Here is a 144,179-nt window from a genome sequence, read left to right as displayed (position 1 = left end):
GGCAAAATGACGATGCCTGATGGCTGGGAGCAAAGGGTCACCAGTCACATTTCAGAACAAGGGTTCTAGCTGTGATTGTTAGCTCTGACTGCACATAAGACTCAGACAAATTGAATCAGAATCCCTATGAGTGGGACTCGGTATTAGCAATTTTTAGAACTCCTTGGGTGCTTTCAATGTGCAACCAAATTTAAAAACCACTAAGTAAAGTGATAGGAGGTGGTCCAGGGCTTTTGACAGCTTAATTACCCAGCAAGAGCTTCAAAACTCCTTGTGATGATTAATTTTGTGTATCATCTTGACTGGACTAAGAGATGACCAGATATTTGGTCAAACATTATTCTGGGTGGGTCTGTGAGGGTGTTTCTAAATGAGATGAACATGTGAACCAGTAGACTGGGTAAAGCAGATTGTCCTCTCCAGTATGGGTGGCCACACCCAATCCCTTGAAGGCATGAATAGAACAAAAAGGCTGACAGCCCACTCCACAATGAGAGTAAGAAGGAACTCCTCCTGTCTGACCTTCTTCAGCTGGGACATTTTCTGCCTTTGGACTTGAACTGAAATAACTTATTGATTCTTATTGGATCTCAAGCCTGCTGGCCTTCAGACTGGAACCACTGGCCGTACTAGGTCTCCAGCTTGACAACGAAAAACCTCAGGACTTTTTATTCTCCATAATCACATTAGCCAATTTCTTATAATAAATATACTCCCAACCCCCAAAACTCCTGGAAAACCCTAACTAATATACTGCAGGTGCTTTAATCACATCTCTAAGATTCAGTTTCAACTGCGAAGGTATGGTCCCAGACTTTTTAATATTTTCTCAGGCAGTTCTAATAAGGCCAGGCTTTAGAGTTTTGATACAGCTAACTGATCTCAGACAAGTTACATAACTTTTTCTAAGGTAGTTATCACCTTGGTATTTAAGATGAGAATAACTATACTCCCTTATGAAGTTATTTCTGAAATTTGAATCATACATGGTACAGTACCTGGCACATAGATAATATGAGATAATACTCATTTTCACACATTTGTGTGCCACCAGTTTGTATGCAAAACACTTTTTCCACAGTAAATCCTCAATATTTATGTTGCTTTTTTTGTTTGTTTTTAAAAAGGGTCTTGCTCTGTTGCCCATACAGAGTCTTTCTCTGTATGATCATGACTCACTGCAGCCTGGACTTCCCAGGCTCAAGTGATCCTCCCACCTTAGCCCCGCAAGTATCTGGGACTGCAGGCATGTACCACTATGCCTGACTTTTTTTTCCTTTTTTTTTGTACAGGTAGGATCTCACTATGGTTGCCCAGGCTGTTCAGTATTTATTTTGAAAGAAACTAGAAAATATTTCCAGATCATCAGTCATTTCATCCCATCAGAATATAGTTTGAAAGCTATATATGTCTCTGATACATCATTCTTTTAATCTGCCCCATAACAATAAATATGTACTTTCTGTCTTTGTATTAATGATGGAAGAGCTGACCCAGTACCAATGACCCATATGCATTGGCGCAGCTAATAGGACTTGCTGAATGTTTTTGCCTGCTCCAAATTTCTTGGAGTTTATTACCTGACGTCTGGAACTGAGTGCGTAAGTAACTTACAGTCTCAGCTTGGCTCTTTTTAGAGAAATAGGTGGTGATAGCAAACAGATATCAACTGACACTTGAGACAGGATTTAATGAAACACTACTTGAATATGATTGGTCTGAATATTAAGCTTGTATTTCTTATCCATGCTGCTATACCATCATCTGAAATTCCTTAAACAATGCATTTAACCTTAAAACACTGCAGTGCCCATTGGCCATAGGGTCTGATTTGTATTCATCCTGTCTTTGTTTCACTGAAAACACTTAAAAATGAGCTTCTGTTGTAGGAAAGTGCTAGCATGTTCAGCTAGCCATAAATCAATGGGTATTTAAGATAGATTATCTGTAACAATTATTTTAGATTATTTAAGTATCATTTTTATTTTAAAAGGTTACTTTCCATGAATTTGAAACCTCAGTAATGGCAAATAACTCAGTCTAAACAGAAATATGTTGCAGTTATAATTATCTGAATATGTTAACATTTAGGAAACAGTCAGGTGCATTACTGGCCTTTAGAAAAATAGTATACTTCATGTAGACATTAATTAATCAATAAAATCCTAATTGGATTCTATTAAGTATTGGAAACGACATTTCAACTTAAATATTCCATGTAAAACCCTGACCCATTCCCAAGCAGCAATAAAAGCCAATTAGCATGGTATTCAAATTATGATTACAAATGCGATCACCGCCCTCATTGGCATTAATATTATAACAATTTAAAAAAGCACAGTAAGGAATGAATCAGGCAATTCCTCCTGCATAGTTGCCTTATTTCCTTGCTGTTGTTGAGAAATTTAATATTCCACAAAAGTGGCTTTTAAAGAACGTGAGCTTTGAAATTTGAAAGCCTGAGATGATTGATTCTCATTTGTTACTAATCGTGTCTGTATCTGAGACTAATGTCTCCATCTGCAAAATGGGAATAACAGCAGCCATTTGCAGGACTTTGTTAAGATTAGAATTGCTATACGTGAAGGATCCAGCAGAGGGCTAGACACACTGGAGTCGTGCAGAAAGTGGCAGCTTTAGTCCAGAATACAGAGGTCTGTATTCATGGGATATTAGAAGTAAACCCTGGGCTCATCAATTCCCTCCTGCCATTTTCAGTGTGGAAATCTATTTTACTGTGTACACGTAGCATCTTCCAATCACTGCTTGAACACATTTATTGCTACAGAATGCATTTCCTCGTGGGGTACCACAGTTTCATTGCCAGAACAGGCAGAAATGCCCTCCTTATTGACTCCCATTGAACCAATTTTTACCATTGCCAGAACAGGCAGAAATGCCCTCCTTATTGACTCCCATTGAACCAATTTTTACCATCAGCAATAATATACCTTATTGAAATGCTTTTATAGATAATTTTTTCAGGAAATATAGCCAACTGTTTGATAGCACAGGCTTTGGAGCTAAGCTGTCTGGGTTCACATCCTAGCCCTGTTGTTGACTAGCTGTGTGACCTTGGACCCATTAACCTCTCGGTGGTTTAGTGTTCTCATCATTAAATGTGGATAACTCATATCTCTTATGTTGCTGTGAATGGTAGCTATTATGGAATTCTATTCATTTCATTTTCATTTTTATATGAAATATTTCAAGCCCTCTCTTAGCAGGCTATAATGCACAAAGCCCTTTCCCAGCCTAGTGAAGCATGCCTGGATGTCTGTTTAAACACCAAAACCCTTGTTAAATCGATCATTTGATCCACAACTTTGTGCAGTGCATTACATCTTTCCATATTCACATGACAGCAAAATTCCCTTTCTTTCCAGCATGCCAATGAGGAAACGGAGGCTTAGAAGGGTGAGGTAAGGGAACTTCTTTCTCCACAGTCACCCAGCTTGTACTAGATTGGTGCAAAAGTAATTGCACCAACCTAATATGTAGAGAGCCAGAAATTACAAAAAGGCTGCAGATGCCAGAGCTTAGGCACTTAAAAGGGCTCTGTTTTTGTTTCTGCAGCATGAGCCACTGGTAGGCAGGGAAAGAAAGCCAGAAGGCTTGAGAGCAGAGCTGTGAGATGCTGGGACCTTGGATTTAGGAGGGGTTATTGCAAGAAGTAACAGTGCTAACCAGGTTTCATGGGCATGGCAAAATTGTTTCATCAGGTGACACCCAGAAGATTCAGACTTTGATGCTCAGCAGTCAGAGGAGAATTATGCTGATTTCTACTGGTAATGGCAGAATCTTCATGTGGACCTGGTGCTGTGATACAAGCTCTCAGCTGAAAACATCAGTCTTTACTGCACAGCACACAGAAGTGTAAGACCATATTAGACACTAAGAAAGATGAACGTAGTTCAGCAGTGATATTCTGGAAGCAATGTCTTTATGCAAAGGATAAGTTTAATAGTGAAATTTTTAGATGCAGGTGACAGCAGAATAAATTTCAGTTGGCACTGGGTCTTATGATGACCTTCAAATCATATTATGTAAGTAGTTATCTCCTTTTATTATCATTATTGTTATTACTACTATTATTATTACTTATAAAACCATTCCTGGCTCTTAGGACTGCATGGATGGAACTGCCCAGCTGAGGCTCCCTGAGTTAAGACTTGTTCCTGAACCATGACCTACCAGATAGGAACATTCTAAGACTGGACCTCAAGGTGGTGTAAAGTGATCCTTCTGTGGACCCCGAGCATTATCTCGAATTTTTTCCTTAGCATTACAAAGCCAACACACTGAGCTGAGGTAAATCCTAAACCCAAACCTCTTATCTCCAAATCCCACTCCCTTTTGGCAGCCATTTGTGTGATGTGAATTTAAGTCCAAACACTGAAACTATTTTATTAAGATACCTGAAAATTTTCCCGTATTAAGTTAAAGTTTCCATCAATTTGTCTCACAGACTTCCTACGTTCCAGAAGAATCCTAATTAAAAAGGCCATCATGTGAGTGTCTGATTCCATTTCTATGAAATATGCAGAAATGTCTGAAATAAGCAAATTCATAAAAACAGGAAGAAAATTAGAGGTTGCCAGGGGCTGGGAGGAGGAACAGCGAGTGACAATTTAATGGGTACAGAGTCTCCTTTTGGGGTTATGAAAACATTCTGGAACTAGACAGAGGTGATAGTTACACAACATCATGAATATACTAAATGTCGCTAATGGTAAGTTTTACGTTTTGCACACTTAATCTCAATTAAAAATTTTTCAGAAACATTATTTTAGGAATATTGCATCCCATGGAAGTGAGCAGGATTTTGTGGAGGGCAAAAAGGTTGGAGATAAAAAACAGACCCTTGTTCTAATCCTGGCTCTCCCATTTCCTAACTATGACCTTGAATAACTAGCCTGATCCCCTGAACCTAAGGGGAACATAAGCTTCTTGTAGGACTGGATAACGCAGGTCAAACATGTTGCATAGTATTTGATGTATAGTAGGTTCTTAATAACAGTAGTGGCCACACAGTCATGGTGATACAATAGGTAAGATGGTGTAGAGGGTGGTTTTATTGCAAAGAAGCTTGCTGAAAATGTGCAGCAGTGATTCCCAGAGGCCTGGTTCTAGTGTGGGCACACTAGTTCATCAAGTCTTTAATCTTTTATTTCTCCCTGAGCTGGAGTTCAGTGCAAAGAATATTTTGGCATTTCAATAAAATAAAACCAATAAGGAACAATATTATCTACCCAAATTATTCCACTACTTCTAAGTCAGATATCAATACTCCTGCTTAAACAAAATAAGATGTGGGATAAAAAAATAAAGTTATCATGAACAAAATATAAGGGGTTAAGCTAAGAAAACTATACATTCTAGAATATATGTATTCTACCAATACTTTTTGCAGTATCTTATTTTGGCTTGATGAGTGGGGCAAACACAGGTAAAATACAGCAGGTGAAAATATAGGTGATATAATTACATCCCCTAAAACATTCAGCATTTGCTATGCTTCATGCATTGTCTGTCCTAAGGCAGATTATATATATTGCCACAACTCTGTGATGGGTACTAATGTCATCACCTCATTTAAAGATGAGAAAACTGAGACAATTAGAGTTAAGTGACTTCTTCATGACTATGTGAGTAGTAAGATGTACAGCCAGTACTATAAATTGTTTTTAGTCACCACTTTACAGCTACCTCTCTAATCCATGAATGTGTATAAGTTTAATATTGGATCAAGGGGTTTTTAACTTGGATGTTTATAGGCAGCAAATGTATTTACAGATGCTTTTTAAAACATAAAATGTAAAAAGAATTTTATATAGTATGATGCAGTTAACTCATCCATATTCATCTGCCAAAAAAAAAAAACCATAGATGTTTTCCTTTACATTCTGTATAAATTTCTAATTCTTTTTAATGTAGGAACTGATGAGAATTCTCTGTATGGACAATGGAATATTGTGTTAGGCATTTAGGGTCCCTTCCACAGCTTTTCTCTTCTAGAGTTCTGGAGTTTTGTATCACATGAAAAACACATACAAAGATCAGAAGCCAATGGAGGAATGAAGTACCACTTTAATGATCTTGAGGAGGACCTTAAAACCTTCACAAGAGCAGATTGCACCAGTTAGGATGTCACTCATTTCAAGTTGCAGAATGTGTAACTCGAACTGCCCTAAATGGTGAGAGGTTAACTGTGTTATGTAACGAGTCATCCAGAGGTAGCTAGGCTATACTTGGTTTGGTGCAAAGAGGCAAAGTCTCAAAACTGTCCTTAGGGACTCTTATACCTTCCTCCCTGCCTCTGCCATGCTCCTCAATATACTGTCTTTTATTGAGATGTGTCCCTTTATGGTTACAAGATGACAGCCTTACCTCCAAGCACATATCCCAACACAATTGTGTTAAAAAAAAAAAAAAGCCTAAAAAGAACATATAAAAGGGGCTTTCTTCAAACACCTGTTTATTTTTATTTAGGAAGAATATAGTTTCCAGAAGCTTTGTAATATGACTCATTGACAAGAACTGAATCCCATGGCAACCCCTAAGTGCAAAGAAGCTGAGAGAATAAATGGCATTATCAGTTTCTACAATAGGAAAAAGATTCAGTCAGTAAGAAGTAGGAGGAAAATGGCTTTTAGGAGTGTAATCATCTGCATTAAATGTTATAGGTCTTAGGTGTAAGTGGGGTTTTTTACTTCCTCCCCACATCTAAATCCAGAGGCCAGAATGCCTGTGAGCACCAGAAGCAGACTGGAACAATATCAAATGAACAAGTTGCTGCTCACAGGGGACCTGGCAGACCAGTTTACTACCAATTCTAGGCACAGCAGAGATATAGTAGGAGACAGCGCCGTTTTGTGAGACCCTTCCCGGATCTGCTTTTCAAGAAATGACAGAAAGCACAAAAGCTCCCTTTATACCTGAGTACTAGATGTGAAAGAGGAAGTACAGAGCCTAATTTCTGACATGAGGCACGGGAAACAGATGTGCCCCTCAATGGGATAGATCCAGAGAATGGCCTGGGTTCCAATCAATCAGAATAATTGTGCCTTTCTTTAGGGGAGATGGCCAAGGGATGACAAGAGAGTCTGGGAGGTTGGCAGAATAAAAGAGCAGCTTTCTCCCTCAGAAGAGTGCTTTTGGCTGGAATCCAATCAATCTTCTGGATTGATTGGTGAGGAGTGTTGGTGAGTTCTGCTGACCCTCCTCTGTACAACTTCCTGCTTTGCCCACCTCATTTACACTGGGAAAAGGACATCCATGGAAACCTCCACTGATCTTTGAAGAAAGTACCTGGTATCTGCAGATGCAAATGCTCAAAGCTCATTTTCAACTCCAGTCTCTATCCATCCATTCCTATGGAGGCTTGCATCCCTCATCATACTCTAAATACTGTTGGCTGCTTGCATTTTGTAGGACACTGGGGCTGTCTTCTGATTGCCTGCTTGGCTCTTTCATTCTCTCTAGTCTAAGACTGTGATCTCTGTGTTGAGTCTCTGCAGCAATGCAGGACATGTGAGGTAGGGATGAGAATGATAAGGAACTCCTCTATTTTGGAAAGAAGACTTCCAGTTGACGTCTGAGCAGGAAGTTAATTAATCTGTTCCCTACTTGAGTAGTCATAACACCTCCTCTGTGACACCGTTAAACACCACTCCTCATGACCCCCAAATCAATAAGGGCATTATTAATTAATCACAATTCTGTGCCTAAGAACCGAAGACACAAAGCTGGCAATGAATGGTAATTGTTTTTCCAAGATCATAGTCTAAAGGAGAGTCACACACAGTTAAATAAGTGTGATACAGTATGAATTCAAGATTTGAACAAAGTGGAGCAGAGGCTAATGAATAATAGATCCTGTCTGAGAATTCAGAGTAGCCATCAGGTTTCCATACCCCAGGTTGATGGTGGTGACTGGGCATCCACCCAGACTTTGCTATGTAGTATGAAAAACAGAAGACTGAGTAAAGCCAAGCTATAAGTTCCCAGTCTAAATTATTCCAAAGCAACACTATGTTCCAGGAAGACACAGATGTGGGTTCTGGTAAGGGAGGCTTATCTAAGATCCAAGTCCTGGAAGTCAGTCCCTGACACTTTTCAAGGTCTGTCTGTCTGTTGATGTTAACTCTGTGAGTCGGGGGGAAGGTGAGGGGATGGGGTGTGTGTGTGGTGGAAGGTGAGGGCATGAGGGATGTAAGGGAGCACCCTCCAAGCTGACAGGCCACTGAACACCTCTGTGAGACTCACTCCATCTCAATCTCTAAGAAATAAAACTAGTTTTAAAAGATTTCGTCTCAAAAAGGCACAAACCTTTTTCCCCCAAGTTGACTGACCATTTTGTCCTGGTTCCTCTGTATTTTGTCTTTGATACACAAACATGAAGCATTTTAACAAAACCTTACTGTTGAGCATGAAGCATATTGGTGCCCTAGGAGATCCTGGGACAGCTGCCACAAGCCCCCTCTATTGGAGTGAAAACTTAACATTTTACCCACATTTGGTGAAAAGGCTAGTAAAAAGGGCAACATTATCTGGAGGAACACGTGGAAAGTTCATGAAGAAAAAAAAAGAAATAAGAGCGTAACCGCACCTGGCGGCATATATTGGGGTGGGATTAATTTTAGGCAATACTAAAAATGTCTGGATTTTCCCTCTTTCTCTGTTCTCAAATGAGTCTAAACAGAATCAGGCTGTTTAAAACACTGAATATTGTTATATTATGTTTATGGGGGAATTATTTTCCATGTGAAATCTGTAAATGAATTCCCTAATTGTGAATTCCCTAATTGCCTTTTGTGGAGGGAGACATAAAATATCACCTTATCATAGGTGTCATGTTAATGTTACAAATGAAAAATAATGCCTGAATTCTCTAAGCTCATCATAAAAATATCTGACATTTGTATAGAACTTTGAAGTATTTCTTAAGTGTATTTTATGGACCAGCTGCATCACAATCATCAAAGTGCTTATTGAAAACTCAGATTCCTGAGCAACTCATTCAGATCTCTGGAAGTGCGGTTTTGGAGTTTATATTTTACCAAGCTCTGGGTGCGTATTAGCTTCCTATCGCTGCTGCCATAAGTTACTGTGAGTTTGGTGGCTAAACAATCAAATTTATTCTCTTATTCTTCTAGACATCATTTTCACTGGGCTAAACTCAAGGTATCAGAGCTTTCTGGAAGCTGCAGGGAGAGCCTGTTTCTGTACCTTATTTTTTTAGCTCTGGGAGGCTGCCTGCAGGCCTTGGCTCATAACCCCTTCCTTGCATCACACCAGCCTCCTGCTTCTGTTGTAATACTCCTACTTCTGCTCTGGTCTCTTGCCTCCCTCTTAGAAGGACACCTGTGATTCACAGAACCCACCTGGATAATTCAGAAAAATGTCTCCATCTGAAGATTCTTATTTAATTACATCTGCAAAGTTCCTTTTACCATATAAAGTAACATTTCCAAGTTCCAGGGATCAGGACAGGGACATCTTTGGGGCATGGATCAGCCTGCCAAGGAATGACTCCTATGCAAGCAAACATTTGAGAAGCATGGTCACGGAGAATAGGAGGCATGCTTGAGTAACAGTGTTTCAATACGTAAAACTTCAATAGTGGCTAAGTGACCTAGATGATAGGCCACACATACAAGACAGTCTAAGGAATTATATAATCAAATAGACTATCATTAGCCCATTTCCCCACTCAAGTATATAAGATAGCTCAGTTGAAAAGTTGAGAATGAGATGTGTTTTTAGAAATAGTTTGGCTAACCTTTTGGGAGGAAGCTGAAAGGGAGAAGGGCTGTTTCTGCCCCCACCTTAGCCTAAGTGAGATGGATTTGCAAGGGCTACTCAGCTTAAAATGTATTTGAGAACATAAAGCCTAATGTCTTACTCACAAATAACAAATACAAAGGTGAGTTTCAAGACAAACCAGTCTAAGAAAAAATTTTACAGACTCTGCTCCTCTCTTTTCTAAAGTCAACTTTTATTTTTTTTTTTCAGTTGATCTCATCCCTCTGCCGCCAAACCTTTGGTTCTGTGAATTTACCTTACAGATTTGGTGATATTTGTTACTTTTCCTAACATTAAAAATGCTGATCTTACCTAAATACTCAGGAAAAAAAAAAATGACTTTTTTGGCCTTGTTGTCTTCTATTCTCCTGGCCTAGGTAGTTTCCGATGAGAAGATGTCTGTAATTGTTTTTCTGTATGCAATGAATCTCCTATTTCCACTGCCTTAACATTTTTCTCATCATTTTTAAACAGTTTAAACATGATGTATCTAGGAAACCTTCCAAACTTCTTTGTCTTTCTTTTAGATATGCATTCTACTTGGATTTCTACGAGTTTTATGATTTGTGGGTGGTTTCATGTATGCATTTATTATTTTTGGAAAATTCCCTGCTACTATCTCTTCAAATATTTCTTCTTCTCTGTTCTTTCCTCTTTTCCTTTGGGATTTTAATGATATATATGCTAGACTATTTGATATTGTCCCATGGCTTTTGGATTCAGTTTTTTCTTTTGTGGTCTGGGCTTCAGCAGTTTTTAATTCTTCCAGCTGATTCTTACGTGCAGCTAAAGAAGAGAGTCACTGTAAGATGTTCTAAGTCACTCTCACCTGAGTCTTCACAATGGTCCTCCTCTCGTGCCCCACCCCAGGGGGTTAATGCACAGGCAGAGCAGGGTGGACCCAGAGTGAGGAATCCTGGGAGCTCCACCCACGAGCATCCTCAGATACCCAAAATACCCCTACTGGTAAATTGTGTTTGTAAGGCATTGAAAGATCCTGTTAGGGTGTGTGTTGGCTTTGTTGTGTTATGTTGGGGTGGACTACCCACATCACATCCAGGGCACGTTCCATACATACTCATGATAAACAGTTTGCCAAGTAAAGGGGAGATCCGGAAAGCAGGGACTAGGCTAATAGAACCAGTATGGGTTGCAGGGGACTTACTGGCAGAAATTTGGGGTCAAAGAGTAAATGTAGTGTTGAGTGTGCCTTTGTGAAAGCTGGTGTAACTAGGAGCTGTCCTGGGGACACCAACCTTGAAGAGAAGGGAGCAAGGACAAGAAAGGAAGCATGTGAAAGAGGAAGTTGAGAAAAAGGAAGGTCCACATGGAAGGGGTACAGGATCCAAAGGCAAAACAGCAGCATCCCAGTGTGTTATGTAAGCAATGCCTGTGTACTGCATGCAGGCAAATCCTGCTCCTCTAGTGACTGTGGGTGATTGGCACCCACCCGGTCAGGACGAGGCTGGGTCAGCATTAACAGTCTTTAGCTTTCGTTTGCTACTTTGCCTTTGATGTACCTGCCTCTTACGGGAGCTATATTTGTTTTTACCTTCCAGAGTCCAGAGGCCAGCATCCTTCCTATTATTAGGAGATATAAAAGTTCTAGGTGGTGGGGGGCAGAATTTCAATAACACCAACACAATTAATTATGTTACCTAATCACTTAAGAGTATTTAATTCAGTGGTTTAGTGACTCAGTCAATCTGCAGGCAGTTTTTGAGCATTTATTAAATGTAAGGCACCCTCTGAGGCTCTGAGGCATCTGAATACATCTAGGCTTCAGGATCTGTAGCTGAAGGAAGCAGCTGCTGCTCCTACTTCCTCCTAGTGACTTCAATAAAACTCATTGGAGGTGGTGGAGAAACATCCAGGGCATCAGGAAGCCTGCCCTAGTCCTGGCTCAGGCATGCCCAGGTCATGTGACTGAGAGGAAGCTGCCTTCTCTCTCTGATTCCCAGTCTTGTGGTATAGGCAACGTGTAGCTGTAACCAAACCCAGGTTCGGGTGCTCTCAGCTCAAAAGTCAAACATGAGAGAAGAGTTGGTGAGAGGAAAAGCAGGTTTATTTAGAGAGCCAGCAAACTGAGAAGATGGCAGACTAGTGGCCTAAAGTATCATCTTAAGTTAGTACAAATTTAGGGCCCTTTTATATTAAGGGCATGGGGAAGAGGAGGCGGTTGGGATCAAGAGGTGACTGACAACTGCAGATATCTGGACCCTGTGAGGGTCTGAGAAGGTTGGGACTTTTTTTGTCCTTGGTCAGGTCGCAATGCTCCCATAAATCTACAAAACATAATTAATTGTTTATACACTTCTCCTTTAATCCCAGAGTTAGTTTTAAAAACTACATGACTGCTTTTTTTGTACGTTGTCTCAGGGCTCTAAAATTAGCCTACATGCAGGAATGCATAAAGGCCTCTTAAACAAAACTGGAGTTACTTATGTTCATTGTATTGCTATTTCACTGCCATATACGTAAAACTAGTTATTCCCTCCTGGCACTGACATTTCTAGTTTCTATGACACTGTGTTCAGACACTTAGAAAGTTTACAATATGAAAAAGTAACATTGGCATTGTTTAGATGATTCTCAGGGAAAACTAGCAAAAAACTTTCCTGATAACCCTAACAGTCCTGCTATATTCCCCACCTCTCACCCCTGGAGATCAGGCTGGAATTCCAGATATAAACCGTTTCTGGGCTGGAAGTTACTCAACAAAAAACACTCATCTTCTTCCCATAACAAAGACATATAGCGAGCACATATGGCAAATGAAAGTCCATTACAAGCTCCCTTTTGTTTATGATTTCTCCTTTTTTGGGATAGGATTCCAGATCTAGGCAGGGTTTCTAGCTACATTTCACCTGAACATCTTGCCCTGAGGGAAATGATACAAAGGATCCCTTCACCCTTGGCTTCCTGGAGATGTTTTCTCACGGCTTGGTTGTGAGATGCAGGCTGGTTTTTGTCTCTGCCCTTCTTAGCAGGCAAATCCTACCATTCTAGTGACTGTGGGTGATTGGCACCCACCTGGTCAGGATGAGGCTGGGTCAGCATTAACAATCTTTAGTTTTCGTTTGCTACTTTGCCTTTGATGTACCTGCCTCTGTCTTGTTATGATGTACAATACACAAATCAGCACATGTGTTGTCACAGAAAAAATAGGTCTCCCCACTGTTGGGTAGAACCAGGGCCAGTAACAAAAGGCCTCATTCATTTGATGGCAACAGAGCCAAAGAATGGCTTTCACTGGTCAAGCCCAGCTTTTTATCACATGCCTCTGTAGTTTGATCACTCTCCTCTAGTGACCTTGTCTATTTCTCCCATCTGGATCTTTATTCCCAGGGCTTAGAATAGCAGCATTCATGAAACTGACTAGGAATGTTTCCTCCAAGTTTATCCCCAAAGACAAGATTACTCACATCCCTTCTTTAAGAAGTGAAAATATTTTCACTTAGTGCAAACCTACAGTAATGAAAACAGTGTGGTACTGGCATAAAGACAGACATATAGACTGGTAGAATAAGAATGGAGAGCTCAGAAATAAACCTTCACATACATGGCAAAATGATTTTCATCAGTGTTGCCAAGACCATTCAATGGGGAAGAGACAGTCTTCAATAAATAGTGCTGGGAAAACTAGATATTCACATGAAAAAGAATGAAGCTGAACTCTTACTTCATACCACATACAAAAATTAACTAAAAATGGATCAAAGAGCTAACTACAAGAGCTAAAACTATAAAACTCTTAGAAGGAAACAAGAGAGAGCTTTATGGCATTGGATTTAACTGTTGTTTCTTGGATATCCCACCAAAAGCACAGGCAAGAAAGGAAAGATAAGTTGGAAATCATGAAAATTAAAAACTTTGTGTATCCAAGACACCATCAACAGAGTGAAATGACAACCCATCGAATGAGAGAAAATATTTGCGAATCACGTATCTTATAAGAAATCGATAGCCAGATTATATTGCCAATCCAAAATAATTGGAAAGATAAAAACCTAATTTTTTTTCTTTTAACTTTTATTTTAGGTTCAGGGGTACATGGGCAGATTTGTTATATAGGTAAACTCATGTCACCATGGTTTGGTGTACAGATTATTTCATGACCCAGATGTCACGTTCACCACTACACCAATTGTTATGCTCGGGGTTAGTTTCCACCCCATGCTGAGGTCCGGAGGGAGTGGGTGGATGAGCAGCAAGAACGCTCGGGGGGCCATAGGCAGCTGAAAGATGATTTCATTCAGCAGTGGCTCTCATCAACAGCTTTCCCACACTGTTTGCCCTGTCTCAGCTGCTTAGTCCAGCGGCCCCCCCACACAGCTGTGCAGCCAGCTCTCCCTTGCCTTCAAGGTCAGCAGTTTACCTCTTTCTCTCTCTGGGCATGAGGAAGCCGAGCTTTGTCCTGGCCCCCATCTGTCCATCTGTAAATATGGACAGCTTTGGCTCTCTCTCTTTTTCTGGGCACCAGCATGCCTATACCATGTTGGCAGGGCAATTATACCTTTTATAAACAATAGTGGCGTAGAGCCAAGCGATGGCCTTCTCACGTTATGGCTACACGGCTGTGATAACAAGTGAAGTTATAGGCCTGTGCTCTGAACTCGCTGAGTCACACAGGATGTAAACATCCTACCTCAGCCTGTCCTTGAACAAAGCACAGCCATGTTCCTTACACTCCACCCCCTAGGCCGAGGGAGGCATAGGCCTTGGATACACAGGTTATACACATACGCTTTGGGTACATGGGCTCAATATACACACACAAGCTTTATACCTAAGTTTTGGGCACATCAGTTTGATGTACAGGCTTAGCACACAGGCCTTACATTCCACCCCCTAGGCTGAGGGAGTTTTCTTAGTGGGGCTCCATGCCCATAGGGCACTGCTCTGAATTCATAGGTTACAGCAGCAATACAGAAGGCAACAACCTACCATTAATATTCCTGTTATGCTACCTATGATGATTAGAGCCCAACATTGGGTAGAGCCCAGAGATGCCCACTATCTCTGCAGGGAGCCATCAGTAAGGCATACAATCGCCTTAATCTCCCGTGACACTTCTTGTAAAGGTGTTCTGGTGGTTGTCAGGAATAAATGTACAACATTGTGTCTCCACAAGGGCACAGGTGCCACCCTGGGCAGCTGTGACTATGTCTAAGACTATTGGGTTTTGCAGCACCACCTTCCTGATCTGATTAGCCTCATCAGTTAACAAACAGAGAGTCACTTGGGTATAATTTAGGTTCCGAACTATCTGCTCTGCAAGGGCTGTAACTTGCTTCTACAGAAATGACACCTGCTCCAGGCATAGTTATTGCTAAGGGGTAGAGCCACCAGGGAGCCCACCGCATTCGCAAAAAGCAGGAACACAGAGCCTCCCAGTTACGTGGGCGACTGGGTAATGTGGGAACCACAGTGGCAGGCTCATAAGGCCACCCCCAGGTACAATGTCCAGTCCAATTGGCTGGCAGATAGGGCCATCCTGTGTCCTCAAAAACCCATAAACTCCCAGGAGGTACAAAGTCCATGGGGGCCTGGCCTTGGTAAAGCCACTTGTTCCACCACACCATTGGTGTGGTGACATGTGTTATGTTTGCACAAACCTCAGCAGGCAACCATCCCACAGTGACTTGTGCTGCTCTGTGCATCATGGTACCTGCAATGTTGGCACCACGTGTTCTCCCATTAGCCAGCCCCATCCATCATGGACACTATGAGTCAGCCAGGGGTCAGGCTTGCCATGGGTTTTGTGACACTCCGACTCCAAAACCTGCCCTGTTGCATCCCACCTGTTGTCCCTGAGACTCCAAGTGTCTAGCCATATCCAGTTCTGCACTGAAGCTGGATGTATGTGCCAGGGCAAGCCGTCCACTACCGCTGCTGGAAGGGCGGTGCAGATCTAACAGTTGGAGACATTGGTCACCTGAGCGTAGGTGTGGGCCAGCTGACGATGCTGTTGGAGCATGCCAACCTGCAGAGGGGGTATCTTCCCCTTGTTTATGGCATGGGTTCCCCAGTCCCACCAATGGCCTTCTGCCTCCCCAAGGGCTGCCATAGCAGTAGTCACTTCATGTATGTGGTGCTCCACATATAGGGTGAGAACAGCAGCTAGAGAGCCAAAAGCATCTGGGGACGCTGAGCCAAGCACAAGATCCCTCATGTGGGAGGTAAAACATTCATCATCTGGCCCCTGGGTATTCAGATCAAACATAGCCTGCCACATACCCATCTCCCAGAGTACCTTCACCAAATTGGTATATGATTGCCATTTACTTACAGTTTCTGCTGTCTCTCTGGCATCATTCTGGCTCATTCTGGCATCATTCCAAACAGTCCGTATGGCTGCTGCCATTAGCCACTCCATTAATGTGTGGTCACCGTGCCCTTGTGGGGACATAATGTTGTACATTTAGCCCTGATAACCACCAGAACATAATGACAGCTTTACAAGGGGTGTCATGGGAAATCAAGGCGATTGAGTGCCTTACTGATGAATCCCCACAGAGATAGTGGGGCGTCTCTCTGCTCTACCCTAAATTGGGGTCTAATGATCATAGGTAGCATAACAGGAATATTAATGGTAGGTTGTTGCTCTCTGTATTGCTGCTGTAACCTAGGAGTTCAGTGTGCTTCCTTATGTGCACTGATCCCCACTTAGAAAACTCCCTCGGCCTAGGGGGTGGAATGTAAGGCCTGTGTGCCAAGCCTGTATATCAAACTGATGTGCCCAAAACTTATGTAGAAAGCCTGTGTGTGTATATCGAGCCTATGTACCCAAAGCTTATATGTATAACCTGTGTATCCAAGGCCTATTCCTCCCTCGGCCTAGGGGGTGGAGTGTAAGGAACATGGCTGTGCTTTGGTCAGGGACAGGCCAAGGTAAGATGTCTATATCCTGCGTGACTCAGCGAGTTCAGAGAGTAGGCATATAACGCCACTCGTTATCATAGCCACGTAGCCATAACAAGGGAAGGCCATCACTTCGCTCTATACCACTATTGTCTGTAAAAGATATAATTGCCCTCTTGACATTGGGCAGGTACTGGCACCCAGAGAAAGAGAGAGAAAGCCAGAGCTGTCCATCTTTGCAGATGGACAGTGGGGAGCCGGGACACAGGCTGGGCTCTCTCATGCTCAGAGAGAGAAAGTTAAGCTGCTGACCCTGAAGCCAAGGGAGAGCCGGCCATGCAGCTGCAGGCCTGGGGGTGGCAGGAGACACAGATCCAGAGCAGACAGCCCAAATAAGGGTGAACAGTGGAGAGAGCTAGTGTACCAAAGCTATTAATGAAAGCAGCTGCTAAATAAAATCATCTTTCACCTGCCTACGGCCCCCCCGAGTGTTCTTTCTATTCATCCACCCACTCCCTTCGGACCTCAACATGACATTTGGCATAGGTGCAACCCTGACACCAGGTAATAAGTACAGTACACAACAGATATTTTTTTCTGATCCCCCCTTTCTGATCCTCAGGTAGGCCCCAGTGTCTGTTGTTTCCCTCTTTGGGTCCATGTGTTCTCATAATTTAGCTCCCACTTGTAAGGGAAAAGATGTGGTATTTGGTTTTCTATTCCTGCATTAGTTTGCTAAGAATAATGGTCTCCAGCTTCATCTCTGTTGTTGCAAGGGACATGACCATTCTTTTATGGCTGCATAGTATTCCATGGTATATGTACCCATCTCCTTTTTTTTTTTTTTTTTTTTTTGAGACACAGCCTTGCTCTGTCGCCAGGCTAGAGTGCAGTGGTGCTATCTTGACTCACTGTAACTTCTGCCTCCCGGGTTCAAGCAATGCTCCTGCCTCAGCCTCCCAAGTAGCTGGGACTACAAGCATGCGCCACCACACCCAGCTAGTTTTTGTGTTTTTAGTAGAAATGGGGTTTCACCATGTTGGCCAGGATGATCTTGATCTCTTGACATCGTGATCATCCTGCCTCGGCCTCCCAAAGTGCTGGGATTACAGACATGAGCCACCTTGCCCAGCCCCATTTTCTTTATTCAGTCTACCATTGATGGACATTTAGGTTGATTCCATGTCTTTGCTATTGTGAACAGTACTGCAATGAACATACATGTACGTGTGTCTTTCTGGTAAAACGATTTGTATTCCTGTGGGTATATAGCCAATAATAGGATTGCTGGGTCAAATGGTAATTCTGTTTTTAATTCTTTGAGGAATCACCACACTGTTTTTCACAATGGTTGAGCTAATTTACACTCCCACCAGTAGTGTATAAGCATTACCCCTTCTCCACAACTTTGACAGCATTTTTTTTTTTCATTTTTTACCTAATAGCGATTGTTACTGGTGTGAGATGGTATCTCCTTGTGGTTTTGGTTTGCATTTTCTTAGTGGTTAGGGAAGCTGAGCATCTTTTCATACACTTGTTGGCCATGTGTATGTCTTTTTCTGAAAAGTATCTGTTCATGTTCTTTGCCCACTTTTTAATAGGATTTTTTTTGCTGGTAAATGTATTTACATTTCTTATAGTTTTTGGGTATTAGACCTTTTTCAGGATCATAATTTGGAAATATTTTCTTCCATTCTGTAGGTTGTCTGTTTACTCTGTTGATAGTTTCTTTTCCTGTGCAGAAGCTCTTTAGTCTAATTAGGTCCCATTTGTCAGTCTTTGCTTTTGTTGCGATTGCTTTCAGCATGTCGTGAAATCTTTGCCAGTATCTATGTTCAGAATGGTATTTCCCAGGTTATCTTCCAGAGTTTTTACAGTTTTAGGTTTTGCATTTAAGTCGTTAATCCATCTTGAGTTGATTTTTGTATGTGGTGTAAGGAAAGGGTCCAGCTTCAGTCTTCTTCATGTGGCTAGCTAGTTATCCCAGAACTATTTATTGACTAGGAAGTCCCTTCCAAATGCTTGTTTTTTTCAGGTTTGTCAAAGATAAAATGATTTCAAGTGTGCATTGTTATTTCTGGGCTCTTGATTCTGTTCTACTGGTCTCTTGATTCTGTGTCTGTTCTTGTACCAGTACCATGCTTGTTTGGTTACTGTAGCCCTGTAGTATAGTTTGAAGTCAGGTAGCGTGATCCCTCCAGCTTTGTTCTTTTTGCTTAGGATTGCCTTGGCTATTCAGGCTCTTTTTTAGTTCCATATAAATTTTAAAATATTGTTTTCTAGTTCTGTTAAAAATGTTACTGGTAGTTTGATAAGAATAGCATTGAATCTGTAAATTACTGTGGGCAATACGGCCATTTTAATGATATTGATTCTTCCTATCCATGAGCGTGGAATATTTTTTCCATTTGCTTCTGTTATCTCTGATTTATTTGAGCAGTGTTTTGTAATTCTCATTGTAGAGATCTTTCACCTCCCTGGTTAGCTGTATTCCTTGGGGTTTTATTCTTTTTGTTGCAATTGTGAATGGGATTGCATTCGTGATTTAGCTCTTGGCTTGGCTGTTGGTGGTGTATAGGAATGTTACTTCTGTGTGTTGATTTTGTATCCTTGAAACTTCACCAAACTATCAGCTCAAGGAGCTTTTGGGCTGAGACTGTGGGGTTTTCTAGACATAGAATCATGTCATTTGCAAAAAGGGATTGGTTGACTTCTCTTTTTTAAATTGAATGTGTTTTATTTTTTTCTGTTGCCTGATGGCTCTGGCCAGGACTTCCAATACTATGTTGAGTAGAAGTGATGAGAGAAGCCATATTTGTCTTATGCCAGTTTTCAAGGGGAATGCTTCCAGCTTTTGCCCTTTCAGTATGATATTGGCTGTGGGTTTGCCATAGATGGCTCTTACTATTTTGAAGTGTGTGCCTTCAATGCCTAGTTTATTGAGAGTTTTTAACATGAAGGGATGTTGAATTTTACGGAAAGGCTTTTCTGCGTCTCTTGAGATAACCATGTGGTTTTTGTATTAGGTTCTGTTTATGTGAAGGATTGCATTTATTGATTTATGTATGTTAAATCAACCTTGCACCCCAAGGATAATGCCTACTTGATCCTCGTAGATTAGCTTTTTGATGTGCTGCTGGATTCAATTTGCCAGTATTTTGTTGAGGATTTTTGCATCTATGTTCATCAAGGATATTGGCCTGAAGTTTTCTTTTATTTTTATTGTGTCTTTGCCAGGTTTTGATGTCAGAATTATCCTGGCCTAATAGAATGAGTTGGAGAGAAGTCCCTCTTCCTCGATTTTGTGGAATACTTGTAGTATGAATGGTACCGGCTCTTCTGTGTATATCTAGTAGAATTTGGCTCTGGATTTTTCTGGTCCTGGAGTTTTTTTGGTTGATAGGCTATTTATTACTGATTTAATTTCAGAGCTCATTATTGCTCTTTTTGGGGATCCCATTTCTTCCTGGTTCAGCCTTGACAGAATGTTTGTGTCCAGGAATTTATCCATTTCATCTAGATTTTCTAGTTTGTTGCACAGAAGTGTTTGTAGTAATCTCTGATTATCTGTATTTCTGTGGGGTCAGTGGTAACATCTCTTTTGTCATTTCTAATTGTGTTTATTTGGATCTTCTCTCTTTTTTTTTTAATTAATCTGGCTAGCAGTCTATCTTACTATTTTTTCCAAACAACCAACTCTGGGATTCATTTATTTTATTTCTATGGTTTTTTATGTTTCTATCTCCTTCAGTTCAGCTCTGATTTTGGTTATTTCTTGTCTTCTGCTAGCTTTGGGGTTAGTTTGGTCTTTTTTCTCTAATTCTTCTAGTGGTGATGTTAGGTGGTTAAATTGAGATCTTTATGACTTTTTGATGTGAGAATTTAGTACTATAAATTTCCCTCTTAACATGGCTTAGCTGTGTCTCAGAGATTCTGGTACGCTGTATCGTTGTTCTCATTAGCTTCAAAGAACTTCTTGATTTCTGCCTTAGTTTCATTATTTACCCAAAAATCATTCAGAAGCAGGTTGTTTAATTCCCATGTAATCGTATGGTTTGAGCTATTTTCTTCATATTGAATTATATTTTTAGTTCACTGTGTTTCAAGAGTGTGAAGAACCCAAGTTTTAAAGAATTTATTCAAGTGCAGAGTTTAAGGGGAGCCACTCAGAAAAAAGACTACAAATGGAAGGGGTCGTGCTCTGAAATGAAGAAGCTGAGGCTTCACTTATGGACAGAAGCAGGAAAGCTTTGTGAGATTGCAACATTTTCCATACCGCGCTGGTTTATAAGTTAAAACAATTTGATTGATTACAGTTTGTCCTTTTTCAGGAAAGGTAGATTTAACATTTCATCTTGAGCAATTTGATTATCAAAAGGTCTTCTGCCACCTGGTCTGGGTAGTGTACAAGAAAAAGGAAGGAAGTTAATCTATAATAAAGGGTCAATAATTAAGAGGGATGGGGTCTTATCTCTGGAACCAGTTAGTCTTTTACAGCATTTTACAGGGCAAATAAATAAATAAATAAAATAAACAAGAAATGAGTTAATCTATAATCAGATAAGCAAAGGTTGTAGCAGCGTGCTGTGTGACTTGGGTCTCACAATCACATTTTCTTTAAGTCTCAAAGTAATTTAAAGTCCACCAGCTTTAATCTAAATTATTTTCACAATATAAAGAACTCCTATCATTCAACAACAACAAAATAACCAGTTTTAAAAATTAAATTTTACTGTTTGAAATTTTTAAAAATAATAAGATTTAAAAAGTATACTCCACTATTCAAGCATCTTTTTAAATTCCTCATTTTATATTGAGTAGAATTTAAACTTCAAGGCAACCTTCCTTCATCCTCCTCCACTGACCCCTTCCCTTTGTAGTCTGTTTTCTGAGTGTCTCCCCTTAAACTCTGCACTTGAATAAATTCTTTAAAGCTTGGGTTCTTCACACTCTTGAAACACAGCGAAATAACCATCAACAGGCAGTTAATAAATATTTGTGTAATTTTTACCTTCAATTTTACATTTATATTTTAAAATGAACAAACCTGTTTATTATTCCCTCCTTAAGAAACTGGCCTTTTTTTTTTTTTCTTAACACTTTTTCTTCTAATTTCCCCCTAGGGAAGCATTATCTGGAAATATTTTTCCAGAGTAGGATTCATGAGTATTGAAGCAACTCCCCGCCTTTTATTTTTAAGAAAGGAGGTGAGGTCTGTAGTAAAAATAGCTGCCTACATTAGGTGGGATGGAGTGGTGAAAGGCTGTTGGTGTTGATTTCTAAAGACCAAAAATCTAATACAAGATGAGAGACAAAATCAAAGGAAGAACAATCCAAGCAAGGGAACAGTTTACGAAAAAGTGCAGAAATTTGCAAACAGTTCAGTACTTTTGAAATGCAAACAAGTGTGAGATCAGGGTGGAAAGAAGAAAATAGGAGAGGGGCTGAAACGCAGGATGTGTCTTGGCAGAAACCAGATAACAAAAAGCCTCATGAACTGTACTAAGGAATTTAAGTTTATATGTACTTGAAGATGACAAGCAAGAGACTGAATGTTCACAAGATCACTCTGGCAACCCTGGGGAGACTGGATTCGAAGCAGCATCATTGTCTAGGGTAAATACCCAAGACTTGTTGTCTCATGGCCATGGAAAACTAGGATGCGGACACACAAACACTGAGGTTCAGAGTGGAAGTTTAATAGGTGAAAGAAAGAGAAAAGCTCCCTCTGCTGCAGAGGGAGGGGTCCCAACTGGGTTTTCTGCTTCCATGATGAAATGCAGGAGGTTTTACAAACGAACTTTGGGAGGCAGTGTCTGATTCACATAGGGCATGAAAGATTGGTCAGAACAGGTGTGCCATTTGCATAAGGCATGAAAAACTGGTTCGGACTAGGTGTGACATTTGCCTAGGGCATGAAAGGCTGGCCACCACCACCCTAATATTTTATTACATAGATGGGTTCTCTACCTCTCAGTGCCATGTTGCCTGTTTCTTTACTGTACATGGTAACAAAGGAAAGGGAAGATGGAACCTCCATGTTGAACATGCCTGGCCCCAGGTAGCCCTTTTCCATTGGCACAGCCGCCAGCATTCCCCCATGCAAGCTTCCAGCTTGCTTATCTATGTTTGCAGCCTGATTTTTCAGGGTGCTCTTTGTTAAAAAAGAAAATTTCTTTGGCTGCTTTTGTGTTAGAAGGGAAGCCTTGCCAAGGACTCTTTTACCCTCACTGTCTGCCTAAGTAATTTCTTTCTATCTCCTGTATCAGGATGAAGAAGAGGTGCAACTTGGAAAAGAGATCAGCGGCAATCTAGCAGGAAAATAGTGATCATCTGAGAGGAGAGTGGCCATCTGGTTGAATGAAGGGCAACAGGTGTGAATAGAATGAAAGAAGAGGCTTGATGGGTAACTAACCACCTGTGGGGAATTAAGGATGTTTGTCAGAGAGGATGGAATGTTGGAATGGTTTTGTGGAGGGAGGGCAGCAGAGGGGTTCAAGCCAGGACATTTGGGCAGAGATGCCCTACCTCTTGGCTTATACTAGTGAGTTCACCTGGATAAAACTTTTACTGTGAAGCAGTGACACTCTGCCCATCCACCTTATAAGTTCTTCTATTATAAGGCTGTAGAAAAGGACTCAAGTGTCTATTTAATTTGATTCCTTGTGCAGGTTAGATTTTTTTTCTAGAATAACTTCAGTCTCCTAATTTCACATTAGTATTACTTAAGGTCCTCAACAATTGAAGAAAAGCTGCTTTCAGACTTCAAGTACCCACAAGGCACTCCTTGGGAACATGTACTACTAATGCTGTGTGTTCCTTCTAAGCCGAACACTGACCTATGAAGTCCCTCAATCAAGTATCTCTGCTCTTTTCCATAGTGTCACTATTACTGTCTTCACTTTTTTCTTTCATGCCACACTTTCTCTCTCAGTTTACCTCTTTTCCCTGGGCAAAGATGCTGCTAAAACTATACAGCCAAACTGCCTCCCTAATCAAGACTGGAAATAATAATAGACCACTGCTCCAATGGAGCATCTCTTTCTTTTCAGGGCTGCATGACACTTTGCACGGAGCTTCCTACCTCCAAGTGACATTCTTACCTGCAGCTGAGTAAAGGAGTCCGCCTCCCATACAGTTGTTTTATAGGATTTGCTAGGGATTAATTCTTTCTTTTCAGCTGCACCTTGTCAGAGACCACGAATGAACAAAGAGGAACATCAAGAAATAGGAGATAGGCTGCGTTTGGCTTTGTCTGGCATTCACTCCTATTCACTGGGCCAAGTTTCTTGATGCTGTTGTGACAAGGCATTGTTGTGGGTGGAAAGCTTGGAGCTATAATGCATGTGGCTGCCACACAGCTGGCACTGTCGGCTTGAAGCTGGAATGGAGTGAACCCGCCTGTTAATTTGTACATGAACACACAGTAATCTCTCATTCACACCCTGGGTGGCTGGTTTGTTCTGCACACAGATGAATCTAAAAAGCTTTGGCCCTCTGGCATTCCACAGATGAGATTCTCATTAGGAACGGCAGTTCCCTCTCTGACCCAATGGAAAAAGTATCATGGGCTCCAATCCCAGCTTCTCATTCTCTCCCTACTTAATACTACTAATAATATTTAGCACATTTGAGCCTTCCCTACTACTACCAGATCCATGTAAAGAGCTTTACAGACAATCTCCCACTCAGTCCCTGCAAACATCTGCTGGGGAGTCATTGCCTAACAGTGGATGTGTTCCCCATTTCTAAAATTTCCCCAGACCAGTTGCCATCTTCCTTCCTGGACACAATAATTGCCGCTCTAATTTCCCTGCTCTCTAACCCTATCTTTAGATCCATACATCAGTTCCCGCATCCTCAGGGACCACTGTCCTAATGCTTTCTTCTTTAGCTCCGTCCCAGCACACTCTACCTAATATCATTCCATGGTCTGTAGTTCCATGGTCCATGACCATTGACATAATGGTGGCAAGAATTTATCCACCAACCAGGTCACCTCTAGCTTACAATAATAATAAAATTTAAATGTAATTTTATACTTACCTCCAAACTCATCCTTACATACATTAAATATATAAAGCCTACTGTATGCCAACCGTACCTTAATAAAGTAGTTTTAAAATATAAATTTAATTCAACTTATATTATTTGGATTGTGAACAAATTAAATTGAATTAAGTTTAATTATAATTAATGTAGTATAAAATAGAAATATGATTTTTAATATCTTAAATGTAATTATAATTTTCACTCACGTCCATGTGAAGAGACCACCAAACAGGCTTTGTGTGAGCAACAAGGCTGTTTATTTCACCTGGATGCAGGTGGGCTGAGCCTGAAAAGAGAGTCAGTGAAGGGGGATAGGGGTGGGGCTGTTTTATAAGATTTGAGTAGGTAAAGGACAAAGGGAGGTTGTTCTCTGGTGGGCAGGGGTGGGGGTCACAAGGTGCTCAGCGGGGGAGCTTTTGAGACCAGAATGAGCCAGGAGAAGGAATTTCACAAGGTAATGTCATCAGTTAAGGCAGGAACAGGCCATTTTCACTTCTTTTGTGGTGGAGTGTCATCAGTTAAGGCAGGAACCAGCCATCTGGATGTGTACGTGCAGGTCACCAGGGATATGACGGCTTAGCTTGGGCTCAGAGGCCTGACAATAATTATTTAATGTTTTAAACAAAGGTAACAAATATTCAAAATGTATTCCTTCCTAATGATCTGACCATTTTCTATGCTCTTCAGATTATTTCCATGTATTGTAAGTCTGTGGTAGAAATATCTATCCTTGTGTTCTACTATTCCTCCCTTCCCACTTCTGTGTTCAGTGACATCACATTAATAGCTGCTTAAAATCAGCCATGGGAATAGTTATACCAGAGAAGAAGGGAAGTCCTACAAATCAAGGCTTAGTGTATCATTTTGCTAGTTGTATAGACCAGGAATCACCAAACTAAGGCAAGTGGGTCAAATCTGGCCTAAAGCTAAGAATGAGTTTCACATCTTCAAAGGGTTATAGACAAAAAACAAAGAATATGCTACACAGAACTGATGTAGCTGCAAAGCTTAAAACGTTTACTATCTGTCACTTTACAGAAAAATTTTCTCACTCCTGGTCTAGCAAAAGGCTTGACACACTATGGCCCGTTGGCCAAATAATCCAACTTGTCACTTGTTTTGTAAATGAAGTTTAACTGGAACACAGTCAGGCTCGTTCATTTACTTACTGTCCATGGCTGTTTCCATGTCACAGTGGCAGACCTGGGCAGTTACCGCAGAGAAGGTCTGGCCTGCAAAGCCTGAAATATTTACCATGTGACACTTCACAAAGTTTACTGAGCCCTGTCTAGACTAAACGATGTAATGAAGAAAACTTAATAATGCAGATTAAACTTCAAAATATGTTATATCTGTAGCTGTCACATGGCAAATAGCACACAAATTTAGAAAACATTCCAATATTTAACAACCATTATTTGAATGCACAAAGAACATACTCAGGTCATTGGTGAATGAGTGAAGTTCTGATATATCTTTTTTTTCCACTGTTTTCTTACTTGTTAATGTAAACAAAAATGTCAGCCAACACCATTTGGGAACTACAGTTGTCTGTCCATTGTAACCATAGGTTAGCCATGGATGTGAGTTCCATAAAAATCAGCAAAGCACTCTGCAAGAATTGATTTCCTATATGGAATTTACAATACAGCATATTGTATATTTTGTTATTTGTAAATTATGTGCCATATACATTCTTTATATCAGTAAATGAATGTACCTAAATGTACATATGGGTATACATGAGTATATATATGTTATTTTTGGCTCAGAGAACCAGTGTTTAAACATTTACCAACAGGCCATCCAGCTACTTAATGGAGCCTGGTAAAGCTACTATACAAAGAAACTGTAGTACCATTTGGGTTGTTAATGGAGGATGAAAGTCCTACACAAAAGCAGGAAGGAGGTAATAATAACTAGCAATTTTAAAATCAGAATTGCTAGAGGAGAAAAGGGTTAAATTTTATAAAAAGTTCTCACATGTTAGAAAAAGTACTGATCTCAGTATGAGAGTCGTCGGGTTCTAATTTTGATACTTGCAGTGTCTGAGATACCCTCTACTCTGTAAAATGAAATCACTAAAGGATCTGGCCTTGCAGGCACTCTCTCAATTATGATTTATTGCTGAGAGTAAAATTATCTGGAGATTCATCAAGGTTGTTGCATGTATCAATAGTTTGTTCTTTGCATTGCTGTATATCATCCCATGGTTTTTTTTTTTTTTTTTTTTTTTTTTTTTTAACTATCTACTCATTAAAGGACATCTGATTCGTGTTTTGTTTTGTTTTAGCTAATAAGAATGAAATAGCTATGAACAATCATGTATATGTTTTTATGTGAGTATAAATTTTCTTTCTCTAGGTTGGACAAACAAAAATGCAATTGCTGGGTCATTTCATAAGAAACCTCCAAACTGTTTTCCAAAGGGGTGGGTTGTACCATTTTACATTCTACTAGGAATGTATGAGTGCTCTCAGGATCCTTGCCAGCATTTGGTGTGGTCATTACTATTTTTAAAATTTTAGCCATTCTGATAAGTGTATAATGATATCACATTATGGCTCTAATATGCATTTTTTTATTGACTTATGACATTTAACATCTCATGCTTATTCAACATCTATTTTTCTTCTTTAGTAAAATCTTTCTTCATTTCATTTGTCCTTATTCTAAATGAAATGGTTTATTTTTGTTGCTTGTTTTGTTTTTCTTTTACTGATGAGATTTGAGAGTTTTTATATATTCAAGATATCAGTCTTTTGTCAAATATATGGTTGCAAATATTTTCTGACAGTCTGTAACCTATCTTTTCAGTCTCTTCACAGAGTTTTTCTCAGGATGAAAGTTTTTCATTCTGATAAGATTAATTTATCAGATTGTATTTGTTTTTCTTAATTTTGGTGTATCCTAAAAACTTTGTCTAACTATGGATCCTGAAAATGTCCTCCTATTTTTCTCCTGAAGGAGGCTTAGAGTTTTACGTTTTACATTTGTTTGTGATCCAATTTGAGTTAATTTTAATAGAAAGCGATATTTGTTAACTATTTGTGGATAAATTTTATATCGAACTTCACGAAAGATATTGGTTTATAGTTTTCATTTTTGTGCTATCTATGGCTGGTCAAGTTATCAAGTTAATCCCAGCTTCATAAAATAAACTAAGATGTTTTCCCTTCTCTTTTGTTTTCAGGAAGAGATAGTATAAAATTGGCATTAATTCTTTAAATCTTTGGGAAAATTGTGTAATTCTGCAATGAAACCACCTGGACTTGGAAATTTTTTTGAGAGTCTTTAAATTAAAAATGTAATTTCCCTAATGATAAAAATACTATCCAGGTTTTCAATTTCTTCTCATTTGATTTTTTGGTAGTTTGGTAGTTTCTCCTAAGTTGTCAGATTTATGAGTGTAACATTCACAGTATTCTGATTATCTCCTTCCTGGCTGCAGGGTTTATAGTAATAGCTTCTATATTTTCTATTTCATTCCTGATATTGGTGAATTGTATCTTTTCTTTTGTCAGTCTTGTTAGAGTTTTATCAATTTTATTGGTTTTTTAAAGAAGTAACTTGATTTATTTATGGTGTTTTTAATATATCACTTTGTATCATTTTCTTAGTGGTTGCTCGAGGTATTACAATATACTCACATAACATCACTGTCTACTGGCATTGATGTTTTACTACTTCTTGCAAAGTACAGAAGACTTCCTTTTAAATTTTTTTCCTCTTCATTTCAAAAATATATTTGTCTTAAGTATTTCCTTTTTAAATATTGAGCACCTCATATGATGGTTTCATAATTTTTGCTTCAACCATCAAATATGATTTAATAAACATAATAGGGATGGGTCTACTAAATTTACCCCTATTTTCATCCAATTCAAAGTTCTTCTTTCCTTTCTGAAGTGATGAGTCTTCTTATGTTAGTGTCTTCTCTTTGTTTAGAGAACTTCCTTTAGGAATTCTTTACAGGTAGATTTGCTAGCAGAGTATTATCTTTGTTTTTCTTTGTCTGAGAATAAATGTATTTCCCCTTCATTTCTGCATGTTGTTTTTGCTGGATAGATAATTCTTGGGTGAGAGTTCTTTACTTCAGTGCTGAAAAAAATCTTCCATTTCCTACTGGCTTCCATTGTTTCAGATGTGAAATCCACTGCTATTCAAATTGGCATTTGTCTATAAATAATGCATCTTTTTTCTCTTGGTGTTTTGAAGATTTTTTTCTTTGACTTTAGAATGCAGAAGTTAATTATGATGTGTCTTGGCCTAGATTTCTTGGGTTTATTCTATTTGCAGTTATTTCAATTTCTTGCATTTTTAGGTTTTTTCATTTTCCAAATTTGAAGTTTTCTGCCATGATTCCTCTGAATACTTGTTCAGCCTCAGTGTCTTTCTTCTCTCTCCTTCTTTAAATTCAGTGTTAGAGGTCTTGGATTTTTTTGTTATTTTCCCGCAGAACCGTGAGGCTTTGCTTATTGTTTTGTTTTGTTTTTTATCAATCTATCTTCTCCATGTTGTTCAGATTGGGAAAGGCCTATTGCAGGAGTTTCTGATGTTTGGGCTTCCCTGGGCCATACTGGAAAAAGAATTGTCTTGGGCCAGAAATGAAATGCACTAACACTAACAATAGCTGATGAGCTTCTTAAAAATTACAAAACAAAGAATATCTCATAATGTTTTAAGAAAGTTTACAAATTTGTGTTGGGACACATTCAAAGCCATCCTGGGCCACATGTAGCCTGCAGGCCACGGGTTAAACAAGATTGGTCGATTGATCTGCCCTCAAGTTCAGTGATCTTATCCTCTGTCAGCTCCACTCTACTATTGAGCCCAATCCACAAAGTTTTGCTTTTCGCTGTTGGGTCTTTTTTTCTTTCTTTCTCTCTCCCTCTTTTTTAGAATGGAGAGTTATTATGTTTTGGATTGATAATTTCTGAAGATATTGTGAAGATATTTATATGGTTTGGCTCTGTGTCCCCACCCAAATCTCATCTCAAATTGTAATCCTCATATGTTAGGAGAGAGACCTCATGGGAAATGATTGGATCATGGGGATGGATTTTCCCCTTGCTGTTCTCATGACTGTGAGTGATTTCTCATGAGATCTGGTAGTTTGGTAAGTGTCTGGCACTTTCCCTTTCTCTCTCTTGCCACCACGTAAGATGTGCCTGCTTCCCTTTCACCTTCTGCCATGATAGTAAGTTTCCTGAGGCCACCCAACCATGCAGAACTGTGAGTCAATTAAACCTCTTTTCTTTATTAATCACCTAGTCTCAGTCAGTTCTTTATAGCAGTGTGAGAAAAGACTAATACAGAAAATTGGTACTGGCAGAGTAGGGTACTGCTATAAAGATAATTTGAAAATGTGGAATTGACTTTGGAACTGGGTAATGGGCAGAGATTGGAAGAGTTTTTGGAGGGCTTAGAAGAAGACAGGAAGATGTGAGAAAGGTTGAAACTTCCTAGTGACTTGTTAAATGGTTTTGACCAAAATGCTGATAGTGACATGCATAATAAAGTCCAGGCTGAGGTGTTCCCAGATGAAGATGAGGAACCTTATTGGGAACTGGAGTAAAGATCACTTATGGTATGCTTTAGCAAAGAGACTGGCAACATTTTGTCCCTGGCCTAGAGATCTGTGGAACTTGAACTTGAGAGAGATGATTTAGGGTATCTGGCAGAGGAATTTATAAGCAGCAAAGCATTCAAGAGGTGACCTGGCTAATTCTGAAAGCATTCAGTCATATGCATTCACAAAGACATTATCTGAAACTGGGAATTTTATTTAAAAGGGAAACAGAGCATAAAAGTTTGGAAAATTTGCAGCCTGACCATGAGGTAGAAAAGAAAAACCCATTTTCTGGGGAGAAATTCAAGCCAGCTGCAAAAATTTGCATAGGTGACAAGGAACCAAATGTTAGTAACCAAGACAATGGGAAAAATGTCTCCAGGGCATATCAGAGGTCTTCATGGTAGCCCTCCCATCACAGGCTCAGAGGCCTAGGAGGGAAAAATGGTTTCGTGGGCCAGGCCCAGGGCCCCTCTCTTCTGTGCAGCATCAGGACTTAGTGCCCTGCATCCCAGCCACTCCAGCTCCAGCTGTAGCCAAAAGGGGCCAAGTTATAGCTTGGGTTGTTGCTTCAGCGGGTACAGGTCCCAAGCATTCATGGCTTCCATGTAGTGTTTGGTCTACAGGTCCACAGAAGAGAAGAATTGAGCTTAGGGAACCTCTGTCTAGATTTCAGAGGATGTATGGAAATATCTGGATGTCCAGGCCAAGTCTGCTGCAGAGGCAGAGACATAATGGAGAACCTTTACTAGGGCAATGCATAAGGGAATTGTGGGGTTTGAGCCCCTACACAAAGTCCCCACTCAGGCACTGCCTAGTGGAGCTGTGAGAAGAGGGCCGCAGTCCTCCAGACCCAAGAATGGTAGATTCACTGACAGTTTGTACCATGCACTTGGAAAAGCTTCAGGCACTCAACACCAGCCTGTGAAAGCAGCCACAGGGGCTGTACCCTGCAGAGCCATGGGGTCAGAGCTGCCCAAGGCCATGGGAGCTCATCCCATATATCATATGTCCTGGATGTGAGACATGGAGCTATCAACCCTAAAAATTTGAGACAGGTCTCAGTTAATTTATAAAGTTTATTTTGCCAAGGTTGAGGACATGCCCATGACACAGCCTCAGGAAGTTCTGATGACATGTGCCCACAGTGTTTGGAGCACAGCTTAGTTTTACACATTTTAGGGAGACATGAGACATCAATCAATATATGTAAGAAGTACATTGGTTCGGTCTGGAAAGGTGGGACAATTTGAAGCGAAGGCAGGAAGACTCGAAGCAGGGACAGGGCTTCCAGGTCACAGATAGGTGAGACACTAACAGTTGCATTACTTTGAGTTTCTGATTAGCCTTTCCAAAGGAGGCAATCAGATATGCATCTATCTCAGTGAGCAGAGGGGTGACTTTGAATAGAATGGGAGGCAGGTTTGTCCTAAGCAGTTCCCAGCTTGACTTTTCCCTTTAGCTTAGTGATTTGACAGCCTCATGATTAATTTCCTTTCACAGAGTCAAAGAAGATTTTGGAGCTTTAAGATTTAATGACTGCCCTGCTGGGTTTTGGACTTGCATCAGATCTTTGTTTTGGCCAATTTCTCCCATTCGAAATGGGAACATTTACCCAATGCCTGTACACCCATTATAGTAACTAACTTGGAAATAATAACTAACTTGTTTTTGATTTTACAGGTTCATAGGCAGAAGGGACTTGCCTTGTCTCAGATGAGACCTTGGACTTGGACTTTTGAGTTAATGCTGGAATGAGTTAAGTCTTTGGGGGACTGTTGGTAAGGCATAATTTGTTCTGAAATGTGAAAAGGTCTTGAGATTTGGGAGGAGGCAGGGGCCGAAGGATATGGTTTGACTCTGTGTCCCCACCCAAATCTGATCTCAAATTGTAATCCCTATGTGTCTAGGGAAGGACCTGGTGGGAGGTGATTGAATCGTGGGGGTAGATTTCCCCCTTACGGTTCTCATGATAGTGAGTGAGTTCTCATGAGATCTAGTAGTTTGACAAGTGTCTGAAAGAAGGTGCTTCCCCCTTCTTTCTCTCTTTCTCCTGCCACCATGTAAGCCTTGCCTTCTTCCCTTTCAACTTCTGCCATAACTGTAAGTTTCCTGAGGCCCCCAAGCCATGCAGAATTGTGAGTCAATTAAACCTCTTTTCTTTATAAATCACCCAGTCTCAGGCAGTTCTTTACAGCAATGTGAAAACAGATTAATACAGTTATGTTTACTTACCTTGATTATCCTTTTTTGCCAAGATTTTCTAATTTCTCATTTGTTTCAAGAGAACTCATAACTGCTTGTTGAAGCACTTTGGTGGTTGCTTTAAAATCCTTATTAGATATTTCCAACCTCTAATTCATCTTGGAGTTTGTTTCTGTTGATTTTCCTGGTTCTTATGTGATTGTCAGTAAAATTCTGGACTTTTTGGATATTATGTTATGAAACTGCAATCTATTTAATCTTTTTCAGTTTTTCAGGCAGTTCTTCTGTTGAGGTATTATGTGAGGTCTAGGTGGCTGAGTATTTTCAGCTACCCTGTTGGCCCCAATCACATGACAGGACAGAAGCAGAGCAGAGAGGGTGAAGCCCCCTTCTGGACCATCTCATTAAGTCTCGCTGCTGCTGGGTGGGAATGGCAGCTTTATGCACCGATGGACCCAGCTAACACAATCACAGTAGAACAATCTGAACACTCCCTGCTTCAACTGTGTGTAGAATGCAGGATTCATACTCAATCTCCCCAACACTTCACCTGCACGAAAATTGGATCACTGTCACCTACTTGTGCCAGGAGAGGGAAAGAAGACCAGCTCCCTGCTCAGCCAGGCTGATAATGTCCAGAGAAAAAGCTACAGCATGCCGCCTGCTTCCAAGGGTGGAGGAAAGGGAGTATGGAAGATTAACTTTCTGTTCGGCTCTGCTGAGTCTACAAGAACTGAGGAGTATCATTCCTGTTCATATTTGACTGACGTAGACAAGTATTGACAAAAATATTTTCTGATGCTAGGCTACCTTTTTCTTGGCCATTAACTGAAGAAAATAGGCATTTCTTGCAGCTTCTTTTTCTTTTTTCTTTTTTTTTTTTCTGTGCCTGCTGGTGGTTCTGGATCTGAGGCTTCTTCTTCACTCTGTCTGGGAGACATACATGGGGGGCAATAAGAAAACTCACTGCTGTGTTGTTCCTCAAGTCCTGAGATTTCTGGACAGCCCACATTCTTTCTAAATGTCAAATAATTTCTATGTGGATTATTGTGTTAAGTCTAGGCGGTCTTGGTTGTAAGAAAGAGAACTTGGGGAAATGGGGAAACTCCACTTTGGCAGAAGCAAGTTCATGAGAAGTTATTTTTAAGTGCAATGTTTCTACTCTCAGGTGGCTATGGTGCCCACACCACCCCATGGATGAGTGCCTCTGAAGTTGCTGTTTCTCTAAATACCTGTCAAAGATCAGGACACAAGCAGTACTGTCTTGGGACCACCCCATCAACAGACCACAACAGAAAAGTGAAGACATACATTTCTTCCCCATGTTCGCTGACAAGCTCTAGGGGAATCCACTCATTAATCGTGATCCTGGTCAGAGCAGTCCATGCCCAGGGGAGCCTTGAACATCCAGCATGACAGTGCTGGCAGGACTGTAGAGTACAGACTGGCAGAGAATCAAACTCATGCCAGGCAATGTGCACAGTAATATCAGACTTTTAGGGAGCATGTATCACCCCTGAAACATCAAAACATACCTGAAAGCAAAGTTCTTGAAAACTGAAGGGCTTATGTCAATCATGACTACTTATTCTGAAAGGTGGCTTAAGACAGCACAAGCTTATGTTATATAATATTCCTAAAGTTATTGTATTTTAGTCTTTAATATACTATATCAAATACAATACATAGGTTACCAGTCTCTTCATAACTCAACAGTTGCAGCACAGATCCAATTTCTCAGCTCTATTTCAGTGATTGGTTGAATTTAAGTTTCTACCTAGTATTTCCAAGTGCCATTTTTTGAATTATCGGTGAAACATAATACAAGGAAGTATTTAACAGTGAGCATGTGAGATAATAAAGATATTTTCACTTACCTGATTTTGTAACTCTTGAATACTGAGCTATTTCATTGTGGTAGTATAGTCTACTGGCAAAATATGTTCCTCTGATGATTTATATGGACAAATTAGAATATTGTGTTCTCCAATCTTCATTTCTAAATATATCCCCACACTACTTTTCTACCTAAATTCTCTCATCTTATTAGGCCCCTAATCCATACATCCCTCTATCTATAATTAGTATGGCAGATTGTATTTTTCAAAAGACAGACCATAGCAGTATATCTGGTTCCATATGCTTTTCCAGAATCTTTCCACTCCCCATCAAGAGGTGGAGTCTACTTACCTTGCCCTTAAATCTCAGCAGATTTTGCCACCACTTTGATGAATAGAATGTGACATAAGTGATGCCATAACCTCTGAGTCTAGGCTACAAAGGATGGCCTGGCTCCCACTTGGCCCTCTCAAGATGGCTGCTCTTGGCTATTTACCACTGGTTTTTGCCATTGGGATTTTCTGTAACGTTCCTTATCTGTGCCTTTCACTGGGCATTCACTTAGTCCATGAGAAACACATAGGGCCAGCACTTTTAAATATTTTAGCTGTAAAAAACCTTTCTAGTCTAAACATTCCAGATTTGTTTTTGTCTCTTGAACATCTCTGTTTCATCTCTATAACAATAGCAGTTAATGAAAGCGATGATAATTCCCTTCAACAAACAATTACTGAGCATCAAATTATGTGTAAGACAGTATGCTCTTGGTTTTTTATTCACACGGAGTAGAAAAAATTAGAGAGAGAGAGACTAGCCCCTAAGGCCCTTTCAGGTCTAGTGCTTCAGTGGCTCTTCTGAATAAGTGTGAGTATGAAGAACAGCCTGAAGCAGCCATACACCCTGGGGAGAGACCCACAGCAAGAGCTTGGCATCAACAGTCCTAGGCAGGAATCCTGGTTCTGTCATTTTCTAACACTCTGGCACCCTAATAACCCATTTGACCTTAATTTCTTGCTTCTCATAGCCTTGGTTTCTACATTTATGAAATAGGAATATTATTAACTACCTTCTAGATTTTTTTCTGATGGAAAATGGGATAAGATATATTCAGCACTTAGCAGAACATTTAGGTAGAGCTAGTTCGTTTCAGTCTAGCTGTGTGCTCAGTGTTTGGACAGGATACAGTATTAACAGAAAGTCCCATCTGAGGGGACAATGTCAGGAAACTGAAAATTAGGTCAGGAATCTGACAACTGATGTGGATGGTAGGGCATCAAGGGGCATGGTTGCAGGTTGGCAAACAGAACAAAACCAGATTGAGTTGTAACAGAAGGCCCTGAGCAAAGGAGGGTGTAAGAGGTACTCTTGGAGTGGATTAGCACCAGGATTGATGTGTGCTGATAAAAATTATAATGTAGCACAATAGTAAGAATAGAAAGGCGTAGGAAGGAGGCTGGTGCTATATATCATAAGCTGAGAAAAGTAGGCTCTAGAGCTGTCCAATAGAACTTTATTTGATGATGAAAATGTTCTATTCTACACTGTCCAATATAGTAGCTACTAGCCACTCATTATGTGACAAATTCAACTTAGAAACTGAATTTTTTTGGCATTTACTTTTAATTAATTTTAATTTAAATAGCCACTATGACTAGTGACTACTATATCAGGCAGCACAAATCTCTGAGTCAGACTGCCCTGGGTTCATAAACTGTCTGCTCCCTTTAGTAGCTGTGTAACTTTAGAAAACTTATTCAACTTTGCTGAGCCCTGGTTTTCTCATCTGTAAAATAATCTTTTAATATTTTCAAAGCTACTGAGAGGGTAAAATGAAATACATAAATTTAGTGGCTGACACACAAAGAGGAGTCAATAAATGTGAGTTATCACTCTATGATTTCAAATATTCATAATTTTATAAATGCATTAATTATGTCATTGTATCCCAAGAAAAACAATGAGGCAGGTGAAACAGATTTTTTTTTAATTTTTTATTTCATAAGTTATTGGGGAACAGGTGGTGTTTGGTTACATGAGTAAGTTCTTTAGTGGTGATTTGTGAGGTTTTGGTGCACCCATCTCCTGAACCTTATACACTGCACCCAGTTTGTGGTCTTTTATCACTCACCCCCTTCTCACCTTTTCCGCCTTAGTCCCCAAAATCTATTGCATTATTCTTATGCCTTTGCATCCTCATAGCTTAGCTCCCACTTATGAGTGAGAACATATGATGTTTGGTTTTCCATTCCTGAGTTACTTCACTTAGAATAATAGTCTTCAATCTCATTCAGGTCGCTGTGAATGCCATTAATTCATTCCTTTTTATGGTTGAGTAGTATTCCATCATATATATATCACATCACATCATATATATATATATACCACAGTTTCTTCATCCACTCATTGATTCATGGGCATTTCAGTTGGTTCCAAGTTTTTGCAATTGCAAATTGTACTGTTATAAACATGTGTGTGCAAGAATCTTTTGTCATATAATGACATTTTTTCCTCTGGGTAGATACCCAGTAGCGTGATTGCTGGATCAAATGGTAGTTCTACTTTTAGTTCTTTAAGGAATCTCCACACTGTTTTGCATAGTGGCTGTACTAGAGTAGATTCCCACCAGCAGTGTAGAAGTGTTCCCTGTTCACCGCAGACATTCCAACATCTATTATTTTCTATTTTTTATTTATGGCCATTCTTGCAGGAGTAAGGTGGTAGCACATTGTGGTTTTGATTTGCATTTCCCTGATCATTAGTAATGTTGAGCATTTTTTATATGCTTGTTGGCCATTTATATATCTTCTTTTAAGAATTGTCTATTCACGTCCTTGGTCCAATTTTTACTGGGATTGCTTGGTTTTTTCTTGAAAATTACTCTAGGTTCCTTGTAGATTCTGGATACCAGTCCTTTCTCAGGTGTATAGATTGTGAAGATTTTCTCCCACTCTGTGTGAGTTGTCTATTTGCTCTGCTGACTGTTCCTTCAGCCGTGCAAGAGCTTTTTAGTTTAATTAAGTCCCAGCTATTTATCTTTGTTTTTATTGCATTTGCTTTTGGGCTCTTGATCATAAAATCCTTGCCTAAGTCAATGTTTAGAAGGGTTTTTCCAATGTTATCTTCTAGAATTTTTATAGTTTCAGGTCATAGATTTAAGTCCTTGATCCATCTTGAGTTGATTTTTGTGTAAGGTGAAAGATGAGGATCCAGTTTCATTCTTCGACATGTTTTGCCAATTATCCCAGCACCATTTGTTGAATAGGGTGTCCTTTCCCCACTTTATGTTTTTGTTTGCTGTAAGTATTTGGGTTTATTTCTGGATTCTCTATTCTGTCCCATTGATCTATGTGCCTATTTTTATATCACAACCATGCTATTTTGGTAACTATGGCCTTATAATATAACTTGAAATCAGGTAATGTGATGCCTCCAGTTTTGTTCTTTTTGCTTAGTCTTGCTCTGGCTATGCTTTGGTTCTATATAAATTCTAAGATCTTTTTTTCTAGTTCTGTGAAGAATTGTGGTGGTATTTTGATGGGAATTGCATTGAATTTGTAGATTGTTTTTGGCAGTATGGACATTTTCACAATATTGATTGTACCTATTCATAAGCATGGGAAGTGTTTCCATTTGTTTGTGTATGTGTTTTTCAGCGGTGTTTTATAGTTATTCTTACAGAGGTTTTTCAACTCCTTGATTAGGTATATTCCTAAGTATTTTATTTTTGGGTAGTTATTGTAAAAGGGGTTGAGTTCTTGATTTGATTCTCCACTTGGTCGCTGTTGGCGTATAGAAGAGCTATTGATTTGTGTACATTAATTTTGTATCCAGAAACTTTCCTGAATTCTTTTGTCAGTTCTAGGAGCTTTCTGGAGGAATCTTTAGGGATTTTTAGATAAACAATCATATCATCAGCAAACAGTGACAGCTTGACTTCCTCTTTACTGATTTGGATGTCCTTTATTTCTTTCTCTTGTCTGATTGCTCTGCCTAGGACTTTTAGTACTACGTTGAAGAGGAGTGGTGAGAATGGGCATCCTTGTCTTTTTCCAGTTCTCAAAGGGAATGCTTTCAACTTTTCCCCATTCAGTATTATGTTGGCTGTGGGTTTGTCATAGATGGCTTTTATTACATTAAGCTATGTCTCTTCTATGCCGATTTTGCTGATTTTTTTTAATCATAAAGGGATGCTGTCTTTAGTCGAATGCTTTTCCTGTGTCTATTGAGATGATCATGTGATTTTTGTTTTTAATTCTGTTTATGTGGTGTATCACATTTATTGACTTGCATATGTTAAACCATCCCTGCATCCCTGCCATAAAGCCCACTTGATCATGTTGGATGATATTTTTGATATGTTGTTGGATTCAGTTAGCTAGCATTTGGTTAAGGATTTTACCATCTATGTTCATCAGGGACATTGGTCTGTAGTTTTATTTTTGGGTTATGTTCTTTCCTGGTTTTGGTATTAGATTGATACTGGCATCACAAAATGATTTAGGGAGGATTCCCTCTTTCTCTATCTTGTGGAATAGTGTCAATAGGATTGTTATCAATTATTCTTTGAAGGTCTGGTAGAATTCTGCCGTGAATCTGTCTGATGCTGGACTTTTTTGTTGGTAATTTTTTTATTACCATTTCAATCTTGCTGCTTGTTATTGGTCTGTTCAGGGTCTCTGATTCTTCCTGATTTAAGCTAGGTGGGTTGTATTTTTCCTGAAATTTATCCTTCTCCTGTAGGTTTTCTAGTTTGTGCACATAAAGATGTTCATAGTAGCCTTGAACGATCTTTTGTATTTCTGTGGTCAGTTGTAATATGTGCCATTTTGTTTCTAATTGAGCTTATTTGGATTTTCTCTCTTCTTTTCTTGGTTAATCTTGCTAATTGTCTATCAATTTTATTTATCTTTTCAAATAACCAGTTTTTTTGTTTCATTTATTTTTTGTATTTTTTTTGTTATTGTTTGTTTTGTTGGTTGTTTCAATTTCAATTAATTCTGCTCTGATCTTGGTTATTTCCTTTCTTCTACTGCGTTTGGGTTTGGTTTGTTCTTGTTTCTCTAATTCCTTGAGGTATGACCCTAGATTGTCTGCTTGTGTTCTTTCAGACTTTTTCATGTAGGCATTTAGGGCTATGAACTTTCCTCTTAGCACTGCCTTTGCTGTATCTCAAAGGTTTTTGATAGGTTGTGTCAGTATTGTTGTTCAGTTCAAAGAATTTTTTAATTTCCATCTTGATTTCATTGTTTACCCGATGATCATTCAGTAACAGGTTACTTCATCTTCATGTATTTGGCTGGTTTTGAAGGTTCTTTTGGAGTTGATTTCCAGTTTTATTCCACTGTGGTCTGAGAGAGTGCTTCATATAATTTCAGTTTTCTGAAATTTATTGAGACTCGTTTTGTGGCCTATCATATGGTCTACACTGGAGAAAGTTCAATGCGCTGATGAACATAATATATATTCTGTGGTTGTTGGGTAGAATGTGCTGTAAATATCTGTTAAGTCCATTTATTCCAAGGTATAGTTTAAGTCCATTATTTCTTTGTTGACTTTCTGCCTTGATGACCTGTCTAGTGCTGTCAGTGGAGTATTGAAGTCCCCCACTATTATTGTGTTGCTGTCTACCTCAATTCTTAGGTCTAGTAGTAATCGTTTTATCAATTTGGGAATTCCAGTGTTAGGTGCAAATATATTTAGGATTGTTATATTTTCCTGTTGGCCAAGGCCTTTTATCAATATATAATGTCCCTCTTTGTCTTTTTAAAGTGCTGTTGCTTTCAAGTTTAAAGTTTAAAGTTTTCTTTGTCTGATATGAGAACAGCTATTCCTGCACACTTTTGGTGTCCATTTGCATGGAATGTCTTTTTCCACCACTTTACCTTAAGTTTATGTGAGTCCTTATGTGTTAAGTGAGTCTCTTAAAGGCAACAGATAGTTGATTGGTGAATTCTTATCCATTCTGCAATTCTGTGTCTTTAAGTGGAGCATTTAGGCCATTTACATTCAACCTTAGTGTTGAAATGTGAGGTACCATTTCATTCACCGTGCTATTTGATGCCTGTATACCTTGGTTTTTTGTTTATTTTTTAATTCTATTTTTGTTTTATGAGTCCTTTAAAGATGTTTTATAGATGCTTTAAAGAGGTTGTGTTTTGATGTGTTTCCAGGATTTGTTTCAAGATTTAGAGCTCCTTTTAGCAGTTCTTGTAGTGCTGGCTTGGTAGTGGTGACTTCTGTCAGCATTTGTTTGTCTGAAAAAGACTGTATCTTTCCTTTGTTTATGAAGCTTAGTTTCACTAGACACAAAATTCTTTGCTGATAATTGTTTTGTTTAAGGAAGCTGAAGATAGGGCCCCAATCCTTTCTAGCTTGTAGAGTTTCCGATGAGAAATCTGCTTTTAATCTGGTAGGTTTTCCTTTATAGTTTACCTGGTGCTTTTTTCTCACAGATATTAAGATTCTTTCTTTCATCTTAACTTTAGATAACCTGATGACAATGTGCCTAGGTGATGATCTTTTGAAATGAATTTTCCAGGTGTTCTTTGAGCTTCTTGTATTTGGATATCTAGGTCTCTAAAAAGCCCAGGGAAGTTTTCCTTGATTATTCCCTCAAATATATTTTCCAAACTTTTAGATTTTTCTTCTTCCTCAGGAATGCCAATTATTCTTAGGTTTGGTTGTTTAACATAATTCCAGACTTCTTGGAGGCTTTGTTTATATTTTCTTATTCTTTATTGCCTTTGTTGGATTGGGTTAATTGGAAAACCTTGTCTTCGAGCTCTGAAGTTCTTTCTTCCGCTTGTTCAGTTCTATTGTTGAGACTTTCAGGAGTATTTTGCATTTCTATAAGTGTGCTCATTGTTTCCTGAAGTTTTTATTGTTTTTTATTTATGCTGTCTATTTCATTAAAAATTTCTCCCCCTGTCTTGTATCTTTCTTTTTTTTTTTTTTTTTTTTTTTTTACTTCTTTAAATTGGGCTTTGTCTTTCTCTGGTGCCTCTCTGATTAGCTTAATAACTAACCTTCTGAATTCTTTTTCGGGTAAATTGGGAATTTCTTCTTGGTATGGATCCGTTGCTGGCAAGCTAGTGTGATATTTTGGGGGTGTTAAATAACCTTGTTTTGACATATTACCAGAGTTGGTTTTCTGGTTCTTTCTCATTTGGGTAAGTTCTGTCAGAGGGAAAGTCTAGAGCTCAAGGCTGTTCAGATTCTTTTGTCCCACAGGGTGTTCCCTTGATGTAGTACTGTACCCATTTTCCTAGGGATGTGGCTTCCTGACAGCCAAGCTGTATTGATTGTTGTCTCTCTTCTGGATCTAGCCACTCAGCAAGTCTATCAGGCTCTGGGCTGGTACTGAGGCTGTTTGCACAGAGCCCTGTGATGTGAACCATCTGTGGGTCTCTCAGCCGTGGATACCAGCACCTGTTCCAGTGGAGGTGGCAGGGCAGTGAAATGGACTCTGTGAGGATCTTTAGCTTTGGTTGTTTAATGTACTATTTTTGTGCTGATTGGCCTTCTGCCAGCAGGTGGCACTTTCAAGGGAGCATTAGCTATGGTAGTATGGAGAGGAACAGTTGATGGGCTAGGCCCTAGAACTCCCAAGAGTATACGCCCTTTTTCTTCAGCTACCAGGGTGGGTAGGGAAGGACCATTAGGTGGGAGCAGGGCTAGGCATGTCTAAGCTCAGACTCTTCTTGGGCGAGTCTTGCTGCAGCTGCTGTGGGGGATGAGGGTGAGGTTCTCAGGTCAATGAAATTATGTTCCTAGGAGGATTATGGCTGCCTCTGCTGTGTCATGCAGGTTGTCAGGGAAGTGGGGGAAATCTGGCCTCACCCAGCTCCCACACAACCCAAAGGGCCGGTCTCACTCCCACCATGCTCCCACCAACAGCACCAAGTCTGTTTCCAGGCAGTGGGTGAGCAGAGCTGAGAACTTGCCCTAGGCTACCCACCCCCAGCTGTGAAAGCAAGTAGGGCTTTCATGCTTCCCCTACCTGTGAAGTTTGCACACCAGATTCATGTCTTCCCCTGAGTTCTGGCCAGGAGACGTCTCGATCAGTTCAAATTGTTACAAAGTTCAGCTGGAGGTTTCCTTCTCCCTGTGGCCTTTTCCCAGTACCTCTAGCAACCATCCCCAAAGACCCCAGTGAGCCCATGGGGATTCTCCTGCTGCTTCCTCTACCCCTGAATTTCACTTGGCTCTCTAAATTGACTCAGTTCCAGGTAAGGTCAGAATCTTCTCCCATGATCTAGACCTTCCGTTTCCCCAGTGAAGGTGTATGTTCAGGGGCAGATGATCCCCCTTTCTCACTTCCATAGTTTAGGCACTCACAGTATTTGAGGTGTCTGCCAGGTCCTGCAGGAGCAATCTGCTTCCTTCAGAGGGTCTGTGGGTTTTCTTGGCTTTCCTGATTTATTCCTTCAGTTGTTCTGGAGCAGAAGTTCACAATACAAGCCTCCATACCACATACTGCTCTGTCCATCTGAGTGGGAGCTGCAATCTAATCCTGCCTCTCGTCCACCATGTGAAACAGATTTTATTATATCAGTTCTGTTATGGACAAGGTACAGAATAAGTGCCTTACCTGAATGGCAGAGGCATATGTCCATCAAGTAGTGCTCAAATACTTGTTTTCTGGGTGCTCAGGATCTGAGCAATGCTGTGCTAAGCCCAATCAGGGCTACAAGAGACACATGCAATGCAGATCTGTTCTCAAGCTGTTTAGTGTCCAATGGCAAGATGAACCCCATGCATGGGAAAAAAGAAGAAATCAATGCTATGTCAAGTGCTGTGGTTCTGACCATGCCATAGCAATGGCTTGGCAACATCCACACATCTTGGGGCTTTGGAAAAGATCCAACCACTCAACAGGAATTGAGCCAGGTTTTTCACATTTAATTACTTATTAAATGCCCATACCAATCCTTAAATAACACTACTATTGTCTATGTTCTACAGATGAGCAAACCAAGAATCTGATGAATTAATAATTTGACCTAGGATATTGACAGGTCTAGGATTTAATTTTCTCAACTTACAAGTTAATAAATTAGCTTATTACGTTTCATGGATGCTGGCAAAAGACACAGGACTCCTGGGTCAGAGGCAAAGAACTTTATTATTCACAGCACAGCAAGCAGCACAATTTGCACTGCTTCCCCTTTCCCCCAAGCCTCTCCACGGGTCAGATGAATGTCAAGCATGCAGTGGATTTGCCTCACACCTGAGGAACACTGTGCTTTGGAAATCCACCAAAGCACTTTCTGCTGCTTGTTGTAGCAAGCAGAAAGCAAACTTGCTCTTGGTCTCTAATAGATGCATTACCACATCCCTGAAGGCTGCTCAAGGAAAATACAATCCTGAGAAATGGCCCAGGTAGAGAGTAGGCAGAGCTTTGCATTTTGGACCTACCCAGTTAGATGGTGTAGGGACACTCAGGGCCTGTGCTTGCTTGCCTTCCCCAACAGTACCAAGCTAAGAAGTGATGAAGGTTCTTTGACTTTAAATTCCCACAAGCTCCACTGTAATCTGGTGCCTACTAAACATGGAACCAAGCTCAATAGCCCTGCCCTCTGATCCTATTGGAGTGCTCTTGACATCATCATGTTCCCGTGAAATTTACATTGCCATGATTAGTTTAAGGGGAGCTGTATCCTTTACCTGACATTTAAGCAATCTACATATATTATTTCTAGCAATCATTAAAATATTTATTATTTTATATAAGATGCAGAGGAAATAAGTGTCTTGCCCAAGGAAAGATAGAAACTTTGCCTCTAGGAAAACATTTTAATTTATGTTTCTCTTTCTATACTTTTTTCTTCCTCCCTTACTGTACTATCAGCTCGCTCTCTCACAAGAGAATGTGACTCTTCACAGTTGTCAGTGTCGATAAGTCAAACCTCTGACATGAGTCCATTTCCCTATTTGTCCAACATTGAGCCTAATGATACCAAGCTCAGAAACAATTAATACCACTCAGCTTTCCTTTTTTAAATTTTTTTATGGAAGCTTGATGGGGTACATGACAGACCAGCAATTAAAAAAAAAAAAAAAAAAGGAAAGTCTGCTCAAAAAAAGAGGATAAATCATTCTAGAAAAAAATTCAGCTAAAACTGAGCAATTTTTATAGCATTTAGAGGATTCTTTACTCTCATTAAACAGAGTATAAATGATCAAATGTGAAGGATTTCTTGGAATGAAAAGTCATTTTATGGTTCTAAAAACATAAAAAAATCACATTATGTGCCACAAAGTACAAAAGGATATCTTTTTTAGTCTTTACTACCTTCAGAGAGACTCTTCTGATGCCTTCTATTGGGGCTTCCCAAGGCATTTTACCAAATCTGTGCAGAATCCCTTAACTCTGCTTTCCACATGGGTCCCAAATGAGCATCCAAGTAGTCGTCACAGTCTTATTGGCACCTGGGGGGCCTGGATGATGCTTGCCTGGGCTGAGGCATGACTGAGCAGGGCCATAGCTCCTGGTGTCATTTCCTGCTGAGCACTTCACTGCAAATTATGCAGAGGGTCAATGGCTCTAGGAAGGCCTCTTGCTACCATCGAAGGCCTGAATACTAAATCAAAGAACACTTTAGAATAATTTTCTAGTGACTTTTGGAATGAGGAGTAATGTCAGGAACTTTCTTAAACCTCTCCTAACTAAATTTCACTAATAAGTTGCTGTATTAAACCTCTCCCTTGTGGTGGGATAACATTTTCTTGCCTTCTACTTCAGTCTTTAAAGCAAAGAAATATTTACTTTTTAAAACACTTTATGTAATCTTAACTAGTATGATTTAGGTATGACACTGTTTACTCTCACTCACTGGATTCTAAATCCTGAAGAGGAATGGAGAGAGGACCATGATAGTTGAATATTATGTGCCAGGAGCTGCAGGATCTTCATTTCTAATCCTCCCTGTATGAGGAGCTAAGTATCATTATCCTCATTTTTAGATGAGGCAACAGAGGCTCAGATAGTTGAAATACTTGCCCAAGATCAACAGTTGGAAAGTGGAGAGGCTGGGACCCCACCCTGAGGGTTTCTGACCCAGACCTGGTATCCTGCTCCCATTCTGCTGCCTCACCCCCTCTGCAGATAATGCTGCCTCCCTTGCTACAACCCATATGCCAGAGTGGTAATCTGTGGTCTACTTTCACAGCATTTTGTTGTCTGATTTGTATTTTAACCTCTTCACTTCATTCCCAATGGATTATCACTGCAGAAATTTTGTCCCAGACAAGCTGAGTCTGGGATTCAGAGTCAGGCGGAACTGGAACTATCACAGGAACTGGGTACGTCTGGCCTTCAGGCATCATTTTGCACAACAGAAAGAGGCCTGGAGGCAGAGGTGACCAGAGTGCAGGAGCACCTGAGAGACAAGTGGGGCCGTGGAGGGGACCCCAGGGCCTCTGTCCCACCAGCTCAGCCCCACTCAGGGGGCCTGATTTCTGAGATGGAGAACCATTAATAGAAACTGAAGAAGTTCTTTTCATGAGGAAATGTGCAGGACACAGAACACACGCACTGTTGTTTCAGAGCCCAGGCGACCAAATGTGATACAGCAGGACAGACAAGATCAGCTTTATAGCAGGGCCTGGGCATGGGGAAGCAGGTAGGGAGGGCAGGGGCCCATGACAGATGGAGCTGGACAATGCTTCCTAGGTAGCGAAACAGCTTTCTTCAAGGCAGGGCCAGCGGACCACGAGGAGGGGACCAGAAAGGATTCACAGGGCCTGCAGGGAGCCATGCCCAGGTGTGCGTGCCATCCATAGGCCTCTTAGACAAACCAAAGACAGAGCAGGGGCTTTGTTGCTCAGCTACAGGACACAAGCCAGGAATTCTTGAAAATCAATATTATTTTAACAGCATTTGCTGCCTCAAGCCAAAGAAATTCGGTTTGCGCAACTGAAGACACATGCCATGACTTTAGATGGGAGCATATTTTAATTTGTTTTAACTTAGGAAAAGGCTAAATTAGGTTTCATTATGATAATACCCCATCTGGAAACCACACAAATAACAGACTCAGGGGGAAATGCCATAGAAACTGGAATATGGGGAACAGTATTCTAACAGGGCACCTTATATCTACACTTAGTCTTCTCCAAAGATCTAGTGGGAAAAGGACTGTGAGCTGTGAGACCCCAAACAATTCACTAAGTGTTACAGCACCTGGCACAGTACCAGGAGTACCCAATGTATAGAGGAAAGAAATGAAGATTATAGTAATTTGCACCAGGATTTCTGCAAGTAACAAAGAGGCAGGGACTACCATTTATGCAAGAGTCAGGAAAACTTTCTGGAAAGAAGTGACTTCTGCCCGGGTGCGTTGGCTCACATCTGTAATCCCGGCACTTTGGGAGGCTGAGGTGGGTGGATCACTTGAGGAACCAGCCTGACCAACATGGTGAAACCACATCTCTACTAAAAAAAAAAAAAAAAATTGCCAGGTGTGGTGGTGCATGCCTGTAAACCCAGCTACTTGGGAGGCTGAGACAGGAGAATTGCTTTAACCCAGGAGGCGGAGGTTTCAGTGAGCCAAGATCACGTCACTGCACTCCAGCCTGGGCGACAGCCAAGACTCCTTCTCAAACAAACAAAAAAAGAAGTGACTTCTGACATTGTTACTTGGAGTACGTCAGAGCTGGTCAAGCAGTATAGAGAGAAAGCTGAGATGCCACACATGGTACACTCTCCAATAAAAGCAAAACTTGTGGATACGGAAACAAGTAATTTCAGCTGTAACTTCAAAATCATGTCGTTATGAAAATCAAGAAAAATGGCAGTTGACTTTTTCATTCATCTCACAGTAACTGGCCATGCACTGATCATTTAGTGGTTAGTAGTGTGTAGGCTGTGGGGAGGAAACCAGCCCCATTCTCAGTGCACTCTAAGATGTGGGAGCAACTCTGCTGCATCGGTAAATGCAACAGGTCCTGCTAGGTGTGGATGTAGCTGCCAAGAAGGAATTAATACAAGTCTAATAATTTACTCCGTGTGCAGCATAGAGGCAAATTCTATGGGAAACACTAAAGAAATGTAGACATGGTGCCTGCCCTCAAAGGGATTACTGGATTGCTGTCTACATGGGCACTTGCAGAGGAAATACACATAATTTTAAGTGCAATCTCTCATCCATAAAAGCAGCATGGAAATGGAAGCTCTCACTGAGGGTCATTTTAAAAGGCATTTAATCTTCCAAAATTTCAAAGTTATTATTTACAAAGAATGAAAAGTCTTCAGTCCATTAGATAGTTCTCTAGTCATATTGCCAGGACATTTGGCAGCTGCTAATATGATTTTAAAATCCTGGGTCTATATCCAACAGATAAACAGGAAAAGAGTAAGTTAGAAGAGCTAGAAATTCCTGGTCAGGGAAAATAACAATAAAAATAAAAATAAAGGTGAAGCAGATTGGAAAATGAATTGTTCTCATGAAAAAGCACATTCTGAACCGAGAAAGTTTCCCAAATGTTGCCAAGGTAAGTGAACTGTAATTTGGACCACACAAACCAGATGTGCACAGTATCACCAATTCCTCTGCATCTTTTCCTCCTTTGCCACCGATACTGCACACTTTAAAAGTTTTCAACTTAAATCAGAGGACTTTTCTCATCAGAAAACATGTCGGATTTTATACTACCAGAGAAAAGGAAAGGCTCACTCTATAGATAAATTTTCTGGAACAAATTTATTCCATAAAGCAAGGGTACTTTGCCAAGTAAAATTATTGGCCCATTTATCTGTGATAAGCCTCATTTCATGGATCAGTATAAGATAATCCAGAACACTTAAAGTTTTACAGAAACATCATCAATAATATGAAATTCTGGCCTCTCTTTGCTTAGGTCCTGGAGGGCAGGGAGGAAATCGTCTTCAGTTCTATTCCCAGAATGTAAATTGGTGCTTGAAATATATTTGTTGAATGAATAAATGAACTAATAAATGAATGATGGGAGTTAGGAGCAACTTCTACTTGGAGGTGAGCATTGAAAGCAAAGTCACAAATGGATGGATTTGCCCTCTACCATGCTGGGGGAGTTCCTGGGTTCTCTCTGTTGTCTTAGATCATGAACTGTCCTTACAATTCTAAAATTAAAGGCCTATGGCAATCTCTGGCAGGGTACCTGGTGGTACAAGAAAGGCTTTCCATGTTCTGAAAGGCTTAGTTGCTCCACTAAGTTCCTACCTTGGCAACTGCTTTCAGAAATATAAAAATAGGGCAAATTCCTCAACCCAGGGTCTCTTCCATGTTGTCTCAAGAAATGAGACAAAGAGTGGAGGACTAAGTAGCAAAGGGGCTTGTTATACAGTTGCTGCAAAACACATTTTTTTTTTAATCAAAGCCCTCAAAAAGTGCTATCTGCGATCCAAAGGAACAGGGAGAGATATTGTTTCAGCCTTGGGAAGACTTCAGGGAAGAGGGCACTGTTCACCTGGGCCTTCACAGAGGCAATGAAATGACAGCATCAGCATCAGAGACACAGAAAGGACAGAGGGCATGGAACTGGTGGAACGGCGTTTGAGGCCCTCTTCTACCACTGTTTAGGGTTACTTCAATAACTTAGGTCTGGAACCAGGTTTTGTGGGCTAAGGTTTATTCTCTTTTGGTGCTTCATCTTCAAATAAAAAATACAAAACAAAGTGTAAATGTGATTTTTTGAAGAATGAAAAAGGAAATCACCACAAATTACTGGAGCTGTGGACAGTCTGAATCCTTTTTCCCCTGAGATACCGTAAGTGCTCACACAGAAATGCTCCCTGATGACGTCAGGCTTCCTCTCTCTACCTGGAACCCGCTACAATTCTCAGTGGCTCCCAGCAGTCATAGGAGCTCACACAAGTGAATAGCCCTGAAGTTTATGCTTCATGGCACATTTGACTTACAGCAGCCTCTTAAATTCTTGATATTCTTATATGTAAAATTAGTCATATTTCTCAGAACATTGAGTTTTATAAGAATTAGATGAAAGAGCATATGTGAAATTTTTGTTTGCTTGAATGTTTTGTGGTAAGAACATTTAACGGGAGATCTGTCCTCAACAAATTTTTAAGTACAGAATTCACATCTGTAGGCATTATGCTGTGTGGCAGATCTCTAAAACTAATTAATCTTGCATATCTGAAACATTATACCCACTGAACAAAAACAACCCATTTCCCCTGCCCTAGTCCTTGGTAACCACCATTCTGCTGTCTGCTACTATGAGTTTGGCTTTCTTAGATTCCACAATTCCACATATAAGTGAAATCATGCAGTATTTATCTATCAATGCCTTGCTTATCTCATGTAGCCTACTGTCCTCTAGGTTACTCGATGTTGTTGCAAATGACAGGATTTTCTTACTCTTTAAGGCTAAATAATATTCCGTTTTATGAATTGTGCCAGAGAGCTAATGTCTTTTGAAAAGGCTGAGTGCATGTGTGCAACGTTTTTGTGCAGTACAGTCCACACACGAGCATGGAAAGCACTGGCATACAGCACAAGGTGTGAATATAGAAGGCTAAAAAGGAGTCTGTGCTGGCTGGAAAAAAATACTGTAAGAAGTTAGAAACAAGAAATTTATCCCAAGAGCTAATGAAGTAGGGGGAAATGGAGAAATCAATAGCTACAGCATAATGGTGTAGTTATAGGAAAATGAATTTAGGAAATAGTTGTGACACATTATATTTTTGTCAGCCAACAGTACTTTAGCTCAGATGCTAATGAAAATGTGCGTCTGACATTGGAAATTGGAGAGCATGGCCTGGTAAGAATGGGGCTTTTGCCATGTGAGCTTTGACGGGGAGATGAGAAATGGTGAGAGGACGTTCTAAAGATAGAAATGGTGGGCTTCTTATACCTCTGTGCAGAACTCTTGGCTCCTGGAGGGCACTCAAAGGGAAAATGACAGGGCACTCTTGGAGGGAGAGATCCAAGGGAACGAGAGAAGCAGAGCCACAGACCCACAGCTCCGTCACTGAGCTCATTCATTTGGGCAAGTTGTTGACCTTCCTAAGCACTAGAGCATCAGTTTCCTAATCTATAAAGTTGCTATATAATAATACTGGCTTTAAAGTTAGTCAATCAGCCTATCTGTCTGTCTATCTATTTTGATAGATACACATTGAGATTATGTCCAGAATCAGAGGTTTGAGACACTCATCCTTCAATGATTCTGCATTTTGTGCTCATATTCTGTATTTGTTTCTAGTGGGTAAAAAGAAGTAAGGATGCGAAGAAAGGGGTGTGTGTGTATGTGTGTGTGTGTGAGAGAGAGAGACAGAGAGAGAAAGAAGAGATCACCCAAAGACATAAATACAGCCTTTGCTTGCTTTTGCTAACCGAGTTGATTTCTTGAAAGAAACTGTCCACATGAAAATCATGTCCTCACTCTTCCTCTTACAAACAAAGGGATTTCTTTTCTCTGATCCTCTGGTTAGTCTGGGAAAACATTTTAAGAGATGAACACAGCCTGTTTCTGAAGTATGTCCCATCACAGCTACATTCTTCATATTTCTGTATGGATTTTTAATGGACTTCGGAATAGAGTATCTGAATGCTCAGCCAGACAGTGGAGCAAATGTCTTTTTTAAAAAATCCTTTCTGAGATACATTCAGAATGGCCCCATTCCTCTCTGTTAGACCCTTGGTCCCCTACTCATACACGGCTTCAACGTTCACGTGTATTCAGACGTGACTGTCACCAAAATGGCATTTCCCTTTGGGTTCTACAAAATTGGTTTCAGCAGATTTTTCACCAAGGAATGTGTGGTTTCCAGCCCTGGATGTGAAACAGACCCTTGGAACTACTGGCAGATCCGGAATACGGCATGAAAGCTCCAGTGGATCCATGTCCCTTGCCAGTTTTGCTAAATGCCCAGGGCAAACACCACATGCTTTTCTCTCAAAGTCTTGAGGCCAGTGTGGAATGCCTTTTAATTCAAATATCTAACAGAATGGTGAGGAGTTTCTATTTATGCTTTTTTTTCTTCTTTTAAAAGGTTTAGAATCCAAGCAAACAGAATGTGCTTAATAATGAAAGGAAGCTGAGCCTCACAGAGAAGTTGGTGAATTGTGCTCACTCCTGGCCCCTTGAGAACAATGAAGAACAGGATTTCAGACTCTGCAAAGGAGATACAAGGTTTTGGGGTTTGGTTTAGTTTGGGCTTTTTTTTTTGGCATTTTCAGTTTTATTTTTTATTTTTTGCTGTGAAGGTAAATTGCTTTGTGAAAGTATTAGAAGTGGCCTTTTGACAGCCAGATGGGACTGAAATAAAATTTCCATTTTAGTCAAACTGGCTTCACCCACTATGCAATTTTCTTTATCCCCCAGTTTAAATTCAAGGCTCCTATAGTGATATCACACTCAATCAAAGCTGACAGGTTATTTCTATTAAAGTTTGGGGCTGAATGGAGACTAACTAGAATGGTGCTTCTATTGCTAATATTTCATTCCAGTGGCAGAATGCAATACCTTGGATGGAGTTAAGAAGATAAAATTTCGAGTGTGGCTGAAATTGAAAAACAGCTTGCTAGGTTAATTTGACACATTTAAATAAAATCAACGTTTATTTTGATGGCCTCTCGAATTACAGAGCTCCCTAATTCCATGGTTGCTCCTGCCCACGTGCACCTTCCTGAGGATCTTAATTATTGCTCTCTCAGGTTATCAGACCTATTGGACACCAGGCTGAGAGGACAGCAGTGATAGAGGCCATCGACCTGCCAATTCCCAGTTATTGTGCAGGACATAAATTCATTGTATTGAATAATCTCTGGGCGGAGGAAAAAAATACACGGTTCTGCTTTCCGCAAACTTCATTACCCTTCCAAACCTGTTTTGTTCAGTCCAAGTGTAATAAAAACGAATTCCCTGCAATCATATTGGCTTCCGTGAGAGCCAAGGCTGCTGCCAGGTGAGTTCACAGGAAGATAAAGTAATAATTAATAAAGGCGCACATCTATGTATATAACAACTGCTGTTTCTTTTGGAAATAAAAGACAAAAAGTTAAGCATTAAATCCTTTTAAAACAAGACTTCATATGTCAGAGGAACAGAAGATGTTTTTGGAGAGGGCTAAACTTAAAAAGCAAATTGAAGAGCTCTCCAAAGTGCATTTGCCAATATGAGCAAAATGAGTCCATCACTTTCATATGCACTCATTAATATTTAGAAAGCGTCATAGGCACATAATATCTGCAGGCTGGGCACTGTGGACAATATCGATATTAGGAGGTACAAATACTTAACTTGAACCTACTCCAGGACATATAAACTTGACTGTTCCAGTAAAAAAACAGGCAGGGGGGATGACCCAGAGCCAAAAACATGCTTCTTGTATCAGTTTCAAAGTGCACTGTATGTTCAGGGATCTGGAGCCTTGCCCTTGTTCTGCCCCTATTTAGCTGTAGGATGTGAGGCAACATTTATAACCTCCCTCAGATGGTTTCTCCACTAGTGAAACAAAGGTAGAGTTTATATAGAGTGATCAAAACTTATAAAGACCTCCACATGTTACATTTATAAGTTCTTAGCTAGAATAAGCACCATGAATAGTTCAAAGAAAGGCTTGACAAAGATTTCATTAAAAACTTCATGTCTGTGTAGAAAGGCAGGAACAAGCTGTTGAAGCAATGTGAAGGAAAGGAGGTAGCATGACAGCTGAAGGAAGTTCTGCAAAATTCAATCATATTCCCAAACTCTCCCTGCTGAGGCTGAGCCAGGTGGCATCTTCTGGGCACCCAGTCTAAATGCAAGACTGCAAGAAAAGACTCCCCAAGAAGCCCCTAGGTCTTAAGCTCTCAGAACCAAAATTTCTTTTCAAGGGACAAGGTCTTTCATTCCACAGTAAGAATGAGAGTAAGTACACATAAGAGAGGAAAATGGAAGTTTCCTAAAAAGAGCAAACATACAAGAGGAACATCCACACAATCATTCAACAAAGAGACTGTGAATACCCACCCAGGGCCAGGGCAGTGCTAGTGCTGAGGCGTAACAGTGGCAAGGTAGGAACATTTCCATGAGGGACTGTAGAATTAAGCAAATTAACATGCAAGGAAATACAGAGTGGCAATAGAGTTAAGTGCTAAGAAGGACATTAGAATGCTACTACAAGAGAATTAAAAGGAGACTCAGTTAAGAAACACTAGTACTCTCAATTTTATAATACTGGTAAAACCGTTTAGGATTTATTGAATACTTTATATCATACCCAATGTTAAACATTTTATGTTTATTTAATCTTTAAATCAACACTTTGAGATTCATGTAATCACTAAACCCGTAAGAATAGATAAAGAGACTCAGTTGATGTATTAAGCAATTTATCCCAGGTAGGAAGTGGCAGACACAGAACTAGAGCGGGTCTGTTCGAATCCAAGCTGTATTCTTGTAATAAATGTATTACAGTTTTATCTGCCCTCTATTGAAATAACTTAGTTTTATTTATTTTTCCTTTACTGCCTATATTGATTGTAAAATTATACCTTTCATTCTTATTTCCAAAATAATTTCCTTTCATTTTTAATTGACATTATTAAGGCATAATTTATATAAGATATAATACATTAATTATAAGAACAGAGTTTGATAAATTTTGACAAATTTGTGTAATCACCACCATAATCAAGACAATTAAACATTTGTATTACACCTAAAAACTCTTTGTACACTTTCTCAGCAAATCCCTTCCCTTCCCAGCTCTGAGCAACCATGGCACTCAATTCTCTCATTACCCTTTAAATTTGGCTTTTTTAGAGACTTGTATAAATGAAATCATACAGTACAGGTGCACCTCTGAAATACTGTGGGTTCAGCTCCAGCCCACTGCAATAAAGCCACTATCACAATAAAGTGTGTTACACAATTTTTTTCATTTCCTGGTGAGTACAGAGTTATGTTTATACTACATTGTAGTCTATTAAGTGGGCAATAGTATTGTCTAAAAAATAATGTACATATCTAAATTAAAAATACCTTATTGCTAAAAAATGCTAAAGTTCATCTGAGCTTTCAGTGAGTTGTAATCTTTTGGCTGGTGGAGGGTCTTGCCCCATTGTTGATGGCTACTTAGTGATCAGGGTGGTGATTGCTAAAGGTTGGTTGGCTGTGGCAATTTCTTAAAATAAGACAACAATGAAGTTTGCCACATTGATTGACTCTTCCTTTCATGAAAGATACCTCTGCAGCACACGATGCTGATTGACAGTACTTTACACACAGAACTTTCAAAATTGGAGTCAATCAACTCAAACCTGCCACTGCTTTAACAACTAAGTTTATGTAAATAAATCACTTGTTGTCATTTCAACAATGTTCATGGCATCTTAACCAGGAAGAGATTTATCTCAAGAAACCACTTCCTTTCCACATCCATAAGAAGCAGTACCTCATCTGTTCAAGTTTTATCAAGAAATTGCAGCAATTAAGTTACACGTTCAGGCTCTACTTCTAATTCTAGTTCTCTCACTATTTCCACCATATTTGCAGCAATTCCTCCACTGAAATCTTGAACCCATCAAAGTTATTCATGAAGGTTGCAATCAACTTCTTTCAAACACCTGTTAATGTTGACATTTTGACCTCCTCCCATGAATCCTAAATGTTCCTAATGACATCTAGAAGTCTGAATCTTTTCCAGAAGGTTTTCAATTTACTGTGCCAAGATCCATCAGAAAAATCATTATGTATGGCAGCTGTAGACTTATGAAATGAATTTCTTAAATAATAAGACTTGAAAGTCAAAATTACTCCTTGATCCATGGGCTGTGGAATGAATGTTGTGTTAGAGGGAATAAAAACAACATTAATCTCCTCGTACACCTCCATCAGAGCTCTTGGGTGACCAGGTGCATTGTCAACAAGCAATTCACAATATATTATTATAATTATAATATTATATATTATACAGAACTTCTTTCAAAATTGGAGTCAATCCACTCAAACCCTGCCACTAGAAAATATTATTATTTTGAAAGGAATCCTTTTTTTCTGAGCAGTATGTCTCAACAGTTGGCTTAAATATTCAATAAAACATCCTGTAAACCGATATGCTGTCATCTAAGCTATATTGTTCTGTTTATGCAACATAAGCAGAGTAGATTTAGTGTAATTATTTAGGGTCCTAGGACTTTTGGAATAGTAAAGGAGCATTGGTTTCAACTTAAAGTCACCAGCTGCATTAGCACCTAACAGAAGAGGTACCCTGTCCTTCGAAGCTTTGGAGCCAGGCATTGACTTCCCTCTCTAGCTGTGAGAGTCCTAGATGGATTTTCTTCCAATAGAATGTTGTTTCATCTACCTTGAAAAATCTGTTGTTTAATGTAGGCTCCTTCATCAATTATTTTAGCTAGATCTTTTGAATAATTTGCTACAGCTTCTACATCAGCACTTGCAGCTTCACCGTGCACTTTTATGTTATGGAGATGGCTTCTTTCCTTAAACTTTATGAACCAAATTCTGCCACCTTCAAAATTTTCTTCTGCAGATTCCTCACCTCTCAGCCTTTATAGCTTTGTAAAACTGGAGAGTTAGGGTCTTGCTCTAGATTAGGCTTTGGTTTAAAGCAATGTTGTGGTTGGTTTGATCTATTCAGATCACTACATCTTTTTCCATATTAGCAATACGGCAGTTTCACTTTCTTATTCATGTGTTTCACTGGAGTAGCATTTTTAATTTTCTTCAAAAACTTTTACTTCACATTCACAACTTTGCTCACAGTTTGTCATAAGAGGCCTAGATTTTGGCCTCTATTAACGTTTGACATTACTTCTTCACTGAGCTTGATCATTTGCATCTTTTGATTTAAAGTAAGAGATACATATTTTTCCATTCATTTGAACGCTTAGAGGTCATTGTAGGGTTGTTAATCGTCCTAATTTCAATATTGCTGTGTTTCAGGGAGTAGGGAGGTTTGAGGAGAAGGGAGGAGAAGAGAGAATAGCCAAAGGATGGATCAATTGGAACACACACGACTTTATCAATTAAGTTTGCCATCTCACGTGACTGCAGTTTGTGTTGTTACAAAATAATTATAATAGTAGCATTAAAGATCACTGATCACAGATCACCATGACAGATATAAAAATAATAAATGATTTGTAATAGTTTGAGAATTATTAATATGTGACACAGAAACATGAAACGAGCACATGCTATTGGAAAAATTGTGCTCAATGCAAAAATACTACTGAGTTTCAATTTGTAAATATCTGTGAAGCACAATAAAGCAAAGTGCTGTGAAACAAGGTATACCTGTGGCAATCAATGCCTACAACAAAGAAAGATTTCAAGTAAAAAACCTAATGATTCATCTCAAGGAAATACCAAAACAAGAACAAACTGAACCCAAAAGTAATAGAAAGAAATAATAGTGATCAGAGCAGAAATAAATGAAATTGAGACTGAAAAAATACAAAAGATTCATAAAATGAAGAGTGAATTTTTGAAAAGATAAATAAAATTGGCAAACCTCTATCTAGACTATCAGAAAAAGAAAAGACTGAAATAAATAAAATCCAATATAAAAAAGAGGACATTATAACTGATACCACAAAACTACAAAGGATCAAAAGAGAGTACTAGGAACAAGTATATGCCAACAAATTTAATAATGAAGAAATAATAAATCAATTCCAACACACATACAACCATCCAATATTGAATAACAAGGAAACTGTAAATCTGAACAGGCTAATTACCAATGAGGAAATTGAATTAATAATTTAACATCTCCCATCAAAGAAAAGCGCAGGACCTGACAGCTTCACTGCTGACTTCTACCAAATGTTTAAAGAAGAACTAATACCAATTACTTCAATGTTTTCAAGAACATTGAAAAGGAGGGAATATATTCAAACCCCTTCCACATAGCCAGCATTACCTTGATTCCAAAACCAGAAAAGAACACAATAAAACAAGAAAACTACAGGTCAATATTCCTGATGAACACAGATGAAAAAATTATCAACTAAATACTAACAAACAAAACCCAACAGCACATTAAAAAGCTATCCATTATGTTCAAGTGGAATTTATTCTAGGAATGAAAGAATGGCTCAACATATGCAAATCAATACCTGTGAAACATTCCATAACATAATGAAGGACAAAATCCATACAATCAATTCAATAGATGCAGAAAAGTACTTGGCAAAATTCAACATCCCTTTATTATAAAAAAACTCTCAACAAATTATATATAGAATGTATGTACCTCAACACAATGAAGGCCATATGTAAAAATCCCAAAGCTAACATTATACTCAATGGGGACAAGTTGAAAACTTTTCCTTTAAGATCTGGAACAAGACAAGGATGCCCACTTTCACCACTTCTTTTCAACATATTACTAGAAGTCCCAGTAAGCAAGAGAAAGAAATAAAAGGTATCCAAATTGGAAAGGAAAAAGTTAAATTGTCCTGTTTGAAGATGAAATTACTGTATATGTGTAAAACCCTAAGAAGTTCACAAAAAAAGTTAGTACTAATAAGTTGATTTTGTAAAGTCGAAGGATACAAAAATCAACATATAAAATCAGTAGCATTTGTATACACATATAGTGAACTATCTAAAAAATTTTAAAAAACAATTTTATTTATAATAGCTACAAAACTATAAAGTACCTAGGAATAAATTTTACCATTAAGGTGAAAAGAAGCTACACTAAAAACTATAAAACGTTGATGAAAGAAATTGAAAAGGATGCAAGTAATGAAAACATATCTCATGTATATGGACTTGAAGAATTAATATTGTTGAAATGTCCATACTACCCCAAATTATCTACAGATTTGATGAAACCTCTATCAAAATACCACGACATTTTTAATTCTAAAATTTGTGTGGAATTACAAAAATCTTGAATAACAAATCTTGAGCAAAAAAGCAAAAGTAGAGGCATTATATTATGTGACTTCAAATAGTACTACAAAATATACTACAAGCTATAGTAATTAAAACACTATGATATTGACATTAAAAACAGACATATAAACCAATGAAACAAAAGAGAGAACCCAGAAATAAATCCACATGCCTACAGTCAACTGATTTTTGACAAAGGTGCCAAGAACACACAATGGGGAAAGGACAATCTCTTCAATAAATGGTGCTGGGAAAAGTGGAGGTCCACATGCAGAAGAATAAAACCTGACCCCTATTTTTTACCATACACAAAATTTAACTGAAGATGGATTAAAGACTTAAATGTAAGACCTGAAACTACTAGAAGAAAACATAGGTGAAATGCTTCATAACACTGGACTGGACAAAGTTTTTTTAATAAGACTTTAAAAGCACAGGCAAAAAATGAAAAGTAGACAATGGGATTACATCAAAACACAAGGCTTCTGCACTGCAAAGGAAACAGTCAACAAGTGAAAAGACAACCTGCAAAATGGGAGAATATATTTGCAAATACTACATCTAACAAGAGGAGGATATTCAAAATATGTAAGAAACTCAAACAACTCAATAGCAAAAACAAACAAAAGAAAACAACAAAAAATTTAACCCAAATAATCCTATTTAAAAATGGACAAAACTCCTTAATATAAATTACTCAAAAAGACATGCAAATGGCCAACCAGTATATGAAAAAATGCTCAATATCACTAATCATTTCAGAAATGCATATCAAAATCATAGTAAGTTATCACCTTACTCCAGCTAAAATGACATTAGTAAAAACACAAAATAAGTGTTGGCAAAGAAGTGAAGAAAAGAAAACCCTTATACAGTGTCAGTGGAAATGTGAATTAGTATATAGCCCCTCTGGAAAGCAGTATGGAGGTTACTCAGAAAACTAAAAATCAAACTACCATATGATCCAGCAATCTTACTACTGGATATATATCCAAAGAAAATGAAATCAGTTTGTCAAAATGATACCTGCACTCTCATGTTTATTGCAGACTATTCACAATAGCCAACCTATGGAATCAGCCTACATATCCATTAGTAGATAAATAGATAAAGAAAACGTGGTATATATACACAATGGGATACCAGTCAGCCATACAAAAAAAAGAATAAAATCCTGTTATTTGCAACATGAATAAATCTGGAAGACATTATGTTAAGTGAAATAAGCCAGACACAGAAAGACAAATACCACATGATCTCACTCATATGTGGATTCTAAAACGTTGATCTCATTAAAGCAGAGAACAGAACAATCATTACCAGAGACTGGGGAGGGGGGACTGAAAAGAAATTGATCAATGGGTACATAATTACAATTAGCTAGGAGAAGTCAGTCCCGGTGTCCTATTGCACAGTAGGGTGACTGCAGATAATGACATGTACTGTATATTTTAGAACAACTGAAAGAGAGGATTTCAAACATTCTTACTACAAAGATATAATAATTGCAGGTGATGAATATTCTAATTATACTGATTTGATTATTATATAACATACACATGTATTGAAACATCACATTGCATCCCATAAATGCATAAAATTATGTGTAATTAAACTTTAAATAAATAATTTTTAAAAGATGCTTTGTAAAATTTCAGTTTTTGAATGTATTGAGACTTGTTTTTGGTGTATCATATAGTCTATATTGGAGAATGTTCCATGTGCACTTCAGAGGAACATATATTCTGCTGTTATTGTGTAGGGTATTTTACAAATACCTGTTAAATATAGTTCATTTTTAGTGATGCTTACTTCATTTCTTTATTAATTTTCTGTCTAGATGTTTTATCAATCATTGATAGTGGGATATTGGCATCTATAACAATTATTATTATAAAATTATTTCTTCCTTCAATTCTGTCCGTTTCCACGTTATTTTGAAGCTTTTTTTGTTTTATGCATATATGTTTAAAGTTGCCATAACTGGCCAGGTGCAGTGGCTCATGCCTGTAATCCCAGCACTTTGGGAGGCTGAGGCATGCGGATCACCTGTGGTCAGGAGTTCAAGACCAGCCTGACCAACATGGAGAAACCCTGTCTCTACTAAAAATGCAAAATTAGCCAGACCTGGTGGCGCATGCCTGTGGTCCCAGATATTCAGGAGGCTGAGGCAGGAGAATCACTTGAACCAAGAGGCAGAGGTTACGGTGAGCTGAGATCATGCTATTGCACTCCAATCTGGGCAATAAGAGCGAAACTCTGTCTCAAAAAAAAAATGTGTAACTTCTTAATGGATTGACCATTTAATCAATATACTATGCTCCTATTTTTCTCTTTTAACAGCTTTGTATTTAAGGTTATTCTTGTCTTATATTAATACAGCCATCCATGGTTTCTTTTAGTTATGATTTGCATGAAAACTTTTCTTATCCTTTTCTTTTCATCACTTTGTGTCTTTGGATCTAAAAAGAGTCTCTTTTAGACAGCATACAGTCGGATCATATGTTTCTATCCATCCAGCCAATCTCTGTCTTTGGATTGGAGATTTTAATCTATTAACATCTAAAGTAATTACTATTGGGGAAGAATCTACTTCTGTCATTTGGCTGTTTATTTTCTGTATGTCCTATATGTTTTGTCCCTAATTTTCTCAATTACTTACTTCTTTCCTGTTTAGTTGCTTTTTCACAGTTAATCATTTTGATTTTCTTCTCATTTCCTTTTTGATATACTTTTTAGGGCTTTTGTAGCTATCATGGGACGTTTAACATCTTAAATTTAAAGCAATCTATTTTGAACTAACATCCACTTAACTTTAAAAGCATTTTAAAAAAAACTCTTTTCCTACACATCTCCATTCTTTATGTTGGTGTTGTCACAAATTACATCTTAATACATTGTGTGCCCAAAAACACATATTTATAATTTGTGCATTTTTAAAAATCCTGTTGGAAATAAAACGCAAAATAAACAAATAGACAATAATACTTGCTTTTGCTCGTGTATTAACCTTATTGAAGATTTTTATTTCTTTACACAATTTTCAGTTACTATCTAATTACCTTGCATTTCAACATGGAAGTTTCCCTTTAGCATTTCTTGTATGGCAGTTCTAGTGAAGATAAATTTCCTCAATTTTTGTTTTTAAAAAAATGACTTAATTTCTCTATCAATTTGAAGGACATTTTTGCCAGGTATATAAATCTTGATTAATTGTTGTTGCTTTATCATTTTTTTCAGCTATAGAATATGGTATTCTGCTGTCTTCTGGCATCCATATTTTTTTAAATGAAAAATTGCCTGTAAATCTTACTGAGAATTGCTTGTAAGTAAGAAGTTGTTTCTCCCTTTCTGATTTCCAGATTCTTTGTTTTTGGCTTTTAAGAATTGGATTATAATATGTCTTTATGTGGATATCTCTGAGTCTATCATATTTGGAGTTCATTGAGATTCTTGAATGTTTTAATTCCTATTTTTCACCAATTAGACAAAGATTTTATCCTTTTTTTTTTTTTTTTTTGAGATGGAGTCTCACTCTGTCACTCAAGCTGGAGTGCAGTGGCATGATCTTGGCTCACTGCAACCTCCACCTCCCAGGTTCAAGTGATTCTCCTGCCTCAGCCTCCTGAGTAACTGGGATTACAGGTGCACACCACCATGCCCGGCTAATTTTTGTATTTTTAGTAGAGACAGGGTTTCCCTATGCTGGCCAGGCTGGTCTTGAACTCCTGACCTCAGGTGATACACCTGCCTCAACCTCCCAAAGTGCTGGGATTACAGGCGTGAGCCACCATTCTGGCTAGTTTTTTCTAACATTCTTTACACCCCTTCTCTCTCTTATCTTTCTCAGACTCTCATCAGGAACATGTTAGTCCTTTCATAGTGTCCCCCAAGACTCAGGCTAAGTTTCTTTTCTTTTTTTAATTCTTTCTTTCTTCTTTTCACTCCCCTCCCCAAACTTAATAATTTCAAGTGGCCTGTCTTCAAGTTTCCTAATTTTTCCTTCAACCTATTCAAGGCTGTTGTTGAACTCCCCTAGTAAATTTTTTATTTTTGTTATTGTGTTTTCCAGCTCTAGAATTTCTATTTGGTTATTTTTAAAATTTATATTTCTTGGTTGACATTCTAATTTTGTTCATGTATTTTATTAGTTTCTTTATGTAAATATTCGTTTTATCATTATTTTATTTAGTGGTCTGTGCTCTCTTTTAGTTCGTTAATCATTGTTTAAAAATTATTTAAAAGCTTTTGTTAAATTGGTACACCCATTATGGGTAACACTATGAAGATTTCTTTAAAAATTAAAAATAGAACTACCATATGATCTAGCAAAATACTCTGTTGAGTGCATATCCAAGGGAAATAAAATCAGCACCTTGTAGAGATATGTTCTTTCTTATGTTCACTGTAGCATTATTCATAATAACCAAGATATGAAAACAACCTACATGTCCATTGACAGATGAATGAAAAAAGAAATTGTGTGATGCATGGGGCATGCATATATATCATACATGAAATATAACTGAAATAATATTGAGCCTTAAAGAGAAGGAAATACTGTAATTTGCAACAACACGGATAAACATAGAGAGCATTATGCTAATTGAAATGAGCCAGACCCAGAAAGAAAACATGCTATGTAATCTCATTTATACGTAGAATCTAAAAACAAGTTGAATAAATAAAAGTAGATAGTAGAATAATGGTTACTGGGGCAGGTAGAGAGAAGAAATAGGAAGAAGAAAAAGGGTACACATTTGATGTTAGGTAGTAGTATGGTTTGGATGCTTTGTCCCCTCCAAATCTCATTTTGAAATATAACCTACAATTTTTACATGTGGGCCTAGTAGGAGGTGTTTGGGTCAAGGGGGTAGATCACTCATGAATGTCTTAGAGCTGTCCTCTAAGTAATGAGTGAGTTGCCACTCTGAGTTCACATGAAATCCAATTGTTTGAAAGAATATGACATCTCTCTCTCTCTCTCTCTTGCTGTCACTCTTACCATGAGACAGACTGGCTCCCCTTTGCCTTCTGCTATGATTGGAAGCTTCCTGATGGCTCACCAGGAGCAGATGCCAGCACAATGCTTCTCATACAGCCTAGAGATGCATGGGTCAGAATAAACCTGTTTTCTGTATATATTCCCCAGTCTCAGATATTCCTTTCAAGGGGTGCAAAATAAACTAACACAGGTAGGATAAATCAATCTAGGACTCTAATGTACAGCATGGGGACTATGTTTAAGAATATTATATTGCATATTAAAAATTTGCTAAGTGAGTATATTTTAGTGCTCTTTTGATTGGGCCATGTTTTCCTGTTTCTTTGTATGCCTTGTGATCTTTTGTTATAAATTGGGCATTTGAAAAAATAATCCCCTCTCCCAGTCTTTGTGAACTGACTCCGTGCAAGAGAAAATCTTCACTAATGAGTCTAGCATGAAAGCTCAAGGTGGTCTCAAACATTTCTGGCTATGTGCCTTCTCTGGGCCTGTGCATGTGTTTTTATTCTAGTCCTACCTTACCCATGACTGTTTTTAAATGTCTTAATTTCTCCCAGGAGTCTCACACTTGCATCTTCTTGCCCTATCTGTTCCATTGTATTACTCTGCTCATAATCTCCAGCTCCTAGGAATCCACACTTCTGCAGTTCCCCTGCAACTCTGATCCACCACAGTGCCCACCACTGCTTTTAACAGGATCCAACCTAATATCCACACTATATCCCCATCCTCATGCCTTGGTTAGGCATTATGGTGGTTGCTGCAGCTTCTTAACTGAGTGCTGAAGTTCTCACAAAGCTATTTTGGTGTGTGTGTTTTTGGTTATTTGGTGTTTCCTTGTGAGAAAGAAAGCCTGGAACTTCTGGGTCAGCCATTTTGCTGACATTGCTCCCCTTCCTCCAATTCTGTTATGCTTCTTCTTTGCAAGTTGTTACAACCATGTACTTTTACTTGTTTCCATAATCATATTTAAAATATATATTGCCTTTCTGATCCTGGTTTATAATACTTAACATAGTCTCCAATTTCATTAGTGTTGTCACAAATGACAAATTTTTTTTCTTTTTCAAGGCTGAGTAGTTTCCATTGTATATATATATATCTCATTTTCTTTATTAATCTGCTGATGGACACTAAGATTAATTCCATAACTGGCTATTGTGAATAATGCTGCAATAAACATAAGAGTTCAAGGATCTCTTCAACATACTGATTTCAAATGTCTAGGGGAGATACCCAGAAATGGGGTTGCTAGTTCATAAGGTAATTACGTTTTTGGTTTTCTGAGAAAACTCCATACAGTTTTTCATAATGGCTGCACTAATTTGCCTCCCTCTCAACAGAGTGCAAGGGCTCCCCTTTTTCCACATTCTTACCAACAGTTATCTTTTATCTTTTTGATGATAGCTATTCTAACAGGTATGAGATGCTATCTCCTTGTAGTTTTAATTTGTGCTTCCCTAATGATTAGTGATGCTTACATTTTTTTATGTATTTGTTGGCCATTTGTATGTATTCTTTTGAGAAATGTCTGTTTGGGTCCCCTGCCCATTTTTGATCAGATTATTTGTTTTATTTTTAGAGTTGTTTGAGTTCCTTAAACATTTTGGATACTAATTTCTTATCAGATACATGGCTTGCAAATATTTTCTTTCAATTTTTAGGTTGTCTTTTCACTCTGCTAATTTTTCCTTTGTTGTGTAGAAGCTTTGTGTTTTGATACAATCCCATTTGGCTATTTTTCCTTTTGCTGTCTGCACTTGGGAGTCAAAGCTATATAATAATTGTCCATAGCAATTTCAAATAGTTTTTCTTCACTTTTTAAAGAAGTTTTATGATTTCAGGCCTTCCGTTTAAGTATTGAATTTATTTTGAGATGACTTTTGTATGTGGTGTGAGGTAAGGTCCAATTTTGTTCTTCTGCATATGGATATCTTGCTTTCCTAACACCATTTAATGAAAATACTGTCCTTTTCCTATTGTGAATTCTAGGAAACTGTGTCAAAAACCAACTGACCATACATGCATAGGTTTATTTCCAGGCTGTTTATTTCATTCCACCTGTTGATATGGAATATGAAACAATCAAATTCATAGAAGTAGGGTGTTGAATGGTGCTTACTAGAGGCTGGGTGTTTGGAGGAATTAGGAGATAATGGTCAAAGTGTACGAAGTCTGGCTGGGCACAAGGGCTCACGCCTATAATCCCAGCACTCAAGGGCTGAGGCAGGTGGATCAATGAGGTCACGAGTTCAAGACCACCCTGGCCAACATGAAGAAATACTGTCTCTACTAAAAATACAAAAATTAGCTGGGCATAGTAGTGCACACCTGTAATCCCAGCTGCTTAGGAGGCTGAAGCAGGAGAATCACTTGAACTGGGGAGGCGGAGGTTGCAGTGAGCCCAGATTGTGCCATTGCATTCCAGCCTGGGTGACACAGCAAGACTCTGTCTCAAAAAAAAAAAAAAAGGTACAAAGTCTCAGACAGGTGAAACACATTTAATTTTTTAAAAATATTTATTGCACAGCATGGTAAATATGGTAAATAATAGCATATTGTGCATTTCAAACTGGCTAAAGGAGTAAACTTAAAATGTTCTCTCTGCAAAGAATGATAAGTATTTGAGGTGATAACATGTTAATTAGTTTGATTTACTTATTCTACATTATATACATAAATCATAACATCACTTTGTGCTCCATAGATGTAACTATAATTTGTCAATTCATAATAAAATAAAATAAAGCGTATATTCTGTACACAGCATAGAATTGGGCCATTTTTATGCAGTCTGCCTTTTTTTGTCTTTTAGTTGAACTGATTAAATCATTTGCATTTAATAAAACTTTACTAAATTATATATAATTTGCTACATCTAAATATATATAAATATGCCAAAAATTATACAAACACACACATATATATGTATATACACACCACAAAATTATAATAATAATTTAACTCAGTTTAAATCTTTCTGCTATTTGTTTTCTCTTTGGTCCATCTGTTCTTTGTATGTTTATTTTTCCCCTTTTCTTACCCTCTTTAAATTATTTGAGGCTAGGCACTGCAGCTTAAACCTGCAATCCCAGTAGTTTTGGGGGCTGAGGTGGGAAAGTCACTTGACGCCAGGGTTTTGAGACCAGCCCAGCCAACATAGTGTGACACTGTCTGTACAAACACTTTAAAAATTAGCCAAGCATGCTGGCTGTAGTACTAGCTACTTGGGAGCCTGAGACAGGAGAATTGCTTGCACCCAAGAGTGAGCTGCAGTGAGCTATGATCATGCCACTGCCCTCCAGCCTGGGCACAGAGCAAAACCCTGTCTCTAAACAAACAAACAGAAGGATAGATGGTAGATAGATAGATAGATAGATAGATAGATAGATAGATAGACAGACAGATAGATACATATGATAGATAGTTTTTAAAAAATCTATTTAACTCTACTATTCACTTATTAACTATATTTTTTCTCTTTCTTTCTTCCTCCATTTCTTTCTTCTTTTCCTTCTTCTTTTCTTCCTTCCTCTCTTTTTTCTCTCTCCTTCTTTTTTCCTTTATTTTGCTATTCACAGTAGCAAAGTCATGAAATCAACCTAAATGCTCATCAATGGTAGACTGAATGAAGAAACTGTGGTACATACACACTATGAAATACCAAGCAGCCATAAAAAGCAACAAGATTATATTCTTTGCAGCATCATGGATGGAACTGGAGACCATTATTCTAAGCAAACTAACACAGGAGCAGAAAACCAAATACCACATATTCTCACTTATAAGTGGAAGCTGAACGTCAGGTACATATGGACACAAAGAAGAAAAACAGACACCAACGCCTACTTGAGAGTAGAGGATGGGAGGAGGGTGAGGAATGAAAAAACTAACTATCGGGTACTGTGCTTATTACCTGAGTGAAATTATGTGTACACCAAACCCCTAATACACACAATTTACCTATATAACAAACCTCCACATGTACCCCAAACTTAAAAGTTTAAAAAAAAATGGAAAATGTGGTATACACACACACACCATGGAATATGACTCAACCATAAAAAAATGATGAAATAATATCTTTTGCAGAAACTTAGATGGAACTGCAGGCCATTATTCTAAGTGAAGTAATTAATAAGTCAAAAACCAAATACCACATATTCTCACTTACAAGTGGGAGCTAAGCTACAGGCACAAAAAGGCATACAGAGAGGTATAATGGACATTGGAAACTCTGAACAGGGGAGTGTGGGAGGGAACTAAGGGATGAAAAACTACTTATTGGGTATAATGTACACTACTTGGGTGATGGGTGCACTACAATTCCAGACTTCACCACTGTACAATTCACCCACGTAACCAAAAACCTCATGTACCGATAAAACTATCAAAATTGAAAATTAAAAAAAAAATTAAAAAGGTCTTCAGAATTGAAAATTTGTCTTACTTTATATAAAAATTATCTTTTATTTGCCTTCATTTTAGGGCAATATATTTACTAAATAGAGAATTCTAAATGATATTTACAATTTTCTAATACTACAAGGGCAAGTTTCCATTGTCTTCTAGATTGCATAATTTCTGAGAAGTCTCCAATTGTGTTTGTTTTGATTCCTCTCTGACTATATGTCTTCTTTCTCTGGATATGCAAGATTTCCTACTTACAATGGATTTTCAGTAGGTTAATTATTATGTGCCTTGGTGTGGATCACTTTGCATTTATTCAGTTGCTTGTCAAGCTTTTTTGTGGGCTTTTAGTTTTCATCAGGTTTGAACAATTTTTTTGTTGTTATTTCTTTAAATATTTATTCTCACTTTCATATGCTCTTCTCAGACTTCAATTACACAAATATTAGACTCCTTGATATTATTCCATAAGTTACAAAGGCTTTTAAAATTATTTGTATTATTTCTCCACTCTGCTTCATTTTGCAATAAAGTATATAGTTTTCACTGGTATTCATTTGTAACATCTAATATACTGTTTATCCCATCAGTTGTACTTTAGATTTCAGAAAAAAATATATTTTATTTTGTTTCTAGTTGTCTCTTTTCTTATTATATTCATGTTTGCTTTAAGATTCATAAGCACTCGGCCAGGCTCGGTGGCTCACACCTGTAATGCCAGCTCTTTGGGAGGCCGAGGCTGGGCAGATCACAAGGTCAGGAGTTCGAGACCAGCCTGGCCAATATGGTGAAACCCTGTCTCTACTAAAAACACAAAAAAATTAGCTGGGTGTGGCAGCGGGAGGGTGTAATCCCAGCTACTCGGGAGGCTAAGGCAAGAGAACACTTGAACTCGGGAGGTGGAGGTTGCAGTGAGCTGAGATCATGCCACTTCACTCCAGCCTGGGTGATAGAGCAAGAGTCCGTCAAAAAAAAAAAATCCATCAGCACAGTAATATTTATAAGAGCTCTTTTAACCCAGTGATGCTGGAAGTTGCAATTTTTGGAATTGAAAAATTAGACCTTGGCGATGACCTTGAGCAGTAAGATAGATATAAATAACTCTCACATGCTTAGCGTTCCAATAATGGAACACTAGGCATAAATGTGTTAAGCTCTTCATCTGCTATATATAATACTATCTACTATTTCTCAGTTACTATTTCTCTAGTAACTGAGTTTTCAACTAGTTGTTCAAAATTTGTTACATTTGTGCATGTTTAATAAATTTGTATTTATTAATACAAATTAATGCTGGATATTGTGAGTTCTATGTTGTTGAGAATTCAGAATTAGTTGCATGACTTTGAAAGGTGATTACGTTTGTTTTACCAGGGAATAAAGTGATCTTTTGACCAGGTCGATCCATTCTGTACCTGTTTATAAGCTTTGTGAAGGCAAGTCAAGAACAGCCTTTACTCTAAGATTAATTAAGCCTTACTATTAAGTAATAATTTTGGGAACTGTCTTTATTACTCAGTGTCTTAAAAGTGGTTTATCCTGTCTAGTCATATAGAATTGAAACATCCCCCAACACTACATTAATTCTGGGAATTGTTTACTTTGTAGCTTCCCAGATTTTGTTTGTTTGTTTGTTTTGGCTGATCTCATGGAATTTCTCTCTATGCATGTGAAGATTAGCATCCAGCCAAATATCAAAGAATATCACCCACAAGAATGTCTGAAACCCTTTCTGTATATATTTCTTTCATGTGGCAATGTGTTTCACAAATGTCATCCACCTCAGCCTCCCTGGACTTTGTTCTCTGTGCACCCAACTCAGCAAGACCCTTTTACTCTGCGTAGGTTCCACCTCCCTTGGTGGGGGTCCAGAAAAAGCCTTCAAGTATAAAGCTGGGGTATTCTTAAAGCTGTACCGTTGGTTTTCCTTCCTTCTGGGGCAATTATGTACCATTTCACAACTTTCTAGCTTTTTCATGGCAAAGCATAAGTCTGATCCTGGTTACTGCTTCAGGGACCAAAGCAGAAAACTATGCTGAGGATTCTAGAATTAATTAATGTATAAACAAATTAATGCCAGTGGTTAGCATATTGAATGTGAAGTGTTTGTGGGATATCCACTTGAAAATAATCACAAGTAATTGGATATTTAACAATTCATGAGAGTGATTTTGACAGAATGTATATTTGGAGAATCATTTTCATGGACCTGAAAATCTATGGCAGAGGAGTAAAAATGAGAACAATTATAGTCAAGCGATGGGTGCGTTATATAAATTGTTGGTGTTAATGAGTATTGAAAAGTGAAGGAGTAGTGGCTACATTTTATGAATTAAATTTTGCAAGAAGAATATGCATTGGATGATGTAGGAGATAACAGTTTGGAGGAAAACATGCACTTCCCAGTTATAAATCATTCAAATTAGTAGTTACCTATTTTCCTTGCTTCAGATTAGAGAATCTCTAAATTAAGGAGCTCATTCTTGGTTTTTATGACTATGTTGCTTCAAATTAACCAGGCTTGGAAAAAAAAAACAGATTAATAAATTGAGAAAAACTAAAACCACATTCAAACTAAGCAGAAATCCAATAATATAGACGTGCACAATCCATATATAGGAATTTGAAATACTTTGGGAAAGCATAAAGTATCATCAAGAATCAACTTTAAGATATGGGGAAAATATAACAACAAGCAACAACCAAAAATTAGTGGGCTATAAAAATTTTATCTGTCTTTCTTTGACTATTAATATAAATTTATTGCTTACTAGTGCTAGGGTATTTCTTAGAGTCCAGGCTCTATTATTAGTATGAAAATCAATGCCAAATTATAGTAGGTGAATCAAATGAAGGCAACCATGTGTTAAGTTAGTGTCAGAGACTGAATTACATAGGACTCATCCTTCTAACTTCTAGTCCAGGACTCTTTTCCATGAGTAGGAATGTGCCCACAACTGGCTTCCTGCTCACTGAATAGTTTCTCATTCTTCCTGAGCACACAATTCAGCTAAATCCCTAGCCTCACATGAAGTTAGATAATCTCATCTGTCCTTCCAGGTCTGCATGTAAAACTCTCACACAGAGTGCTGTTCTCTGTTTTCCCCTTTTCTACAGGCATCTATGAAACCCAAGACAATCTTAGGAGCCACATGTTGAAGTAGCAGAACCGTCTGTCAGTCTGTACCCTATGCAATTGTGAGGTGCTTCCTTTCTTTCCTACCACTGCCATTTGTACTTTATGTGAATGAAAAATAAACTATTGTGTTAAGTCACTGAGATTTAGGGATTTATCTTTCACAGCAGCAAGTGCTGCCTTAATTAATAAAGATCTATAATTTTGTATAGATAATAATCTGATAATGTTTTTAAATTAATTTTAATTGTTATTTTAAGTTCCAGTGTACATGTGCAGGATGTGCAGGTTTGTTACACAGGTAAACGTGTGCCATGGTGGTTTGCTGCACCTATCAACCCATAACCTAGGTATTAAGCCCAGCATGCACTAGCTATTTTTCCTAATGCTTTCTATTAAAAAGATACATGTACCCATATGTTCGTTGCAGCACTATTCACAATAGCAAAGACATAGAATCAACCCAAATGTCCATCAGTGACAGACCGGATAAAGAAAATGTGGTACATATACACCATGGAATACTATGCAGCCATAAAAAGGAACAAGTTCATGTCCTTTGCAGGAACATGGATGGAGCTGCAGCAAACTAATACAGGAACAGGAAACCAAACATGTTCTCATTTATAAATGAAAGCATGTTTTAATAGGCTAAGAATAGATGCCACTGAAAACAGATGTAGAGAAGGGCAGACTCATAAGAGACACTCTTCTCCACTTTCCCCTCATGCCCGTCTATCTAAATTAAAGGGAGACCTGCTCAGTAAGAGATGGTTTCTCTACAATCTAGGGTAAAATCTGTCATCTTCATTCAGTGCGCAGGGGATGCTAATATTAGAATAGAGAGCTAAGTCAAAAACTATACAGAAAAGGTTAGTTTTGGACTTGACGTGAAAAGTCCTAAGGGAAACAGACAAGAACAAGTAAAAGTGTGAATGTGATAGGAGGGGTGAACTAAATGATTTCCTTTACAAAATAGAAGTTACCAGGGTCTTAAATTTTCTTTATGAGCTATATGAGGCATGATACACAGAAGGGTTTTGTTTCATTGTCCCATTTTAGAGAAAAGATACCTGTAACCAAATTTGATGTTCATAGTCATAACACTGTCACCTTTCTTCTGAAAATAACCTTTGAGATTAAGTATCCATCATCTTAGCCCATTATAAAATGAGTCATCCATTCCCATTAACAACTAGTCCTAGTCACTCAATATCACCCAAGGAAGCCACTTAAGACAAACTACAGAAAAGGATGATATGGACTGAGCCACCACATTCATTTTTCCTTGTATTGGAATTTGCTCACCTAATTTCATTGTCTCCTCTAACACAGCAATCTATTTGGGTTCATTGACTGGTCTGGATTTACACAGGTTATTTGAAAGATAAAGGTCAGGTACACACCAGACTGCTAGAACCACATTTATTAACCACAGTCTTCCTGCACCCCCAGCCCCCACAGCCTCACTGACTTTTAGCATCATCAGTGTCATCTGGAGCATGAGAGCAGTAAATTTAACGTGGCAGAACATGAAACAAGAGCCAAGAATCAAGCCACAGATTAGTGATAGATGATGCCAAGTTCAACCTTATTAGCCTTTGAAAAACCACACTGCTCTGCCAAGCCAGTATCTAAACCTTGTTACATACAGAGCACCTAGATGGTCCAATTGCTGCCAGTTTTAATCAGAGGATGACAAAGAGGCAATTAGATATGGCTTGGAGATGAAGATGAAGTCCTTCCTCAAGGGGATTTGCTGCTGGCTGAGATTCCAGCCTAAGAAGTTTTAAAAATTCTGTCTTGACTCTCTGCCTCGAGCCTTGCTAATTTTATACCACCAGCCTTCAGACTTTGATTTTTTTTTAAAGATTCACATGTATGTATTCATAAAGCAAGGCATCTTCAAGAAAGAAAATGTCAAAAGTAGCTCCAGTGCAAAGAAGGGAGCTGCTTGTAGTCCATTAGCTTCATCAAACTGTAACTTTGACTCCTGCTCTTTGGGGATAGGATCCTCTTTAGAGGTGAACATCAGATGTAACCAGGACGCAGGTTCTGTGCAATGTACACAGTGCTCAGCCATTACCGCCATGGTGGCTGGGCTCAATTTGATGATCTTTCTCTCAACTAATACTGTGGGAAGTGGCAAACTATTCAAGGGTACCAGGGGAGGATGTTGGGAGGTCTTGAGGACTGACTCAATATTATAAAGTCCTGAAGGCTGGAGAAACCAGCAGGGTTGACTCAGTATGCCAAAGGTAGCATAACTGAGGTAGATCATGATACTAATTCTCTAGAAGGCTAGAATATGCCTTGCATGTCTTGCAGCATGCCTCAGGGGTCAAGGTAATATTGTGTCTCAAGTCCTTGAGGTGAGGAGGTACTGGAAATGCAATCTTTATACAGAATTCAAAATTAATTGCATCTAGCACCTGGTTCTATTTTATTTCCTATCCAAAAGATACTCTTAATACTAGCTTAAAAACAGTACTGGAAAAACAGAACATTTTGTCCTCGCTGCATATTGGATATTGCGGAACAACTAAAGTGAGAAAGATAAAGTCATTAGGTGATAGGAATAGAAGAAACTCAAGTTCAAATCATACACAGATGTTCAAATCATACATCAGAACTGCATGTTCTGATGCTAAGAGCAGAAGCAGAGAAGCAAGAAGCCTAGAATATTCGAAGAACAAGGAGGCCCTGGTGGAGTGCTCTGAGTTAATGAATTAAGGTGGGCTTTGTGGAGCAGCAGCATCTGCATCACCTGAGAGCCTGCTTAAGGGGCAGAAACTTGGGCTCAACACTACTTGCTAAATCAGACTACATTTTAACCTGTTTCAAAGGCCTATTAGGGTTTGGGAAGCACCGCATTCAAGATCTGCATCAGAAAGAGCTCAGCCAGTCTGACCTCATACTAGCCCCCATAAATACTTTAGCAAGGGAAGACAGCAGTCTTTGCCTTTAGGCCAAAAATCTATACTTTTAGAAAAGAAAATGGGCTGCCCTGCTGGACAAGGCTTACAGTTTGAGACAGAAGCAGAGTTTTGGTAAAGAGAAACCAAGAAAAACTGTCCTGCTCAGGAGGAATTACATTCAAGACTGGATGTCTTTCCCACAGAACCTGCTCTGTGCTGCCTGCTCCAGGTCTGCACATCCCAAAAGGAATCCTCATTGTCCATGTGGCTCAATCCCTTGTGAAAAACCACAGCCAGCTATGGGGAAAATGCACCTACACAGCTCCAAAGATGACCAGGGCCAGCTGCCTTTACCAATTAACCGGGCTCGTCATGTGCAGTTATAAAAAGACAACCAAATATCATCACATGTGAGTAAAGTAAACATAGTAAAGAGAATTTATAATGAAGACACTTAGCAACTACTGTAGCATGGACTCTGAAAACTTGAAACTTCTGCTAGCCAAGAAACATGCAGAATGGCCACATTGGGGCCAAACAGCTGAGTGTCATTTACAGCCTTGGAATTGAACAGCCAAATTCAGTGCTGCTCTACATTCAGCCTGCATCACACTCACCCAGTGAGAGTTAGAACACAAATTGCTGGATCCAGCCCCAAAGATCCTAATTCCATGGGTAGGGGTAAAGCTGGGAAATTTGCATTTCTCCCAAAGTCTGAGGTGAGGCTGGTGCTGCAGGCCCAAGGAACTCGCATTGAGAAAGAACCACTAGCCAAGGGATAAAGCTGAGAATTGGCCCAGGAGCCAAACTAGGAATTATTCAGGGGATAGACGGACATTTAAAAACTGTATCAGAGATGGAGAGAAAAGAAAGCCTATTTCAACTTTAAAATAAGTGGTAGTTATAAAAATAAATAAGTAAACAACAAACAAATACAAGTATAACATATTTTTGCCAAGTAAGTGGTTAGAAAAATAAATATCTGAACAACAAATTAGACACAAAGAAAACTAAATTGGTGATCTGGGGGATAAAACTTAGGCACTTTCTCATAATATACAACAAGGATGCAAAACTTAGAATATGTAAGCTAAAAAGGTGAAAGACATACAGACCATTCCATGGGGTCAAAAGTTATCTGACGTAAAAATAGAGAAGGGGTCGGGTGCGGTGGCTCACACCTGTAATCTCATCACTTTGGGAGGCCGAGGCAGGTGGATCATGAGGTCAGGAGTTTGAGACCAGCCTGGCCAACATGGTGAAACCCCATCTCTACTGAAAATAGAAAAATTAGCTGGGCGTGGTGGCGCACACCTGTAATCCCAGCTACTCCGGAGGCTGAGGCAGGAGAATCGTTTGAACTCGGGAGGCGGAGGTTGCAGTGAGCCAAGATCACGCCATTGAACTCCAGCCTGGGCGACAGGGTGAGACTCCGTCTCAATAAAAAATAGAATAGAGAAAGAAAAAAAAAAGAGACAGAAATAATTTTTAAAAGGAAATAAGTTGTCTGTACTATGATCGGTCATGAGTTTTTGAGCTAACAATGTCCCTTATGCACTAAGAAAAATGCATTTTTTAAAAGAAATGTGTGTAAATATATCCTTGTTTTAAATAACTGAAACTTTGTATGTAGCCCTTGACTAACTTCTTCCGACTTCCCACTCAACAATGTGACTATAGTTAACCATACTGTATTGTTTACTTGAAATCTGCTAAGAAGGGAGATCTTAAGTGTTCTCACCAAAAGAAAAAGAAGAAAATGGTAACTATCTGAGGTGATTGAAAGATTTATTAATTAGCACATTTGTGGTATTTCACAATGTATATATATATCAAATCATAAAATACACCTTAAATATATACAATTTTAATTATCAAATATACTTTCATTTAAAAACTTTAAAATATATAATTAAAAGATTCTTGTTCATTCTTGAATAGAAGGATAAGGTTAACTTTTTAAAAGGTTATCAAGGAAAGAAATAGTGAATCCGAAAAATAAACAAAATCACATTAGTGAAGGACTTCTCTTTAGCACCACTGACAATGAGAAGACAGTGGGAAGACAGTGTCAAAATTTGGAGAGAAAGTCACTTTAACCACAGAATTCTTCACCCAGGCAAATGAGGATCCAAGTATGAGCACAAAATTAAAGTCAATTCCAGACAGACAGGACCCCAGAAAATTAACCAGCTACACATCCCCACTAAAGGATTATTTAAGGATATGCTGCAAGTAAAACAAAAACAAACAAACAACAACAAACAACAACAACAACAACAAACTGAATCCAAGGAAACAAGTGAAATGTGAAATACAAGAAATTCGCACACAGGCCCAATATGTCCCAAGGAAGGGAATCAGGAATGGAGTGACCCTCAAGGGGTGTGGCAGCTGTGAATAATTAGACATTATCTGGAACCACAATTGGCGAACTGGAGCCCTAACTGTTTCAACGTGGAAGTCAGCAGAGGGCAGTGGCTAGATGAGTGGAGAGGGGGTGGAGGAAGATGCCATTTGCTTCTTTTACACTCTTCCTCTTTGTGCCTTCTTTCTTTCATCCTGCTTACCTTTTCCCCCTATTCTCCTTGTCCCATCTTTATTTTCAAATTGGATGCTTTTGTCTATTACAGTACAGAAAACCCAACAAGAAAGGCACCATGTCTCAGGTCAAGTGGAAGGGTGGCTACGAGGAAGCATACTCCAGAAGCTCCACAACCTGCCGAGTTCAGCAGCCTACCTATTTCCAGTCTGCTTCTCCCAGGAAGCCTGTCCTCTGGCTAGCTCCTGATAGTCGCAAGACTGTCCCACAAATCTAGGCAATGCCCTGAAGCAAAGAATGTTTTATCACATTTTTAACAAAGAAACACCACCTCCCCAGGATTTCCTCTCATGTCTTACCCTACAAGAGTTTCGCATGCCTATAGTTAAACTAGAGTCTTAATCTCTGCACTATCGGCATTTTGGGGTGGATACTTATGTGTTCTGGGGAACTGTTCTGTGTGTTGTAGGATGTTTTGCAACATCGTTGGCCTCTATCCACTATATTCCAGGTGTGAGAATCAAAAGTCTCCAGATGTTTCTAAATGTCCCCAGGGAGTGCAGGTGGCAGAGAGGAGGTGCAAAATCATTGCTCCAGTTCAGAAGAATCAGTGACTTCATTCAATCACTTGTGAGAATAATGGGACATTATCAGTCTAGACCGGCAGTTCTCAATCTTTAGCGTGTATCAGAATCACCTAGAGGACTCATTCAAGCGTGGATTGCAGGGCCGTGCTCCAGAGTTTCTGTCTCCCAGGTGATGCTATGGAATCGCAGTTTGAGAAACACTTGTGTAGTCCATCCAGGCTACACCAATCAGTGTTCATTCCCTGGGCGGAGACAGGGCTCCCCTTCCTGGAAGCTTGTGGATTCGAGGTACAGGATAGCTCTCTGTATATAATCTGTGTCCCATTCGAAAATCCAAAGCGGAATGAATGTTATTAGGCAAGCATTACACAGGTTGTGCTGCTGTTCACATTTGTAGACCAGGTGTGGCCAATAGACCTAACAGTAATGGACTGCAGCACAAAAATAAGAAATCAGATGTCAGAGCAATGATTTCTGTTGTGGGAGGTTGTAGCACTACCAGGAAACCCTACTGCAGAGATTCGTGAAGGTGGAATTGGAACACAGGGTTTGGGGCTAACAACTCTCTTTCTCCTCCTCTCTGTCTCTGGCCCTGCACTCCAATGCTGCACATCAACGTATTTAAGTCTTTGGCTTTCTCCACCGTGTATCCAGCCATAAGTAAGAAACGAGTTGTGGACAGAGAGACTCTGCTAAGGATGCCTGCAAGTCCATCATTCCACACAACTTTTGAATGAGGAAGTAGAGGAGAGGAGAGTGAAGAAGGAGGAACTAGAATACCTCTGCCTTCCAGGACACAGTTAGCCTTGCCATGTGGGTGAAATATTGTCCAACACAAGCTCTGAAACTTTGACCACCCCTCCTACACCTCATTCTGAGTGTTGGGGGTGGGAGAGATGAATTACAATGATGGTTAGAAAGGAAGCATGCAGAATCAATTTAGCACAGAGAGGAGAAAAATCTTCCTGTCCCTTAGAGATAGGCTTTTTTCCTTGTAATAGAACGGCCCTGCCTCCAGAATCACCTCTCTGTATCACGTAGCCAGACCGCACTTTCCTTTATGACCCAATTTAAGTTCTTCCTGCTTTATATTCAGTCCCCCCTACTTCATTTAAATTTTATCTTACTCTTTCCTAACTCCCTAGTCATATATTTGATTCTGTGCTGCCTTTTTTACTGTTTTATAATTTCTTTAAGGTGGGAAGTCTAATCTCTCCAACAAAACTGTATGTTCTTCCAAAAGTACCAGGGGGCTATTTTTCTATTGGTTTCCTTCATTTCAGACCGATGTAGTATCTTTGAGTAGCCACATTCATTCCTAAAGCGCAAGATGGCATCACATAAAACTTATGGAGGTCAGAGACAAAGCTAAGGAGCAGCATTCCCTGAAACCTTACCTTACCATGACTTCACATACCAGTGCGACATGGGCTATTTAGTAAACCCTTCTGTTAGAAAGGGGATAATGATTGTTTTCAGAGTTAGACATTATATATATATATATAAAAGGCCTGAAACTAAACTTTCCCAAAAGTAGGACTTAATAAATGGTAACATTTCTTAAAATCATTAAAAGGTTAACATATAGATGTACCCTTTGGTTAAACAGTGACTCCTCATCTACTCCAACTAACCTATGCTTCACATCTTATCCTAACTCTCTTCATTCTTCCAGATATATCCACCTCAAAGCTAATTATTTCCATTATAAACCTGCTCTATTCTTCATACATATCTCTGTCTTTTTATTGGTTCTTTTTTTTTTTTTTTTTGAGATGGAGTCTCGCTCTGTTACCCAGGCTGTAGTACAGTGGTGCCATCTTGGCTCACTGCAACTTCCACCTCCCAAGTTCAAGCGAATCTCCTGCCTCAGCCTCCCGAGTAGCTGAGACTACAGGTGCGTGCCACCACACCCAGCTAATTTTTGTATTTTTGGTAGAGACAGGGTTTCACCATGTTAGCCAGGATGGTCTCCATCTCTTGACCTTGTGATCCACCCACCTTGGCCTCCCAAAGTGCTGGGATTACAGGCGTGAGCCACTGTGCCCGGTCTTTATTGGCTATTTCTAATCTTGACTTCCTCTTTATTCTGAACTAAGTTCTGGGATACAAGTGCAGAACTTGCAGATTTGTTACATGGGTAGACATGTGCCATGGTGGTTTTCTGCACCTATCAAGCCATCATCTAGGTTTTGAAAATGAATCTTTTTGCCAACCTTCTGACCTTCTCTGACAGCATGCCTCCCAGTGGGGTTCAGCCCACTCCCTTACCACTAGGAGGACCCTCCTACCTCAATGTCCCTGATACATTCACACTGAAATCAATTCACATTAAAAATGGGACCTCAAGACCCTAAGCATCCTTAAGTTACTTCTGACATCACAATACAATTGTTCTTCCAACTCTAAACTTAGCCAGAAAAACTGAAGTACAGCCATGTAGGTAGAAATCTGTAAGCTGAGGCACTGAGTGTGTGTCTGGAAGGTCAGCTCTCACTCAAACACATGCCTCTGCAACTTCTCCATCTACCATTGTTCTCCTATTCTCTACTGGAAACCCCTGCCAGCATGCCTTTGGTCTCAGCAAGTAGGCTCCTATTTTTGTCTCTGGCTAATATCTGTCATTATGCTTGGGCTTCTGATGGTAAGTTCTTAATTTAGGTCTTGCACTGCACCTGGAGGATCAATCCATGTGGTTTCACAGGAACTGAGAAGTCTTTAGAATAGAATAGAACATGAAGTTGGCAAGCTGTTCTGTGACCAGGAATAAAGAAATCCTGACAAGTTTACTCTGTATAACATTTCTAACTTTCCCACATTTCTCAGTCTTCCAACTTATCCAGGAGATATGTCTCTATGTGAAATATTCAGAACAAAGAGACCTAAAATTTAGCTCAAGCATAAATCTCTGAAGATTAGATAGGATCCCAGAGCTTCCACATACTTTAGCTCATGGGTTTTGTATATAAGGAAGTTATTTGTTTATAGTACAACCTTCACTCAAAAAATTCATTCACTTTTTCTTAGATACTCTTCTTTTAAACTTCAGTACCTGACATCCCAACCCATATGCACCTAGAAAAAGAAAGTTAGAAGAGATAGTAATCTTTTCAGAAGTTTGCCTTCTAACAAGGAAAGACAGCTGACAGGAAAGTAAGAAGACAGATTAACTATGAAAATAAGATATAAGAATACAAAATTCAAAGGAATGACAGTAATTACATTCAGAAGCTTTCCCAGCCTTGCCAATGTTCCCTTCAACCCTCATTACGTCCTTTTTGACGGTTACAACTACCTCCTACTGGTTCTTCTGCCTGCGTCTTCCTTCACTCCAGTTGATTCTTTTTGTGTTATTCGAGTTATCTGCTTGCAAAAGAAATTATAAGCTACACTTATTTTAATGCCTCTGCTGTACTACTTTTGCCGTCAGGAATCCATTTTAAAATACAACCTGGCCAGGCGCTGTCGCTCACGCCTCTAATCCCAGCACTTTGGGAGGCCGAGGCGGGCAGATCATGAGGTTAGGAGATCGAGACCATCCTGGCTGACACAGTGAAACCCCCTCTCTACTAAAAAATACACAAAAATTAGCCGGGCATGGTGGCAGGTGCCTGTAGTCCCAGCTACTGAGGAGGCTGAGGCAGGAGAATGGCGTGAACCCGGGAGGCGGAGCTTGCAGTGAGCCAAGAGTGAGCCACTGCACTCCAGCCTGGGTGACAGAGAAAGACCCCATCTCAAAACAAAACAAACAAACAAACAAACAAAAAAAAATATATATATATATATATATATATATGTGACGTGGGATTTTGTTTTTATTCAACTATGGAGAGGCTAACAGGTATCAAAGAAATGACTTTCATTGAAAAGACAGTTTGTTATCCACAGATCCCAAGAGGAGGGAGTGTGCCATGCCATGCCCAGCCACACAGAAAAGCCTCAGGGAAGGCCAAGAAGCAGTAGGAACAGGGGAAAAATAAAGGCAGGAGCCTTTATTGTGGTTTTCACAGGAAGGAAAGGGTAAGGCAGGGTCAAACAAGTTTAGAATTAAATAATTTGAATAATTTGGGCAGGCTTTGGCCTGTAGGGGTGGTTCCTGGTTGTCCAGTGCTTGGCTCCGGGGTGATTTGAGACAATGGTGTAGTGTGCTAAACTATAGGATCCTGATAAAAGGAGGGAGGTGGGGGTACAGAGTCAAAGGCATTCTTACAGACAAGTAGCTCACTATCTCCAGGAATTCACTAGTCTTGGAAGGGGTAGTCTCTCCTGGTTCAGGCTCAAAGTGTCAAAGCATCATAAAAATAAAAACAAAAAACATAATTAACATAGAGAGAATTCAGACTTTTTGGTTGGAATCTGAGGCCATTCACCCTTGGCCTTTGACCATCTCTCCCAGCCTCATTCCCAGTCACTTCCAGGACACCCAGTTTCCAGCCACAGCCCCCTCCCCCATCTTCCACAGGCCACCCATGCCCTTTCCACTCCTGTGCTTTTTTCCATAGTGTTCCACACATCGGGAATGTTGTTCCTCACATTCTTCAGCTAGCAAACTCATCTGGAGCCTTCACAAACCTGCTCAGATTCCCCAAGTCCCTATGGCACATGAACATCCTCCTTCCTGTCATCTCTCACTTGACTTGATTTATAGCTCAGTTAGAGTCACTGCTTAATAAGTTGTGTGTCATTTATCTGTTAACATGTGTGTCTCCACCATCAATACAGGAGCCCTACAGACACTGTCCTATCTTGACTCCCCAGTGACTAGTACCATGTATTAGGCATCATAGGCACATGCCTAATAGTGGTTGAATGCATGGCAGACTTCAGTTCTTTCATGTGGAAGCAAGAAGCCATACAGACTTAAACAGCTTCCAACGGTATTAGGTTATGGTAAAGCTGTTTGGCTTCACAGTAGGATTTTAGAAATTCAGATAAACTCTGATAATAATAGGATTTGTTGGTAAAGCCAGAAATCATCCTTACTCTTGGGAGTGTGATTGGATTTGACTTTGGAAAGCTGATTTTTTGGAATGAAGCCCTAATTCATCCCCATCTCATAATTCAACTAGAATGTTCATGCCTGGTTAAAAGGGAAGAAGAGGAGAAGGTTACTTTAAGTACACACTGAATCTGTTGGAACTAATTGTAACTAATGTTCTGCTTTATTTAAATTGTGAGGTGAGAGAAGTTTACCTTGTTGGTAGATGAAGAACTCTAGGGATCACCGTGCAGAGGAGAGAGAGAGATTTGGGAGGGTAAGAGGTCTTTTCCATCACCACTGAAATCATACCATGTTAGAGAAAGTCTAACTTTGTCTTGAATTATTGAACATAAAGAAACCAAATGTTAGTTTAATCCTTCTTAGCTCCTCCCAAGACCTGTTAATAGAGAATGATGATGTATGATATTGCCAGGATGACACTACACAATTCTTGTGTTTTCTCAAATGGGGGAATCTGCACCCCAGTTTATATGAGATTCTCTCCTGAAGCAGTTTGCAGGCAAGTTCCTGTCCACCTAGAGCAGATTCTGACCCTCTAGGACCAGAGTGTTCACTTCTGTGAAAATGTCAGAGAACTTTACACACATACACATGTATGTATGCATGTATGTACTATATATGTTTTATGTAGTTATGTGTGTGGAGAGAGAGAGAGAAGGAAAGAGAGACTGACAGAGAAAGAGTGAGGTTGTAAGCATACCTCTAAATCTATTTCCAAATCTATTCAAAATAATTTAAAATTTTTAAGCAAACCTACTCTTCTATATTACCCTGAGAATTCATGTGACTTGAGACGTTTGAAATAAGGTATAAAAGAAATTTTAAAACATACAGTGATTTTGTCTAAGGAGTTTGCCTTTCTTGACAAGAATCTCATAAGCCAAAGTGCAGTTAGCCCTGTGGTCATGGAAAATGCACTATCAGTGAGGACTCTGCTGAAAAAAGAAGACCCAGCGTGACCTCTCGAAGCTCACTCTGGGAATTGTGGCATTTGACACCTCACCTCCAGCTTCCTCCAATGCCACACTCTCCCCAAATAGTGAGAGTCCGTCCATCTGACTTGGTATGACACCATGCTTAAGTCAGGAGCAAATGGCCAATTGTTTTCATAATTGCTTTCACCCTGAAGTATCTCTAAACACAAGTGATTTGTGAGAGCAAAAGGAGATAATTAAATGCTGGAATATATTTGATTAATTGAGCATGGGATTATTTGTGACATTTATTGGTGACTCAAAGAGAGTCCAGAGCTAGAAAATATGTGCACATTGCTTTGTATGATGTTTATATAAGACAGGAGGACATGGCCCGAGGCAAAGGTGACACACTGGAAGTTTTCCTTCAGCTCCCCTTCCCCTGGGGGTCTTGTCAGCTCTGCCCACTTCAGCATGAGCTCTTCACATGAGCCAGCACCTCTTCTGCCTTCTCCTCACAGACTTCTCTCAACCCAATCAGAAAACAATGTTTTTACTTTCACCTGAAAAGAATTTCAAATTTACAGGAAAAAAATCGTAAAAATAAAAACAGTATAAAGAATACCTATACATAATTTATTCAGATTCACCTTTTGTAAGCCTCTTACCGCATTTATCACTTGCTCTATCTATGTATCTATTACCTTTTTAATTTGAGGGTACATCACAGACATCAGCCCCTTTCCTCTAAATACTTCAGTGTGCGTTTCCCAATAATAGAGATACGCTCTTAAACAACGCAGTACAATGATCAGCTTCAGTAAATTCAGCACTGATGCAGTACTTTTATCCAGCCTACCGTTTTGATCTAATTTTGTCAGTTGACCCAATAATGTCCTGTATAGGATTGTTCGCCTCTGATACAGAATCTGGTCTTGGGTCAAGTGCAGCCTTAGTTGTCACATCTCTTTGCCCTCCTTTAATCTATAGCATTTCTATAACTTTTCTTTGGTTTTTATGACATTGTCATTTTTGAAGAGTACAATCTCCCCTCTTGGTTTAAATACAGTGTTTCCCATTTTGTCTTTGTCTAATGTTTCTTCATGATTGCAGGAATACCTGGGAGATATTGTGAGCTTGGTTCCAGACCACGGCAATAAAGCAAATATTGTAATGAAGCAAGTCACACAATTTTTATGGTTTCCCAATGCATAAAAAAGCTGTTTACACTACACTATATTCTATTAAGTATGCAATCACATTATGTCTAAAAAACAGTGTATGTGCCATACTTAAAAAATACTTTATTGCTAAAAAATGCTAATGATCATCTGAGCCTTCAGCGAGTCATAATCTTCTTGCAGGTGGAGGGTCTTGCCTCAATGTTAATGGCTGCTGACTGATCAGGGTGGTGGTTGCTGAAGGTTGGGGTGGCTGTGGCCAATTTAAAATATAAGACAACAATGATGTTTGCTGCATCCATTTCACAAAAGATTCCTCTGTAGCATGCGATGCCCTTTTATAGCATTTTACCCACAGCAGAACTTCTTTCAAAATTGAAGTCAATTCTCTTAAGCCCTGCCACTACTTTATCAACTAAGTTTATGTAATATTCTAAATCTTTTGTTGTCATTTCAACAATGTTCACAGCGTCTTCACCAGGGGTAGATTTCATCTCAAGAAACCACTTTCTTTGCTCATCTATAAGAAGCAACTCCTCATCCATTCAAATTTGATCATGAGATTGCAACAATTCAGTCACATCTTTAGGCTCCACTTATAATTCTAGTTTTCTTGCTATTTCCACTACATTTGCAATTACAATAGTAACATCAGAAATCACTGATCGCAGATCACCATAAAAGGCATAATAATAATGAAAAAGTTTGAAATATTGCAAGAATTTCCAAAGTGAGACAGAGACATCAAGTGAGTCCAAACTGTTCAAAAAATTACACCAATAGACTTGCTCAACACACAATTGCCACAAACCTTCAATTTGTAAAATATGCAGTATCTGCAGGGTACAATAAAGTGAAGCACAATAAAATGAGATATGCCTGTATATTGAGGTCTTGCATCCTTAAAATACTGAATAGTTGATGTTGTGTTCCTCATATGGTATCACACCTGTGGGTCCAACTGTCTCTCAGAGGTAATGTTAATTTTGATCACCCAAAGAATGTCCCAATTTCTCTACTGTATATTGTTTTTATCCTTGCAACATCTAATAAGTACTTTATGTGGAGACATCTTATGGAAATATTCTGCCCATCATCAAAACTTCCCTACCTTTGGCACACATCCATGATTCTTGCCTGATGCAATCTTCATCACGCTGTCACAAAATGATTTTTTTCAACTCCATCATTACCTCCACATGTAACAGACTATCTTCCATGGTCTATTATAATTCCTCCCTACAATTTTTGGAGGTTTTTTTGAGACAGGGTCTCACTGTGTCACCCAAGCTGGTGTGCAGTGGCACGATCTTGGCTCACTGCAGCCTCCACCTACCAGGTTCAAGCAATTCTCCTGCCTCAGCCTCTCAAGTAGCTGGGACTACAGGTACATGCCACCACACCCGGCTAATTTTTGTATTTTTAGTAGATACGGGGTTTCGCCAAGTTGGCCAGGCTGGTCTTGAGCTCCTGGCCTCAGGTAATCTGCCTGCCAGGGCCTCCTAAAGTGCTGGGATTACAGGTATGAGCCACCGTGCCCGGCCTATCCTCTCCACAATTTATTATCTATCTATCTAACTGCCTATCATTTATCTATCTATACTAACTAGTAAATTCCTATTTTGAATGGTTTGTAATTCATTATGGCACTCAATTATTTGATACTAAAATTGTCCCATATTTGGGCTGTGAGACACTCTTCAAATTGTCTCGTATTTCCCTGTAACATGTCTCCATCATTATTATTTTTTTAAACACTTCTTACTCTCTGGCATACAAAACGTTCCAAGTTCATTTTGTACCTACCCTGCCAAGACATTTCTCTGTTGGGCCCAGCTTCATTTTAAAGGGAATAGGATTAGAGACCAAGATCTGATCATCAGATGTGCTGATTGTTGCTAGGATGGCTTTGTTTTTGGCTCTTTGAGCAGACAGAAATAGGAAACAGCTGCATATTTTTACACGTATGCATGCATACACATGTGTGTACTTATATGTGCACCTAGACATACACATTCTAGAAATCCTGAGTCCATACCAATTCCTTCCATTTCGATCCACATTCTCTTTTTTCTTTTTTTTTTTAGATGGAGTCGCACTCTGTTGCCATGCTGGAGTGCAGTGGCACAATCTCGGCTCACTGCCACCTCCACTTCCTGGATTCAAGTGATTCTCCTGCCTCAGCATCCTGAGTAGCTGGGACTGCAGGTGAGTGCCACCACACCCAGCTAATTTTTGTGTTTTTAGTAGACAGGGTTTCACCATGTTGGCCAGGATGGTCTCGATCTCTTGACCTCGTGATCCACTGGCCTCCTAAAGTGTTAGGATTACAGGCTTGAGCCACCGCACCTGTCCTCGATCCACATTCTTATGTCCCTTCTATATGGAGAACACTGGCTCCCAGCAGCCTCACGGTGTCTCACTTGTTCAATCTCATATTACATCTAAACTAGCTCTAGAATTGTTTTCTCCATAAAGCTAAAATCAACAAACCTACTCAAGAGCACAGAATATTTGTGTGCTGCCCCCTGCGAACACACACACAGCCCACCTGCTCCAGATTCATGATATACAGTCACATACTGTGACCCAGTTATTTGGATTAGTTCTTTTCTTCTTTGTTTTTCTTCCCCTTCAGTGTTTTCAGGGTAGTCATTAACTATAATTAAGTTCACTTGTTTCCATTTTCTGTCTGTTTCATGTTTGGCCTTTTTTCCATTCTTATTGATTTTCTTTTAATTGTTGAGTGTGTAGCTTATCATCAGCCTTTAAGATGTCAAAACATTATAAAAATTACACTCAGAAAAGTGTCATTCTCTCCTATACCCTTCCAGCCCACACCCCTTCCTGCTGTCTTCTTGCAGGTAACAAACTTGATTTTCAAAAATTTATTCTCCCTCTGTTTCTTTTAGATGGAGTCTTTTATCTAAGCCTTTCTTTGTCCTGAGATGTAGAATGGAAGAAGAGGGCCAACACTCTTCAGGGTACCAGGCATCTCTCAACCGTCACAGCATCTCCAGGAGGGAAGCCACTGTCTCAGCCCAAGATAATGACATCTTCACCTGGACCAATGCTATTTATCCTGGAATGAGAAGGAGTGGATTTGGCACATCTTCAGCATTTGGGCTAGGAGGTCCAGAGATTGTAATGATGCAGAGCCTGAGTGTCTGGGGCTAGAAACTCTGCAAGTACAGCCACTCTGACACCGTGGCCACGCCTTAGGAACATAGTTTTATAGGAAGTAAAAAGAAAAAGAAAAGCTAGGTCACAAACGTGCTGTACCTTCAGGAGCCAAGGTCTGTGGTGGCACACCACCAGCTGAATAATCTAACAGTGTGGAAAAGGGTTTCCTCCTTCAGACCCAACTCCCTGCTCCAACTGCAGCCTTAGGCTCCCCAGCCCTATCTGTAGGGGAGAAAGATGGCACCTGGTTCCCTGGCCACCAGGCTTCCATGGTCATCCAGCAGGGACAAACAAGATCCCATGAACAACCAGACCACCTGGGTGGTAACAGGGACACTGTGTGGTCATCACAATAGGCAAGAGAACTGGATGGCCTGCCAACTACATTCCCCTCCTTGGAGGTGATAAGAACCAGAGGTGACTTCTTGAAATGAGTAAACTCATGTAGATGCCTTGAAGTTACCCAGTGGGAGGATAATAAGGACAGAGAACGACATTCCCATAATAGAATGGGTGGGGGCGATTATGAATCATTTGAGTATTGTGAAAAATGTGATCTCATTTTGTACCCAAGCCAGTGAGTATCATGCCAATTTTCTAGATGAGAAAACAGGCTCGGCTGGACATGGTGGCTCATGCATGTAATCCCAGCACTTTGGGAAGCTGAGGCGGCTGAGGTGGGTGGATCACCTGAGGTCAGGGGTTTGAGACTAGCCTGGCCAACATGGCGAAACCCCCTCTCTACTAAAAATACAAAAATTAGCTGGGCATAGTGGTAGGCACCTGTAATCCCAGCTACTTGGGAGGCTGAGGCAGGAGAATTGCTTGAACCTGGCATGATATGCAGAGGTAAAGAGTGATGAAGAGGAGCTAGGAGCACACTGAGGGGGCCCATGGGGTCAGAAGTGGTCCCTGGGCCCAAGCAAGCTTACAGGGAATGGGAGGTGGTTGTTGAACATCATTGGGATCTCCTGCTGGCTAGGAGTTTCAATGCTTCTCATTAAATTCTTACAGGAAATGTATGAGGTAGATAGATAGTACCCACATACCTGCCTCATGAGCAGCAGATGGAACCTCACAGAGGTGAGCGTGTTGCTACAGCTAGCTATAGAGGGAGGCAGGATGCCACACCAGCCATCCTGTTGGCTGCAGATCATCTGCCCCTGCTCCACTTTCCAGCCTGGGGGAGAGGGCAGTGAGGAGTGGCAGCTGTGAAGATGCTACACAGTGCTCCCCTTCTCTCTGGACTTTGAGACGTTACCACGTAGAAGGGGCCCCTGGCTCTTCCATTAGGGTTTGTCTTTTATTCTCTACACAGTTTTGTGGGAAGTAAAATATGACATTTGGTTAATTAATTTTTCAGATCTACAAGGCCGATGTAGGAAAGGCTGTAAATTAAACAATTCTCATTTCCATAACATTGCGGTCCAAAGGGTATCGCGTTATGATGCATCCCTGAAGCAATGATGCGTAGCTTCTATTACACAAAGGCCTGCATGCAAAAGCCCCTTGCCCTGCCTTGTGATGAAGTTAGGCATGCGAAACAGGAAAATAATTGGACGTGTTTATCTCCCGATTTTTTTATCTGAATCTACTCAACAGGGCTGTCAGGGACGGTTCCCCAAGACAAGTCTACTGTAGGAAAAAAAAAAAAAGATAAAATTTAAAAGGCCATTTACTATATAATCTCCACCTCATTCCAAGATGGGAAGTGGCTCACCACAGTACATGCAGTAGGGCAGGATGGGAACAGAGGAGGAGAAAGGGAGGAGGAGAAAACAGCAGAGGGCAGGAAATTATGGCTGGGGCGGCGGTGTACAAATGAAGGCAAAAGTGGGCCCAGTGCCCGAGCAGAGGACGGTTTGGAAACAGCTGGAAGGCAGTTTAACGGGCATGAGGACAAGGTGAGAGTCACAAGCACAGGGACGGAACTGAGTGAGAACTGCAGAACTGAGAAGGGGCTTAGTTTCCGGGCTGTTTTATTGTTTGACCAGTGTGTGGTCACAGCAGGCTTGGGGTTTGAGTGATGGGAGAAGGAGACAATCAGAGCCACGTGCACCCTGAGGGCAGAGAGCAAAGGTTAATTACAGGTCAGGGGCTTGGGCCAGGGGGCTTCAGGGTCAGGCAGGTTGCAAAGGCGAAAGCAAGGCTTGGAGTGGAAGAGGGCCTTAGCCATTCCTCATTAGAGTCAGCACCACAAGCAATGGCCAGGGCTGAAGAAGCCAGGGTAGCCCAGGAGCCTGCACAGGACTGGAAGGCTAAAAGTCAAGCCAGGAGAAAGAGGCAGAGGGGCAGGCCAGGCCAAAAGAATGCATATGGAGCCCAAGCCACAGAAACACAGGTGGCCACACTGCCTGATGCATCCTGCCAGGGCCTGCGGTGATGCAGGGCTGGAACAGAGGATGAGGAAGCAAGGAGCAAGACATTTCCCGATGCAGAAAACCAGCTGAGTGCCCTTCATTAATGGGGTGTATATAGTGAGTGGAGGCAAAAAAATAACAAATTTAGGCAATACAAATATGTGCCTGGCGATATACTGGCTTCTGGAAATATAAAAATAGATAAGATTGGGCCCCTGCTGTGCATTAGGAAATTAAATGTGACCTCAGCTAATTGCAGCAATTGTTCTGAGCACACAGAAGAGGGAGACATTACTTCCACCTCGGGGAATCAGGGAAAACTTCTGAGGACGTTATACTTGGACCACATCTGGTAAAATAACAAGGAATTTTTTTTTCTTTTTTTTTTTTTTTTTTTTTTTTGAGACCGAGTTTTGCTCTTGTTGCCCAGGCTGAAGTGCAATGGTGGGATCTCTGCTCACCGTAACCTCCACCTCCAGGGTTCAAGCGATTCTCCTGCCTCAGCCTCCGAGTAGCTGGGATTACAGGCATGTGTCACCACGCCCAGCTAATTTTGTATTTTTAGCAGAGACGGAGTTTCTCCATGTTGGTTAGGCTGGTCTCAAACTCCCGACCTCTGGTCATCCACCTGCCTCGGCCTCCCAAAGTGCTGGGATTACAGGCATGAGCCACCACGCCCGTCCAATAACAGGGAATTTTTCTAGGAGAGAGGGGAAAGAGAGGAAGGACATTTTAGATAGAGGAAAGCATAAGTTGTAGGCGTACAGTCCTAGAACAATTAATGTATGTTCACTAGACTCACCCATGGTGGGAAAGCCAAAGTAGACATTTTAGGAAAAAAACATTCACCAGAGTAGAAACAGAACTCTCAGTTATCCAAATCATTCTATTACCTAGAGTTCATATTCTGTAAACAGGCTGTTCCAGAAGTGTTTCTCATCATTATTTATAAGTATTAAAACATATGTGGAGAGCATTTCATTGTCAATATCTTGGAGTAAATTCCTGGGTAAGTGCACTAAAAATCATGTCTTTTCTGCAGGACTTCTCAGAGCTTTTAATATATTAATATGCATTTTGAACTTCAAAGAGAGGGTGTAGCATTAAGCATTTCTCATTCCAAAGATGCAAGCATGTTTTTTTTTTTCAGCTCAAGCGTAAATGGGATGTCTAGGAAATTGTGGCTTAAACATTCCAATTAATCTAAGCCTTAAAACACGAGTAGACAAATACCTCTGAAGGCCGGTGTCTCCCTTTATTGTAACTTGTGAAAGCTTTGTCTGCGGTTTTCATATTACATGGTAATGCTTTACATCTTGTTTCTCCCAAGATCTGTGCTGTCCAGTATGGTGGTCACTAGCCACACACAGCTATTGTGCACTTGAAATGTGGCTGTACCATTGTGATGTGCTGTGAGTTACTAGCAAGTTCCTAGGAATGTATATGTGCCTTGCTCTCTATTTCCATCACACAGCACTGCCACAAGCCATGAGCTGCTTGAGTGTGGAGATCTTAGTCATCAGTGTATTCTCGATGCTTAACAAATGTCCTTTCATATAGTAGGCATTCAATAAAGACTTGCTGAATGAAAAAAAAAATTAGAATGTAAATAAGTGAAACCCTGTACCTAAACTACTTATTACGTATTAAGTCTGATGCAAGGTGCTTGCCCTCATTTTCTGACTTTCATTTTGCAAAGCCTGTTTCTGCTTATTTACAAGTGACCTCTTTACTGAAGTGAATATGTTATTTGCATGTATGCAATTAATCCACTAAATTGTTTTAACATATCCAGAAAGCTAGCTTTCCAAGCCATAACATTCCCTTTTAAAAAAAAAAAAATACAGGATTCTGGGTTCCGACACGATTTACTGCTGTTGGGAAGCCTGCACAGTAGCATCTGACAGCTCGTGTGGCTACCTGACCTCCTTTACCTCCTGCGTTTTCACTTCTGGCCTCATCTCCCTTGTTCCTGTTGCCCCCAAGACAACCACTTTCTGAAAAACAATCGATAACTCCCTGATCTCCAAAGCCTGTTCTTGTACTCACAGTTCTAGGGTTTCTGAAGCATTAACTTCTTTCAAGCAACTTCCGAATTTTGTAATGCCCCACCTTCTGAGTGATGCTCTTACTTCATTCTGCTCTACCTCCTCCATATACCCTCCGAAGGCTTTCTTCTCTCTATTGCCTCGTTACCCTGACAGTGATTTTCTTGGTAGCTGGGCAAGTCTGGCAATCTTTAAAACAGAGATAACAGACTCTGCCAGATGACCTCCGGGCACTGTGAAAATTAAACAAGATAATGAAAGCGAAGAGCTGTGTAAACTGCCAAGTGTGAATAGGTGTGAAGGGTGATTCTTACTAAATCAGAATGGAATGAAGCAAGACACTTCACTCCTTTTTTCCTGAATTTCTGAGTCTTCCTACTCCTTTAAAGAACATTTAAACCCATCTCAATGTGCCTAGAGATGAACCGTCAAGACTGCTTAGTATTTTCACCCATCAAATGGATAATTCCATCCTTTCTACTTTCCTTCTTTTCTACTTGACATCTGATTTAGAGAAAAGTGTGGAAACTTACAGTAATGAGTGAAGCTTCTTCTTCTCTACTCTTCAAAATATCCTACTGCGCTTATTATTAGGCAACTAATATAATAAACTAATAAGAACTAACACAGAGAAGTATATTTTACTTTTAATTAGTTATAATTATTACCTAATACTTGAAATTTAATATATTCTTTCCCTCCCTCTTTTCATTGGTTATGTGGATTTTAGTACAATGTTTAACTTGAGGCCACACAGAACAGTGATTTAATGCTAGAATGTTGACCTGGATCGACTAAGGTTTTATTGTAGATTACAAAACTGCCCACAATTGGCCTTATTTTGTCCTATCCCATCAAGAGGTGGAGTCTGTTTCTCCACCCCTTGAATTGGGGTTGGCCACATGACTTGCTTTGGCCAAGGGAGCATCAGTCACCCTGATATAAGCACAGGCTTGAAAAATAATTTCTTAGTGACATTTGTCCTCTTACTGTTTCAGGGATGCTTTGCCTCCCACCAAGTGAAGAAGCTTGAGGAAGCACATGATAAATGTGTTGCCCTGTCACCCTTATCATTTCAGCCAACTGCCTGACCCATGAGGCCACCCTAGACCACCCACTCACTGGCCCACCCGCCAGCTGACCACGGACCCATGGGAGAACCAGAAAAACTGCCCAGGAAACCAACAAAATATGTAAGCTAAACAAGTGGCTATTGTGATACTCTGCTGAGTTGTGGGGTGGTTTGTAATGCAGCAAAAGGGAACTGATACAGGAGCAACTACCTAGACACGGGGTGCTACTGTTAAAAAAAAAAACCCTCAAACACAGGGCGTTAACCATGCAACTGGGCGATGTGTAGAGTCTGGAAACACATTGGAGAAACTGGTAGAGAGAACTGCACATTCTCAGTGGTGGCCATCACCGGCCACCACTGATGGTGGTCATCAAACTGATGAGGAAACTGCTATGGCAACTAGAAAAAGAGTAACACATGTTGTGTCATAAAGCAGTTTGTAAAGCTGTTACCTGGAGTAAATTGAGGAATACCACACATACCTTAAAGCTTTCTGATCTGGCTAAGCAGATCTCTAGACAGAATGTTGTAGTGTCAGCTGGTTCCAGCTATGTATGGTATAGTATTGCAAGAAAGAACTGTTTCATCTGCAAAAGTCACTGCATATATTGAGGGACATGCATTTGTTGAAGACTTCTGGATTTAATATGGTGTCTTGCAAATAGCTTGTCACCAAATACCTTGTTATAACAAAATTCAGAAAAATGTTCAGGTCATTGTAATAGGAAAAGGGCCCCTGGATTGGACAAAAAAGTAACTGAAATTGCTCAAAATACCAAAAGGCTCCTGTCCCCTAACTTATCTATTGCCATCAGCAGTGTTCAAGGGTTTCCCTTTCTCTGGACCCTCTCCCACACTTGTTATCTTTCATCTTTTTGATAATAGCCATTCTATTATCAAAATGGTAATCTGTGTGTCTTCTTTTGAGAAATTTCTGCTCAATCCCTTGCTTATATTTAATGTGGGTTTTTTTGCTATTAAGTTGAAATTATTAAGTATATTGAATATTAACTTATCAATGTATGGTTTGCAAATATTTTCTTCTATTTTATAGGTTGTCTCTTGACTTTGTTAATTGTTTCCTTTGCTGTATAGAAGCTTTTTAGTTTGATGCAACCCCATTTGTCTATTTTTGCTTTTGTTTTGTTACCTGTGTTTTTAGGATCATATTTAAAAAAATCATTACCCAGACCAACGTCAAGAAACTTTTCCTCTATGTTTTCTTCTAGCCATTTTACAGTTTCAGATCTCACATTTAAGTATTTAATTTATCTTAGGAAGACTTGTGTATATTCTCCTCCGTGTAGATATCCAATTTTCCCTACACTGTTTATTAAGGAGACTATCCCTTCCCCATTGTATTCTTGGCAACCTTATCGAAGATCAGTCGACCATAAATGTGTGGATTTATATTAAATATCTGGGCTGGCTTTTCTCTTTTATTGGCCAGTGTCATTCTGTTAGGAATTCTATACCTCTGTAATGTATTTTGAATTCAGGAAGTGTGATGCCTCCAGCTTCGTTTTTGTTCAAGTTTGCTTTGACTATTCAAAGTCTTGTGGTTCCATATAAATTTTCAGATTGTTTTCCCATTTCTTGTAGAAAATGCCATTGAGATTTTGATAGGGATTGCATTGATCACTTTGCCTAGTATATTTTAACAATATTAATGATTTTGGTCTATAAACACAGGATATCTTTCCATTTATTTGTGCCCTCTTCAATTTCTTTTATTACTTTTATTAATGTTTTATAGGTTTCAGTTTACAAATCTTTTACTACCTTGGTTAAATTTATTTCTAAGTATTTATTCTTCTTTGATGCTATTATAAATGGGATTTTGTTAATTTTTTGATAGTTCATTGTTAGTGTATAGAAACGCAAATGATTTTTGTATGTTGATTTTGTATCCCATGACTTTACTGCATTTGTTTTGTTCATTAGTTCTAACAGATTTTTGGTGGAAATTTTAGAGTTTTATATATATATATATATCTCATATATATGTAGTTATATATATATATATATCTCATATATATGTAGTTATATATATATATCATATATATGTAGTTATATATACATCATATATATGTAGTTATATATATATATCATATATATATATGATAATGTCCTCTGTAAACAAGACACATGTAGGCTGAAAGTGAAGGGATATGAAAAGATATTCCATGGAAATGATAAACAAAACAGGGCAGGATTGGCTATATTTACATCAGACAAAATATGCTTTAAGTCAAAAATTATCACAAGAGATAAAGGGATCAATTCATCAAGAGGATATATCAACTGCAATTATATATGGACCCAACACTGGAGCACCTAAATTTGTAAAGCGATAATACAATAATAGCAGAGGGACTTCAGTACCCCACTTACAACAATGGGTTGCTCATCTGGACAGAAAATTAGTAAGGAAATAGTGGACTTGAACAAAACTATAGACCAAATGAACCTAATAGAAACAAAACATTCTATTCAACAGCAGCAGAATACACATCCTTCTCAAGCACATACAGAACATTCTCTGGACACTAGGATGTTTCAAAATATGCAAATAAATGAATGCAATGCACCATATTAATAGAATGAAGAACAAAATCATGTGATCAAATATGTCATGATTATCTCAATAGATACAGAAAAGGCTAACATCATACTTAATCATGAAAAACTGAAAGTTTATTCTCTAAGTTCAGGAACTAGGCAAGGATGCCCACTTTCATCACTTGTTTGAATGCTGGGGCAATTAAACAAACATAAGAAATTGGATGGTAAGAAGTAAAAATGTCCCCTAATTTTCTATCAGCAGAAGTAGGCTGAGAAAGTTAATGAGTTTTGACATGGGCTCTGCCTCCAACATCTTACTGTCCCCTGGAATTATCTCAATTTCCCTTTGTCATTGGTCTTTGGCAGCTTCCCACCACTCTCTCTGCAAACCAACATTCTCCCTTCCCCATCACTCATCATCACCATCATCATCACCTTCACCAACAGCCTCATCAAGCAGCAGCTTTCAGGGCCAGGCACAGTGGCTCATGCCTGTAATCCCAGCACTTTGGGAGGCCGAGGCGGGTGGATCACGAGGTCAGGAGTTTGAGACCAGCCTGACCAAGATGTTGAAACCCTGTCTCTAAAAATACAAAAAATTAGCTGGGCATGGTGGCACGTGCCTGTAATCCCAGCTACTCAGGAGGCTGAGGCAGAGAATTGCTTAAACCCGGGAGGCAGAGGTTGCAGTAAGCCAGGATCGCACCACTGCACTCCAGGCTGGGCGACAGAGCGTGGATTTTCCAACCCAAGAGAAGTCACAGAAAGTAACAAATGCATTCATGTGTAGATGACAGTAAGTAAACCATCATCTAGGAAAGAGACAAGAAGGTGTAAAAAAAGAGTTACTCAGTGTGTCCTGGGAAAACAGACACAGTGAACACCCAGCAATGCTAACAAAACAATGCAGTAGTTAGAGATTCAACATGGAAAGCCCCAGAAGGAGCAGACACCTGTGGAGCACAGAGATCTTTGAGAGCTTCCTTAAGGGAAGAAATTAGCAGTGCCTTTAAGACAGATATTATTGAAAAAGACACCCACAGTCATTTGATAATTATTTAAGGAGTGTCTGCAGTGAGCCAGGTGCTACGCTACACAATGAGTAAAACAATAATCGTAAATATTAATAATGCTGCCTTGTCTCTGTGTTGCACTTTGCAATTCATCATCCAGTCAGGAATGACAATCTGAACATCAGGACAGAAAAGAAAAGGGACAAGCAGGAACTAGAGTTGCTTAAACACCTCAGTGTCCCTAGGACCACACTGGTATTTTGCAGTGGCAGTTCAAATGCCATTTGAATTTAAGGTTGAGCCTCGATTTAAGGTTAAATCAAAAGAGAAACTAGGTGACCGACAAAGTCACTCACAGAGCTTGTGCTGGTAGAGTTCGGAACTGAATAAGTTCCTTCAAAGCCAAAGCTCTGTTGAGGAATCTGGAGGTAGTCAGGGTCTGGTTTAAACAGAGCCCTGGGAAGGGTTGGAATTGGGTAAGGAGGAAAGGGAGAAAAGGAGAGAGGGAGAGAGATCAGTCAAGAGGAAGGAATCAGGGCCATTTTCTACAGGAGCATACTCATTCCTCCAAAGAGCATCTCTCTCCCAGGGGAGCACTGTTGCCATGACTAGTTAGCACCTGGAGCATTTTTCCAGTCCAAAGGTATTCTTTCCTGTAATCACCAATTAGCACCTGTCACAGTTATTTTCCTGGGCAGTTGATGAGGATTGAGATTCTGGCAGGCTGGAGATTTCACTAAAGCCCTCCGGTTAATAACGGTGATATTCAGAGCAGAACTAATAGCTCACACTTGGAATGGATTCTCTCTTTTATGTGACCAGATTCTCCCAGGACCTGTACAGTTTGATTTTTCTGTGCCCAAGAACTTTAACAAGCTATTGTTAGCCAGTAATAACTTTTGGAGCCCCCCTGGCCAGAAAGCAGAACAGTTCGTCACTGAACAATACAGCTGATTTATTTTATTATTAAGGGAGTTTGTAAGAGGACGATTCATGTTTCCTCTGCTCTTAGGTGATTCTCAGAGTCTGCCATCCTTCTCAATATTGCCACATTGACTCCCACTGCTGCAGAGCTTATGCTGTGCAGAGTCCCATCCAGGACCCAAACTGCAGAGACGGTAGCCAAAGTGTGGGCTATGCAGGGAATGTAGTGTCCTTGGTTTTCTACCCATAAACGAGAACCTCATCATTATAGAGGGATGTCCCCACCCAGGTCACATTGGCGCCTCTCTCTTTATGCACATGTATCACAGCACCTGCAAGACTAGATCGCATGGATTTGTTTCATTGTGAGTCTCTTCTACACAACTGTGCATCTGTTCATGCCAAAGGCTCTGTGTGATTTAACTTTTGGACCAAACCCAAACCTGGATCCCAACCCTCAGTAACAATGACTGGCGTTAGCACAGCTAATTTGCTTACCCAACATCTGTTGTCTGGTTTCCTGACAACAGCACCTCAATTTTCTTTGGGAGAATCATCCTTTATTGGGTGGAGTTAACTTTCTCCCGGGCAGCAGGGTAGAAACAGGACACTGATGTGGTCTCTCCAGTTCACAGTGATTGGTCAGGCCTGGGCACACCACCCAATTCATGCCAAGGAGAGAAAAGGCCATTTTTTCTGCAATTATTGGGAAAGAAAGCTCTTTTCATGGAGATTCCTAATTTGGCAAAATATAAGGCTGAACTACTGGTGAACATTTGTATCATCATACACAGAGAATCTGACTAATGATTAAGAAAGATAGAGGAAAAAAATCTTGGAGACAGAGTCAGAATTATAAGGACATTGTTTGAGCTTCTAGAACAACCTCTTCCTGAAGCCACTGCCCTTTGGCTCTTAGATACACTCATCATCCTTTGCAACATCCTTCCATTCTGAAGATAACTCAATGAGCTAGGTGCTCTACAAGTAAGGAAAAATAAGCTTAAACTGTTTAGCACTTTCCCCAAAACAGTAGCATAGTATAATGGTCAATTAGTGTCTGTTAAATTGTTAAGTTACTAATTTACTTAGCAGAAAAGCAACAGCTCTCATTTAATTCACTTTGCAGTCAGCCATATGAGAAAAAGGGGCCCTGTGCTCTTGCACTGTGGTTTCTTTTCTGGTTTCTCCCTGCCTGACCCTCTCGTGGACCTGCGATGTTCAGTGGCTTTATTATTCATCCACTGCACATTGAATCTCTGCTCTGGAAAGCATCTAAATTCTGTTAACCACCAGCCTTGCTCAGCACCACACTTTGCTAAAATGCACATCCATTCCCTATCCTGCCTTTCCCTAACTTATATACTCGGGCACCATGAGGTCAGCATCTCATAAGAGGAAGCCTGTTTCCCTCTCGTTGACCTGTCCCTTTTCCAGTCCCGATGCTTGTTCCCTTCATGGCATCCCTTCCCACTCCTGTTCTCGCATCCCCTGGGTCAGGAGTCAAGCAATCCTGACAGAGACCAGCTGAGTGGAGAGGTGAGGAACAGCTTCCATGGGGCTGGAGCTGGAGTGTGTTTCATTCCAGCCACGAAAACATGGAGTCCAAAGACCTCGAGGAGACAGAGTCAGCATCTACAGAGGAGAGCCGAGCTTTAGGGACCAGCTCAGAGGAGCAGAGGCCAGTGTCATGGTTTGGTTAGGGGAGACTGAGGCTGGGGTGGAAACACCCCAGATACACCTGAGGATAGGAACGGGGAACAAACAGTTCTGGACAACTGCTAGGAGTGACCTGAGGGCGGCAACATGCACGATGATGAACAGACACTGGATGCGGCCCATCATCCCATCATCTGCTGCATAGCCTTGAGCTCATTAATCACTCTCTGTGCCCCGCTTCCCTGGTCTATCAAACATAGCTAATGATGATGCCTACAGATTGTCTCTTCTGAGGTTGTTGAGAGACTTAAAAAGAGCCAGAACATGGAAAGTGCTAGTATATGATGGTACTCAATGACAGGTAGACACAGCCATCAGCACTGCTGTGATTATGTCCCACAGCTCTGTGCCTGGTCTCTAGATTACCCAAATGACATCAGTAGCATCCAACAAGTCAGAAGTATCCCCAGATTAACCTAATCCCTTCTATCTCTCCTTTTTTTGTTTTTTGTTTTGTTTTGTTTTGTTTTTTGCTTGAAACTCACTCCTCTATCATAAGCCACATGTTGCTCCTGCAAGAACAACCTGGGCTTCTCCCATCATGCATGACAAATCGCTTCTAGGATCCAGCCCAGCCTGTAAGACCCCAGCCAGCATGGCCCACCAGGATGGCTATTCCACAGAACGGAGATCCATTTGGAAATGGAAGGAGACTCACCAACCACTTCAGGCCCACCAATGCAGTGCTTTCCCAGAGGAACTTGCATCTTAACAGCATAAGGGACTTGACATAAAGGCTATTTCCACTGTTGTTTCCTGAGACTGGGGAAGCATTTTGGTTTTCAGCTTCCAGGTATTTCCCACTTTCGGGTTTTTCTACTATGAACACTAGCACTTTATTCCCCTGAGTAAAGGAGCAATTTTATGCTCTAAAGGACCTATCTAGAGCTGGATGAAGAAGGATCTACTGAGTCAGGATTAGATCATGCTCCTCTGTGGGTATGAATGTGTTCAGTTGAGGTCCCTTTCTCATAGAAATTTTATATTCTGCATATTGTCTGTGTGATATAAATATGTGTGGACTAGCAAATAGGAGCATGTCTACACTAGTACAGCTGGATTTAGCACAATACTATTAAAATGGAATTGGCCACATATTCATGCATGCATCTGGTCATGCTGGGACCAGAAGGCTTACTAACTAGTTGTCAAAAAATACAAAGAAGGAAGGAAGGAGGGAAGGAAGGAGGGAAAGAAGGAAGGAAGGAAGGAGGGAGGGAGGGAGGGAAGGAAAGAGGGAAGGGAGGAGGGAAGGAAGGAGGGAAGGAAGGAAGGAAGGAGGGAAGGAAGGAAGGAAGGAGGGAAGGAAGGAAAGAAGGAAGGAAGGAAGGAGGGAAGGAAGCAGGGAGGGAAGGAAGGAAGGAGGGAAGGAAGCAGGGAGGGAAGGAAGGAAGGAGGGAAGGAAGCAGGGAGGGAAGGAAGGAAGGAGGGAAGGAGGGAAGGAGGGAGGGAAGGAAGGAAGGAGGGAAGGAAGGAAGGAAGTCAGTCAGTCAGTCTCAGGTTGTCACCTGCACTTCTGGGCAATCCACTATAAATTGGAGATTCCCACAACCCCCTCCTCAGGTTCTATTATTTGCTAGAACTTCCACAGAACTCAGAGAAGCACTTTCTTAGATTTACTAGTTCATTTTAAAGGATATTACAAAGAATATCCAGATGAAGAGGTACACAGGCCAAGCTGTGGAAGAGTCCTAAGCACAGCAGTTTCTGTGCCCCTGAAGTTTGGGGCTCACCATCCTCCATGCACATGGGATGTGTTCTTGTTCACCAACCTGGAAGCCCACTGACTCCCGTATTTTAGAGATTTCTATAGAGGCTTCATCAAGTAGGCACAACCAATTTTTAGCTCCTCTCCCCTCCATGGAGAATGGGGGTTGGGGCCTAGGACCAAAAGTTCCAATCTAATCACAGTTTGGTCTTCTAGCAACCAGCCCCCATTCTAAAGCTATCCAGGAGCTCACCGAGAGTCACCTCATTAGAACTGAGGTCAGGGGTTTGAGACCAGCCTGGCCAACATGGTGAAACCCCGTCTCTACTAAAAATACAAAAATTAGCTGGGTGTGGTGGCGGGCTCCTGGAATTCCAGCTACTCGGGAGGCTGAGGCGGGAGAATCACTTGAACCCGGGAGGCGCAGGTTGCAGTGAGCTGAGATTGTGCCACTGCACTCCAGCCTGGGCAACAGAGTGAAACTCTGTATCAATAAGAAAAAAAAAAAAAAGATTCTCCTATCACTCAGGAAATTCCACAGGTTTTAGGAGTTCTGTGCCAGGAGCCAAGGCAGAAACCAAATAAATGTATTTTTATTATAAATTATGATATCACACACATACAATCCTTTAATCCTTAGATTCTTTTTCTCAATTTCTTCTCAGGTAATTAACTTCATGAAAAGCTTCACTCAAAATGTTAACCCCCACCACCATAAACCATTGTGTGTTATTCCTTGAAGCCCTCAAAAAATATCCATTATTTTATGGACCACACCACAAAGCATTCATAGAAAAAGGATTTTGCAGTGTTATAAAAAAGAAGGGAAAGGAATCTATATTCATCAAATTACAGGTTATATTTCTTGCTGAGATATGTATATTCTTAATATTGAAGAAACTACTAAAAGCCTGGACATGTAAAGTGACCTTAGAAAAATAAAAGGTTTTTATTTCGTATATTTTGTATTTTTTAAGCCAACAATGCTTCATTTTCTCTACAGAATCTTTTTTTTAAGAGTAAATGTCTTTGTATTTTTTTTTTCATTTTACAGGAACTAACTCTAAGTATACCTTCTTTCAGATCTTGGTTTATTGTTAAAAATAAATGCCTTTCTTCAAAGTAACCTCCCACCTTTTGTGCTGTGCTTGGAAAAGGAAAGAAGAAAGTTGGCTATAAAGAAAACAAAGACTTTGGCTGGCATGAGGTGGGGATGATTTAAAATGCTTCCACCCAATTGAGAAGGAAACCTATGGCCTTTTAAAGCTGAACTCCTGGAACCTGCATTTCACGTAATTGGAATCAGTGTGAATATCACACGCAGCAAAATGAGAAAATGTCACTGACTCGTCCTTCTTCAGTGAAGAAATGCTTGCCTTTCTTTCTAAGGGCTTGAAAAGGACCTGCTCAGCAGAGAGCAATTTTTTTCTCCATTCTCTTACTTGTGAGTCCTATTTTCCTATATCCTTGCAGAAAAGAAGCCTCAAATCAGAAAAAGGTACGGAGCAGTATTGCCTCTGCATTTTCTTTATAAAAGTCCATTCATAAGATACCAGAAGACACCTTCTGCATTAATGAGAGTATTGCCTACAACTGAACCTCATAGTGAGGAATGAGCAAGTGAGAGTGTGGGGTTGCCCTGGGGTGAGGCTTGTTTTGGCCAGGACCATGCACTCTGACAGCTCCCTGAGTGACAGTTAAAACTTTAAAATCCATAAGGTGACTCACAGGTCAGTGTGCATATGAGAAGGGTGGCTCAGGAAGCCAACTTCCCATGTTTAATTTGGTTTCACTTCTAGTTTCCAGATAAAATATGAAATGAAATGCCCAGTGAAATTTGAATTTCACATAAACAACAAACTTTGTGCGGGATGCACTTAAACGGTCAGCCCTCAGTATCTGTGAGTTCTGTATCCATGGATTCAACCAATCATGGATGGAAAATACTCAGAAAGAAAAAAACAACGATACAACAATAAAAAATATTACAAACAAAAAATACAGGCTAACAACTATTTACGTAGCATTCACATTTTATTAGGTATTATAAGTAGTGGAGAGATGATTTGAAGTATACGGGGAGATGTGCATAAGTTATGCACAGATACCACACTGCTGCATATCAAGGTCTTGAGCATCTGTGGATTTTGGTATCAATGAGGGGGTGATTAGTGGCGGGAGGCGGTCATAGATCCATTCCCTATTGATATCAAGAGAGGACTGTAGTAGAAAGTTATACATTGTTATAAACATCATATGGCTAAATCTGACAACACTAGTTTGCCAGTCATTTGCTGTATGACCTTAACGTCTCCATGCCTTGATTTTCTCACAGGGATAATATCCCCAAGTAGCGATAACAATAACAATGCTCACATGAGATGGTTGTTACAAAGATTAACTGAGTTCATGTTTGCAAAGTACCAGAATAGTACTTTGGCATGTCGTAAGTATTACCTAGATGTTCATTAACAAAAATGTAAAATGTATTTGTGGAAAAAATAAAAATCTGAGGCCGGATCAGACAAACAGAGACTTCAGCTTTACAAATTAATGCATCTTAGTCTTAGCATCTTCGAGACTGGCAGATGGATCAGCTGAAAGACTTAAGCCATGGCAGAGCTGAACTTGAAACCAACAAGCACTAGTAGAGGTGAATGCCCCAGAGCTGGAGCCACAAGAGCTATACAAATAGGCATTGAGCCATCAATGCCCTCTCACCCAGGCAACTCACCAAAAGTGGTTTGTCCTGGTTGACAACAAAGCCCCATCAAAATTGGTTCTTACAAAGGGAAAGAGGGAGAGTTAGCCTAGAAAGGTGCTTGAATCTGAGGTTTAGTTTTTTAAGGATGAAAATGGAAATACAGGAGAAAGAGCAAAGATGTTCTTGGATTAAGATGGTGTCTATGGTTCTTTTGTCTGGATCTTCTCAAGGGGTGCACATAGTGCCCAGAGTGGCTGTGGAACCCAAAATGCTTGGAGTTCTAAGGGCCGTAATGAACAGGGAAGAGCGAGACATCATCTCTGACCTTTTAATCCAGTCTGCTGGCCACTGCTGCAAGATCGATTCATTACTGTTCCCAAACTACACTTTCAAATAAACAGTGACATAGTTCCATCCCTGGGAATGAACAGTTAGGGGTATTGTGGGATCGTAGCCAAGAAAATACCATGTGTCAAGAGTCAGAGGTAGCAACAGGACAGAAGTAGTAGAGTGGGCAGCCTCCTCACTGGCCAGGAGGACTACAGACCCAGTGAAGTGGAGTAAGCAGCTGGTGGGGACAAGTGAGTATTCGTTATTGCAGTCCTATATGGTGGCCCCGGAGGACGCTTGGGCGTGGCTCCTGTTCACAGGACAGAGCCAGCCACAGCTGATGCAGGAAGCTAGGTAGACAAGACATTGGAATACTTGGTATTTTCCATTTAGCTTTCAATTGCTTCCTGCTGTGGACTGGGTTTTCCTTGTCTCCCCTGCACAACTTGCCTTGTTTAACCTTGTTAATTTCTATCAATTCTGGGAAGGGAAGGATGTCCTCATCCTTATGTCCATCCTGTGCTAATTCCTACTTTCATAACTCTCTGGACTTGCTCTCTGACTGTGGAATGTGTGAAAGAAAATGCATCAAGGATCCAATAGGACTCTTAGCCCCTCCCAAGGTCTCCAGGATCTTGCCTTCAGGTGGCCTTCTCTGTGCCTGCCTGTGAGACAGGTGAGCCTGGGCCTCACTGGGTCAGGTAGTGGTGCTCCTCCCTCAGTTCTGACCTGTTCAGTCTTTCTGAGCTCTGCAAACATTTCATAAGCATCTATCACATGTCTGGCCCAATGTCCAATACTGTAGGCTCAGTAACATGTGACCTAATATTTATCAGTGGCTTACTATATGCCAAGCCTATAATGTACTTTATCTGCATTATTTCATTTTTGTTTTACAACAAATTTCTGAGATAGATGTAATTATTGATCCTATTTACTGAACCCTGCTTTATAGGAGCTCATCAGTGAGGAGAAACAGCGAATAACAAAACACTGTGGATATTACATTCAGTGAAAGAAGTATCTGGGCACACTTGATTGGCAGGCCCTGCTGGGCACTGGGTTGTACAACATTGGACAAGACAGACATAGTGTTGGCCCCCAGGTACCCCTGGGTCAGCAGGAGCAGATAAGCAAGGACAAAAGAGCCACTGTGGTGGCCTTCCCATGATTTGTGGAAAAACATCATAGGGCCCGGGTATCTCATCCAAGCTGAGAGTACATTTTCTGAAGAAAACAAGCATTCTGGTTTCTAATGACTGAGTGACAACCCTTCCCAACCTTGAAACAACACTGTCTTAATATCGCTAGTGGCTCTGAGGGTTCCCCAGGCTTGGTAGGCAGTCCTCGTCTTGCTTGGAATCTCTCCAGTCATTGCCCTTGGATGCTGGACACAGCTGGAGATACCTGAGGTCTCGACCTGGCTGAACTCTGCAATGACTCCCTCACTCACAGCTCTGACCCTAGGCTGGCCAAGCATCCTCACCTGCGTGTGACCTCCCCGCATGGCTGGCTGGACTCCTTCTGAGCACAGTGAAGGGAGGGGTACCTCTGCACGATGCCAACTGCCACCAGAACCTGCATTCCAAGACAGCATTTTAGAAAGCATAGGCATCCATGGCCTAGGTTGGAAGGCACTCTGAGGAGCATATGCCACATTCATTGGGGTGTAAGTGAACCCCAAGCCAGCCAAGACTGAAGAACGGGTGCAGCCTACAAAAGGCATGATTGCAAAGGGGCTGGTTCATCAGGCACCACGGGGACTCGCCACCACAGGAAGGGGCAAGGGGTGTGACTCATGCATGAAGAAACCTGAGTTCTGGAGCAATTATAGGAAATGCTGTCATTCACCAAAGATCTACTCATTACGCAACAGACACTTCACAGTTCTTATTTCTAGTAATAACAGAATAGTTTTAGAAATATAAAACATTCGTATATTATACATAATAAAATACATTTCTAATTATGGCCATCTTACATAGTGGGTATCGTAACTTTTTGTTTTAAAAAGTGGAAACTAAGATTCAGAGAAGTGGAGTAACTAGGCTCACTTTTCCTTGTGAGTAGCCACAGTGGAATCTGCAACTGAAACAAGGTGAGTTTGACTCAAGCCACAGAGAGGTCACCTCTGCCTCAGTGATCAGCAAATCATTCATAAAAGAGGTGATGCCTGGCCGGGCGCAGTGGCTCACGCCTGTAATCCCAGCACTTTGGGACACCAAGGTGAGTGGATCACCTGAGGTCAGGAGTTCAAGACCAGCCTGGCCAACATGGTGAAACCCCGTCTCTACTAAAAATACAAAAATTAGCTGGTCGTGGTGGCAGGCACCTGCAATCTCAGCTACTTGGGAGGCTGAGGCAGGAGAATTGCTGGAACCCAGGAAGCCGAGGTTGCAGTGAGCTGAGATCTCACGATTGCACTCCAACTTCGGGCAACAAAAGCAAGACTCTGTCTAAAAAAAAAAAAAAAAAAAAAATGGAAAAGTGCATTTGAACAATTCCTGATTTAGAGTCTTTGCTCTGCTCTTGTTGCTAAGGTAAGAAGTGCAGGGCCCAGGTGGAGCTTAGGATGCACAGGAAGGCAAGGGAAGCTCCTGGAAGGCGATGCACTCCAGGCCACATCACAGAGTCTCCATCCATAGCAGCTGAGAGTCAGAGGATGATTTTGAGTAGGCAGGTAGCATACTCTAGTCCTCTAGGCCTTCCTGGAGAGGTGTGAAGGTCTAAGCTCAGTGGGATCCAAGCCCTTCTCTTAATAGACAGAGGGACAACCCCCTGCTGTGGCTGAACAGACTAACCTCCTGGAAGGCAGCAAGTGTGCTTGGTCATAATACTTTGTCGTGTGTTTAGCACCAAACCTGCCACACATTGGGTGACAATTGAATAATGGACGGATGGAGGCTTTATATAAATAAAAAGTAACATCATTGGTGGCTTTTAAGAAAGAAACCTGCCGACAAAATCCTGCATTGTCCTTTCCTATGAAGCCAACCAGAGCCATCAACTGCCTCTGCTTGAAGTGCTGTGTGATCACATGGCCGAGCTCCGTGCCTCTCTTTCTGACTTTCTCTGCTTGCATCAGACTCTCGTAGGTTGGCTGCAGCTGTTGCCTGTGCCAGCAGCCTGCCTTGAGGTTCTGTATGTTTTTCTTCCTCCCCTCTCTTCTCAGGATACACAGTCCTCCTGGACAATGGCCCTCAAACCTTTGGTTAGCCACCACTGTGAGCTACTGAAGGACAGTTCTCAAGTTGATATCCCCAACCCTGACTCTTCTCCTTGTCTCTTCCTCCTGAGGTCTCAAATGCACCACCCAAATCTGAATTCATTGTCTGCCCCAAAATCTTAATGGGTTCATCTTAGCTGAGACTATGGTGCCACCATCTAGTAAGTCAGGAATCTGACAGCTAGCCTCAGCTCTCCGGTTTGATTTGCTATCACATGACATTAATCATGGAGTCACAGCACTTTTGCCTTCACTTGCCCTCTCCTGGCCAGTGGTCCCACTACTCATCACCCTCCGTACACCCTCATCACTTTGCAGCAGCCTCTCTCCTGGTTTCTCTGGCTCTAGGTTCGACCCTCTGCTTCATCTCCAAATGATATCCTTCGGAAAGGCAGACTCTCTCATACCATCCCGAGATTCAGTAGTTTAATATTGTCATGCTAGAGCTCTGTAGAATAATTTTGAGATGCTTTTTGCTTTTTGCTCATGACCAATACCCACCATTCTCCCTGCACACACCTGTTTGCTTGGGCCTCCTACAAATCCTCAGACGCCACTCTCCAGCTCCCTCAGCTCCAGCCTGACTTGCTTTTAAGCCTCTGTACCCTCTGTTCCCTGATTCCTTCTACTGGGAATAACCCTCTCTCTCTCAAATCCTGGGTGAATACACAACCCTTCAGGAAGCACCTTTCGGAGGCTGAGACAGGTAGATTAGGAGGTCAGGAGTTCGAGACCAGCCTGACCAACATGGTGAAACTCCGTCTCTACTAAAAATACAAAAATTAGCCGGGCATGGTGACATGCGCCTATAATCCCAGCTACTCAGGAGGCTGAGGCAGGAGAATCTCTTGAACCCAGGAGGTGGAGGTTTCAGTGAACCAAGATCACACCACTGCACTCCAGCCTGGGCGGCAGAGCAAGACTCTGTCTAAACAAAAAAAAAAAAAAAAAGAAGAAGTACCTTCAGCCGTGGAAGTCAGTGTTGCCCTCCTCCCCTTCCCACTCTATGTTGTGATCACAGTACCTTCAAATCAATTGACGGTGACAAGAGATACCTTTGCCTGTCAGAGCCATCCAGAGAAGTCAAGAAAATCCCATTCAAAAAGAATTACTTTCCAGCCTGTTTCTTAATTCCTAAAACAGCTTTCCCATTCACACACTTGCCCTTATAGAAGGAAGTCCATGACTTACATTCATGCCTGTGGGTGCAAAATAACCTTTGCTGTAAGCAACATTGGTGGATGCAGGGAACAGGGACACTGCAGGTGCTCAGAGAAGGGTAGAGACTGCAAAGATTGGTCATTGCAGGTGTGCTCAAGGCCACACGGCATGCTTTCTCACCTTCTAAGCCCGTCATACCGAGCCCAGGGCTGAACTTGCTATGGACGCCCAGCCACATTATACAGTGTGATAAAACTGTTAAAACTCCAAACCACACACCTTCTATTCCCAGGGCAGGATGCCCCAGCCACTGGAAGTTTATCTGTAAAGAGATCCCTTGCTGGCCTGTTACCATTGCTCAGGGTGCCTCATTTCCAACCCATGTGTCCAAGGATCCCTGTTCCAAATACTCCAGCAAGGGTGAGGGATCCTGGGGAACTGGCATTTGGTAAAAGTAGATTCTATTCCTTCTCACTCCACTAGGCACTATCAACAAGCACTGTCTCATTTAAGCCTCTCTCAATTTGAAATATGCTTATCTGCCATTATTCAGGGAACCCCAAAGCCCACAAAGTTTAACCGACTTGTTATCGTCACATGACTAGTGACCTAGCCAGATGCCAGCCCAGGTCTCTGGGACTCTAGGCATCAAGTTGATCCTACTCTGCCATGCACACCTCTCTGACTTGGTACCTGATGCCACAGAATATTCATTCCAGCTCCCTGTGATCTTTTCTACATTAACTTTCTTCTAGCTTCAGCAATGATGCTATTACAGGTTTCTATTATTTGCAGATACTCACTGTGGGTGATTTCTCTAGAAAAAACACCCTGTCTCTGCTATGATAAGGTATGTGTACCACAAGCTTGTGATTTGCTTTTTCACCTTTCTTTGTCTTTTGACAGTGGCTATTTTTCTAAGCCCCACTTTTCTGCTTGTATTAACAGCATCTTATTTTTAGAAAATTACTTCTTAGGGTTCTTTTGATGCACCAGAATCCTCTCCTCTCAAATGTGATTTCCATTACACCATCTTTCCAAAAGATGTGAGAGGGCAGGAGATAAGTAGTAGTTTGAAGTTCCAGAAAGAAGCCTTTAATTGAGCAACAAAAGAGGAGGTTTTGATGCACTCCTCAAGCACAGGGTCCAGAATACGAGAAGCTGGGGCATTTGCAAAGAAAAAAAAAAGCCAAGTCGGTTCCTCACAGGCAGCCACTGGGGAGGAAATCTCAGTTTTGCAGAGGAACGAGGAGTGGAAAAGTGCCCTAGAAAAATACCTGAAAGAAGGTTCTGGAAACCCAGATTAGCTGGCATTTCCAGTCTTCCCCATGAGTCAATAAAATCCAGAATTCGTAAAAGTGCTTTTATGGGTAGGTGGGGGTGATAGAAATCTCTGTAGGTATCCATTTAGCTATTTTTAGATTTTTTTCTATTTTTATATTACATTACGAACCAAGATTTCAAGATATTTATGAAGATACGCACTCTACAAGCAAAAGGACTGAGCATTATGTGTGTCACACATAGGGGCTTAATAAATATGAGTTTGAGTGAATGAATGAATTAATTAATGGAGATGACTGCAAGAAGAGACCAGGTGGTATGGATGGAAACCTAATGAACTGCCAAGAGGCAGGTTGTGAGATCCCACACACTGAACCAATTTGGCTACCAACTTTTTGGAAGGCCAGTGTGGAAAAAAAAACAGGACCCTGGAATCTAGCCTCGATTCTCCTGCTGACCAATTTAGGGTCTGGGGCAGCTCCTCTCTGGGTGTCCATTTCTTTACTCATTGCACAATACTCCCGTGAGCCCCTGGCAGGTGGGACCTGCCCCCAATCCTCATCTTCCCTGTCAGAAGTGGCTCCAAGTCCCTCAGTAAATGTTTGTTGAATGAATACTCTCCATTCATTTTCACAGCCAAGCCTTCTGTCTGACATACTTCACATGATTTAGATTGTCCCTTCCCCTTCATGACACTGACCACAGTGTAGAGCCCGCCTCCCCTGCGGGTGAGATGGGACGGGACACCCAGCCCCCATCATCCACTCACCTGGCTCTCCCCAGGCTCTGACTCAGGAGCTCCTCGTGGCACACACCTCATGGCTCTTCTGCAGGAGCTGACATCTCCAAAGAGATGTGGAAAAGGACACTGGAACACCAATGCTGGAGCCACAAAGTGCTTTTCTGGGAAGCTGGGGGGAAAAGCCTTGGGAAAACGCACCTCTTTAATAGTCCCTGAGACCCTGATTCCTTTAGGATTGTTCTCCGTGCCCACCCACCAATAACTCGTTGGCATGTGCTGAAATGGAATCACAGGGCCATCTAATGCCCACTAGTGTTAATGCCAACCTTGCTTTGAGAAGACATTCCTTATTCAGTGGGATTTTACCCTATATTGTGGCTAAGAGAATATCCTAAAGACAGATACTTCAACTTTCAGAATAAATTAATGTGTAGGAAAATAATCTGTACACAACACTCTTTTTTGCTCCTGCATTCTCTGACTGCAAATTCTGACTACAAACTAGAGATACGTTCTTCTGGGAAACCTTTCGATCTGGAGACCACACTTATGCACACAAACAACTTATTGATATACACACATCTGAGGGGAAAGCATTTCCTAATAAGTGATTAATAACACTCAAAGCTAACTGTTCAATGGGAATGAAAAAGAGCTAGGCTTCTTTTTCATATTTGCCAGAAGAGCTTAGCTATATAAAAATGGAATAAAAACAAACAAGGTTGTCAATTCAACTAAGCAAAATATTTGAATGGTATAATTTCCCCAGGTTTTTCTCAAATCACCTTTTTAAATCTCTCAAGCAAGAGACGTGACACTTCATTTGGTGACAGAATAGCAGTCCATCAAACCAGGATTGGAACACTCCTGGAAATGGGTGCATACCCACAGTTGGGTCTCTCTCTCTCTCCCTGGCATATATATATATACTCTCAACTCATGACAGTATGAGGCGAATCTAGGGATCATGTTCATTAAGATACAACAAATGCCTTTAGGGAATGTAGAGCAAATCGGTTCACTTACAAATTCTTTGACTCTTTTTCCCAGGCATCTTCTGTGGGCAACACTAAATGAGTGAAGAAATATGTATCAATAGTGGCAAAACTATGAAACTGCGGCAGAGCCAACAGGAAGTGGAGCAGGGAAGGAGAGGGAAGGAGCTATGTATTTAAGAAAAAATAGAAAAGGTCTCACTACCCTGTGAGTCTTCAGCCTGAAACCAAGCAGACGGAGCCCCAGGGCTGTGGAGAGCTGTGATGTAAAGACTGGAGAACATGGCCTGCAAATAGGTCCAAACTTCAAGGACAATATTTGACATTCTAGGGACTACGTGACTTGAAGGGGTTTGGCAGCCACACACGACAAACTCACGTTTATGTACTTACTACTACACACAAAGACACATATACACACACAGAAATACATTAATATATATGTGTATACATATGTGTGTATGTATACATAATTTCATAGTTAGGGCACGCAGCTTGTAGAAAGTTTTAAAATACTGAAAAATAAAATAATGAAAAAGGAAAGTCCCCTGTCATGACACTGTTTCTCAGTAGCATTTTGGGATATTTTGAGGTGGCTTCTTTTCCCATGTAGTTAGAAAATAGAAAAGTAGATTTAGAAAAATAAAATCTGACAAGTAGATAGTCCAATAGACAGAGATAATTTAAAGAGTGGAAAATATAGATATATCATTAAAGAAATGCAAATTAAAACCACAATGAGATATTATCTAACACCAGTCAGGATGGCTATGATCAAAAAGTCAAAAAATAACAGAGGCTGGCAAGGTTGTGGAGAAAAAAGAATGCTTATGCACTGTTGGTGGGAGTGTAAATTAGTTCAGTCATTGTGGAAGACAGTGTGGCAGTTCCTCAAAGACCTAAAGACAGAAATATCATTTGACTCAGCAATCCCATTACTGGGTATATTCCCAAAGGAATACAAATCATTCTATTATAAAGACAAACGCTTGTGTACATTCATTGAAGCACTATTCACAATAGCACAGACATGGGGTCAACCTAATTGTTCATCAGTAATAAACTGGGTAAAGAAAAAGTGGTACATACACACCATGGAATACTACGCAACCATAAAAAAGAATGAGATCATGACCTTTGCAGGGACATGGAAGGAGCTATAGGCCATTATCCTTAGCAGACTAACACAGGAACAGAAAACCAAATATCACAAGTTCTCACTTATAAGTGGGAGCTAAATGATGAGAACACATGGACACATAGAGAGGAACAACACACACTGGGGGTATCAGAGAATGGAGCATGGAAGAAGGGAGAGGATTAGGAAAAACAATTAATGGGTACTAGGCTTAAAAACTGGGTAATGAAATAATCTGTGCAACAAATCCCCATGACACAAATTTACCTATGTAACAAACCTGTACTTGTACCCCTGAACTAAAAATCAAAGTTTAAAAAATATAGATATATATTACAAATGTAAAGGCACATATTAACATATATGTTAAAAATCATGCTGTGTCCATCATTTTATATTCTGCTTTTTTCCATTTCTTATACAATGTATTTTTCCTTGCTATTAAATAGTCTTGGAAATAGAATTTTTAAGGGCTGAATGTATTTCTACATTTGGATATGATTTAATTTATTTAACTACTACCCTATTGTGAATCATTTTACATTATATAGTATAGAATATAGTATATGATATATAATATATAATATAATATATAAATATATTATAAACATAATATAAAGCCCTTTACATTATAAATATGTGAGATATATATTTTATATTTATATATATATAAATATACGTCTAACATATTATATAAAGCCCTACTTGAATATGTTAGAGAGCCAGAAAGTTAGAGATAGTTTTTACAGCCAAGATTTGGAAGAGGGATGTCAAGAAAAGCAAGCTCAATATTTGGCATGACTTCTCCCCTTAAGTGATTGCCAATTTTAAAAATAGCTAAAGAGTAGCTGGGAGCCTGAATGGGGGCTTTATCCATGCTGTCAGTTTGAGGATACCTGAACTGAAGACCAGAGCCTGCCAAGGACAAGATTGGCAAAAAGCACAGGATTTGTACTGGGTTTTGTAAGAGCTATGCCCTTGAAATAAGACAAAATTAGAAGGAGACATGAACCCCAAGTTTTAATCATCTTAATCCCTAATTTGATTAAGGCTTTTTACCCCTAGCCAGCTACTTGCAAGGGCAAACAGATCTTCTACGAATAAAAATAACATTATTAAGAGCTCCAAATTATCTTTAGACATTTTCAAATACAAGGTCCAACCTTAAAGCAAAAATTATTATGCACATAACAATACAGGACTTGACAAAAACAACAAAAACAGACAATAGACACAAGGACAAGAAATTCAGTAGACCAGAGGGCTATAGGAGGAGTGGTTGAGAATATTAAAAAACTGACAAAATGCATCCAGCTTCAGATTGAAAGACTTAAATGTAATGTGCTGAATATTTGGGACTCTCCAAAATTCATGTGTTGAAACTCTAGCCCCCAATGTGATGGTATTAGAAGGTGAGGCCCTTTGAGAGGTGATTAGGTTTAGATGAGGTCTTGAGGAATTAATTAGTGTCATAAAAAGTCCTCATAAAGGAATTAGAAAAACACCAGAACTTTTTTTCTCTGCTATATGAGGACACAGTGAGAGGGTGGCCATCTACAAGCTAGAAGAGAGTGTCACCAGGAACCAAATCTGTGGGGACCTTGACCTTGGGCTTTCCAGACTCTTCAACTGTGAGAACTGAACATCTGTTATTTAGACCACTCAGTCTATGGCATTTTGTTACATGAACCCAAACTGACCAAAACAATGAAGAAAAGTCAGATCTAGGTACATCATAACAAGAATAATGAAAACCAAAGACTATGAAAATAAGACATATGACCTTCAAAGAGTAACAATAAAACTGACAGCTAACTTCTGTATACAAAGTATGGAAGTCAGAAGCCAGTGAACATGGAATTCTATGTTAAAGTTATGGGATGGGGTAAAGAGAACTGCCAAATAGGAATCTATATCAAACAAGATATCCTTGAGAACAAAGATAAAATAAAGACATTTTTACCAAATGTGAAAAAGAGAATTTATCATGAGCAGACATGCACTAAAGGAGATATTAAAGGAAATACTTTGAGACAAATGAAAATTATGTCTGTTTGAAGTTTAGACATTCAGGAAGGATGAAAAAATGGGAAATAGGTAAGTAACTCTAAATAAATAACAACAGGATAAGATAATGTTAATGATAAAAAATAAAGAATATTAAAATACGCTAAAAAGTGGTGCAAAAGGTGAGAGACGGTGAAAAAAGTTAAAGTGTTCTGACATTGTCACTTATCAAGAAAGCAGACTGGGTGCAGTGGCTCACACCTGTAATCCCAGCACTTTGGGAGGCCAAGGCGGGTGGATCACAAGGTCAGGAGATCAAGACCATCCTGGCTAACACGGTGAAACCCTGTCTCTACTAAAAAAAATACAAAAAATTAGCCAGGCGTGGTGGCAGGCACCTGTAGTCCCAGCTACTCAGGAGGCTGAGGCAGGAGAATGGTGTGAACCCGGGAGGCAGAGCTTGCCGTGAGCCGAGATTGCACCACTGCACACCAGCCCGGCAGGCAACAGAGCGAGACCCCATCTCAAAAAAGAAAAAAAGAAAGAAAAAAAGAAAAGCAAAAGAAAGAAAGCAATAAAAAGAAAACACCTAATACTTTAATATGTTAAGGGTTCATGTTGTAATATTTAGACTTGCCACTTCAGAAGCCAGGCACCGTTATAAGCGTTTTCACTGCTAGGTAACTTCTGTGGATTTCAGAGCCTGAGTGACATGGCAGAGTTCCCAGGCACCAGAGGCAACTAGGGAAGCTTGAGTGTTCAGGACAATGAAGACAATTCCCCTATCAATAGCTTATCCTGGACGTCCTCTACTTTGACTAACAACATGCCAGCAGTGCATCCCAGCCCCTGCCCGATGCAATCTGCACAGACACAGGAGATTGTCAATGTGAATTTCAACTCCACAGGTGCACACAAAATTAGGAATTATCTAGTATTTAGTGGAAAGTCAAAAGTTCGGGTAAGTAAAAACAAACTCAACAAACAAAAGAACTTAATCCATACAAACAAAACAAACAAATATGCTCACAACCATAACAAAAATAATCATAAGAGAAAATCTACTAGAAATCATAAAAATTTAAATTATGTTTACTAAGCAAAAATATCTCAGATGAAGAGTAGAATAAACACAGCGGAAAGCAAAGAATGAACCGGATGCCTGCGGAATACAGGCTGAACGTAGCACGAATGATAGAAATATGAAAAGTATGTAAAGAAACATCATAAAAATGAAAATAAACCACAGATTTCAAGGTCCATCTAAAAGAAGATTGAAGAGGAATGAATAGAAAATAATCCCTAATGAAAGAAATACTGATAAAGCGCTCCAGATCCGACAGTAAGCAAAAAACCAGAAAAGCCTTTCCATGGTAAATCATGCAAGTCTTGGATTAAATATAATACAAATAATGTTGAAAAATGCCGCCTACTCTTAAAAAAATGAAAGAAAAGCACTGAAGTCAAAACCAACCAGGGAACTATGAGGACATTGAAGTTGTGGCTGCCCTCAGCTCGTGCGTCTTCTGTAACGTGGATGTTGGGTTTGAAAGGGCGCATAAAAAGGCTTTCAAGTAGTGCAAAATGGAACTTGGGGACTGTGATGCTAGCATCAGTACAGGCCCTTCAAATGGTTTTGAATGCAGGGAAGGGTGGACTACAAAAATTCTATCTTCTGAAATGAAAAACAAATAAAAAAGCAAATCCATCTCAAAATACACTGAGGATGGAAAAGAATGTCTCCTCTGGCCTTTTATTTCTTTTTTTGAGACGGAGTCTCACTCTGTCTCCCAGGCTGGAGTGCAGTGGCGCGATCTCGGCTCACTGCAAGCTCCGCCTCCCGGGTTCCCACCATTCTCCTGCCTCAGCCTCCGGAGTAGCTGGGACTACAGGCGCCCGTCACCACGCCTGGCTAATTTTTTGTATTTTTAGTAGAGATGGGTTTTCACCGTGTTAGCCAGGATGGTCTCGATCTCCTGACCTCTTGATCTGCCCGCCTCCGCCTTCCTCTGAGCTTTTTCAGTCACGGGCTTGGAGTGCAAATTTACATTCCTACATGATTGATGTGATGTCACCATAATTGAAGATAACTTAATTTTAAGTAATCCTTGCTTAGTAGCAGTCTGGGGCAACTAGCCAAAGCAACACAATTTTCCTCTGAGTGGAAGCCAGTCTTCACTGAATTTACAACAAGCATATGTAATCTGAAATTTGTCTTTGTGTCGTGTATGTGTGTGTGAGTGTGTGTGTTTTGAAGAAAGTCATCATAAATATACATAAGCAGAAACAACTGCCCAAAATTTCACATAATAGAGTTATCAAAACAGAACATAAAACAAGTATGAATAGAATAACCAAAGAAATAAAATAAATGCATTTTTAAAATGAGAAAGAAAATGATGTCTAAAATATCAGCCAAATACCACTGCACACCAACCAGAATGGCTCAGATGATACAGAGCAGGGGTTCCCCAACCGCCAGACCATGGACCAGTGCCAGTCCATGGCCTTTTAGGAACCAGGCCACACTGCAGGAGATGAGCATGGGCAAGTGAGTAAGGCTTCATTTGTAGTTACAGCTGCTCCCCATCACTTGAATTACTGCCTGAGCTCCACCTCTTGTCAGATCAGCTGTGGCATTTGATTCTCATAGGAGCGTGAACCCTATTGTGAACTAGGCATGTGAGGGATCCAGGTTGTGCACTCCTTTTGAGAATCTAATGCCTGAAGATCTGAGGTGGAGCTGAGGCAGTGATGCTAGTGCTGGGGAGCAGCTGCAGATACAGATTAACGTTCACAGAGAGGTTTGACTGCACAGAGAGCATAATAAATCAATTGCTTACAGACTCATATCAAAATCCTATCAGTGAGTGGCAAGTGACAATTAAGCTGCATCTGGTGACAGGCTTTATAGTGGCAAGACTCACTCGATGTACTTCAATTGTACAGCTTCATCTAGTGGCCTTAAAAGAATGTCTGGGACAACTTCAAATCTCCATACATTCTGGATTATAGTCAAGGCAGAATATCCTGAGACTTGCCACAAAAGTAGTGAAAAGCCTGCTTCCATTTCCAATTTCCTATCTTTATGAAGTGGGGTTTTCTGCAGTGACAGCAGCCAAAATGAGATTATGGAGTAAACTGGACATAAGCAACACACTTTGGGTGTCACGGCCTCCCATCACCCCCAGATGGGACTGTCTAGTTGCAGGAAAACAAGCTCAGGGTTCCCACTGTGATATGGTTTGGCTGTGTCCCCACCCACATCTCGACTTGAATTGTAGCTCCCATAATCTCCACAATGTCATGGGAGGGAGCCAGTGGGAGGTAACTGAATCATGGGGGTAAGTTTTTCCTGTGCTGTTCTTGTGATAGTAATAAGTCTCACCAGATCTGATGGTTTTATAAAGGACAGTTCCCCTGCACACGCTTTCTTGCCTGCCACCATGTAAGGTGTGCCTTTGCTCCTCCTTTGCCTTGCACCATGATTGTGAGGCCTCCCCAGCCATGTGGAACTGTGAGTCCATTAAACCTCTTTTTCTTTATAAATTGCCCAGTCTCAGGTATGTCTTTATTAGCAGCATGAGAACAGACTAACACACTGATTCTACATTATGAATAATTGTATAATTATTTCATTACATATTACAATGTAATAATAATAGAAATAAAGTCCACAGTAAATGTAATGTGCTTGAATCATCCTGAAACCATTCCCTCACCACTCCATCACTGGTCTATGGAAAATCTGTCATCCATGAAATGGGCCCCTGATGCCAAAAACATTGGTGACCACTGATGTAGTGAGTAGAAAAATCAAATTTGGTGACAATGTGGCATTGTTGGTGGAATATAAATGGGTGCACTTTGGAAGTACATACTAAAGTTCAACATACACCAGTTCTATGATTGAGTATGGCTCTATCTTGCTCCTACCTGTATACCCATAGACAGGTGCAAAATATGCACCAGATGACAAAGTCTAGAGCCACTGCTCATAAAAAGCCCCAATCTGAAACAATCTAAATCTCCTTTGCCAATACAAGCAATAAGTACATTGTGGTATAATCATTCATAAGAATAAGGCAATGAAAAATAATGAAGCATTGCTAATTGCGATGATGCAATCAATCTTATAAACATAATATCAAACAAGAAAAGACAAACTCAAAAGAGAAAATACTGTATTCATTTTATTTATTTGAAATTGAGAAACAGCCAAAAGTATTTGTGTTAGAAAGGAGGAGTGTGGTTACCATGGGGCAGAGGCAGGCAATGCCTGGAAGGGACCACAAATAGTCACCCAGGACACTGTTAATTCACTATCTATAAAATCTAATGTTTGTTTGTTTACTAGATATGAACTTAATTTGTTAAAATTCATGTTGTGTTATATTTCAATTTAAAGCCTACCAGGAAGATTTGAAATACAACTAAATATAACTACTTCAAAACAGCAGATTTGATAAAATAAAGAATAAATTAGAAAACATAAAAATAGGTCTGAAGATTTTATCAAGAATGAAGCACAACAAAGTAAAACAATGAAAAATATGAGAGACTGAGATATAAAGCACATAGAAAAATAACATCTAACGTACATCTACATGGAGTTCTTGAAGAAGAAAAAATAAAAAATATGGGAGGTACAATATTCAGAAGAATCATTAGATGCCCAAGTCATCAGATTCAGGAAAAACAACAAATCTTAATGAAGATATACAATCACAAACCTATATCTAGATGTAGTATATAAAGAAACATCCCAACACCAGGGGAAAACACATGATTGTTAAAGTAATCAGAAAGGAAAAACAGATTAATATGAAAAGATGACAAACAAATTGGTAAAAGATTTCTCTTAAACAACAGAAGCCAAATGGTAATTAAATAATATCTCAAAGTCCCTAGAGAAGATGACCATAAATATAGGATATTGTACCCACTAAAATTACTAACATGGATAACGAAGCAAATAAAGGCAATTCCAGATTAAAAAAACCCAAAGCAAAACTGTAGGGATGCACTAGGGAGAAAGGAAGCAAAATGATCCTAGAGATAATACTAGCTGATAAGATGATACTAGGACAAACTCCTGCCAATACTATACAAATTTTTGGAAAATAATTACAATTTCTGGAAAGTATAATTTTTTTAAACTGACTGAAGAACAGATGAATAATTAATAAATCTGTAATAAGGTGACTCTATATCCCAGTTTGTTGATGTTAGTTCTGGTCTGTGCCTATTGTCCCAGTGGATTTTTTTTTTTTTTTGAGACAGGGTCTCACTATGTTGTCCACGCTGGAGTGCAGTGGTACAATCTCGGCTCACTGCAACCTCCACCTCCCAGGTTCAAGCAATTCTCCTGCCTCAGCCTCCCAAGTAGCTGGGACTACAGGCGCATGCCACCATGCACAGCTAATTTTTGTGTTTTTAATTGAGATGGGGTTTCACCATGTTGGCCAGGCTTGTCTCGATCTCCTGATCTTGTGATCCACCTGCCTTGGCCTCCCAAAGTGCTGGTATTACAAGCGTGACCCACCACACCCGGCCTGCAACTTCTACCTCCCAGGTTCAAGAGACTATCCTGCCTCAGCCTCCTGATTAGGTGGGATTACAATCACAGTCCACCACGCCCGGCTAATATTTGTATTTTTAGTAGAGACAGGGTTCCATCATGTTGGCCAGGCTGGTCTCGAATTGCTGACCTCACGTGATCCACTCACCTCAGCCTGCCAAAGTGCTGGGATTACAGGCGTGAGGCACCACACTCAGCCACAGTGAAAATATTAATAGTGATTTTTTTCACTCTCAAAATTGGTTTGGGTAACACATTTTATTGTTACTTGTCTACAATTACCAAGGCTTTAGTGTCCATTGTTAAGAAACGTTTAAAAATAAATTACATCAAATATATAAAAGCTCTTACAAGAAAAAACACCTCATAATACACAACTAATGTGAGGTGATGATAAAACACATACTAGACAAGGTCTGCATGATGAAGGGTAATTATGAGTCAGTGTGATTTTTGAATAGGAATACATATTGCTAAACAAAATATAACAAACAGGATTCAGCAAGTTATTGTAAAAAAATGACTAAGTTGGATTTATCTAAAGATGCGAAGAAACTTTAATAGGTATATATAGTCATGTGCCACATGATCATGTTTGGATCAGCAATGAACCATGTACCCAATGGTGATCACATAAGTTTATAATGCCATATTTTTACAGCAATGAACCATGTACCCAATGGTGATCACATAAGTTTATAATGCCATATTTTTACTGTACCTTTTCTATGTTTAGTTATGTTGAGATACACAAATGTTTACCATTATGTTACCATTGCCTACAGTACTCAGTACAGTAACCTGCTGTACCATCTAAGCTGGTGTAAAGTACACTCCGTGAAGTTCAAACAATGATGGAATAGCCTAGTGACATATTTGTCAGAATATATCTCTGTCGTTAAGCAACGCATGACTGTATTTGATATTTTTTAAAGATAGTTTGAATAAATGTAGAAAATGCATTAGGTAAAATTTAAAACAAAGTAATGGTTAAAAGTGAGGCAGGATTTTTCTCGGAGCCGCATCGCCAGCTGGAGACCTCCATGGCCAGCGACACCCCCCACTGAATCTCACTCATCCTGGGCTCCCTGCAGAAGGCACCCTGCCCACTCAGCCTGGTGAGCTTCACTTGGCTTGCAATCCCCCCCTAGATCGCATGCTAGCCGAAGGATCTGCAACTCAGCCTGAATCTGGGCAGGACGTGCCACAACCTGTTTCTGCCTTGGGCGCCAGCACCTGGATGAAGGGAACGCAGTGCCAAAACAGGGATGCCAGTGACCCCGAAGCCTCAGAAGGGATGTTACAGCGCCCTAACAGCTCTTTTAGTCCTGTTGTCTCACCCTGGCTGTCCGCCCTGACGCTGCTTCCTGTCACATGCGGCTGCCCTCTGCTGGCATAGGACAGAGGGCTACATACAGTTTTACAGCCTTTTTCCATACCTGTGTTCAGCGGGTCCTGAGTTCTTGTCCTGCATCCAAGAAGAATGAGGTTATGCTGGCAACCCAAGGGTGAGGAGAGTTTTACTGAGTGACAGCTCTCAGCAGAGAAGGCACCCAAGAGGGTAGCCCCTTCTCTGAAGTCGAGTGGTCTCTTCCCACCAGAAGGTGAGTAGCTCCCCTCCCCGCCCAAAGGCAGGCAGTCTCTCTCTAGTGTGGCTGAATCTGGGGCTTTATATGAGCTCAGAACGGAGGAGTGCATGCTGATTGGTTTGTGAGTATGCAAAAAAAGGCTAAAACAAAGGCACCACTCAAAGATGGGCATGACAGTGTAAAAAATCAACTAGGGAAGGGTAGGTATATGTAAACTAGGTGAAGGGTGGGGCTCAATCAGAGGAAAGCATGCCTAACAGGAAGAGAGGTTCTCTATCAGGTTCGTGGATTTATCCGAGACTTTAGCTTTACTTTCAGGTTTTAATCGGTCTTTGGTTTGAAGGTGGGATTTTAACTTTCCCATCACTAGGGAACATCTCTCCAAGTGTCTGATTTTTTACTGTGTTTCTCTTTAAGCACTGCACAAATGTTGCTGCTGCTTTTCTGTGTATCCTGCTTACTCTTGCTCCATATAATGTGATAAAAAGCTTAAATTTAATATAATGACATATCTGTGTTTAAAGTTACTTTACAACATGTTTTCTGTATTTGTTCTATATGTTCTATAATCCCTTTTCATTCTTTCTTATCTTCCTTTGAGTCAATCAAGAAATATTTTAATCATTCAATTTGCCTATTAGCTTATTATAAATTATTTTATTCTTTTATTTCTTTTTCTCTTTTTAAAACTTTACTAAGTTCCGGGATACATGTGCAGAGTGTGCAGGTTTGTCATAGGTATACACGTGCCATGGTGGTTTGCTGCACCCATCAACCCATCATCTAGGTTTTAAGTCCCGCACGCATTACATATTTGTCCTAAGGCTCTCCCTCCCCTTGCTCCCAACCCCCCAATAGGCCATGGTGTGTGTCGTTCCCCTCTCTGTGTCCACGTGTTCTCATTGTTCAGCTCCCACTTATGAGTGAGAATATGCAGTGTTTGGTTTTCTGTTCCTGTGTTAGTTTGCTGAGAATTATTATTTTATTCTTTTCGGTGGTTACATGATTCTTTGACATATTAAAGCATAATATGAGTTATTTGTACATGTTTTAGACAATGCAAATACTTTAAAACAATGTAACTCTTAAATCCCCTTCACACAAATGTGACATTATTATTTTTATGTATTTTAATTTTCCATTAACATTAAAGCCTATGAGACTGATTTTTTTATAGTCCATATAAATTTAGATTTACCTTTCTCATATACACTGTTCCAGTACTATTTATTCACTTCTGTGTTTCCATACTTCCATCTAAAGTTATTTTTCCTCTGCTCAAATAAATCCCTCTAGAATTTATTTTAATGAAGATCTCTGAGTTGTGAAATTGTTCCTTTTGTTTGTCTAAAGATGCACTTATTTTACTTTCATTTTTGGAGGATTTTTTAAATATAAAATTATATATTGGCATTTATTTTATAGTAATACTTTTTAAATGGTGTTCCATGTCTCTGGATTCAATAATTTCTACTGAGAAGACTGCGGTTCTTTGGAAGCAATATTTTATTTTATCCATCTCATTTAAAATTATCTCATTGACTTTGGTATGTGGCAGTTTTACTCTGATGTGCCTAGTTTTATATCTAGTTGCGTATTTCTCCTTGGGGCTTGTAAATCTTCCTGAACCTGTGATTTGATATTTTTAATTGGTTTTGGCAAGTTACTTGCCACTATCTCCTCAAATACTGCTGTGCCCTAGTCTTACTCCCCTCTTCTCTTAGGACTTTAGTCACACACATAAAGTCATTTTCACTCTTTCCCATGTGTCATTTATGTTCTTTTTTGTGTTTTTAATTTTTTCTCTCTATGCTTCAATTCAGATACGTCTACTGACTATTTTATAGTTTTCATTACCTTTTCTTTTTTTAATTTGCTGTTAAATCACATATTGGACTTTTAATTTTTTTATATATTTTTCATTTCTATAATTCCTGCTTGTCTTATTTTTGGATTCCAAGCTTCTGTAAAAATTGTCCTACTTGTCACTTATTTTGTTGAAAATATTACTATTTTAAAGTCTGTTTCTGATAACTTTGATGACTAAGGATCCATATGGGCCCATTTTTATGGCCTTTTTCCCTTCCTTTTTAAATTTAATTTAATTTAATTTTTTTGAGACAGAGTCTCACTCTGTTGCCCAGGCTGTAGTGCAGTGGCACAGTCTCAGCTCACTGCAACCTCTGCCTCCAGGTACAAGTGATTTTCCTGCCTCAGCCTCCCAAGTAGCTGAGATTACAGGCGCCTGCCATCATGCCTGGCTAATTTTTGTATTTTTAGTAGAGATGGGGTTTGTCTGTGTTGGCCAGGCTGGTCTTGAACTCCTGACCTCAGGTGATCCGCCTGCCTTGGCCTCCCAAAGTGCTGGAATTACAGGCGTGAGCTACTGCACCTGGCCTTCCCCTCCTTTTTTTAAAAAAAAATTTAGTCCAGACTCTTGGTATACCTAGTAGTTTGAATTGAATGCCACATAGTTTTGTATTAGAATTTACACAGATAACTTAAAGCTCTGTCTGATTCTATCTTCTTCCAAGAAAGCATTTATTTTGAGTAGACAGTCTTACTCTGGTTTGAGCTCAGAGTTTTCTGAGAGTGGATTTAAATCCTTACTCCTCCTATGAAGTTCATTCTTACTCCAACTAGTGGAAGTTGCAGTGTTTACCAAGCTCTTTTGGCAAGTTCAGAACTTCCCTCTGTCTTCTCAGCCAGGTGCAACTGCTGATATTTCTGCTCAACTCCCTATTCTCTTGTTTACTGCTTTCCTCTTGCCTTCTGAACCCCTGTGCCTAAAGAGGAACAAATATCTTAAGAGGAAGGGTGAGACAGATGGCTTTGAATACCTAAAGCACTTCCTCCTCTCTGGCATCTTGGTCTATCCTCACCTGACTGCCTTGTAGTCTAGGAGTCCAGGTTCAATTTCCCTATCCCCATGAGCCTGCAGAAGGCTCTGCTTGGTTTCCCAAGTTTTAGTTACTGCTTTCTGCTTGGCTTCTGAGCCTCTAAGCTCCATGCCACTTACGAACTGTCAAATGCCTCTATGGAGAAATCCTGGTGGAATACTGGCCCCATCTTAATATGCTTTCCTTTCTCTCAGATTCTGATCTTTTACGCTCTGTCTGGTTTAGTAGTCCTCTAATTCCTTCAAAAAGATTTGGTTTTATATTTTGTTTCCACTTTGTAGTTGTTGTCAGTGGGAGCATCAGTCTATTAAAAGCAGGTTGCCCTTACCGAAGATGGGAAATCCAAAGGTCACTTATAGACTCTTGCTTTTATAATCAATATTCTGATACTAGTTGGATTCACTGAAAATATTCTCTGAAAAGTCAGTTGTCTGCCTTACTTAGTATTTGGGAAAGGCAAAAATACCTTTCTCCATCTCTTTCTCTTTGTTCTATTCTGTTCATCTCCTTGTCCATTTGCCCAAATGATCATTCCTCTGCCTTCTAGTATCTTCAGTCTGTGATGAAACAGAGGGTTATAATTTACACTTTCCTACAGGAAGAGCCATTTTGTCTTTGGGATCTGGACTGCAAATTAAACACTCAACTTAAAGAAACACAGATGTTATTACACCATTAATTCTTCCTTCATGACTGTAAAAGTTTAGCAGAGGTGTTTAATCATTGTACTTCTAGTAGTATAAAGAGGACAGCTGTATACTCCCTAACCTTAAACCTACCTAACTTAGTTACAGCAATGGATTCTCCGGGGCTCCAATCAGATTCGCTCTACAAAGCTAAGTATGCGTATTCCAGCTGGCCGGACTACTGGATGCTGACAGTACAAAGCTGGATCTATTTCTGGGCATTGTCTTCGGCTGTAGGAACTTCCAAGTTCAAGATTATACCTCCATAAAGGAAGCTGATACAGGGAAACAAAGGCCTTGTTCCTGTGAAGGGCTGTCTCAGCTCAAGAGTGTATCGTGGATTCACTCGAGCCTCAGTTGAGACCACATTGCAGGTCAGCTTTCCCCTCCACCAAATTCTGACTTTTCATTTCTTTACAGGTTTCTCTTCTGTGATCACACCCCAAAAAGCCTTTTGCATGTCACTTCCCATCTTAGAGTTTATTTTAGGGGAACTTAATCAAAGGCATTCACCTAATGTTTGCTATAATTGTCCATCTCTTTTCCTAGTGCCCACACTAGCTTAGTGTCCCTTGCTCTAATGTTAAATTCAACCTTAGGCAGATGGCATGCAACTGCAAGGGCAGTTTGGGTCAAAGCAGGAAAAAAAGTTGGTAAGAAAATAATGACTTGCCCACCTAAGCTAATTTTTAATCAGTTCAGCTCTGGAGTTTACAAGAGAAACACAGTAGAGTGAACAACAGGGATTAATGGAAGCTAAATGTCTATTTACCAGCTTTGATAATGAGCCTATTATAAAAACAGGCACACAAGAGCATGTGGACTGAACAGATAGGTGTTGAGGATAGACTGGCGAAAGTTTCTATCTTGCTATTTCTAATGATTTCTAGGCTCAAAAGAGAACTAATTATACTTGGCTTGATTTACTCTTACCTTCTGCAGCTCACGAAGTCAGGGCACACCACTGGAGAAAAATACAAAGCAAGATTTTACTTCAGAGGAAATTTAAAATTAGAAAGTAACCAAAATACAAATAATTAACATGTTGACTAAAAATAGCTATAACTCTCAGTTATTTTGGCACGTGTTATAATTCTGACACAGAGCAATTGGTTTCCATTGATTCTGTGCAAGTAATTTGAACAAAAGGAGAGTTAAATTCATTGCAAACTCCTTTGTGGAAATCTGTGGACATAATGATGGATGGTTGATTTAGGAAGCAGTCAATATTTCCATAGATACAGGATTTGCCTTAAGCAGCTTGTAAAATTCCCTTTGGTGCTAAATCCCAAGTGGCCTGTAATACACAATCTTCTCCATTTTATTTCGGTGTTTCCTTGTTTTTAAAAAAACTCTTGCATTCAGTACAAACAATATGAAATCTATATTCTGATTCAAGCTTAGATTATGTTACCTCGAAGCCCCAACACATTCAATCTGTTTCTGAAAGCTACATTATACAGTCTTCAGCATTAGTAATAAAGTATAACTAATCAAGAAAACCAGCATGCTATCACATAAAACCCTCACAGATTAAAATTCAAAGAGAAAACAGTAAAATTGGAAGGTAGTAAAGGTGAGCAGTTTAAGAACTCTTACCGTGGAGAGCTGCGAGAATCATGCAGGTTTATTTGAATCATCTCCATCTTTCTCTAGAATTAATGGAATTAATTAACTGCATGGAAATAAGGAGTTTCTGCCTACCACTTAGAACAGCACATAGTCCTTGCCCATGGCTATGTCCTGAATGGTAATGCCTAGGTTTTCTTCTAGGATTTTTATGGTTTTAGGTCTAAAACACCAAAAGCAATGGCAACAAAAGCCAAAATTGACAAATGGGATCTAATTAAACTAAAGAGCTTGTGCACAGCAAAAGAAATTACCATCAGAGTGAACAGGCAACCTACAAAATGGGAGAAAATTTTTGCAACCTACTCATCTGACAAAGGGCTAATATCCAGAATCTACAATGAACTCAAACAGATTTACAAGAAAAAAACAAACAACCCCATCAAAAAGTGGGCGAAGGACACGAACAGACACTTCTCAAAAGAAGACATTTATGCAGCCAAAAAACACACGAAAAAATGCTCACCATCACTGGCCATCAGAGAAATGCAAATCAAAACCACAGTGAGATACCATCTCACACCGGTTAGAATGGCAATCATTAGAAAGTCAGGAAACAACAGGTGCTGGAGAGGATGTGGAGAAATAGGAACACTTTTACACTGTTGGTGGGACTGTAAACTAGTTCAACCCTTGTGGAAGTCAGTGTGGCGATTCCTCAAGGATCTAAAACTAGAAATACCATTTGACCCAGCCATCCCATTACTGGGTATATACCCAAAGGACTATAAATCATGCTGCTATAAAGATACCTGCACACGTATGTTTATTGTGGCACTATTCACAATAGCAAAGACTTGGAACCAACCCAAATGTCCAACAATGATAGACTGGATTAAGAAAATGTGGCACATATACACCATGGAATACTATGCAGCCATAAAAATGATGAGTTCATGTCCTTTGTAGGGACACGGATGAAATTGGAAATCATCATTCTCAGTAAACTATCGCAAGAACAAAAAACCAAACACCGCATATTCTCACTCATAGGTGGGAATTGAACAGTGAGAACACATGGACACAGGAAGGGGAACATCACACTCTGGGGACTGTTGTGGGGTGGGGGGAGGGGGGAGGGATAGCATTAGGAGATATACCTAATGCTAAATGACGAGTTAATGGGTGCAGCACACAAGCATGGCACATGTATACATATGTAACTAACCTGCACATTGTGCACATGTACCCTAAAACTTAAAGTCTAAAAAAAAAAAGAACAGCACATAGTAAGAACTCAATAAATATTGAATAGATTAATAAAAAAGAAAGGCTGGATGAAAGCTATGTAACTAATTTTTCCAAGCAATTAAAGAGAAAGGATGCATCAGATTTATTTTAAAAAAGAAGAAAATAAAACCTAAAAATTTTCATGTGAAGAGCATAAAGCTCTTAAATGTTCTATTTTCTATCCATGGCAGTGAAAGCCACTGCAGGAAAAAAGTTTTAAGGATTCTGACACCTGGTAAAGCTGATGATAGCGTTGATAGCAAAAAATTATCTGTGGCCAAGCACGGTGGCTCACGCCTGTAATCTCAGCACTTTGGGACACCAAGGCTGGCGGATTGCTTGAGGCCAGGAGTTCAAGACCAGCCTGGCCAATATGGCGAAACCCCATCTCTACTAAAGACACAAAAATTAGCCAGGCATGGTGTCACATGCCTGTAACCCCATATTCTTGGGAGGCTGAGGCACGAGAATTGCTTGAACCTGGGAAGTAGATGTTGCAGAGAGCCAAGATTGCACCACTGCACTTCAGCCTGGGCACCTGGGTGACAGAGCAAGACTCTGTCTCAAAAGACAAAAAAAAAAAAAGATTATCTGTAAAACATACTCTCATAATCCTGGCTTAAGAGGGTAGAATAAAGATATCTTCTTAGAAATGAACTTGAGGGGAAAAAAACACAATTAAAGATAATATCAAAAGAAAATAGAAAATACCTATATCCACAAAATACAATTTATGAAGAAAACATGCTAAATACTATAAATATTGATCCAGGATGGTAAAGGCTATCTAGTGAATACATTGGTCTCTTCAGGTTTATGAAAGAGTCAGAAGTCTTCAAAATACATAATAATTCCTTATTTCAATTGAAACAAAAAGATTAGGTTATCCAACAATCTAGAAAGGTAGCCCTGAAGCCTGCTGGACATTCGTGGAATGGTAAATAATATGGTGCTAGACAAAAAGGTACCAGAGATTTAAAGAGAAATTCACATTTTGCATGGAATGATGAGGTGAAAATTGTGAATGCTAAAAAGCTCTGCAGCTATTGGAGGTATAAGTATAATTATACACACACACACACACATGCACACAATCACATAGGCACACAATCACACAATCACTTTATTAAGGATTTTACAGTAATCCAGGAAGGCGTTCTGTTAATCAACAGGAGAGTCATGCCTGGGAGGTCAGTGAAATTTTATGAACAAGAAAGTGTCACCGATGTTGCTGAATTTCTATATTTTATACTTCTAGTATATTCTTAAAGATGTCATTTTTTGGTTAGAACAGTAAAGCTCATTCTTCACCTTTCCTCTATCCCCTTTAAGATATGAGTGAAAATTCAAAAGGAAGTATTAGCATTCCAATTAAAAATATGCAAAGTAAAAAATGAGAAAGGGAAAAAACACCTATACAACTGATAAATATGCACTAGACATATTACACAAACTACATGATGAAATTTTGATCAGCATTTCAACTTGAAATTAAAGAAATAAAATATGGTCTTTATAAATAAAATATATATATACAAGATCTCAGATAAAAAATATAAAACAAGAAAATGACATAAAAAGTGAGTCAGGAAAATATAATTATAAGGATTCCAGGAAGACATTGGGAATATAATAATAGTTTTTAAATTTTTCTCATTCCCCTAAAGCACACACAGATGGCAACTAGAATAAGCTAAACAAAAACACGTGGACAACATATATTATGATAATTGGTGAGCAAGTACCCTACAGACTCCAACATGGGAAAACGGAAATACCAACAACGTGTATTAGATCTGCAGAGAAAAAGTCAACAGGGCTTATCGTGGCAATGGAAACAGACAAACACTAAAGTTAACAGCAAGTATTCACTGCAAAGTATGAATGGACAGCTAAGAAGAGCAATCAAAACTTGGAGGGAGCTCTAAAGTGTCCAATTCAGATCACTACGGAGAACTTTATATTGGAGCAATGCACGTTCTGTGGAATCCCAAAATTTACTAATGAAAACTTCATTCCAGGAGGAAGAGAAACTGAGGAGAAGCTTTTGGAGATAGAACCCACATTGAACAAGAAGTAAATAAAAAGGAAGATCCAAATATAACCAAAAACGGAAGCAGAAAGAGCAGATGTCAGAAAACATGAAGCCATATTTTTATCTCTCTGGGAAAACAACAGAAATGAGATTTCCAGAGAAATAAAGCTGTAAAAGTTATCCTGAATGCAACTCTCTCTTTAAAGTCACAGAATGCTTTCATATAATAAAAAAACAACCCCAGAAAGGCATGTTTTCAAAATGAAGCAAAAGAAATTAAGAGATGACAGACTCTAAGAAAAGATAACAATAAAGCATAATTAGAAAATACTCAAAAATCAGGGTGATTAAGTAAAGAATGACTGGAAAATAGAAGTGATAAAATTCAGCAAAGTTATTTTTCAACTATCATTTCAGAAATGAGTATTTAACAGAAAGAATGCAAGATAACATAACAGATCATGACTTGTGTCAAAATTATTTAAAAGAAAAAATTAAATTGGAAACAAAAGGATTCACAAGAAAAGTAGTAGATATTTTCAATGAAAAGAGTCAAACTTTAAAATATTTGAAGAAATTTTTCCTGAACCAAATATGAGGACCATGACCTATAACACAGTACCGAGGGATCCTGTGACCAGGTGCCCAAGGTGGTCAGGCTACAGCTTGGTTTTATACATTTTAGGGAGACACAAGACATCAATCAATACATGTAAGAGGTATGTTAGCTCAGTCCAGAAAAGTGGGACAACTCAAAGTGGGGATTGGCAGGGAGCTTTTGGGTCATAGGTGGATTCCAACGTTGGCAATTGGTTAAAAGAGTTAAGTTATTATCTAAAGACCTGAAATCATTAGAAAGGAGTATGTGGGTTAAGATAAGGGGTTTTGGAGACCAAGGTTCTTCTTAGGAGATGAAGCATCTTGGTAGCAGGCTTCAGAGAGAATAGATGTTAAATGTTTCTTTTTTTTTTTTTTATTTCTTCTAAAAAAAAGAAATTGGAGGCCAGGTTCTGTGGCTCATGCCTATAATCCCAGTACTTTGGGAGGCTGAGGTGGGTGGATCATGAGGTCAGGAGATCGAGACCGAGACCATCCTGGCTAACACGGTGAAACCCCGTCTCTACTAAAAATACAAAAAATTTAGCCAGGCGTGGTGGCAGGCACCTGTAGTCCCAGCTACGTGGGAGGCTGAGGCAGGAAAATGGCATGAACCTGAGAGGCGGAGCTTGCAGTGAGCCGAGATCGCACCACTGCACTCCAGCCTGAGCGACAGAGTGGGACTCCGTCTCAAAAAAAAAAAAAAGAAAAAAGAAATGGGATACATGTTCAGAACGTGCAGGTTTGTTACATACGTGTACATAAGCCATAGTGGTTTGCTGCACCTTTTGACCCATTCTCTAAGTTCCCTCCCCTCACCTCCCACCCCCAAACAGACCCTGGTGTGTTGTTCCTTTCTCTGTGTCCATGTGTTCTCATTGTTCAACTCCCACTTATGAGTGAGAACATGGGGTGTTTGGTTTTCTGTTCCTGTGTTAGTTTGCTAAGGATGATGGCTTCCAGCTTCATCCATGTCCCTGCAAAGGACATAATCTCATTCCTTTTTATGGCTGCATAATATTCAATGGTGTATATGTACCACATTTTTTAAATCCAGTCTATCATTAATGGGCATTTCGGTTGGTTCCATGTATTTGCTATTGTAATTAGTGTAAATGTTTCTTATCGGACTTAACAAGGTGCCAGACTATTAGTTAATTCTCTTCTGGATCAGGAAAAAGACCTGGAAAGGGAAGGAGATTCTCTACAGAATGTAGATTTTCCCCATAAGAGACAGCTTTGCAGGATCATTTCAAAATATGTCAAATAAATATATCCTGGGTAAAAATACTTTGATTTCTTTCAGGACCTGCTGTCTGTCATGTTGGTATCTCATTGCTACAACGAATTGGTTTTGTCAGTCTTAAGGTCTCTGTTTTAATGTTAATGCTAATCAGCTGTGCCTAAATTGTAAAGGGAGGAGAGTATAATAAGGCATGTCTGACCCCTTTTTCCAATCATGGTCTGAACTAGTTTTTTAGGTTAATTTTTGTAATGCCTTTGGCCAAGAGGAGGGGGACTTAGAATTTTATTTTTGGTTTCTGATATAGAAAAGAGGCAAATGAAATTCAATATACATAGATTTAGAGTGCCTGAAGAAGAAAGTAAAAGCAATGAATGACACAAATAATAAAAATATATTTCAAGAAAACTTTTCCAAATTAAAATATTATATGAATCTATATACTAAAATAGCATGCAACATACCTGTGAACATCTACTATACAACACTAAAATTATTGTACCAGAAAAAAAGAAACAAGCAGAAAGAAGAAGAAAGAAAGAAAAAAGAAGGATGGGAAGAAAAGGGGAAGGGGAAGGGAAATGGGAGAAGAATCCTTTTGAACTTCTGGCAAGTAACTAATAAAAGTCAAATAACTTCTGAAGAAAAAAAAAACCCGTGTGGTCATTAGATTTTTCAAGAGCAACATTTTATATCACAGTATATTTAAAACATTCAATAAAGTAAAATTTAAGTCAAGGATTTTATATCCAGTCCATATAATATTCAAGTGTAAAAGGCACAGGCACAGTTTGATTTTTATGCAAAAATAGAAGGAATATTGCTTTCATGATCTTTCCTGAAAATCTAAAGAATAAGCTTCAGACAACCTAAATGACTGAAATTACATAAATATAAGGCAGGTGATGAACATAAAATTATGTATTTTCCATGGGGGTAAATAGTGAGTACAATAGAGTGTGTACTGACTTTTTGCTATGACAATAAAGATTTAGCTAAATCATCAAAAATAGGTATAGTGATTGACTAAAATGATGATGTGGTGACTTCTGTGAACTGCTCTCCCACAATAGCAATGAAAATACTAGCAAAGCAAAATGAACCATTAACCATTTCACAACTCTGGAAACTAACCACAGCTACAGAAAACCAAAAATCATTTATCCAAAAGCAACTACTGAATATCAGTAAATCAGGGCAGGGAGTGCAACATTTTGATTATTCCCATTCCTACTTCATTGGCAGCTCAATAGTCTTATAGCCATGAAAAGCCAGCATTCTTGCAACCAATCAAAATCATTTACCTCAACTAAAACTCCATTAAAAGTACAATCTTCAGAGCACAGTCAATATTTTGTCTAAACTTCCAGCTCCCAGAAAAAACTCTATTCCCAGGTACTATGGCTATTCAGTTTAACTCAGAGCTCAGCTCATCAGGAAGAAAATTTTAAAAGTCCTACCCCTATGTCATTTCCAGAACAATAGCAATTTCTTGACAACACCACAGCTTCGTGAAGCTAAGACTTGATTTGCTTGTGGCAAACAAGAGCCTAGCCTGAAATATAAAAGGAAATAATTGAAAACAAGATGATCATAAGGAACTTGAATGTTCTGACATATTTCTGAAGATTGCAAAGGCTGTACTCATGCACAAAGCTGTACCCATGCCCAAGATAAAAGATAAGACCCAGTCACCACTGGCTGGTCGGGCAGCCCTGCACAAGCAGGAGGTCAAAGCTTGTAAACTACCTGAAATATGAAGTTATGCCTTCTCACATAGATCCCCTTTGCAAAGGGAAGAAGACAAACAAGTAAAACATGTCAGGAAATCTTCTGACCTATATTGGCTGATCACATTACAATGATATAAGGATGAACCCTAGAAAGTTAAGCATAAAAATTAAAACAGGCCAGGCACAGTGGTTCACACCTGTAATCCCAGCACTTTGGGAGGCTGAGGTGGGTGAATCACGAGGTCAGGAGCTCGAGATCAGCCTGGCCAACATGGTGAAACCCCATCTCTACTAAAAATACAAAAAATTAACTGGGCGTGGTGGCAGGCGCCTGTAATCCCAGCTACTCAGGAGGCTGAGGCAGGAGAATCGCTTGAACCCGGGAGGCGGAGGTTGCAGTGATCCAAGATTGTGCCATTGCACTACAGCCTGGGCAACAGGCAGGGCAAGACTCTGTCTCAAAAAAAAAAAATTAGAGCAGATTTTTTTAAAAGTAGCAGAGAACTCAGTGGCTTCAATTCCAGAGAATGTAGAATCTACAGGATTAGTTCAGATAATTCCCTAAACAAGTAAATAGCAAGAGGAAAGTAATTAGCAACAAAATAAAAAAATTAAAAGCCAAAAAGATAGAAAACTAGAAGGGGAAAAAGCATCTGATTAAAGTTGTTACAGTATATTATCTAAAATATTTAGTTTTCAACAAAAAGATAATCATGAGAAATGCAAAGAAATGGGAAACTATTCCACATACACAGGAGAAAAAAACCAATAGAAAATTTCCCTGAGAGGGTCCAGATTTTAGACTTAGTAGACAAAGACTTAAAAGTAGCTATTATAAATGTTTAAATAACTAAAAGAAATCATGAGTAAAGAATTAAAGAAAAATATGAGAACTGTGTCTTGTCAAATAGAGAATATCAATAATAATGTTGAGTAGAATATCTTGATATTGATAATGAAATAGAAAATGCAAAAAGAACTAAATATAAATTCTGAAATTGAAAAGTATAGTAACTAAAATGTTAAAACCCACTAAAGGGAAATAAATAGCCTATTTGAGCAAGGAAAAGAAAGAATAAGTGAACTTGAATAGAAGTCAAGAAAGATTACTCAGATCAGAAAGGAAGAAAAATGAGCAGAACTTCAGAAACTTGTCAAGAATACAAAAATACACATAATAGGCATCTGAGAAGAACACAAATGAGATGGCACTGTTTGTCTGGGGAAGTACCCAAAGTTCGTTTTCTCACACTAAGGAAAATGAAAACGTAGATGCACAAGGTGTGGGTTTAAGAGTGGAAAGTTTAGGCCAGGCACGGTGGCTCATGCCTCTAATCCCAGCACTATGGGCAGCTGAGGCAGGCGAATCATGAGGTCAGGAGTTTGAGACCAGCCTGGCCTATCAGGGTAACCCACCCCCAATATTTCAGCATAGGTTCTTTCTATTTTCCATAAGTGTGAGCCGGCTGAGAAATAAACAGAAAGAGTACAAAGAGAGGAATTTTACAGCTGGGTCGCTGGGGGTGACATCACATACCGGTAGGACCATGATGCCCACCTGAGCCACAAAAACAGCAAGTTTTTATTAAGGATTTCAAAAGGGGAGGGGGTGTAAGAACAGGGAGTAGGTACAAAGATCACATGCTTCGAAGAGCAAAAGGCAGAACAAAGATCACATGCTTCTGAGGAAACAGGACAGGGGCAAAATCAGAACTCCTGATAAGGGTCTGTGTTCAGCAGTGCACGTATTGTCTTGATAAACATCTTAACAGAAAACAGGGTTCAAGAACAGAAAACCGGTCTGACCAAAAATTTACCAGGATGGAGTTTCCAAATCCTAGTAAGCCTGAGTGTACTGCAGGAGACCAGGGCATATCTCAGTCCTTATCTCAACCGCATAGGACAGACATTCCCAGAGCAACTGTTTATAGACCTCCCCCCAGGAATGAATTCCTTTCCCAGAGTGTTAATATCAATATTCCTTCCTAGGAAAAGAATTTAGCGATATCTCTCCTACTTGCACATCCATTTATAGGCTCTCTGCAAGAAGAAAAATATGGCTCTTTTTTCCTGACTCCGCAGGCAGTCAGACCTTATGGTTGTCTTCTCTTGTTCCATAAAAATCTGTTATTCTGTTCTTTTTCAAGGTACACTGATTTCATATTGTTCAAACACACGTTTTAAAAACAATTTGTACAGTTAACACAATTATCATAGTGGTCCTCAGGTGACGTACATCCTCAGCTTACAAAGATAACAGGATTAAGAGATTAAAGTAAAGACAGGCATAAGAAATTTTAAAAGTATTATTTGGGAACTGATAAATGTCCATGAAATTTTCACAATTCATGTTCCTCTGCAGCAGCTCCAGCCTGTCCCTCCGTTCAGGGTCCCTGACTTCCCACAACACTGGCCAACATAGTGAAACCCCATCTCTACTAAAAATACAAAAATTAGCTAGGCATGGTGGCGCATGCCTGTAGTCCCAGCTACACAGGAGACTGAGGCAGGAGAATCACTTGAACCCGAGGGATGGAGGTTGCAGTGAGCAGAGGTCACGCCACCACAGTCCAGCCTGGGCAACACAGCGAGACTCCATCTCAAAAAAAAATAAAAAAAGAGTGGAAAGTTTCATAGGTGAAAGAAACAAGAGAAAAGCTCCCTCATGTAGAGTAAGGAGTATTCGGAACAGATTTCCCTCAGCAGCAGAATGCAGTTGGTTTTATAGAGCAGCTTGAGGAGGCAGTGTCTGATTTACACAGGGCCCAGGGGATTGGTTGAACCAGATGTTCCATTTACATAGCCCATGAAGAGGCTGGCCATCCCACCTTAATCTTTTATTATGCAGATGGGATCTCTACCTGGTCGGCACCATGACACCCACACACTTAGCGACAAAGAAAAGAGAAGAGAAAAACCTCCATGCTGGTTACACCTGGCGTCCGGCACAGCTGCCGGCAATCACCTATGCAAGCTTCCAGCTTGCTTATCTGTGCTTGCAGCTTGATTTTTCAGGCTGCTTTGTGTTGAAAAGAAATGATTTGGGGGTGCTTTTTTTATTTTATTTATTTATTTGAGACAGAGTTTCATTCTTGTTGCCCAGGCTGGAGTGCGATGGCACGATCTTGGCTCACTGCAACCTCCACCTCACAGGTTCAAGTGATTCTCCTGCCTCAGCCTCCCAAGTAGCTGGGATTATAGGAACCTGCCACCATGCCCAGCTAATTTTTTGTGTTTTTAGTAGAGATGGGGTTTCACCATGTTGGCCCAGGTGGTCTCAAACTCCTAACCTCAGGTAATCCACTGCCTTGACCTCCCAAAGTGTTGGAATTACAGGCATGAGCCACCACACTTGACCAACTTTTTTATTTTTTATTAAAACATAAATCTTACTGAGGACTCCCAAACCCTCACTAACAGCTTAAGTAATTTCTTTTTAACTCCTATATTATAAAGAGAATGGGTTATAAAAAATATGTGAAAGAATTATGGCTAAAAACTTCCCAAATTTGATTTAAAACATTATACTTCCAAGAATTTCAACAAACTCCAAGGAAAGCAAAATAAAATTTGAAAATCCATACCTAGAAAAATTGTGGCCAAAATGACATCACATAAAAATGACTCTCATTAACAGCTTACACTTCTCATCAGAAATCTTGGAGACTAAGGACAGCAGATAGCATCTTCAAAGTGTTTAAATAAAGAGATTGTCAACCAGGAATTCCTTATCCAGCAAAACTACCCTTCAAAAATAAAGATGAACTGAAGACATTCCCACATAAACAACAACTAAAAGAATGTGCTACTAACAGCTCTACCCTACAATAAATACTAAGGGAGTTTTTTGGGCTGCAATGAAAGGATATTTGAATATATTCACAAAAAATAAAAAGCACAAGTAAAGATAACTAGATAATATGAATGTATTTCTGTTTGGAACTGTCTTTCTTATAATTGACCCAAAAGACTGCAACAAAATGCAGTATTATAAAGCAGTGTTGAAGGGCTAATAATGTAAGAAGTGATTGCAAGACATTAATAATACAAAGGAGAGGGGTTAGAGAAGAAAGTATATTAGAGCAAAGTTAACATATACTATTGAAATTAAGTTAATATCAACCTGAACAAGATTATTTTAATGTAAGATGCTAATTGTAATCTCCAGAAAAACAAATAAGAAAATAATTCAGAAAATAGTAAAGGAAACAGCAAGAGAATTAAAATGCTATACTAAAAAATTATCTATTTAACAGAAAAGGCAGGAATCAAGGACTAGAAAACAAAACAAAGCAAAACAAAAAGACGTATAAAAAATAGCAAATATGACAAGTTGAAAGCTTATCTAATCTGTAATTATAATAAATATGAATAGATTAAATACTCCAATCATAAGGTAAAGATAAGCAGAAAATATTTTTGTAATGACCCAACTCTATACTATCTACAAAACACATACTTTATATTCAAAAACAAACAAGTTGAAAGTAAAATGATCAAAAAGACACACCGTTCAAGTACTAAACAAAAGAAGGCCATACTGGTTGTACTTATGTAAATAAAATGATTGTATGAGAAAGAAACTTTTAGTAGAGACAAAGAAATTGTATTTATTAGGTAGATATATAAGTAAATATGCATCTAATACATGAAGCAAAATACATTAAGCAAAAACTTCTAGAATTGAAGAGAGAAACTAACAATTAGAATAGTAGTTGGGTTTTCAATACCTGTCTTGTAGTAATGAATAAAATAACTAGGTATGAAATAAACGAGTCTGTAGAATAGCTAAGAAATACCATAAACCAACTAGAGCTAACAGGCATTTACACAACACACTTCTCAACAATGTAGAATACATGTACTTCTCAAGCATGCAGGAAACACTTTCCAGGATACATCAAATGCTAAGGCTAAATAAATGTAAATTGCTTAGAGTCATACAATACATATTCTCTGACAAAAATAGACTTAAATTAGCAATCCATAACAAAATGAAATTTGAGAAATTCACAAATATGTGGAAATTAGACAACACATTCACAAAGAACTTAGGAGTCAATAATAAATCATAATAGAACTCAAAAATATTTTCAAACTTACAATATACTATAACTTATGGATTGCAACTATAGCAATGCTTACATGGAAATGTATAGCTGTAATATAAAGCAATAAAAAATCTCAAGTTAATAATAAGCAGTAGGAGTAAAACAATAAAAATTGAGTGAAAATAAATGAAATACAGAATAGAAAAGCAATAGAGAATACTAACAAAACCAAAAGTTGATTCATTGAAACGTTTAACAAATTAATAAATCTTTAGCTTATGCTGACCAAGAAAAGCAGACTGAAAATACAAATTAATACATTTATAAATAAAAGAGGCTATATCACTACCAACTTTGCAGAAATAAAACAGATTGTAAGAAAATGCCATAAACAACTGTATGTCAACAAATGAGCTCACTTAAAATGGACAAATTCTTAGAAAGATACAACCAACTGAAACTGGCTCAAAAGAAATAGAAAATATATATATACACTTAAAACTATAGAGATCAAAGTAATGATTTCAAAACTTTCTAAAGGAAAAGTACAAGCCCACAGAGCATCACTAATGAACTCTACCAAATATTTTAAATATCAATACGAATACTTTATAAAATCCTCCATGAGAGGAAGAAACACATCCCAACTTATCCTATGAAGTATTTCCTGATACCAAAGCCAGAAAAAGACATTACAATAAGTGAAAACTACAGACTAATATCCTTTCTGACTATACACGCAAAAATATTCAACAAAATACTAAAAAACTGAGCCCAGCAACATAAGAGAATTTCGTGCTAAGACTACATGGAATTTATCGCAGCAATTCAACATTGGATTAACACCCAAAAATGAATCAATATAATACACCATATTAATAGAATAAAGGACAAAAACAATATAATCTTCTCAACGGATGTGAAAAAAAAAGACATTTTTTAAAATCCAAAATACTTTAATGATAAAAAACATATAAAAAATTATGAATAAAGGGGAACTTCCTCATTCTGATAAAGGGTATCTGATCAAAATCCACATATGACATCACATTAGGTGGAGAAAGATTGAATAATTTCCCACTCAGATCAGGAAAAATGCAATAATAACCACCTTTGCCCCTTCTATTCAACATTGCGCTGAAGGATCTAGCCAAGGTGATTACACAAGAAAATAATTTTTAAAATTCCGTAAGAAAAGGAATAAGTAAAGCTATTTTTCTTTAAAGATGCCAGGATCCTTTATATAGAAAATCCTAACACATCTACTAAAAAACTACTGGAACTAATAAGAGCAAGGTTGAGGTTATAAGATCAATATACAAAAATCAATTGCACTTCTATATACTAGCAATGAACAATTCAAAAATGAAATTAATAAAACTTGTATTTGTAATGGTATTCAAAAGAGTAAAATATCTAGGAATAATTTTTTAAAATAAGTTCAAAACTTGTATACTGAATATCACCAATATTGTTGAAAGAAATTTCAAAGATCAAAATAAACAGAAATGTAAAAGATTGAAATAAATACTACCTCAGTCTCTACTTGTTATTTTATGTTTGTAAATAAAAAAATTAATAATATTGTTAAAATGCTAGTATATCCCAATTGCATCTACAGATTCAATGCAATCCCTATTAAAATTCTAACTAGTCATTTATCAGAAATTGGCAAGCTGATCCTAAAATACATATGCAAATGCAAGGAACCAAAAATAACCAAAACAATCCTGAAAAAGAATAACAAATGGACTCCCACGTTGCCCATTTTTAAAATTACTACAAAGCTATGGGAATCAAGACAGTGTGGTACTGGCATAGAGACATACAGAGAAATCAATGAGCTAGAATTGAGAGTATAGAAATAAACCCTCCCCATTTATGGCCAATTGACATTTTACACAGATACCAAGGCAATTTGGTTTCAAAATGTTATCTTTTTAATCTGTGGTGGTAGGACAACTGGATACACACATGCAAAAGAATAAAGGTGGATTCCTTACTTATATCATAATTAATTTACAAACAATTCCTCACAAATAATTAACTTTAAATGAATCACAAATGTGAATGTAAGAGTTAAAATTTTAAAAACCCACAGGATTATCATGATGTTAGATAAGTCGATGGTTCTTTGATGTGACACCAAAAGCATAAGCAATAAAAGAAATAATAGATAAATTGGATTTCATCAAAACTACAAACTTTTATTATTCATAGGACACAATCAAGAAAGTGGAAATACAATCCACAGAATGGGAAGGAATACATACAAATCACATACATATATGTATACAAAACGACTTCTATCAAAATCTTTAAAGAACTCTTATAATTCAATAATAAGACAAAAAACTGAATTAAAATATAGACAAATTATTTCAACCGCTGTTTTTCCAAAGAAGATAATTTAAACAGCCAACAAGCACAGGGAAATATGTTCTACATCATTAATCATTAGGGAGATGAAAATTATAACACAAAATTAAATTTAAAAGCCATTCTTACAAATAAAAAATAAATTAAGCAAATGATGCTAATTGAGTATTTATTTGGTAGCATAATGATGCAGGAAGACACTATTCTGGCTGACTTTAAAACAGTGATTTTTGAATGTACATACTCAGTGGGGATATACCCTAAGGATAGAAGTAATTACCACACACACTTAAACCTCTTTGCCAGTAGTATTAACAGTATCATTAGGAAATTGTGTGTTTGTGTGATATAAAATAAAGAAAAATCATTACGATGTTTAATTAGTGGAATCTGAAGTATCAATATGAACTCACAAAGTGAGTTTTGGAAAATTTCTTTATCCACCAAAAAAGCCTAAAAGCAACAATTAACCAGAAGCAGTGAACACCCCGCATGCTCAGAATACTTACTCTAAATATTATTTCCAACTAAGATAAACCAGAGTTCCTTGGAAAAATTATTGCAGATTCTAGATCTGGGGCAAGTAAAAACGGTAAAAAATGGGGCTATAACTTTATTTTTTACCATTAGAAAGCAAGAAAAATATCAAATACCACAAGGTTCATGTCCTAAGTGAGGAACGCAAAGATCACCTGGTGGCCATCATGCAGGTCATCTAGAGGCAACACTCCTTATCTGAGGAATTCAGAAGTAATTACACTTCCCTATTCTATTATCTAAAGCTGGCACCTGGTTCCAGGCGCCTTTCCCAAAAAGGTATAAGTAACTAGCTTTTCTGTACATTTCCGGAATGCATGTATATTGTAACTCATTGTGCAACCCTTGCTGACATTAAGGCACCAAAATGTCTACTAATGTAATCATTTATTATGATCTATGTGGCTACTATGGTTCGAATTGCCCTTAAGCTCCCACTTTAAGGTCTATAAATACCCCTAAGGAAAAATCCACAGCAGAACACACAGTCCTTTCCTTCTTAGGCAGCGCACTGCACTCTGCTGCAACATTCTTTCTATCTAATATAACTTTACTTTTCAAACCTCTACTATTGTCAGTAGATTCTTCTTACCAACCCATGAGTTGACCACTTTCCAATGGCAAGGCTCTGACATCTCCCCGCAAAAAGCACTCATGGCCAGAGTTTAACAAGATGCTCCTGTCCAGATTAGAAAATGTGAGCATTAATGAGGTTAATAACTGCAATGGGTTGTGGCACATCAAACAAGTCTAAATCCAGGAGTTCATAAAGATACAAAAGGAATAACAACAAAGCAAATCGAACTACTTCTCGTTGCTGTTCTTTGAAGGATGCTGAGAAAACAACTCATTATTTTGAAAAAAGAAAGCAATAATTAAGCATTTATCCTGCCTCTCCTGTATGAACTATGCCTCACAATAATTAAATATTGGTAAGAGAAAGTTTCTTCTAATAAAAGTCTTCCATCAAATAAACAAGAAAGAAATTATAGAAAGGTGTTAAAGCGAACTAAATATGGCCTGAGAAGGACTCTGTAATTCTATATTTGAGTTCTTGCGGACTGACTGTAACCTAACTTAGTAAGTAGACAACATTGAAAACCTAGCTTAGGAGTATGCACCGGTAAAAATTACTGAGTCTTGGCCAATCCTGGCAGCTGTACTTCAACCACTCATACACTGTTGAGTGTTCAAACTGTGTTCCAATAAGGCAACCGCGAATGTGTCACCAATCCAGCCATTTCTGTAGCTCACTTCCAATTTCTGTACATCACTTTACTTTTTTTGTCTATAAATTTGTTCTGACTACAAGGCACCCCTGGAGTCTCTCTGAATCTGTTGTGCTTCCAGGGGCTGCCTGATTCGCAAATCGTTCATTGCTCAATTAAACTCCTTTAAATTTAATTCAGCTGAAGTTTTTCTTTTAACAAAGGGATATCTGACATTAGCAATTCCCGGTGAATTACTGGATCTAGACAATGATTATCAATGGCTTCTAATATCATTGAAAAAGAAAAATCAGACATTCCTGATGAAAGTCTGCTACAACTATTAAGAAATACTCTTACAAAACTAAATCAGACATACATTTGATACAAAGTCTCTAGATTTAATCCTAAATTTAGAGAAAATATAATGTGCATAAGAACATGATAAATGATGCCAGGTTCCAAATGGATTCCATCCATCTTTCAGTTAACAGATTGCTCAAGTGCTTTCAAAACATTTCCAGAACATAAAGACCAAAATTTCCCAAATTATATTTATAAAACCATCCTACTCTGGATATCAAATTATGACAAACACAGCACAATGATATGAGACATAATGAAATATACTAACAATTGTCATTGTAAATGTCCTAAATGATATATTAACAAGCAGTCTTGAAGGACATTAATATTGAAATATGTGGCCACCAAATGCCTTACACGATGATCTTCATCATTAGCAGAAAAGGAGCAGATATCACTGTAGCTACTGGACAGCCAATATTTAATAAAATTCAATACCCATTCTTGACTTTAAAAAAAGTAAAATTCTTTTTTTTAGTAGCCAAAGATTAAGCCAAAAGCCAGCATTATGCTTGATGGCAAAACACTGAAAGGATCCTTAATAAAGTCAAGAGTAAACAAAGTTAGCTCTTCTCCTCACTACTTTTATCATTATTCTGGAGGCCCTAGCCAGTATAAGAAGACAAGGAAAAGAAATATAAGGCATAAAATTTGAAAGGATTTAAAATTATTGTCATTTGCCAAAGACAATAGAACATATCTAGAAAGCCCAAGAGAGTCAGCTGAACATAATTAAGAACTAAAAGAGAACCCAGTAGTGGTTGATTATAAAATCAACATATAAAATTCAATAGCTTCCCACTATAAAAAGATCAACCACTTAGAAAATATAATGAGAAAAAGATTGTAATTATAATTGCAACAATGAATAAAAATATAATCGTTAACAAGAATGTGTTAGCACTGTATGAAAAAATTTTTAATTGCTAAAGAATGATAAAAAAGTCATAATGAATGGAAAGATACACTATATTTTGGGGTGAAAATGTCAATATTATAAAGCTATCAAGAGTCTATAAACCTATCAGGTGTCAAAACTATAAATCTATAAATCTAAATTTATGAGATATTGATATTTTAGAGAGGAAGGATAGGTAATAGGGACAGACAGGCTGCTTTAACAGTAATAAAAAGGTAAACATGAAAGTATATCCAGAATAATTCTGAAGACTTTTTGAAGTATTATAAGGTATAGCAATTCTGAACTTAATATTTTCACATGAATGGAGGACAGACATCAATGAAATGAAAAAGAGAGTCCAAAAATAAGTTAAATGTAGTATAAGATATAATGTTAGGAAAAAGCAATTAGAAAAAGATGGATTAATCAATACATGGTG

This window comes from Pongo abelii, chromosome 11 (genome assembly GCF_028885655.2).
Source record: "Pongo abelii isolate AG06213 chromosome 11, NHGRI_mPonAbe1-v2.0_pri, whole genome shotgun sequence".
Lineage (NCBI taxonomy): Eukaryota > Metazoa > Chordata > Mammalia > Primates > Hominidae > Pongo > Pongo abelii.
This window is presented reverse-complemented; position numbering follows the sequence as displayed.